Below are 144179 nucleotides of genomic sequence, written 5' to 3' on the forward strand. Positions count from 1 at the left end.
CCAGGCCCCCAACTCATGTCCCCCTGCACCCCACCCCCCAGCACTGTGGGGCACCTGCCAGCAGGCCCCCACACATGTCCCCCAGCCAACATGTCATCACAATCTAGATCCCTGGCCCTTATGTTCAGCCTCCAAATGCCAAACACCCACCCGAGTATTGCATCCACCCACTTAGAAATGGCAATAACATGATAGAACCCCAATTGCAAGTTTGGAAATGAACACATGTCCCTCACATACACCCAATGGGTGTCAGTGAATGTCAAAACCCATATCATGATATGCATGAAACCAATGAGAGGATACTACACATTGAAGTTTGAACTAAAAATATGTATTAAAAGAAACATAAATTGAATCAAAAATTAACAAACAAAAATGGGAATTCAAAAATAATAAAAACCAGCATGTCTGTGAAATAATGCAAAACCACAAATCATAATCCAAAGGAAAGGTGTCCAAAGTCACAGTCCACAAAAGTAAATCCAATGGAAAATTAAAATTGAAAACCATTGCTCCATGGGTAAATTGTAAAAAAAAAAATGAAAATCCAACAGTCAACTATATACAGATAAACAATCCAGGGTCCATGATCCCAACAGAAGAAATGAAACCTATCTAATAATACTACCTAATAAAAAAAAATTATATACAAAAATGTGGCCCATTGTGCAAAAGGTCCAAAAAAAATGCAAAACCAAAGGAAACCTAACACTAACTACAGAACTATTTACAAGGGCAGCGGGCTAGTCCGACGGCTCACTTTTGGATGTCCCGGGCCAGGGCATCATCGAACTCCTGCTCAATGTCCCGGAGGCGGTCCTCCTCCATGGCCCCGAGGGTCCGCAGGGCCGTCGACGTGTCCACCTCCAACCCCCTGCGGATTGCCTCGAGGCACTCGGCCCGCCTCAGGGCCCTCCGCATGGAGTTCTCCGCCCTGACCATCGTGAGCCATGCCTCTTCCGCCCGCTGCCGCTCCGCATCTATGGCGTGGCCCAACCGCTGCCACACGGAAGACACTTCCCATCCTGGGTCTTCCTGCCCTCCGGCCGATGCCTGCCCCTCTGATGTCGAAGGCCCCGAGCCATCATGGCTCCCACCACGTTGCTGCTGCTGCTGCGCCTCTGCCCGTGCACTGCCTCCTGCTGCCTGCACATCCTCCTCTGGCTGGGGTGCAGTCGTTAATGTGGCCACCCCTGCTGGACGTCCGACTCCCAACTGTGGCAGGGATGCCTCCTCCACCAGCCTGGCCGCACCGTCAGAGGCAGCTCCACAGGGCCCCCAGGTGACTGATGGGTGGAAAGATGGCACGGAGGACGACTGGCGCATAGGGGGTTCAGTTGAGGAGGGGGTCGTAGCAAGCCCCATCAAATGGAGGAATCCGGCCTGGGTGACCTGTCCCAGTAGGCCGACGCGGTCAACAAGCTATTCGAGATGACGTGCAGTCTCCTCATGGAAAGACTGCAGGTCACCTCGCATAGCCCGTCGACGCAACCCCACACCAGTCAAGACAGGCACAACCCGGACCCGGATAGCCACGTCCGCATGCAGAGGAAGGCCAATTGTTGTGAGCTCATCCCCTGCCTGAAAACGGGTCTGGACGTAGGCATCCCTGCTGGTGCAAGATGATGCAGTGACAGGATCAGGGAAAGGATTGCACACAGGCACCTCCGCGGCGACCTGTGCTGCCTCCTGTCCCTGGTCCTGCACTGCACCACTAGCACCAGTGGAATCCCCACCTCCAGACCCCTTCTCTGTTGCTTGCACGGCCTCTTCTTCAAACCCCCCACCAACCTGGATGACTCCGTGCCATCTTCCCCCGTTGGGCCCTGTGGGGTCCCAGCTGCCCCTTCTGCTGCCGAGGAGTCCAACTCCAACCTCCGCCTCTTGGACCTCCCCCCGGCAGCTGTGGCCTGGGACGCGGCACCGGACTCCTCACTCCCCGACGAGATCACAACCTGGGAGGGGAGCCGGGCCTTGCGTCTCCGGCTGGCGGTGGGATCCCCGCCCCTGTGCTCCACAGCACCTTCTCCGTCCTCTTCATCAGTTGACGCTGCAGACAGGGAGAAATAAAACACAGGCATCAGGGCACTGTACAATGGACACATACACACATGACAGTTGTACATGAGTGGCATTTGCAAACTTCAAACATGCCATCACAATCCCCAACACACATGTCATTTCAACTTGCACACATGAGCCATACCACAGCCATATCGCAACTGCCAGCACCATCCATCCACATACAACAGCATGAGCAGGCAAAGGTGAGCCAGACATCACATGCAACACAGGGAGTGCACTACACATGTACACACACCTCCACACTTGCATGCATGTGTACACCTCTGCCAACTGTCGCAGTGTTCAGATGGGCATCCATGTCACATCTGCCAATCAGGCTTCCACATCCCGCTGTCACATGCATCCATGTTGCATCACTGTTGCACCCTTGTTAAATACACACACATGCACATGTACACAGTGCTGATACATGCAGCTGAAAACAACATACATGCGTGACATCACGAACATGCCTACTTACATACACATTCACCCAAACATGTGTGCCCACACAACTGCATTTGGCATGCAAGCCTACACACACAAGCACCATCCATGTCTCACACATGACAGCCCTCGCATGTGTTAGCCTCACGACCCTGTACACCCCCACCCATACTCGGCCCCATACAAACAGATGTGCAACCTGCACACTACTGAAACATCACCACACGCATAGCTTACAATCAGGATGCATGTACACTTACCGCTCGACTCCAGACGGGTCTGTCTCTCAAAAACGCGCTGGGGATATGCGTTCCAGGACCCTCATCTGATCTTCCGACAAGTGGCCCCGGCGCCCCTTAGCATCCGCTGCCTTCAAGAGGCGCCGGGCCTTGTTGAGGGTCCTGGACCTGAAGTCCTACCAGCGCTTCTTGACATGTTGGAAGTCGCGGACTGCCACCCCCTCCGCATTGATGGCAGTCACGATGTCCGTCCAGATCCGAGTCCATCCTTCCTTGTCGGCGTGCACACTTCCGAAGAGGGCATCATACTGCCCCAGGACTTGCTCCACCAGGACACCAACTTCCCTGGCACTGAAGCTGGTGCCCCTCTGCCTCTCTGGCCGGGGGTTGTCAGTGGTGCCAGATGTTGCAGTGCCCGACATGACAACCCCAGAGGCAGGAGTGGGTGGGCAACTGGGTCCTGGGGCTGGGCTGTGGAGCGATGGAATCCCAGTCGGGAGTCTTCGGTTCCAGCAGGGGTGGTCACAGCAACAGCACCCCTGGCTGATGTGCAGGCAGCAAATGGCAGTGCACGTGGGCAGCAGGCAGTCAGGCAGCAGCAGATGGCAGGTGGGAGCGTGCTCGGGGCTCTGGGGGGCAGTGTTTCAGCCTTCTGGGCAGGAGCGTGGTCTTCCGTGTGCTTACGCGTGGCCAGCTTGATACGGAGTGATTTGGCACGTGAAAATTCTGCACGTCAGCGTGTAATTCGAGGAAAGGCCCTTAGCGCGTAAGCACGTCTGCACGCATACGCAATTTCATTGGACAGAAGGCCCTTCAAGCGCATGCGCATCTGTGACGTGACGCGCGCAGGCATGCATGGGCGTTTCAGCGCGCGTGAAAAACTGCACGTCCGCGTGTAATCCGAGGAAATGGCCCATGCGCGTAAGTGACATGACGCGTGCGGGCGTTTCCCTCAGCACGGGTTAAATGTGAGCGGGGCCAGCAGTTCGCTGTACGTGCCTTTCGTGGAGACCGCCGTGTATTGCTGCTTCCTGTTGTTTCGCGCGCCATCACAACTTCACAGCTATCAAGGACGTATCTCTTGTTTTGGCGGGGGTATTGGCTACGCGTGTTTTTCTGCATCGCGCTAGTCAGACGGTGAGTCGCACACGCTCTTTTTCCCACTGCGGGTGCCCCTGTGTATCGCACCCATTTTCGATGTCATAGTAGCCTGCGTGTCCCACGCGTACGCGTTATTCGTGTTACTGGGTGCCACCGCGTACTGCGGGAGGTTGAATACACGCACGTAGGCTGCAGGGTTGCATGCAAGGATTTACTGCAGTTTTGGGGTACCTGAGCGTTGCGTGACCCGTCACTACATCACCGGGGTCACATACAGCCTTGCAGGTGCAGGGGGCTGTTAACATCTTGCTTCCCACCCCCTTCACCCCAATTGCCCAGGTCAATTGTGGTGTACACCTCTCATTGGCACTACTCCATCTGTGCCGGCACTACTACATCTGTGCCATGGTTGGGAGGACACCAAAGGTGAGGGGCGCCTCAGCTGGGCGTCCTCCTCGTGGCGGGCGTGGTCAGGGACGTGGCCGTGGTGACCAGGGAGTAGGGGAACTCCAGGGTGTCCAGGGCGGCCACAGAGGGGGAAGAGGCAGGGGTGCGCCACTTGAGCACAATGTTGTGCCATGTGTCGGTGCAGTCATGCCACCACCCCCTGTGGTTCCGGGGGATGCAGCTTCTGCATCTGGCACTGGCGCCCGTGTGACCCGGCAGTCCATTCCATCGACTGCCACGGGCCCAAGGGTAGTGGTAGCTGCAGGTGCAGCTGTGGACACCGCCACCCAGGCTCAGGATCTGCCAGCGCAGGCTGCGTTGGCACTTGAGGAGCCCTTGGTAGATTTCCAACAGGCCAGGAGGGAAACCATAGGGGCAGGCCGGGCTGCTCAGACCAAGACACGTGTCCCTGGGGCAGTTATGTCATCTGCTGCCCCGAACAGCCGGGTATTGGCAAGTGCAGGGGCAGATGCTCCCAACAACACCCCGGTTGTGAGTCTGCCAACCAGGAACGTTGCGGTCAATGTCCCTGCCACAGCTGATGTTGCTGCGCAGGGTCCATTAGAGGGCACCCAGCTGCCACTGACACAAGTCAGGCCTTTGGTCGTCTCTCCACCTGCCACTCCCTTGGCTCAATCCACCGAACCCACTGGCCATACTGGTCAGGGCGGCATTAGCAAGCCAGGCTCTGCGCCACAGTCCAAGAGGAGGAAGGTTGCACCTGCAGCACAGGCTGGGACTCCACACACAGCCACAACCTCCTGCACATCGAGGAAGAAGCCTTTCTGCAAGCAGGAACTGGACTTCCTCGTGGGCTACGTGCGGGGCCACAGCCGTGACATGCTAGTGGGTGCCAATAGTCAGACTACGGCTGCCCAACGTGACACCCACTGGAAGCATGTTGCGGAACATGTCAGTTCATTCGGCCATGAGGTGCGCACGGCGCAAGAGTGCAAAAAGCGTTGGAATTACATCAAACGCAGCACTAAGGCTAAGCGTGCCTCTAATTACAACTTGACTCTGGTGACTGGCGGTGGGCCTGCACCAGAGGAGGAAGAGCTCACTCTGCATGAGGCACTCGTTGCGGAGTTCACACCACCTGAATTGGTCGAAGGAGTGGGAGAGATGCTGGACTTTGATTCCCAGTCCAGTGAGTGTTGATGTGTGTTTGTTGAGGACGTGTGTGTTTCACTTGTGGGATGTGTTGTGCATGATTGCCACTACATGTGAGGTGTACATGGTTCTGATGTGTAAGTAATGCAATGCTTCAGTGATGCATGTCTCCTCTGCCTGCATGCGGGGACTCCATGTAGGCATGCTCCCTTGCCCCTCCTCCGCCACTCTGCACCCCAGTTCCACCTTTGCACTGGTCTGCTTCAATCTTGCCAATGTGTACTTTCCTGTTCATGCGTCCTGTGTAGATGCTAACTTCCAGCGTAGAATCTGCCAGACATATGCCGTGTGGTACAGCCTTAGTACTTGATGCAGGGTATCTCACTTGTACTGTGCATAGGTCAGATGTCCCGCAGGGGCATGAGTGCCCATTCATGCTCCATGTGCATTGCACGCATGCCCCTATGTGTCCTTGACTGGATGATCGCTGTAATACAAGTCCTGGGTGACATACATTGCATGGCATCTCATCAGCCTTCCCATGTCAACTGTGGCCCAGTACTGCATTGCACACATGTTTAGGGTGTGACAATCTGTGTGGCTCACAGGCCTCAGCCTGTTCAATGGCCAATGACTCTGTCCAACTGTTGTTGTGTCTTCTTCACACGTGGGCGGCCTCCAGAGTTTTCATCATGTGTCCTGCTTACTGCCCCAGCATCATTTGCAGTGTTGTCACTTGAATCACATTAAGCTGTTGATGCCAGTCAACACTGCCTGTCAATACACAGGTGTATGGTCAGCCTTTTGATACCATGCTAGGCATCCCTGCTTTTGTACTGGGGTGGAGGGGTGCTTGGCTTCTAGATATGGTACACATTGAATGCACAATGCATGTGATGCCTGAATTTGACCTTGCACTGCCTTCACATTTCCTGGCACACACCATGGAGTCCTTGTACATGTAGGTAGTGAGTGGCGTACACATTTTCTGCACTGCATAGACCCACTTCCGTGGAAACTGCCACCTTTCAACAGGTCTGATCACAGAAGCAATTCAAAGTTGACCCAGCATGCATGCCAGGTTATATGTTGTGTGTCACATGTCTGCCTGATGCGTTTGTTGTCGGTGTGTGTGTGTGTTGTGTGCTTCTGACATGTGTAGTGACCTTTTTTCTCTCTATATTTCAGGTGATGACGCAATGGAGGCAGAGGATGGTGTTGTCATGCCAGACACAGGGTTGTTACCACTACATCAACCCGGCACAAGTGGGGGTCGTGGGGTGGTAGGCCACGAAAACCTCCAAGTGCTACAGTCCATCTTGTCTCTGGCTGCCTATGAGTCCAGCCTTGATGACGACTCTGACGTCCATGTTGAGTTGGATGAGCATCAAGTCCATGTGTCAGGGGTGAGTGATTCTGATGTGGACACTCCTCTGTCTGCGACACCTGCACTGAGGGATCAGACAGTCTTGGTTCCTCCACCCGTGGTGGATCGGGACACGGGGTCACCCTCCACACCAGTCACTGATGTGCCTGGGACATCACGTCGATGGGGGCATGTAGTCGTGCAGCCGCGGGCGGTGCCAACACAGCGAGGACCCCCGGTCCTTGGATCCCGCATGTGTCAAGCCCGGCAACGTGGTCGCTGCGCGCAACCGCAGTATACTGAGTGGGAGCAAGACATGACTGCCAATTCAGAACGGCAGGGGGCAGCAATGGAGAACATTGCTGAGAGCATGGAGCGTGTGGCCCGATCTGTGCTCCCCCCTGCTAGGCAGGTGCTTCTCCAGCAGCAGGCGGCACGGTCCACGGCCCGCTCGCTCAGGCTGGGCATGGCGGCCTTAGACAGGGCACGCCAGGCTGAAATGTCGTCTCTGCGTCAAGCAATTGCTGCTCACGCAGAGGCGCAAATGGATGCCGTGAGGGAGGAGTATGCTTCCCTCAAATCCACTCTGGGTGTCCTTATGATGTCCCAGAGGCAGCGGGCAGAGGAGAGGTTTGCACAGCTTGAGCGTACCATCTCGGCTGAGCTACAGGCTTGCCGGGAGGTGCAGCGGTTGTCCAGCCAGGCCTTGCAGGAGGAACTCCGTGTTACACGTGCTACCTTTCAAGAGGAAGCACGTGTATCACGTGAGGTTCTGCATGCAGACCTACGTCACATCGCCACACAGAACCAGGCTCACCCGTCCGGCCGACTTGCTGTCAACGAGGGGCAAGCTGCGGCTATGCGTGGCCATGCTACTGTGTCACGTCCTCTTTTCCAGGATGAGCCAGACTCGGACGACCATCTATCTCCCACATAGGTCGGGCTGTGCAGGCGTTGAGCCCATGGAGGTTTTTTTTTGGCTCAGCATCATCGCATGTGGATGTTGAGCAGCACCCTGTACCTCCCCCCTCCTGGGTGCCTCCCCTCCCCCCCCGGGTCGTATGTGGCCATTTTTGATTTTTCTTTTAGTTTAGTTAGTTACGTTTCTGTTTGATAGTTAGTTTAATCAGGTAATGTAGGTTTTCCATAGTTAGTGTAATTAGTTAATATAGTTTAAAATTGCTTGTCTATTGTGCTTTCATGTGACGGTGCGGTGCTTTGTGGCTTTTCAAGGCATCCACTTTCTGTTCCAGCTGGGCCCTTCAGGCTTGTCTTGTGTATGTGTTTGCTGCTTGGGGTCCTTGACTCACATATGCCACTCCTGCCTCCCTTATCCATGGGCTCGCAAGGATGGTTCGGTGTGACAACCTATTACACAAGGGCTTTGGACTGTCATATCTGTGGCATGTCTGGTGCTGTGTGACTTGTGTTGACACCCCTAGTGGGGATGATTGCGGTGTTATTGTCCACTATTCAGCTTTTGCTAGATGGGGTGTTTCATGATTAATGTGTACATTCATTGCTATGCATTGTGTAGTATGTTTCTTTTCTTGACTGTACACGTGCTTGTTGCAATTCATGCCGTAGATAGTGTGTTCCACACTTTGGATGTGAAAGACGGACTGATGGTGTGATTTCTGATGTAAGTCTCTGACATGGTCAAGTAATGAGATGCCTGAAGAGACACACACAGATGAATTTAAAGAATTAATAATGTGTTTCATGCCCTTTCAGCAGGGGGATGAGCCTCCAGAGCACCTTTGCCAGCAGACATGGCCCATTGGACGTCTGAATTCTGGGCACGTTTGTTGGTGCCCACATGCACATGTGTGCACAAGCAGAGGCACAGGGATTGCAGACCTACATCCTAGAACTGCTCACGTGTTCCAAGGAACTCCAGGCAAGGTGAGCAGCACAGGGGGGCCACAACACAGCAAAGCTTGCACCAGGCGAGTTGCACATGCAGGCTTAGTCACAGCACTGAGGGTGAGCTTGGACGAATATTGGTGTTGAAGCACACAATGCAGCTCAGATGTGTTGGTGGACTGATGGTTGTTGATTGTAAGGTTGTCTGGGACACCTGCAGGGGCAGTGGCACATACCCTCCGGTACACCAAGGTCCATTGAGGCACTTGTATCAACCATGTAGCCTTCCGAGACATGGAAAGGGGCAGCTCACAGGGACATACAGCAAGGGACATACTCGGGTGCAGTGCATTTCATTTCCATGTACATTTTGATACATGCACTGCCAACTTTGTTTCGGTCATGGTGGTACACGACTTGTTCTGAAGTCATGCCTTGCTATATGGGTCTGTCTGCTTACCCAGGGAACATTGCATGTTGTGTGAATTGTGACACATTGGTGTTCATTTGCCACGCACCCACCGGCGGCTGACTTACTGCATTGACTGTGTATGACCCATCACAGGGGTAATGTTATATATGGGTACGAAGCATCTACACCAGATTGTCTGTTTGTAGAGTAGTTTGTTGCTATGGGGCATGTTTGGTGGTGTGTTTTTGTGTAATGGGCAAGTACAGATTATTGACTGTGGCTCTCTTTGCAGCATTGCAGTGCTCCTGTAACCGGACCTGAGAGTGCGCAGGCAGGAGGCCAGCACTCAAAACCAGAGCTAAGTGTCTTGTTGTTTTTCTTTCAAACTGCTCTGCATAGGCTTGCTGGGGGGTGCACTAATGCATGGATGAATGTGTAATTCAATTTGGTATGTTTTTTTTCCCCTAATCACCCGGAGTCCTATCCAATTTTAAACCCTGTACCCTCTACCTGGTGTTCCTGCTTCCCGTACCTATCCAAGCAACGTTCCCTAACCCTCTTTCCCCACTGGGGTTGCGGATGCCTGTGTAAGCCCCAAACTTGCAGGCGCCAAAACCCTAGAGGCGGTGGTTGGTTCGTGCCACTCGTAAGCCTGGACTACAGAAGGCCATGACAATGATGTCCTAGTTTGTTTGGATTGTGTATGTGTTCATGCAGGTAGTACATTTTTGTGCATTCCCTACTTTCATGTGTCATTCCTCCTCCCCTCTCCTGCCACTCATTCCAGTTATCCAGTGTGCCAACACGTGTCCCGACTGCATATCCCTGACCCTCCTTCCCCACCAGGGTCTCAGAGGCCTGTGTGAGTTTGACCTTGCAGGCACCCGGGACACGGTGGGGGTGGTTGTTTCGTGACACTCCCGCGCCTGTACACAGGACCTGTGACAGTACACATCCGTTCATGATGCATCATTCTATGTTATGTACCACACATGGTTCACATCCTGTTGTGACATTGTTTTACTGTGCTACCTTGGTTGTTACGTCATTGTGGTAGTACTTGGCCTTTGTGAGGTACTGCTACGTCAAGTCATCTACTGGAGGGTGTTCTGGTTCGTTTTTCTGGCTTGGATTTTGTGATTTTGCAAATGAGGGTGGACTCTGAGGGTGCAGGCACCTTTTTACACACAAGGTGGGAGATGGTGACGAAGGGGAAAGGTGATCCTGTGGCCAGGTGAAATTGAGGGTTGAAGGCTCCATGACCCAGGTGCAGTTGTTCAGTGGGTCATGGTCATTTGTGAGGGAGGGGGGGGGTTGTTGTTGATAGTTGCCTTGCCCTGCAGTGTGATGGGAACCCTGACATTGTAATGGTGGTATCCTATGTACATGTTGTGTTCTGCTGATCAATGCCTGTTCATGTGTTGTGTTTACCTTTCAGGTGTGAGGGGATAGTTGTGGTTTGACATGCTGAGGTGTACACATGGTGAATGTTCACATGTGATGTGTAGAGGACACAGATGGTCACTTGATTGCACATGCATATGTTGAGTGCATGTCCTTACTGACCCACACACTTGCACTATGATGCACTACATGTACAACCACCCTTGCATATCCACGTGTACACTGTTTGCCTTCTGGTGCCCACTGTGTCCCTGCAGCACATGTTCTGTGACCAATTATGGATCCTGTACATGCCTAATTTGCTTTTTGATGTGGTCTGTCGCTAAGATGTGATGCTCAGGGTGTGCATCACACACAATGGCTGTTCACTGTGCTGTGCGCTGAGCAGTGTGTTGCAGGAGTTGGACACAGCACACAGAAGCTGCAGTGTTGATTTTGCAATGCACAATGTGCATGTAGACAGGCATTCATTGTTACGTTACGTCTACAACTCTTGTGATGCATTTGGAAATGACTTATTTTGGGTGGGAGGTTGTTGGTCAGTCATTTCATCTGATTCCATGTCAGGCATCATTGTCTGATGCCACTGTACATTTTTGACATGGCAATGTGTTCCTTATTGTTACTGTGTTGGTGTATGGGTATTGTTTGCCATGTCATGTTGTGGTTTGGGAGGGTTTGAGTGACATAACAGTGATGGCCATGGCCTGTTTTACAGGTGTGTGTGATTCACACCTTGCATGTCAGGGTCATCCGCTTCTCAAAGCAACTAGCTGGGGGTAGATCTCTCTCGGCGGCAGGGGCCTCCCTCTGGAACAGCCTTCCTGCCTCACTGGAACTTGAGGAGAACCATCTCCGGTTCCAGAAGCACCTCAAGACCTTCCTCTTTGCTTCTGCTTTCTCTCTGCCTCTCCCTTGCAAAATTCTTCACTGGAACTGCACTGGATCTGCAACTGGGCCACTCTCACCGACCTTGGTCCCTGGCCCAGCCACTCTCCACTTGCACTGCCTCCCTGGCAACCCCTGCACTGTGGGACTGTCTCTCTATCCCTACAGCCCCCCCTTCCCAGCACTTGTATGCACTTACCTTTGCAGTTGCCACCAGCTGGCCTATTTATTTGTTTTTAGTCTACTTACCCTGTACTGCACTCCCCCCTCCCCTTCCCCTTGCAGTTTTCCCTCCCCCCTACCCCTGCACTTGCACAATCTAAATGACACCTGGCCTAGTAGTATCGTTGTCTGTCTTCCCTTGTTCCCCCCTCCCTGCCTCATCGCACCTTGAAATACTTGTGTATAGGCCATATCATGTCATGTCATATGTGTGCCGTTTGGTCAAACAGGATAGCTTGTGTTTAAGTAGCTAGGGATGCAGACAATGTGGCACTTCCATGGCAACTATCTCAGGGTGGTAGGGTTGTAACAGTTGACTGTCTCTTTGTCATCATCGATTGTCACCTGGTATGTGCCAGGCCTGTGTGCACTCCGCAGGGGTGGGAGTTTAGGTGAAAAATGTGGCCACAAGCTGGGTCCGGGCTTCCCGCCACGTGCCCTGTCCCCTCCCATGGGCAGCGCCTGTGCCTGTGGTTGGGGATGTGGGGGCACCACCATGTCCACCGGTACGCCCTGCCGTGTTGCAACATTGTGCAGGACACATGCTGCCACAATGATCCTGCACACTACTGGGGGTGCATAGAGTAGCTGCCCGCCAGAGCGGTCAAGGGAGCGGAAACGTGACTTGAGCACACCGAATGTGCGCTCCACTATGGCCCTGGTTGCAATATGGGCGGCGTTGTATCTTACCTGGGGTGGTGTGGTGGGGTTCCGGATTGGCATCATCATGTGGTTGCTCAGAGGGTAGGCACTGTCCCCTGGCGAGGTGTAAATGGTTGTGATTATTGGGGTTTGTGTATTTGTGTGTGTGTGTGTGACAAGCATGCATGTGCACGGGCATTTGTACTCACCTGGGAGCCAGGTGTCACCATGCTGGCCAGCTTCCAGGGCCCGGCTCAGGGCGGACATTCTGTATATAAAACTGTCATGGGTGGAGCCAGGGTAGTTTGCATAGACAGAGGTGATGATTCCCTTTGCATCGCATACCACCTGTACATTGATGGAATGCCAGTGCTTGCGGTTTCGGTAGATGTGCTCAGTGGCCCTAGGTGGACGTAGGGACACATGGGTGCAATCTATGGCACCGAGCACTTTGGGGAAGTATGCCACCCTGAAAAAATCCAGGACAACGGCCTGCCTTTCTGCGGGTGTTCTGGGCATGTATATGTGCCTGCGGACTGAGGGGCGCGCTGTCATGATTGCCAGTACCTGGTGTAGGCAGCGTGACTGCTTGGCCTGTGAGACCCCCCCCCACTATGGCAGTAGTCCGCTGAAATGACCCAGTGGCCAAAAAATGCAGGACATTGAGCACCTTCTCCAAGGGGCTCAATGCTTGGGAGCAAAGGGTGGGGGATGTAAGGTCATCTTCCCACTTCCTGACGAGGTCTAGGATGATATGGGGTGGAAACCTATACCTGCCGTAGACCTGGTCGTCAGGCATCCCAAAAAGGCTTGTCCGTGGTGCGAAAATGCGTGCCCTGGCTATTCTCCTCCTCCTGCGGTGTCTCACGATCAGTGCTGCGACAAATGGGGCATTCATCGTAGCTGTATATACGTGTTTGTTGTTTGCGCGCACTTTTATACTGTGCGCGGGGACGCTTCCGCCTGCCTTCGTGTGGCGGACGCGTTGACGTCTGTGTGTGTCTTTTGCCGTGCGCAGGTTTCCCGTATTCGAATCCATGAATAAGGGTTGTTCGCGTGCATGTGGGCGTTCCGTGTAGTTCCCTGCAGTACTTCCCCAGTTACGCCTTCTTTTTCACGCGTTATTCCCCATTCCGCGTGTTACGCCCACTGTTCCGCACACTTTGGTTGTGTGCGCCGCGCTATGTGCGCTTTTGCTGTGCGCGTAGCGCACGCCGTGTGTGCCCGCGTGCTCCATGGCAGGATTGGGCGCATGGACAGCGGGAAACACGCGCAGCGTCTTCCTTGAATCGCACGCGTGCGCGTGCGCTGGGTTTCTCACGCTTGCGCCACCTTGCGCCTGCTTGCGCTGGGATTTTCGGCGCACGTTTGCTCCATCAATCGACCCCATAATGCCAAGCATATTAGGCAAACAAATTGGTCTCCCGCGCGGTTTGTTTAGGTTTTTATGCACTTTCGGGAGAAAATATATAGTGGGTGTTATCGAATAGCATGTCGTCAAAAACGTGCAAGTTTCTTCTGAGATGATTCCCTTGTGTTCCGATTTTCATACAACAGTTTGACCTTGTGCTCTAATTCTTTAACAGGGTTATTCTTTAGCCTTGTGTAGCAGTTTTTATCATTGAGCTGTTTGTAGGCTTCCCCAATGTGCTCATTTTATTTTGTAGAATATGTTCCGTCCCTTACTAGAGGGTTTTATCACATCTTTTTTTTAGTTCTTGTAGTTATTTCAAGGCTTCTCTGTCACTGCATGTCATATTATCTTTGGGGATTTTGTTCTTGATTTTTTGGCGTAGGTTTTTTAAGTCCTCTATCACCAAACATTGAAATACCTCAATGTTACTTCCAACGTTGGTGGTTGGATTGAATCTGGACTTTGGTTTTAGACTGCTTTTCGCCATCCAATCTGTACTAATGCCCAGTTCTGCAAGATTGGTGGGTTCTTGTTCAACGCCCACATCTGTACCCTTTTAAAGTTCCATTAGATCAGATAATATATCGAGTTCTTTTATGGCAATTTCAGTTCTTCCTGTTTGTGCTACTTTTTAACGTTGATTCCAAGTATTGGAATATATTATATTACATATATATATATATGTTTCATTTGCATTGCATTGTTTATTGTGTAGTGCAGTAAGACTATGTGGCTCTGTTTCCAACAGGAAGTAGCCTCAGCATGAACAGCATGAACAATGTTAGTTATCCATTCATCATTATATTCTTCCTTTTATGTAATAGTTGCTGCATAGTGACACATTTTAATTGTGAAAGAGCTGTCCATAGGTTCCCTTACGAATCAAATCAGGGGAGCATTTTGTGGGGTAATTTGCATATTACCCATAGTGAATTGCAACGCTCCAAGGTGCCACTGATGATCATTTCAATATTTTGAAAAATAAATATGTATGATATAGCTCATTTAAGTTGTTGAAGATTTATGGCTCTCCCTACTCCTCAGTCCTTCAGGCATGTTGCAATGTGCATTATTCCCTGATACCACTGTAAATACTCTGATGAAATAGAGGGAAACAGGAAGACCCCTATCTAGAGGATAAAGCATCAAGCAGAAAATATCACTTGTTTGCTGTAGTTCATTGACCACAATAACAGGACGGTTCGTGCAAAAGGTCATACATAACACAACCGCCATGAAGGTGTATTAAGAGTTGTTACGCCATTACTTCCTATCCAGCTGCCTGGATTAAGTGCTTCCAGAAGACCACTTTACAGGAAGAAAGGGTGCAAACACCATGGTGGCTTGCAAAGCATCACATCCATCCCAATGATAACCAAGCAAAGAGCATACATAGTGGAGGACATTTTAACAGCACAATCCCACGTGCATAGTCATGAAGCGGATACAACCTACCATTGCTCAGGCCTTTACTGCCAATTTCACAGAGACACTAATCAGACCAAGTGAACAGAGATGCATCAGTATTTCTGACAGCTGAGAAACTGCTGATTACCGCCATGGGGCTACCTCTGTGCACAGGATATTCATTCAGTCCCAAGCACACTTTTCTGTATTGTCAATAGTTACTTCGAAAAGTATCTCCTGAACTTCCCTTGTCCCACTTTAGTCCTTTCATTGTAATTGTGTCTCATTTTCCTTACAGCGCCCACAATTGTATTATTAATGTTCCACCAATGACTAAAGCATGACATTTTCAAACATATCAGTCCTTACATGCTCCACCAATCAGCATGACCATCATCTCCTTATTTTGTTGCTGTTTCTTTCTTCCTCGGGTTCTTCTTGCTAAACGGCATTCTGTTCCATAGTCTCTTCCTGGGGGCAAATTCGATAAATGCTCACTTCACTAAAAGTGACCTCACACTATACATTATGGTCTGTTTTTCGCTGTGTTTTTGTAGGTGTTTTCTGGGAGAGAGATTATTTGGTTTTAGCCTCTTTTTCATGGGCAGAAGCGAGAGACGGTGCTAAGCTACAGTTTGCTTCTCTGTGCCATGAACTTCATACATTCTAAATTAGTTGCAACTGAGGTCTGATGGTCCCTGTGTTGCCACTGATATCCTAATTTCTGTTTAGGTAGAGTATACACAATGTTTCCTCTCACGCTTAAGGCTAACCTGTTTCACCTAAATTGTGCACTGTTCCGGATTCTTGGTCACAATCCTGGCTGCATATGAGTGATTGTCAAGATGCATGTATAATAGTTCTGATCCTCTGTTTTTACTTCTTTTTCTTCGCTATGTCCCTTGATCGACACGTTCGAAAGGTAAGGGTGGGAGTGTGGGTACATCAAGTATCCATTATTCACTGCAACTTCACTGTTATAACAAACAGTATAGTGTATGTCTCTCTGGCTTGGAAACATTGCAAGCCTTATTTGGGCATTCCCCCACTGCAAACATTAGGTAGCCTGAAATACCTACTTTTTGTTAATGACAAAAATGTATCGCTAATCTTGTATATGGGAACACTATTTTACATGGTATCCACCCCCATTGTGTTTCCCATTGGTCACTGTTCTTCAAGGACAGGATCTGATTCTATCCAATCCAAGGGTAGTTATTGCTAGGAAGGCTTTTCCTCTTGAGATAACTAGTCCTCGCCTGGCTGTGTGCTGTCTCCTCCCCAGACTTAGCCCTGCCCCTTTCCCCTCTCTTGCCGATGTCATACCAAAGCTGTGCCTGTAATGATAGGCTGCAGTGTGCCTTGCAAAAATGGTCTTTATTTTATTTTTTTATTTTTGTATTCAGTGATAAAGTTCACAGAGAAACGTTTCGCTTTAAAGCAGAAAAAACATTGAAACAAAAGACATTCATCAGTTTTACAATGCAGAGAATAGTACTTTTCCTTCACCTCAAAGTCATTTCTTACATAAAAAATATCATTCGACGAGTAAAAATTTAAATAAAAAAACATTCAAAATATTTAACAGAAGAACTCTAAAATAGGTGCCTCAATAAATTCATAGAGCCATCCTCATTAAAAGAGGCACACACCTCTTGCAGAAAAAAATAGCAGCTAAGGACCATTTGAAGGATGTATCTAAAAGAAATAAGTTGCCATATGGGTCCTGCCTGAATAACTTTAAAATCTTTCAATAGGTATGCAAAATGCGTCTTCCGTTGGTTTAAAAGCGAGAGGCACTCTGGCACCAGATGGGAAATAGTCTCTACAACCCTCTTGATCACAGAATCTACATTTCCTCAAACTGCGATCTATACCTCCTCTCATTCCTAAAATGTCATTAGTCGGATACAAATTCATAGGGATGCGTAGGCATTACGTGCACCAAAACTCTCCCAGGCAATTGTGCAAATAATGAGGCATAACACCATATGGTCTAACATCCACCAATAATCCAGAAAAAAGACGATACTCTCTTGTAAATCTAATTGTATTTATCCAGTCTCTTTCCAGATTCTTCGTTACACCTTAACTGGCTGAGTTATTAAGAATTTAATTGATAAATCATGAGGACTCAGGAATGCGAGGCACTGTGCGTGCCAACTCCCAAAACGGAGCATAACGTATTTTAACAACCACCAAATCAACATGGGTACAGCTGATAGAATCTCCCTCAAAAAAATACTATTTTTCCAAATAGCTATTGCTTCAAGAGATATCAACCCTTGCTCATATCTTACTGATGGGGCAGGTACGCTTTGCAGCAGTTTCAAAATTCTCCCACAAAAAATAACCTCTAATTTTATCCATTGGCGAGTTAAGCGAAACATAATAGTCTCAGCCGCGTAAGTCATTATCGGGAAAATGTTCTTACAATAAAAGTCCTTAACTGGAACCAACGAAAAGTGGGCACATTTCTTGTTTACACACCACTCACCTCAGCCCCTAATGATGTCATCCTTTACTTCTTCAGAGCCAACAGGTGTGTCATATTGTCCTTATGGCACAAGGGAATTCCCAGATATGTAAACATATCAGCCTTCTCAAGGATGCTGTTACTTAACAGCCAACTAAAGAGAAAGTACCTTTTGGCTTTCCAGATCTTTGTTGGAAAGCAAGTATATTTGTCCTTTCAACATTGATACACATATTGTTCGATCTGGGGTGTAACTCTCCAGGTCGGTCAATTGACGCTGCAGTCCAATCGGTGTGTGGTCCAGAAGGACCATATCATGCGCCTAAAGCAAATAACTTAAATGTGTGCAATCAACCTTCAAGGGAAAACAATTGGTAGCACAAAATGCCGCCCCAATATCAGAAATAAATAATTTTAAAAAAATGGGGCCAACAGGCATCCATATTTCAAACATCATTCAGGTGTAAAAAGGGGCTGATAGCCGCCCCATTCTGTCTAATGTAACACATAAGGAGGTAGTGAAGTGTAAAGCAACCAGGATAGCTAACAAGGTCCGCGGACATCCCCATTTATCCAACTTTGCCCAGAGTTTGTTTCTAGGGACTGCATCAAATGTCCTAATCATATCAAGGCAGGGTAAATTGGTTTTGCACACCCTAAAGCCTCTTTCTTCAATAGCTCAAGAATAAAACCATTCAACTCTGTTTCTGCGCCTCTACAAAACCCTGTTACATCTACCCTTCCACTCTTTTTAGTCCAGCTCCTTAATTCACTAAGCACCAGCCCAGTTAATATCTTTGATGGACTATCCTACAGGGTCTTTATTGCTTTCAGTGTTTGATTACCTCTGCACTTGTGTCCCACTAACAAACCATTGAGTTTTGGTCTCTGCCCCACATTTTGCCTGTCTCTTTGCTTTTAGCCCCATTCCTGCCAAACTGCATATTTCTGACTGTGCACTCAGAAGTATTTTTATTTATTTATTTATGCTGTTTTTTATAGAGCGCCACACACCAAGCGCCTCAGAGCGATAACAAATGACAGGACAGAAGTTATGACATAATGAACCAGAAGGAAAAGTAAAAAGTAAAAAGAAAGGGGACGGTTAATCAATCCCTTTATTAGAAATGTATGTCTTAAGCTCCTTCTTAAAGGTCATTCCATGCCTTAGGTGCACAAGCATGACAACTGGTGGCTCCATACCTTGTAAGTTTGAAGCGAGGTTGATCAAGACGGCTACTGCCATTCAAACGTAATGTTCTCGAGCGGATTTTAATATGAAGCCAGTCCTTCAAGTATTGTGGGGAAGAGCCAGAGATACGTTTGTGCACTGAGAGTGCTTTATCTTGTATTCTATGTTGCAAAGGCAGCCAATGAAATGAATTCCGCAAGGTAGTAGTGTGTTCCCATCTCTTATGAACCATGAACGTCTCTTACGGCACTATTTTGCTTGGTTTGCAACTTCCTCAAATTGCCTTGTGATGTACTCGTAAGTAAACTGTGAAAGTAATCTAGCCTCAAGTTGGTCAAGGCAGTAGCCAAAGAGGCTCTGTTTTTCAGGGTAACATATGGACATATTTGACGCATGAGCCTATTAATATAAGTACAGGAAGAATATATACAGTCAACCTGTTTAGAAAAAGTCACCTGGAAGTCAAAATAGACCCCGAGGGTTTTAACGTGAGAGGCAACCTGGATTGTACAACCGGCAATAACAAATTTACCATATCTAGAGTCAGGTTTTATTAGCCTTGGTCAGGACCCTATGATGAGTGGCTCAGATCTGCTGTCATTAAGTGTTAGTGAATTGTGGGGCATCCAGATCTGCACATTGGAATCCATCCTGTTAATTGCTATAGGGTCATAGTCATAATCACCTGTCAGTTTTAGTAGGATTTGTGAATCCTTGGCATAGTTAAAGCATGTTACACCAATGTTGTCAAGTAAGTCCAAAAAAGGTCTCATCTGTATATAGTAAATAGTGTTGGGGAGAGACATGAGCCTTGAGGAACACCACACTCCAGAATTACAGAACATGCATGGGCGTCAGACAAGCCCACTCTCACTGACCTAGACCCCAGAAAAGATGTTATCCAAGCAGCTGCGTTGTGTGAGCACCTGACCACATCGACCAATCTCCAGTTTACCAGGAGCAAGTGGTTGACTAGGTCAAATGCAGCAGGTAGGTCTAAAAGTAGTAATAGTGCGGCAGGGCCTCCATAGATTTTGATCATAGTTGACTTCAAGTCCAGTAAGGCTGATTCAGTGCCATAACTAGCCCTGAAACCGGACTGCCGATATGCCAAGATTTTATGCTTCTCAATATGTTCCGACAGTTGTATGCCACTCTAAGATTTTCATAAGATACGGCACATTGGTTATGGGCCTATAATTGTCCACAACTTCAGGGGCTAGATGTTCCTTTTTCAGAAGTGGGGTAATCCATGCCTCCCTAAGGGAGTCAGGCATACAGGACTCAGAAAAAGAGGCACTAATCATCTGTGTAAAGGATGGAAGTAGGAAGTCAAGGCAATCCTTTAGAGTTTGTCCAGGGCTGACATCACCAACACAAGATATTGGTTTCAGACTGGTGATGATGGCTCGTACCTCATCCTCTTAGACAGGATGAAAATAAAGGAATGGATATCTTCCAAAACTGCTGAATTATTGGTTGGATCAGAAATGGCTAATACGGAACATCAAGCATTGTTCTATGCGTTTCATCAGCGTGCTGGTGTTTCACAATCAAATTCATTAATTCAACTTTGATTTCTTGGCACTATGCATCCAAAATGACATGAAAGCCTTTCATAGGAGGCTTGCCTCGAATTCCTGGAGAATTGTGAATAACTGCCTACAGCTGTGATTTGCATCCAGAATTCTCTGGTTGTAGATAGACGGAATTTCAGCAATGATTGCTTATAATCTTTCAGAGATTTCTTATAAGCAAGCAATAATTCCTCACATGGTCTTTCTGCCTGTCTCTTTACTTTCCTAAGTCCAATAATGCTATCATTTACTAGGTATTTGGACTGGGTTCTGATTTAATGGTTTTAAGTTGAACTGGTGCGAGTACATTAATCACCCGGCAGGTGCTTGTTAAATGTGTTCAGTGATTTCTGTTACATTAGAACTTGGAAGTATCTCTGAGAGTGCTGGCGCCACTAGAGTAGCAATAGAGATCAGAGTCAATTTTTAAAAAAATGCAATCTTTCTTCTGTATTCTCGGGTTCCATTCAGTACAAGGAAAAGCACTGCAAAGTAATGTTCTGACCAAGAGCATTGCTCAATGGATGATGTGGAGATATTGAGGTTATTGGAAAGTACCCAATCTAGGATATTACCAACCACATGGTGGGTGGCAGTTTTGATATGCTGTTGAAGCCCAAAGGCTTCTAGGGCCTTCACTAATGATGTAGCATTAGGATTGGCTTTGTTATAAATCCAAAGATTAAAGTCGCCGAATACGAAAAGCTGGTTACTACTTTTCACATTATAATTGAGAGCAGCCAGAAGTTGCTCTTCAAAATCGGGGGTCTATATACCACAGAAATGCTTATAGATGTGGTAGGGTTCATTCAAAGTTTGAGCAACAATATCTCACAGCTTTCAATGAATACAGCTTTACAGCAGTGAATTTGTAGAGAATTTCGGAATATGAGAGCCTGTTAGACGATCCTCTGCACACCAGATCACTACACATCAGAACACTGCTCACATTTCTCCACCATCCCCTCCCACGGTTCCAGGCTCAGGTGATTCGGTTAACCCAAAGAACCGGAAACCCCGTACCAGCTTTGGTGTACGGGCTCGATTGCAACCCTTTCTGCATTGGCAATTGCCTTGGAGAGCGTATAGCAGAAGGGGCGGTGTTACGTCACCACGTCGGTCACGTGATCCGGAGTCACGTGTCCTTGTTGGACGTCACATGATCCAGAGACGTCACATGACTCCCAGACACACAGTATAAAGGTCTGAGCGACAGAACACTCATTGCTTCTCAGCTGGCTTCAGACCCTGTTTGGCGTTACTACTTGCTCCTTGCTATCTTGATCACGGAACTCTACCTCGGACTCCCTCGGACACCCCTTTTATACCTTTGCTTGGAACTGTTGACCTGTTGCCGGATTTTGGATTTCACCTCGACTTGCCTTTGGATCATCCCTGGTTACCTCGCTGAACTTCTACGCCCTTTCCCTTCTTGGGATTCAAGTCAAGCCCTCTCTCCTACAGGTGGCTAGCCCTTCATCCACGCTAACCTGCGGTTCTACCATTCCAGGGACCGCCGCATCAACTGAGTCTCGAACCTCTCTACTAGGTTACCTGGGTTACCCTTACACCAGATAGGTAAGACATTTTAGATCCTTTTGTTTATCTGACTGTGTTGTGATTGCCTGGTACTTAACCCCGTTCCTTCTCGACAGCAGCATCGGTGTTCCAGAGGCTCCGTGGATCTGGGAAGACATCTCCCACCTGTGGCCTCAAAGGTCGCACAGCGGGTTTCTATTAAGTTCCCCTGTGCGTCACTTGGGGACAGAGGACTCATCGGTCTACACGACACTCAAGTCAGAACAGACTGAGAAGCCGTATAGTCGTGTTTGAGGATGCAGGGATCCACGGAAGAACCCATAGCTGCTTTAGTCCAGGCAATTACAATATTAAGGGCAGATATGGCAGCCGCGAACACAGTGATCCACCAAAGGTTGGATTCCATACAAAGTGTTCAGCATTCCCTTCCTGCAGACCCTGAGTTTGGAGATGCCAGCTCCTTCACTACACCCCCTCCCTTGGCTACTTCTACAGTCCCAACTCCAATGATCCTCCCATCTCCTTCCCCCCCGGCTGCTCCGGAACGCTATCAAGGTGACCCCAAGAAATTCAGAACCTTTGTTAATCAGTGCAAGTTACACTTCTTATGCAGACCTTTGGCTTTTCCTACTTCCACTACTAAAGCCGCCTTCGCCCTCTCCCATTTAGCCGGAACGGCTGCCGCTTGGGCTAATCCCCTGCTAGAGAATAATAGCCCAGTCCTTTACGACTTTGATTTGTTGGTTCTAGAAATGTCTCGAGTATTCGATACTCGACACAAGGCGCAGTCTAGGGATTTGGAGTTTTTGGAACTGACTCAGGGTAGAAGGACTTTGATAGAATACATCACCCGTTTCAATCAGCTAGTTGCAGAAACATCATGGCCAGAAAACAAGCGGGCGGTGGTCTTTTATAGGGGGTTGAGTAACTCCATGAAAGATGCTTTATCAGTGATCCCTTCTATGCCTACTCAGTATCAGGAATTGGTTGATCTCGTCTTGCAGGTAGATGCACGACGATCAGAGCGTAGAGCTGAATTGGGGGTCTCTTCCCATCCTACTCTTGCTAGTACTCCTGCTTCCAGTACAGAAGAACCTATGCAAGTGGGAGGTTTACGTAGTCCTATCACAACATCAGAGAGGGAACGTAGAAAGGTGGACAATGCATGCTTTTATTGTGGCACCACTGGACATATTGTGAAAGAGTGTCCTCGACGCCCCAAGAAGAGCCAGGTTTTTCGGATGGCTCGACCTTAGATCCGGAGAACAGGTCGAGTGTCCCGTCATCATCTCCGGGTACCTCTCTTGCCTTTGCTCGTGTCCAGCCCGTCTCTGTAAAGGCTACTCTATGTCCCTCTACAGGCCTTCTTCATGCAGTCAATATCATCATTGATTCAGGTGCCACTGGTAATTACATAGATATTGATTTGGCCCATTCCCTCAACCTACCTTTAGTGGTAAAAACACGACCGGAACATGTCCAAGCCGTAGACGGCTCTGCATTGGTTTCTGGTCCTGTTAGACACCAAACTGCACCCCTCTTGTTGAACATACAAGAAACACACACAGAAACCATATGTTTTGATTTAATTACCACACCCCAATTCGGTATCATACTAGGAATTCCATGGTTACGTGAACATAACCCACTGATCAATTGGCAGTCAGGCACTGTACTCTTCGAGTCCGAAGTCTGTCAAAATTACTGTCTCCCGGTCCATCAAGCCTCTGACACACCTTCTCAGGCCTTAGGAGCATTAGCTCAACTCACTGTTGATGATCCAGAGATTGTTCATTCGCATACTGTTGGGGGGTTGGTGTCTGGGATTCCGCCTGAGTACAATGCATTCGAATCGGTTTTCGATCGGGGCTCTTCCGAGGTACTTCCTCCACATAGACCATATGACTGCCCAATCGAAATACTTCCTGATTCCGCTATCCCTTCGGGCAGGATCTATTCTTTGTCCCCTTCGGAGGAACAAGCATTGAAAGAGTATGTACAGAACGCCTTACGTTTAGGACACATCCGTCCCTCCACTTCACCAGCAGCAAGTCCCATATTCTTTGTACCCAAGAAGGAGGGGGTTTTACGCCCTTGTGTGGATTATCGACGTCTTAACGCTATCACAAAAAAGGATAGATATCCAATCCCGTTAATCACCCCACTTCTGGACCATTTAACTCATGCTTCCGTTTTCACCAAGCTTGACCTACGTGGCGCATACAATTTAGTACGCGTTCGCGAGGGAGACGAGTGGAAAACGGCTTTCTGTACTCGTTACGGCTTGTACGAATATTTAGTCATGCCTTTTGGCCTATGTAATGCCCCAGCCACATTCCAACGATTCATGAATGAAATATTCAGGGATATTCTGGACGTTTACATGGTTGTGTATTTGGACGACATCTTAATCTTTTCTCGTGATCTTGATAACCATGTAAAGCATGTTCGAGAAGTACTATCCCGTTTGAGAGAACATTCCTTATTTGCCAAACCTGAGAAACGTCAGTTCCATAAAACTTCTGTTGAGTTTCTGGGTTTCCATATCACCCCTGGGGCGTTATCCATGAACGAATCTAAGGTCAAAGCAGTATTAGATTGGCCAGTACCTCAAACACTCAAGTCCTTGCAGGCCATTTTGGGATTCGCCAACTTTTATAGACGTTTCATTTCTTCTTTTTCCACAATTGTTGCGCCGCTCACGGCTCTGACTAGTCCTCAGGTACCCTATCATTGGCACGGGGAACATCAGGAGGCTTTTGAGGCTCTGAAAACAGCTTTCACTACCGCACCGGTACTCCAGCACCCCAATCCTGATCTTCCGTTCATAGTAGAGGCAGATGCCTCTTCTTTTGCTCTTGGTGCGGTATTGTCACAAACGTGTCCTACAACAGGCAAATTACATCCAGTGGCATACCATTCCCGTAAGTTCTCCAGTACTGAGACTCATTACACTGTTACGGAGAAAGAACTCTTGGCTGTCATGGATGCCTTTCGTGTTTGGCGCCATCATCTTCTGGGGGCCAAACATCCCATCACGGTATACTCAGATCACCGGAATTTACAGGATCTGGCCTCATTGAAGTGCATTAATAGCAGACAGGTCCGATGGCATCTTTTCTTTTCCTCTTTTGATTTTCGTATTATGCATCGTCCTGGCACTGCACATGGAAAAGCAGACGCCTTGTCACGTTCCCCAGGGGGGGTCGTGTTGCCAACCTTTCCTGACACTGTTCTCGGAAAGAGTCATGTGATTTGTCTTTGTACACCTTCATTGTCGTTATTAGACTCGGTCCGATCTTGGACTAGCAATCACTCCGACCAGTTGCGAGAATGGGACCCCGTGTTTTCTGATGGGTTGCCTTTCGTACATGAACGTCTATTCCTTCCCACACCTGACACTCGTAATCTGGCCCTTGAGTGGTCTCATGATGCCCCTTTTAATGCCCATCCCGGTCAAGAGCGCACTTTAGATCTTCTCAAGCGCTGGTGTTGGTGGCCATCTATGAAGCGCGATGTAGACTGCTATGTCAATTCATGTGCAGTGTGTGCTCAGGCTAAACATCGGAGAGGCCGACCGGTTGGGTTGCTACTTCCGCTTCCAGTTCCTCCCAGGCCTTGGCATACACTGACTATGGATTTCGTTACCGATCTCCCCAAATCACGAGGCTTTGACTCCATCTGGGTAGTGGTGGACACGTTTACAAAAATGGCTCGTTTTGTCCCTTGTAAGGGTGTTCCTTCGGCCCCGGTCTTGGCGGACTTGTTTTTTGAACATGTGTTCATGTTATTCGGCCTCCCTTCGGTCATTATATCCGATCGAGGATCACAGTTCACCTCTCGGTTTTGGAGGTCGTTGACTAAATTGTTGGGCATTGATACCAGGTATTCTTCGGCATATCATCCTGAGACCGATGGGCAGACCGAAAGGACGAATCAGTCTATGGAGCAGTATCTTTGCTGCCTTATATTGCAACATCAGACCTCCTGGTTGGCCGTTTTGCGGCTTGCTGAGTTCGCGTACAATAACGCGGCTCATTCAGCTACAGGTTGTTCTCCTTTCTACGCCCTCTACGGCCAACATCCCAAGGTCTTGCCAGTCCCTGATGCTTCTAGTTCTTCGAATCCTGCGGCCACGACGTGTCTTAGGGATCTGTCTGCTGTACATGCTAGTACTGTGGTGCATCTCACGGAAGCGAAGACTGCCATGAAGGCCCGTGTGGATGGCAAACGTCTGGCTGCTCCCCCTCTGGTGGTGGGTTCTAGGGTCTGGTTGTCTTCACGTCACCTTCGCCTAGTGGGTTGCCGGAAACTGCTACCTCGTTTTGTCGGCCCGTATGTAGTCTCACAGGTAGTGAATCCGGTGGCTTTTCGTCCAGTGCTTCCTAGTTCTTGGCGTATCCATCCTGTCTTCCATGTATCCCTCCTCAAGCCTTGCCCCGATTCTGTCCGCCTTCGTACCCCTGTTGCACTGGTGTCCCTGTCCTCTCCTGATGTCTTTGAGGTGTCGGCCATTTTAGGGTCCCGATGGTTTAGGGGTAGGCTCCAATATCTGGTGGATTGGAAGGGTTACGGCCCGGAGGAGCGTTCATGGGTTTCCGCCTTGGATCTGAACGCCCCTCGGCTGGTGGCCCGCTTCCAAAAGGATCATCCGTCCTGCCCACGGGGTCGTGGGCCGTTGGGGGGGGGCTATGTTAGACGATCCTCTGCACACCAGATCACTACACATCAGAACACTGCTCACATTTCTCCACCATCCCCTCCCACGGTTCCAGGCTCAGGTGATTCGGTTAACCCAAAGAACCGGAAACCCCGTACCAGCTTTGGTGTACGGGCTCGATTGCAACCCTTTCTGCATTGGCAATTGCCTTGGAGAGCGTATAGCAGAAGGGGCGGTGTTACGTCACCACGTCGGTCACGTGATCCGGAGTCACGTGTCCTTGTTGGACGTCACATGATCCAGAGACGTCACATGACTCCCAGACACACAGTATAAAGGTCTGAGCGACAGAACACTCATTGCTTCTCAGCTGGCTTCAGACCCTGTTTGGCGTTACTACTTGCTCCTTGCTATCTTGATCACGGAACTCTACCTCGGACTCCCTCGGACACCCCTTTTGTACCTTTGCTTGGAACTGTTGACCTGTTGCCGGATTTTGGATTTCACCTCGACTTGCCTTTGGATCATCCCTGGTTACCTCGCTGAACTTCTACGCCCTTTCCCTTCTTGCGATTCAAGTCAAGCCCTCTCTCCTACAGGTGGCTAGCCCTTCATCCACGCTAACCTGCGGTTCTACCATTCCAGGGACCGCCGCATCAACTGAGTCTCGAACCTCTCTACTAGGTTACCTGGGTTACCCTTACACCAGATAGGTAAGACATTTTAGATCCTTTTGTTTATCTGACTGTGTTGTGATTGCCTGGTACTTAACCCCGTTCCTTCTCGACAGCAGCATCGGTGTTCCAGAGGCTCCGTGGATCTGGGAAGACATCTCCCACCTGTGGCCTCAAAGGTCGCACAGCGGGTTTCTATTAAGTTCCCCTGTGCGTCACTTGGGGACAGAGGACTCATCGGTCTACACAACACTCAAGTCAGAACAGAGCCACACCACCACCTCTAGAAGAAGCCTGTTCCGCTCTAAAAATATTATACTCTGCTGGTGTGGTCAGCAGACCGGTCTGGGTTGTGCAATCATTAATCCAGGTCTCAGTGAGAGCCAAGAGATCCAGGTTGGATTCAGATATGAAATCTGATATCTCTACCCCGTGTTAAACCATGGAACACATATTTAACAAAGACATTTTGAAAATGTGGGTTTCAGCAACTATTGATACGTTACATATGGGGCTTTTGTGAGCATCTAGTGCAATAACTTATGCATTAGTATCAAAAAGAGGGTTCAAGAGGCTTATACTAGCAACATGTGAGTTGGCTGTCACACTGATACTAGCCTTTAAGGGATGAGTAGGTTTCAAAACAACCTGATTGTCGTCAGTGTCCAAAGGCAGTACTGCCGTTTAAGAGTACCAGTACAGTTTCTGGCTGTGAGTAGTCAGACATATTATTCATAAAAATCTGGATAGTCTGAAGAACCATCTGGGGAAGTACATCAACTGTGCTAGGGGCATCACCACTAATAGTGCACAACTGATCACCTTATAAAAGATGTATGTTTATTAGGGTAGCAAGGCTACTACAAAACCATATTAAGGTATTTTACCAACATGTTCCCGACCCCAGATTTGCTCGAGAAGGAGTAGAAGTGACGATCTGTTTCTTAGTTGAGTCAAGAGCCATATGCAGTCAGGAGCTCGACGTAAATCAGGAGATGAAACTTGAATAGGATTGAATAAGATGCCCAGGATAATATCACTATTACAATTAAACACAATAGACAGTACCTTTAGTCCCAAGCATGCACGGTAGGCCCAGCGTGTCCTAGGCACAACCAGCAACAACCAGTGTGCCTAATAAATACGCTGGCGCTAAGGCGCCAGATAAGCATTTAAAACCTCCTCCTGGAACAAATCCTCCTGTAGATGGAGTTTGATTGAAAATGTAGCTTTCACAATCATATTCTAAAATTAGTAGGAGTGCTGCAGAGGCTAAGTGTATGCAGGTGAATTATTGCCAAATTGAACAGTCTAAAAGGATTGAGGAAGCAAAACAATTTAAAACTGTTACTACTATTTACGCAATGTTTAACAGAATGTTAAGATATGTAAAAGTAAATGCCAACCCTGAGAGAAGATAAAACACCCCAGCCACAACCAGCGTGCCTAACATTTATACTGAGCGTTGTGCTGGTGTTGCATACCTTTTCGTCGGGGCTCTTATTTTGACCTCGAAGCCAGGTCGTCACTTGTGGAGTAGAGGTGGTGATGTAGTGCAGGGAACCAACATAACTGCCTCCCCTGATCCAGAAACAGGGGTCAGTGCTGGGCTGGCTCCGAATGCCATGGGACAGCGCTTCCCTGAATTCTGTAATGTTGGGACAGTTCAAGCCCTGAAGGCCACGTAGAATCCATTGGTGTCACAGGCGGAAGGTCACTAGGTGGAACTGCAGCAAATGATGGATATAGCCAGAAGAGTTCCACAGGAAACCAGGCAGAAAATGGAATCCAGAGCGAGTTTTAAGGCCAGGCAGACAGGAAGAACATAACCCCCCGAATAAGGAGTTGGCCAGGAAGGAGGAGAATGCAGGGAAGAGGAGAAGAGGAAGGAGGCCGGCCAAGAAAAAGAAGCCTGGTGGAAGAAAGCAAGGCTGAGAAAAGCAAGGACAAGACAGGTGCAAGGCACAAGAGAGGGCAGGGTTGGCCAACACCTAGAAGGCTAGACAAAACCAAAAGGGCAAGGAGAGCAGGAGCAGCAAACGGGCTGCTGAAAACTGCCTTGAGAGGCACTGTGGTATGCGTTTCTGGTCCTAAAATAGGTTTGCGGGGCGAAAGTGAGGCTTGAGCAGCAAGCAGAAGCAACTGCATATCTCGTAGGACTGCGCATGTGTGAAACACCAAACACGAGCATCTGTGCATATGCAGTGACGAAACAACGACAGAACCCAGAGGAATGATACCCTTCAGGGCACCAGTGTGAGCAAACTGCCAGCGCAGATAAAGGTGCCAGGACAGGACCCTGTGAGTCCCCTGATGCTGCCCCCATGGACAGGTAAGTGGTCTGACACTATGCCCCCTCCCAGAAAGAGCCTGGAGCCCAAAGCATCCACAGGGCTGGTAGAAGAACTTGCCGACCCGGCCTGGTGCATGGACATTGGAACAAGGCTCCCAAGAATGATCGCAGGCAGGATCACCTTTCTAATCCACTATTGGAGCACTAGTATTGGAGCACTCCCCGCTGGATATGGGAGTCACAGATCTCTTGACCCTCGAATTCTGGAACACCCTGCAGCAGGAGAGGTGAGGGACGAGAACAGGAATTACCCCCAGTATCCGATCGACAAGGCTTCAAAAGGGATATGTGAAAGACGGGGTGTACTCACCAAGCTGTGGGCAAAAGCAAGCTGAAGGCCACTGAGGACACACATTTGAGGATCATAAATGGGCCAAAGAACCTGGGGGCTAGCTTGGTGGAGAGGTTTCTGACCCGTAGATTCTCAGAGGAGAGCCAAACCAAGTCTTCCACCTGGAACAAGGGATATGGGGTATGTCTGCTGTCTGCCTTTACCCTCATGTGCTCCTGTGCATCCACTAAAGCCTCCCTGGCATTGCAATGTTGTTCTTGGATCCAGGTCACTATGGTGTCAGCTGCTGGAATGGAATTAGGTGGTATTGGGCGCAGAGGAAGCATTTTCAGGTGCTGTCCGATGGAGCAGTAGAAAGGACTCTGGCCAGTGGTGAAATGGACAGCATTATTATATACCACTTCGGCTGTATCCAGTTGACTGTATCAATTGTCCTGGGTGGCATTTGCGTAACAATGCAGACGTTTCTCCAGAGTCTGGTTGGTGCACTAAGTCTCTCCGTTGATTTGGGGATGGTAGCCAGAGCTTAATGCATGTTGAATACCGAGTTGTTTACACAATGTATCCAGAACTTGAAAAGGAACTGCAAGCCTTGCTTGGACAGGATCTTCTTGGGTAAGACGTGTAGATGGTAGATATGGTACGGAAACACCCGTGCAGTCTGAGTTGCAGTGGGAACGGAAACCAGGAGTATGAAGTGTGCCATCTTTGTGAAGCAGTCCACCACCACCATGATACAGGTGTGGTCATCGGATGCAGGGAGTTCCACAATATAGTCCATGGCAATTGTGCGCCAGGGTTACGGTGGTATTTCAATGGGGAGTAACATCCCGAACTGACTTCTGCAGCTGGTCTTATTTTGGCCACAGACATGACAGGAATCCACGTAGTTCTGTACTTGATCTGCCTATCCAGGCTACCAAAGCTGTTGGGCAATTAATTCTTGTTTGGCATTGACCCCACAGTGTCCACTTATCTTGGCATCATGGAAACTGCATTGTACCAAGGAACGGAGAGTCGTTGCCGGTACAATAGAGCTGACTCTGAAAGTACAACAACCCGTTCTTTTCGGTTAAGCCAGGCATTTGAAGGATTTCTCACCTCAGTGGGTCCGTCAGCGTGTCTTGTAGGAAGATTTGTAAATATGGTCGGACCTGACAGTATTTCGTTCTCAGGTTTCACAGGTTTCACAGGTTCAGACTCCAGGGAACGTGCCAGTGCATCAGCTTTCTGGTTGTTTTCGCAAGGAATGTAGGTTACCCTGAAGTCGAACATCATTAGAGCATCGAGCTAAGATATTGGTGTGCTCACACTCCCTTGAATGTTACAGGACAGTGAACAGGCAAGAAGGTCAACTACAAATGGTAGACTTTGGCTTATGGCCTGCTGATGAGAGAAGATGGACTTATTGGGAAAACGGGCAGTGTCTCTGATGGATTCAAACACCTATGTTTTGTTTCACGTACATACGGCTAAAGAGCCAAAAGTCGAAGGTTGGGATAGTATACCAACCATTCAGTGGGGTTGGTGGACAACCTAACATTCAATGCAGCATAGACCAATCTACTGTTGTTTTGTCCACTATAATCAGTACTATACGTATTTAGAGGTAGTTCAAGGTATGCTCTACAGATAAGGGGTAGCCATGGATGTACTAATCCTTATATGTTCTATATAGATGTGGTCCCTTAACCAATCTCTTTCCTCAGTAGGTTTTGCATTCTGCCACGTAGAATGATGTCATTGATGACTTGTATTGGGGTACAAGACCTCTATGTAATCAAGCTACTGCTTGAGTGTGCAAGCATCAGTCTGATGCCTGTGAGACCTCCCTGCGTTGTTTTATAACAATAAAGTAGTATTTTGCCATATTCCTTGGTCTGATAGCATTATTTGAATTCCATCTAGCACAAAAAAGGCTTCTAAGTACCATAGCACAGTACTTTAAGAACACATTTCTTACTGGAAAGAAGGAATCATGTGGAATATATATAAGGAGTGAGAATTGGGCCTACAGAACCTAAAGAGAAGCTGAGGACTGTATTGTGTAAAACTGAGAAACTTTTAAAACAAAATCTTCTTTGAAATGAAATCCAAGTATTGAGCCAATCAGAGTCCATGAACCAAGGCTCTTGCTCGGCCTCCCTTTATTTGTAGTTTTTCCCTAAGTGATAAGGCAAGTAAGATATTAGGATTTGGACTAAGGCCATTTTCTTTTTGAACATTGATGAGCATCCTTACTTTCAGTTGGTTAGCCAGGGACTACCCGTCTTGCAGTAGGGCAAGATAGGTGTTTTTGTTTTTGTTTAAATAAACACCATTTAAAATGTTGCCACCTAGTCCAACTCCTTTTCTGGCTTGCCACAGTTCTCAGTCAGATACACAAAATACCTGGAGCTTTCTGTGAAAAAGGGGCCGGGATGGCCCACTTACTATCTCGGGAGTGAAAAGGTGGGGACATGAAAGTACTCACAACTATTTAAACAGATAAGAAATGTATCACAGTGTGTGGAGGCAACAATATTTACAATGCCTGATCCGACAGAGGGATAAAATTCAGCCCATCTGGCTAACCTTAAGAAACAATAAATATGACCCAACAAGGGGATTCTAGTAATCACTTCCTGCATGATGGACCATGAGGAAAATCCAGAAAACATAGGTGGATGTGGAAACATGAATTTCTATCAACAATAGGGAGATACACCATTTTATCCAACTCCTCTGAAGGGATTTGGGACCCACAACCCATAATAACAATGTAGAAATTGGATCTATGTGATCACTGTGCCGCCCGTAATTTCGTCGATGGAAATGTCGACTCCAATTACGGCGCAGCGCAGTAATCAGATAGATCACTTTTTCTGCATCTGCCGCCCGCATTGCCCTACCTGCTACCACCCGACTTACCTTTACGGCGGCACACTTCAGTGTGCGCAGCCGACTCCCCACTATCACTGCAGCATCAGTTCCTCCAATTTATGTGAGTCTGAGCGGATCCTGCAGGGTCCTTTATCTTTCCTTTTTTTTTTACTTTCTCATCCCATGCATACCAGAGCGGTATGCGGGGGACACCCGTACCATCCCTGACTTCCATTAAAGCGACCAGAGGATGCAGGGTACACCCCTGCAAGCCTCCCTCCAATTGGTCGCAGTAATGGGTGTCAAAATTCTTTATAATGCTGACTGCTCAGTAAATGTGCACTCGTCATTATAAAGTCACAGGATTTGTACGTTTCTGAGAAAATGGAGGACGGTTATATTGTGTACATAAGCAGCCTCTCTACAGTCAACATGTGAGGAACACTAGGTATGTAATGATAGAGGAGGATAAAAGTAATAGCTATGACTCTGTTGATGGAAGTTGGATTAAAGTGAGAAGATTTAGATAAAAGGAAACCACAATCACATTTTGGCAATAAGACAAGCAAGTAGATGAAAGCAATAAAAAACATCAAGACACAATATCACAAAAAAACATAATATTCTGCTTGGGAACATTTAAAATTGTTTGAACAGATTATACAAGAAATAGATTTTTTTCCCAGAGTTTTCGAGCTTCTTTGCTGGGCTGGAAGAGCAAAAATAAAAAAAAAAACAGTTCTTTGAACAACAGCAAAATTGAAGTGTCTATCTAAACATAGAAACACACAAGAAGCCTGCTAAGCAGCAAATTATCTAATGTGTTCTGAGGATCAGTCTCCTAGGTAGTTTGCTCAAGAATTCCAATATGCATTTGCCAAGATTTCAAATCATATAAATACCAGTAGTTGGTATTTTTAAACTAATTTCTTTCACACCTTGACAAAATATGTTTTTACTCATTTGTCTGTGGTTTTAATGATTCTAGATAGTTAGAGTGGATAATCACGCAGAATACAAGGATCTATGAGGTACAGAATACCACACCTTAAAAAAAAAAGAAAATAACAAGCAGACACTTGCAAAGCACATTTAAGGCAGATAAGGTGACGAGAACTCCTCCATTGGACATAAAGATAGGGCAGCCAAAGACCAACTTCTTCTCAACTGTTAAAGATTCTAACAGGCAGATAAACCATTGGTTCAAAGCCAACCCAGTAGTCATCCACTTGGCATGCAAAATAATGATCCAACAAACAAAAAACCTACATTAGTTCCAGTAATTAGTTTCTAGGGCTATCCTGGGCTACAGATATACTCTCCCTAGAGAGAGAGAGAGAGAGAGAGAGAGAGAGAGAGAGAGAGAGAGAGAGAGAGAGAGAGAGAGAGAGAGAGAAATGATAAGAACTAAGGTTCAGGTTCTCAGGGGAATCCAAACCAGAACCTCTCTCAGAAAAGAAATCCATCACTTCCTCCTAGATCCAACCATCAGAACAACTGTCTTCTTCCTCCTCCTCGGTTCCAGGGTAATAGATCTCAGTACCAGTGTGAATGGAGGTCAGGTCATATATACAACATCAGTTATCTGAACTACCAGAATTACTCCCCTTAGAAGAGGCAATTATGCTTCGAGGGAGAAACAGAGGAATGAATAACAACCCTGCAATGAAGAGGGTGGGGAAAAGATTTCCAAAATGCCCAACTAGTGAAACAATTGATAGAGAACATTGTGACAAATGATGAGGGTGCAACAAATACACCCTAGAATTAATGATCCTCAAACCACTGTCAGAATTGAGGGAACATCTCATGGGGGACAATAACAGAAAGAAAATGCTTTATACAGGGGCAACAGGAAAAAGGAGCATAAGGTGGAAAATAAATGCCAAGCCTCAAAGGAAGCCTCTTTTTCACACCATGAAATGAACCTTGAGTTTCTGAAAAGCAGGTGGAGACCAACAGTGATACCTCTTCATCCCTTGATTTAAAGCAAAGCAGAAGCAAGAAAGTGATGTTTTTTTAAGAGACAAATATGGCAATTGCCCTTGAGGGAGGAGAGAACTCAGTTGAGACAGAAACAGGACTTTTCTCTTTTAAATGTGTATTTCTGCCACAATAAGAACGATTGAAGCCTAAAAATTGAGTGACAAACAACTTCAAATAAAAGAATGGAGCAACCACGAAATCCCTAAACATGAGACCCATAATGATAAACAAACTATATCTGAATGAAAAATGATGGTATTCCTACCTCACCAGCAAATTCTTTAAACTGCACTTCAAGTGGAGGCAGTAACCTAAAATTTGAGGAGTGTGTGGGGGAAATTGTCCCAGCCTTAATTTTAAAATATATTTTTATTTCTACAGTCCTTGACCAATCCGCCTAAATTTAATCACAGGGAATATCCCCATATGATGGCAGCCCACAATGAAGTTTGTCAAATAACTAACCTAAATAAACTGCATTATGAACTGTCCACAAATTATCATTTTCTCTGTAAGTTGGAAGTGAAAGATGAGAGATTTTATGCACCTGTACATGTTCAGAGTCATTGGAACTTATTGGCTCCCATAGATACAGTGTCTCAGGCAACTTTGATCTCTTGAGAAGTGCACAACTCTTTGAACTAAGGAAGATGTGAAAATCATAGCATTACCACCGCACCCCTAGAACTACAAACCTTTGATTTAAAAGTGATTCCAGAATATGTTGTTGCAAAATTATCAGTCAAAAATTGAGATATTGGCTAACAGATATAGTGATAGTTGTGTCTCCTTAGGACACAGCTTTCTTATTACAGAACAATTTACTTTGAAGGCTATTTTAGTCGATAGATTGTGTGAACCCGGATCTTTAGTCCCAAACCCACTGCCCAATCCAATTAAAACATAGTGCAAATTACGTCAGTTTGAATAGTACCTGTCACTTGATTGAATGGCCTCCAAACCGGGTAGAAATCCATTTCAGAAATACCCAAGTCCCTGATATTTCCACCATATGCGAGTGGTGCTGCAGTAGAACACAGGAGGGTGTCCATGCCACAGATATGAATCCAAATAGCCAGTAACAGCAGACGGACACGTATCTCATTCCATACTTATGGAAGTTAGTCAAAGGCAAGGCCACTCATCTACACACATCTGCAAACATATGCCTCTCCCAACGACATATGGCACAACACATCTGCCATTAAAATGCAGCTATCTGCCATGACAAAAATTCAGTCTAGCTTGACACATAATGTATTTCTACTGTTCTTCTCACGCTCTCTTATCATTTTCAAAACACTCATCCACGTACCTGCTTGACATGGGTAGCTAGTAGGGACCTTGCCACCCCTACCCACCTTCCCTTTGGCTAAAATGCACACACGCATCCTAAACTCCTCTGACAATTTTTCCCATACCTGGACTCTGGTCTGCCAAGGGCGTAAAACAGTGCATTGAGACCATACCAATGATGAAAGGCGCTATACAACTGATGATGATAATGATGATATCACTGAAGGAACAGTATTATAGTAAAGGGACTTCCACAGAACCCATTAAAATAACATTTACACCAAATAATTAATGGTTCTGTAATTTGGATGGAAATACATTGACATTTATCCATGGCAGACTGCCAGCAGGGTTCGCAGTCAAGCAATGGGTAATTCATTAAATACAATTAGCAGTCTAGCTATTATACAGATGAAAGTAGAACTGGCATTCTTCCCCATTCAAAATAATAGATGTAAGGATTGGGTTCTTTCAAAAATGTCTTACATTCAAGAAAGAAATTTCATCTTTGAAAAACACTAGGCAAATATGAAAATACTGGAGATTTCCATGTTTAATCTGCTAAATAAAAGGTAAACCTCTCTTGATACTAAACACCTGATTACTATCAGGTGTATGTAGAACATTACAATTGGAAACTAAATGATAAATCACAATTGGTGGGGGATGACGTGTTATTTCCGATTTTTATATTGGTAATGGCATAGTAAACCAATTAGCAATTCAGTTGGATGAATTAACAACTAATTCTAATCCATTTGTGGGGGACACCTGATGGATTTAGGTGATATAGAGAAAACAGTTTTGTCAAATCAAATCCTGTTTCATGCTGTTGAACTCTAAGTAAAAAAAGAAGTTACATTCCTTGGAAATTTCCAACATTATGCTTTGCCTCTAAAGATTCGAAAACAACAAATCTTGTTTAATAACACAGCTTGTATTAATTTAAACAACAGTCCTCAGAAACAAGGACCCTCTCTACCCCAACACTATTAGTAGATTTCAGTAATGATACTATTCCAATATGGGATGACAATAATGATCCCCAAAGTGACATTTAGTCTCAAAACACCTCTACTGAAATTGCTGTTGATTCCAAACTGCATATTGGATTTAACAAATCCAACCATTGATCAGAAACCTGAAAACTGTTGCAAAAACAGTGATGTCATCAGACTGGAACTTTCTACAATGACATGTGGGGGTTTCTTGTTGTTCTCCATGTATCCTTAACGGTTAGAGAATGTTGTGTTCTACATTACCAGTAACTGCTTCATTGATAAGGAATCAAGTAGACATTTTAGATAGAGAACTCTGAACCCAACTTGAAGAAACTTTAGAAATGACTATTCCAGATGTATTTCTCATTTTCTGTCAGATGACTGAAGAACAGGTTAGTCTGGATGATGCTTGTGAGACGACTGAAGTAAAACAACAATCCAGAACAGTTTCTTTGTTGATTTGTATGACTGTTGACATACATCCCTACAGCATAGAACCATATCTGCGGACCATGTTATATGACCAATTTCTTTGACACAGTACAGGTTGCTTCTCATGTCCAGAGAATCACTCACAGAGGTTATTAAATATGTGGAACCCTGTGGGATCATTCATCCAAACCATAGTACTTTAAACAATTCACTACTACAAGGAAATATTAAAGTCTAGTGACCAACGGACACTGTGCAGACCTAAGGAAACTGAGTTAGAGGGTGCACATGTCAAGGTGACCTCTCCCTTACAATGATAAGGGACTCTAAAGTATGCTTTGACCTTGATTTGACAAATGTAGATTTAACTGTCTTGTTACTCCATTTACACTGATATAAACTCACCTCTACATCTGTGGTGCAGCAGTGTTCAAGGAACCCTACACAATTCAGGTAGGGGATGTGGGGATGTGTTTAATACATTCCTACATAAGGCAATGCCTGACCCTGAAGAAAGGTGGAAATTGACCAATGTGGATCATCTACTGCTGTAATGCAAAACTGTGCAAGAACACCTTTTGGCGATTCACCACATACTGACACAGTTATGGAATATAGATGCTGAATTATAAATCCAGAAAGCACAATGGTACAGAACCCAAGAAAATGTTCTCATTCATGAAATCACAGCTGAGGGCCTTGACTCTTAAAAAAAGATGTTTGGAACTTTGCTGAAATTGACGAACTCTACAAATCAATATGAATCACAAGCTCTCTTAAAACTGACGAAGTACATCATAAATTCATAAAGAATAATGTAGAAACATCTCAGCCCTGATTCCATTTATTGGAGGCACCAGTGAAGTGAGAGGGGTTTGATTCACAGACACTGTGAAGCAATTTGTCAGAAATCTTCCCTACACCTTTCTTTGCTTATCCCATTAAAAGCAAGGAGCACTTTCCTGATATTAGGAGTGTCCAATACATGTTTAATTGTGGTATTGTATGAGAAGCATGACCAGGGTAATGGGTTAATCTTATACCCAAGTAGACCTTGTCACCTATGAAATTTAAATTCAATGAATGTGGAAAACACTACTGGAAATAATATGGAGATTGAGAAACTAACATCTGTTGATCCATCAGGAATATTTTATAGTTGAGTCTTCCTGCCGACCTCTACAATATTTGCAGAGCAACCGGATATGGACCGGGAAAAATTCCAATTCAAGGATTACTTCCTTAATTCTGTCTATGCAGGGCTACCATGTAGAGATCAGGTAGGGAAAAATAAAATAAAACGATTTTGCAGACCAATTAGCCAAAACTGGAGCTCCAGATTGGGGAATCCATTGATATTTAAAACCTCGTGGGAGCAATCCAAGTGACAGTAATGGCTCATTTATAATCTCATTCTGAATGTGAACCTTTTACCATTTGTTAGAGTAGATATGATTCAGATACTGATTTAATCACTGCTCAAAAGGAAGATCACATTGTTGGTCCGTCTTAACATCCGCTGCATAGAGGATCACCTTGCCACCTGGAAGGCACTCAAGACCTGCATCTTCCCTCCTGCATCTTGACTAAGCTAATCCACTTCTTGGGTGACCTTTGCCCCCAGACTGGTAGGCAAGGGCATTGATGAACCATGTGAAGAGACTCCAAGAAAGTGCTGGGCATGCACAAATTGGATTCCCCACATGACAAGATCAGCAATCCATCAAAGAGACAAGTAATGAGCCACGATTCTCAGGTACGTACTGCACTCCATCTCGTTGGAAGATAGCGGTATTCCTCCCAAAAGCGAGGCCACCCACCCGCAAACATCTGCAATCATCCACTACTCGATCTCATATCACACATCACCTCTGCCACTAGAATACAGCTACTTCCCACAATAAAAACTCGGCCTTGCTGGACACATAATCTCCTTGACTCGAATAATCTCCCAACAGCCTTCGCAGCACCCAACAACAAGCCAGTACTACTTGGGTCGTTATCAGTGACTTGGACACTCTTACCGACCTTTGTAATGGCTAAATGCATACATGCATTCTGAATTCCTCAGGCTAATTTCACATACGTATTCTTTGGTACTCCAAGGGCATTCACCTACAGCGCTTTGTGGCCATATCAATGGCAACAGGCGCCATACAAATGATGTATTACAATACATTAAATTACATTATAATTATGTAAATATTCGAGATACAGCACACCTTCCCCTGTTTGATCAAGATAAGCGGAACATTTTAGAATATTAATGAAATTTCATTAGATAATTCAAATTCATGATGGATTGTTAGTTAAGAAGCCACAATAATCAGGATATGACCAATGGGTGGTAACTATCTCATGTTAATTCACAACATGATGTGGCTGCTGAAAGTCAAAGGGGCTTTCAAAAGATGAGGGAGATCCTATGTGAGGTTGCAATTTGGCTACAAACAAGTCATTATTAAAGACTGTTTGGTGTGTGCAGCCGAGTTCGTCCACATATGGGGCTCCCTTACAGAAAAGAGGAATTGCTTTATATTGGTCTGATTTACTGATTCATTTTTATCAGACCCTGATTTGTTCAGCATGAGGACATAAATATATGCTAACAGTTACTTGCTTAATTCCAAAGTGGATTGATTGTCTTCCACCCCAAAATTGTAAGGCTGAGATGCCATATTGCTGATCAACCACACCCTCAAAGGATTGGGTCTGACTGCAATGGTCACTTTACACGTGAAGTGATCATTAAAATGTGTCACATTATGGGAGTTAAAAGGAAGCTACCTATTATCCTTGGGCCAGCACTTAGTGTTGGGTAGAGTGATATACCCAGACACTAGGGAGTACTTAAAATGTTTGTCGTGGGCTGTGCAGCAAGTTGCATCTTATGATTTCCCCCTTGATTTTGATGGCTCTGAGATAAATCCCTACTTCAGCCACACACATGTCCCCTTTACGCTCATGACTTATACAATGTTGTTTTACCTCAGCATCTGCTGTACTGAAAACAAGAGCATATTGATGAATTAATCCACTACTCATGTGTATGTTGAAAATTGCCATAAACATTTGTAAAATGTATTTGCCTATCACCAACGAAACCTAGAAAAGTCTGCGGTCAGCATGAATACATAATACTGCCTCTGAATATCTGACCAAAAGGAAAAAGGAACCAGATTCTGCTATTTAAAGATAAGTAAGGATGTTTATAGAAAAGGATAAATAGTTGGATTGTATTATTAAAACTGGATTGTTAAAAATAAATAAATATGTAAGGTGTAGTGCAAGAGGTCAATATGTCCTCTACGTGAAAGTCCACCTAATTGAAATCCTAAAGACTACAAGGATGCCAAGAATTTTGCAAAGTCAAAACAAATTGTAATCATTTTTACAAGGACATTAAAGACCCCAAAACCTAAGTCCAAAAAAGAGACCGCCCTTTTGTCCCTACCATTTCACTTTCAGACGTGGCACAAAACAAGGGGGTGGGGTTTGTAATGACATTCCCAAAATAATGGCATGATTGGGAGACGTTGGATAATGTATATAGTGGAAGATATAGATTGGTGACCATAGCCATCCATATTTTAAGGCATAACCATAGAAGGATGTGTATCGAGCTACAGCACCATACTATCAAACCATATATACATAGAATTTTATAATTTATTAGAAGGGAGCATGTTTGATCTAGAAGTCCAATGTTCTATATTTTGTATTTTAAATGTGACAGAGAAGTGTGGAGGTGCACTTTTTTACTATGGACCTGTAACTAAGGTTCTGCATTTAACTTAGTACACAAAAATTACCAGGTATCTACTAATATGTGACTTGTAATAATGTATCAGAAATAAATTGAGCAACTATCTTAAACGCATTATTTAACTAATTAATGTTCAGATGCCACTTGTCAAGCTAAATGGAACAACTCTCAAGAACCTATTCTTTACCTTAATGAGATAACCGGTCAATGATAAGGCCACTGGTTTCCTTTTTAGGATACAGACATGCTAAAGAAAGTCATCTATACATCTCATTTTAAATGCTACAGGTATTGACATATTGATTTACTTATTTAATTTTATTTTTTAACCATGTATTGCACCAAGTTATTAACTACAGGTTCTGAACAAGCACAACAAGCTCAATCAGATAGATATACAAACTACATGCTTAAATGCATAATTCTCTAATACTTTACTTAAATCTACAAAAAATAAAAGCACAGTACAAAATGCAGAATATTCACTTAAACATGAAAATGTTATTTAGAACCACAAACACATTTATCCAGAGTTATATATATAAAAAAATAGATGCAGGTTTAACAGAGTTTTCCAAAATTGTGGGACTGTGTGTGGCTGGATCGTCTTCTTATGATGTTCCAAGATAATATGCTAATGTATTGAGGGGAGGCCTTTTGGGGTGATTTAGAAAACACACCAATCAAAGATCCCTTCCAATCAAATTGGCACTGTCATATGATAGTACAATAGGTGGAGTGGGCGATTTAAAAAAGCATGGCATTGTGGGGAAGAAGTATTTCTGCATCATTTTGTTACTACCTGCCAAAAGAGACAATTTGGCTAAGTAAAGTTTCTATTGAATTTGCAGACAAAGGGTTGAACCATTGGACCGTAGAGGATGTTTTGTTTTAAGCCACAAAGAGGATCAGAGCGTGGGTCACCCTGTGCCCGAATTGAAAGGGATGAGAAGGAGAACTGAATGGCTGGATCCCAGTGTCTTTCCATACGGAATAGGAGAGTGCCAGTGATAGGGGTCCTGAGAAATAAATCCAAGAGATTGATTCATGTCCAGAAGAGTTAATATGACAACTGCAATGTAGGTGAACCCATGACCCAATGTTAACTTAAATATTAGATACCTTGGCAATAAAATTTAGTGAAGAGGGGTTATTTCTCATTCCATATAAAAAATTAAATATTAATTCCATGAGTTTGTTTCAGAAAATAAAGGGCCTCCTGGAAACTGTGGTTACTGATATATAGTTGTCATAGATTTTGCAATGGAATTACAGTCTCTAATGTTCTGAAACAATTATTGTCAAAGCATGTCAAAAAAGCAGGATATGTTCCCATGTGTGTAAGTTGTCAATGAAATCTAATTTCAGGCACTTATTATTTAATGAGATTCGTTTTCTACTGGGTATCATTCGGAAAACAATTCAAAGCCATTTCAAAATATTATTTTCATGTATTTTGAATAGAAGCCCTTTCGTTCTAGCATTCTCTGCAGTCACAATTTCACTTACAAAACCTTCAAATAGATTTCTCAATTGTGTGTTTTCAATTATGTGTCCTTTTACTGGGAAATCAAAATGTTTATGTTTGAATCTGGATCACAAAATAAAGATGTCATTGATTAGAATTTCCCCTTTAAATTTGAATTAAAAAATCCATACACAGTGTCAATGTTGAAAATATTGCGGAAAATTCTTTTTTTATAGTCTATTCTAATTTTGCATTATGTAAGCTTTGACAGGTATTTCATTTGATGCATTTCAACATGATGTTGTAAGCTTGATATCTATATTTTTTAACACATCACACAACAGCAATCCCACCCCACGATCTGAGACAAGAAACAGGCTGTTTAGTCAGAATATGTTTTCTTTTTACAGATATAGAATGGGTCAAAATGCAGGTGGTCCCCTAAATCAAAGTACTGGGGGAAGTGTCCAAAAATGATACAAAGTATTTCATAAAACAATTAAAATGATTTTAAACTGCAGCCTGGCTACTTTTGTCTCAATAATCAGTTGTATCAAAACATAGAACATGACATTTATTTGACATATTAACAGAGACATCTATGCAGACACTAGCATATATGAATGGATATTCTGTATATTATAGTCAAATATTCAATTTATAATTTGAATTACTAGTGAATTGATATGATATGAGATGATATTTTATTTGTATCGCGCTCATACACAAGGTTTCTGAGCGTGACGAGACAAGGAAGTGGAACAAGGGAAGACAAAACAATGACCTTACTAGGCCCAGTGACATTGAGAACGCGCACGTGCAGGGGGGAGTGAAGGGGGAAAGTGCAAGGGAGAGGGGAGAAATTGAAAGTGCTGAGCAAGGGGTACAACAATACAAAAAGGTAGTGCAGCCAGCAAGGTGGCAAGTGGAGCTGTTGAACGCAGACAAGGGGTGCCTGGTAAGTGCAGGTAAACAGATACAGAACCAAGTGCAAGGGTTGCCAGGGGCAGTGCGGGTGAGTGACTGGGTGGGCATGGACCTGGGCCCGAAAGCATAGGGTAGACCAGGTGTACTTTGCCAAAGCAGACAGATCAGCAGGGGGGAGGGAGAGTGAAGGCAGAAGCAATTAGGAAGGTCTTGAGGTGCTTCCAGAACCGGAGATGGTTCTCCTCACGTTTCAGGGTGGCAGGGAGGCTGTTCCAGAGGGAGGCCCCTGCTGAGGAAAGAGATCTGCCACCAACATGTTGCTTGGAGAAGCGACAGACCCTGAGGGAGTTGGAGGTGGAAGAGCGAAGAGCTCGAGTAGGAAGGTATTTAGAGGGGGAAATTTGAAGCAATTTTGGACCAAGGCCCCAGAAAGCCCTGTGGACAATGCAAAGGGTCTTGAATTTAATCCTTGCAGCCACTGCGAGCCAATGAAGAGATTTCAGGGCTGGAGAGATACGATCCGAGGGCTTGAGGCCAAGGACAGGTCTCACAGTCTGTTCTGGATGAGTTGCAGAGGGCGGAGAGTAGAAGCAGGCAGATTTAGAAAGAGGCTGTTGCAATAGTCCAGCCTGGAGAGAACCAGAGCTCTAGAAACAGTAAGCTTCTGGAGGAAAGAGAGGAAAGGAAGAATACCTTTGAGGAGGTGCAGTTGGTAATTAGATTTCTTAGAGATGTCATAGATGGGAGGAGAAAAGGAGAGAGTGGAGTCGAAGATGGCCCCAAATTTCTTAGTTTCACATGTGGGCGCAGGAGGAGGGCCAAGGCAGCCCGGCCAGAGAGTGACAAGAAAGGAGGGTGCAGCAGTGTCTATGAGGAGCATCTTCATCTTTTTGGCAGTAAGGCAGAGATCATTGGAGGCACACCACTCCTGGATAGCAGAAAGACAGTCCGAGATGAGAGAAGGAGAATAGCTTGCAGAGGGAAGCATGAAAACAAGTTAAAAATTGTAACTAGTGATACTAGTTCCAAAGGTTGGGGGCAAAGAAAGAAAAGCCTCTAACACTCTAACATGTGAAGTTTGAATTGAAGGCTAAATTGTTGAAGGGCATTGCATGAGCATATAGCTTGATTGGAAAAATATGCTTTGAATTCAACAATAACAAATGTAGGACAAATATGGAGAACTCAGTAGCCTAGGCAATAACTCTTAAAAACAATCATTTGACAGCCACCAGTGAAGTTTTATTTAGAGTGATTGTGGCATTGCAGTTATAGAAATGTTCCCAAGTACAATGGGCTGTATCATTTTGGATAATCTGACTGTGTGCTCTAGCACCTTGAAGCGTCCTTGTACTAGAAGGAATTATCAAGAAAATATCTCAGACCAAATAATGCCAACCTTGGCATTCAAGCTCACTAGCAGCACATATATATAGAAATGAAAACCAGGTGCTTTGAGATACGTCAGCTCTCCCCTTGTTTTCCCAATTAGTCTGTCCTCTCTCATCGGTAGGCCTCATGCCAGTGATCTCTGTTTAAAGATTGACCTTGCCAGACTGCACTGTCGTGGAGCATTCAAGGGAGTGTAGGCACACCATTATCTTAGTTGCAAGCCTAATGAATAGCTCTTATTTGCAAGCTCTTCGTTGCGTGTTAACCCAATTTGATTCAATTATACTGGGTTCAGATGCTCCTCTTGGCCTTTAACATTATACATTTTTAATTGCCCAATACTTGGCATCTGTAGATGTTTTTGTTCCTCCTAATCTTGAGAAATATATCCTATGCACATGATATGCTCATTGGACTCCCTTCGTACTTTGCCTTAATCTTTCGAAGTAGCATCCTTGATCCCAGGCCAACGTACTCCTTTGATTTGCAAGGGAAAAACAGCCTCTTCCTTGTCTTTTCACTTCATGATCCTGTGCTTGTATTTTGAGGTAGCTGGGTTGATTGACATAAGCCGCCGTCCATCATCTTCTAATGGTCTTCCTAAACATTGAATATATACCTCTATAAGCAAGCTTCTATATGATATTTCTACCTTGCGTTATGGCCTATTTATGGTCATTGGCCAGTGAGTAACTTCATTCTTCTTTGTGTTCATGATTACTGTATCATTGTAATTGTAATCGCTTCAAGGTGGGAAGGGAACAAGGGAATACAGTTGTCATTCTTAGGCCTTGTAGCTTTTGGATGATCTAACAAAAATAACTAGCATACTAGGCCAGAGGCATTTCTACTAGTGCAAGTGCATGACAGGAAGTAATGAGAGAAGTGGGGAAAGAAGGAAATGAGCATACAATCAATAAACTACTGTACTATGCCTAACGACTTGTCAGACAGTGCAAGTGCATGACAAAGAGTGGGGGGAGAAGGGGGGAGGACATACAGAAAAATAAACTACCGTACTAGGCACATTCAGATTGATTGATGGTTGGTCATCACTATTGCGCCTATGTACAAGTATTTCAGCAGCAACAAAGCTCGAGCAGGGAGACAGAGGGAGGACAGGCTACTGCATTCAAGGTTGTGCAAGTGCACGGACAGGAAGTGCGAGGGTGGGGGTGGGGGAAGAGTGTGCCCAATCCAGCAGGGGCCTAGGTTAAGTGGCGGGTGGTTGCCTCTCTCCTGAAACTTATTCTGAGTGAAGTAGTGCCAAGAAGAGTGCAGAAACCCAGAGGCAATTGCAGTACTGGGTATATCTTTCTCTTTGTGTTCCAGTTACATCATCATTCTTAAGTATTTTCAAATTGTTTCATCATAGGTTCTTATATATTCTTTATGACATTCTTTTGCTGTCATCAGACTTTGTTTTAATGTACATCCATTCTGTTCATGGCTGAATTCTAACAGCACGTCAAGGGGCATCCTTCTTGGTAGCCTTCCTCCACTTTGTCAGCGTGTGGGGTACACTCTAAATGGTTGCCTGAGTGCAAATCATCTCTCATATACTCGACACAGTACAGGAATATTGCATGGAATCATGCACAGGTTCCAAATTGTGGCTCTTCATCCGTCATTCCAATGGGATGGTGCTAAGGGGGCGCAGACCAGGGAGACAGTGTCCACCTGCTCCTCTACAACTGCAAGACACTAGAAAGTCTGTGGGGACAGGATAGAAGACATTGGGCCTCATTACGTGGTGGGAGGTAGCCATGGCGCTATTAGCGGTATGGCTACCCCCTTACCGCATTCCGGGTCCGTGTTCCCGGAATAGGGACTTACCGGGCCATTCTGACCTTGGAGGACCCGGTAAGTCCCCATTCCGGGAACCATTCCCCATTCCCATTGGAGCCCCCATAGGGTTCAATGGGAATGGGGATGGAGCTTATAATGGCCACGCTATTAGTGGGCCCGTTATTAGCTCTGAAGTCCCTTAACGGGTCCCTTCCATAACGCCTTGTAAAACCAGGGGTTTGAGGAAGGGACCCGCTAAGGGACCTCGGAATAGGGTGGTAAGGGATTACCGGCACTGGTGCCCTTACCAGTGCCGGTAATCCCTTACCACCTACCGCATAATGAGGCCCATTCAGTTAGTTTAGTCAAGACATGACTGTAGTGGATATAGCAGTTCACATCAGATGGTCTGGCAAAATAAGAGAAACCTGGTCAACAACTTCATGGAGACAAAATAGCTTCATTAGACAGTATAAGTCTTAGAGATCAGTAATATATTACTGTCAAAATAAAACCCATATTATGCACCATGTCAGAGGGAATCGGGAAAAAAACCATCTCCGGGGACCACAACTGGTCACACGAAAGGAAAGACTGCCTCCCACAATCATCGCTCTGGTCTTGTCGGTGTTGAGCTTTTACCAATTTAGCACCATCTATTGATAAAGTGTGCACACACCATCAGCAAATTATTAGATGATACCCAGATGCTTATCAGTTACTGCTGTTTATGTAGCAGTAAAAATAAAGTCTAGGATCATGTAATAATTGAGCAAAGAGCTCTAAATATAATTTAAAATAAGTGGAGAGAGGGCAGAACCCTGTGGGCCTCTTCACTTTGGCAGATGAGGGATGGAAGGGTAGAAAGCAAGGGAGACTGATTGTGGTAAAAAAGAAAAAAAAAATTAACCACTAAAGTGCTGTGTCACAACTCCCCACACTGGCAAGAAATTCCAACAGTCTAATGTGAGTGAAAGTGCCAAACGCTGCTTATAGGTCAACCATAATGTGGGTGGTGGCACTGTTGCCTTTGAAGCCAGGTGGAGATCGTTGAGTGCAGGCCACATGGAATGACTCAGTCCCTTCTGCTCGATGGAAGCCAGCCTGACATGGGTCTAGTGCATCTGTATCCTCTAGGAAGTCATGACAAGAGGAATACCCAAGAATACCACACATCTGGTGGCAATGGATGGGGAAGCAAGAAGGATATGCCATTTATTGGAATGTTAGGATTCTGCATGCATTCAGATCAGCTGATATTAGCCCTAAAAGAATAGGAGCCTCTGCAAATGCAATGTTAGTGAGGATGTTTAAGGTTTGAGCCAGCATTAGAGACAGGATTAGAGCATCTGGGATAGCCTGATTTGAGGAATGATAGAAGAGACATAACATCTTCAGTAAATACATCAGAAATGATAACCAGAGTGCAATTTGAGGTGGCCAGGACAGAATTCAGAGACGGGAGGAGGACATCAAGGGCTGCATGACCTTTACATTTAGATTTGGTTTCATAAATGTATTCAGTTTCATTTACAACAAAAAAAGAGTGCCCACTAGTTCTTGCAAGTTGAAATACCCGCAGAAGGATTTCCTATTCAGACTAGACATTTGTCTTGTCTGTTTGATGCAGAGTGTGTTTGTAGTGCCTGTGCACTTATCTATCTTTTGCATTAAATATCTGCCACACACGGTGACACACAATAATGAAAAGGATGTGCTATTGCAAACCTGTTATCTCCCTCCTTTCTTAAGTATGGGTGAACTTATCCTGCCACATTCAAGAAAAATTGGTCAGGGCATGTTTTCCTCAAGTTCAATTGGGGTTTGGACAAACAGAATCTAGCAAATTTATTCCACAATTGTGAAAAGAGGCATATGTTTTTCAAATTTGTGATCAGTCCTGTAGGCCAAGGCAGGAAGTTGTGACAGCAGTTGAGAAAGTGGTAGACAATTTAAATAGGGTTTAGTTGAGAGAGAGGCATAACATGCACAAAAATAATTAGTTGAGGGTGAGGTAGAATCTTAAAATAGGCTTCAGATGAGGGAGAGTCAAAATAACGGAAACATGAAAGGCCAGCTTTGTGTGACTATTATAGATTGAGATCATCCTAGGACCAACGTCCATTACATATATGCCAATTACATTTCTTGTCAGTGACTAGAGAGTGAGGAGTAAACAGCCAAGGCATTCAGCATCTTCTGGAGGCCAGCGGGAGAATAGTCCAGTATTAACAAATCGTCAGCGTGGGCAAGCCAGCCGACGACTGACGTGCCTATCTTCACTGGATTTGACCACTGATTAGCAAATGCCATTAGCATGTCAGCCAAGTAGAGATTTAACAGGGTTGTAGTGACTAAACAACCCTGTTTTACTCCACAACTCGTGGGCAACAATGAAGATAGGTTGCCTTTGGCATCTAGCCGCACTCGCACATAGGTGTCAGAGTATAACAGCATGAGCATTTTGAGTAAACCCTTTGGGATTTTCCATTCATTTAGTTTGTGCCATAACCGATTCCTCATAACCGAATCAAATGTGGCTGAGAAATCAATATAAGCGCAACATACATTTAATTCTCTGCGTTTCCATGTGTGCTCAATTGCCGAGGTGAGGATAATTAGGTTGTGGGTGGGGCTAGATTTCCCCCTGAAAGCTATTTGATTCGCTGGTAATATGTTATTCTGCTGAATCCATTCATTTAATTCTGAGAGCAGGACGTGTGCAAATATTTTATATGGGATATACAGCATTGCTAGCATTCTATAATTTGCTGGATTGTCCGAGGTACGTTTTTTATACACTTTCAAAATATGACTTATGTTCCATGACTTTGGAATAATTCCTGACTTTCCGATTTGAATGAAAAAAAAAAATCAGGGGCTGCTGCCGATAAGTCTGGTTGAATTTTTATCAGTTGGTTACATGCACCATTTGGGCCTACAGCTCTGGACTTATTAAGATGTTCAACAATCAATATAATATCTAATATAGAGGCCTTGCATACCCAGCTATCCAATGGTAAGGGAAAGATACCATTACATTTATCATAGCGTCCTAAAGAAAAATGTGGATACTTGTTCGGGGAGAGTAGATATCAATTAGAGGATTTAAATGAAAATGGCATAATATTGTGAATACATTTAATAACTACTGTTAAGAAAAATTCCCTTAGTCATTTGGATCCACATTCAGTGGCTGTCACTGAGCCTGTTATCTTTTTATAATGGGACAACATACTACTTGTGAAGAAAACGTAGTGCATTGTGTAATTGTTTGGAAGTAAAACATCACATGCAGTGGTTGCAATAGGTGTGCTACATTTCACATGAAAGTTTTGAGGGCTTGTAAACGACAAAAAACTAGTTTAAATAAACAGTTCTTTGAATTCTTTGGGGGCATGGAAGTACATTTAGTGACTGTAACAGAGTTTGTCATCTTTTTGTGATGAAACCAAGTACGAGTTGCAAAGAGAGGTGGTCTTTTTGTTTGCAAATATTTCAAATACTTTTGGTGGCTATACTGAATGTGCCAGATGAAAGAAAATACTAGTTGGCAGAATTTGTGATAAAACTAGATACTAGTTGCAAAGAAGAACATTGAGAAAAGGTGTCATTCAGTGTCTGCAACTGGCTGTGGCATCTTTTTGTTACAAGACAAAATACCACTTGTGAATAAAGAAAATCTTAAATCTGGTGGCATAAGAGTGCAGTCAGTGGCATTAACTGAATGTGGCATCTCTTTGTGAGCATACAAACTGATAAATGCAAAGATAAAGCCATAAACCTGTTTGATGGCAGGAGAATACATTCAATGTGCATATTTTGGTGATGGCACAAACTACTAGTTGTGAAGATAAATTCTTAGAATTCGTAGGAGGTAGGCAAGTACATTCAGTGTCTGCACCTTTGCGTGCCATTTTTCGACAATGTATAGACACAATAAAAATCGAATTATTTGGAAGCAGAAGAGTACATTTACCCCCTCTGACTGAGTGTGCCATCTTTTTTGCTGAGGCAAAATACTAGGTAAAAGGAACAATACTTAAGATTGTTTCGAGGCAGGCAATTTCATACAGTGATTGTAATACTGTGTGTGCCATTGTTGTGATGATGAAAGTAAGCATTTTTTGTGAAGATTTGTGGTGAGCAGTTTCTAGTGGCGAATAAGAGCATCCTAGCATAGTTTGGGGGCAGTAGAATACATTCAGTGCTTACAAATGAGTGTCACAACATTTTGATAGGGATGTGAGAAAGAACTATTTCAAAGGTCTATAATGAGAGAAAATACTATCTGTGAATAAAACATCCTATAATCATTTGAAGTCAGGAGAGGCAGCAGCTCCCGATGACAACTATCTTGTGATGAACCAAATAAAATACTAGCAGATTTAGAATGAGAAAAAATACTAGTTGAAAAGAAATATTATTCTTAAAATTCTTTAGCAGCAGAAAACTACATTCAGTTGGCTATCTTTCTGTGATGAGATTAAATACTAGATGCTAAGCAAAAGCTATATGATGTTTTTGGAGGTAGGAGATTACATTGAATGCTTATAACTGAGTAACCAATACAAGTTCCATCTTATTGTAGCAGAGGTGTGAAGTGAGATTCCCAAGTGCCACGCTGGTCAAGTGGCACAGCGAGTAGAGCGCTCGCTTTGACATCCGTGCAGAGCCTGCCACAGGTTCGAATCCCGGCAGGGCCAAACTCAGCCTTTCATCCTTCCGAGGTCGATAAATGAGCATCACACACCGTGGGTAATAATAAGCAGCGCTCAGATACCTGAGGGTTCGTAGCGCTATATAAATGCCAAATTATTATATTAGTAGTAATTAAATATGCCAGATGAACAAGAAGGTATGTGGCTAGACTATGTTTTACATCAGTCAAAGCTTTTGCTATGTGCATTAGGCAATATCAGATGTGTGTGTGGTAAATTGAAGGCATACATTTTAAATCCAAAACAGCACCTTTTGCCACATCTCTAGATAAAGAACTTTGTCAGATTTTTCAGCTGGAGGTGGAGGAGGAGGTTCAGCCCATTGTCTTTGGGGCAGAAGGTTTAGAGGATTTTCAGTTTGTATGAATTGACAAGTCAAATGAAAGTATGCATAGGAGCAATATATGGGTTATTTCTAATCTCTACCCCCACCTACACTCACTGATGATTATGGCAATGATGATGATCAGTCCATATTATAACACACGACTCTGGAAACCAGTGGTTACAATGGGAGAGAAGAAGGAGGGCAATGCCTGAGCTACATAGGCAAGAGCTAAAGGCAACTGTGCTCTTCCAACTTTGTACAGTAGATCGAAAAGTACAAAATATCAGTGTGTGTCAGCCACCCGTAAAATCCACTACTGGCAAGTTTGTGGCAAGAAGAGTGTAGTGGGATCAGGGGTGGGCCGATTGTCAGATTCTGCTCCACCAGCCGCAAAAGTGAAATCTGTCTGATTTCTATCCACTTTGCCCCAATCCGCTGTTCCGACACCCATGCAGATCGAAAAGAGCTGTGTAAAGTTTCTCGTGCCATTGCACAAAGTCAGCACAAATGGTTCATAAAAGAGGCACACAAGTTCCTGGTGTTGCTGGATGAAAATAGCACAGATCGAAAAAGAACTGCAAAAAAATTATTGACATGCTTCGCCAAACCAACATGAAAGCAAAACGCCACACTCCCCACGAAACCGCACAAAACCGGGCACAAATGTCAATGGCGGTGGAAACGCAATGCTGATTTTGTGGAATGGGGGAAGCGGATTCAAGTGCAAATTTTGCACTTTGCTCTTTTTGGGTGGAAATTTCGCCCACCCCTAAGTGGGGCAAGACATATCCCACCAAGAAATTCCAAAGTAGGACATTTGGAGAAGGAACAACAGCGTATTTTCACTTTTCCTATGTTCAAGAAATTGGTATACTAGGTGATTGATGTCGATCAATTTGAGAAATACATCATTGTGGTACCATTTAGTGCAACATCATGCATAGAACTTGGATGAACTCAGACGAGCCCTGATGAAGCCCTTTTACAGGTAAGCATTCACCATACCATCATATACCATCCCCAGTCTGCATTGTACCCCCTGAAAAACCTTCCTCTGTACCATGGCACTGATGACTGACAGCAACAGCATGACACGCCATTCAATTTTGTGTTTATTTTCATGAGTCCTGTTTTTTTTAATTTTGCAACCAAATTAATGAACAGAGTGTCATCATCCAACAGGGCAGAAAGTGACCCACGCAATATTCTGGATTCCCCTCGGTAAATGAGAGCTGAAAACATGAGACATTTCGGAGTAGGTTAGTACCTTATACAAAAAAAGCCTGGAACACCTGTATTTGAGCTCCAACTGACGTTTTGTCCAACACTGAATCACACTTGATTTTTAGGCGCAACACCTTCCAAGCTTGTTTTCACACTAGTGTCTGTCATATATTCTCAGGCAACATTATCTAATGTTTTACTCTAGTGAGTTTCAACTTCAAGTATTGGTCGTGGGGGTTTTTTTGTTCTGTGGCAAAAACCTCTTTCTTGGATACTTCCAAAATTTCAAACTTCAATGACAAGATGGCAAGTTTTCCGGACTAGAGTATCATGTTCAAGCAGTTGGACTAGACTATCTCCTGCTTTGGCTATCAGCACACGTTCTCTCTGGAATAGCACATGTTTGGATTAATCCTTATTCACCCCAATGCATATGAACATTAGATTCAGTGGCTGGATGTCGTTTCTGTAAGTCTCCAAATTTCAATCAATAGGCTGTCATTTTCAAATCACCCAAAAGTTCATAAATGGGGGACTAGTGGAAGTCATGGGGAACATGAAACCCACGTTGTGTGCAGAAAATGTTCTACCCGCACACATTATACTTGAAAATAAGGAACAGTTCGCACCTGTTCTAGCGAGAATTATACACGCCTCTTTCAAGGAGACCTTAGTACCTAAAGAAATAAAAAAGGTCACAATCACTCCTTTGGTGAAAAAAGTGGGCTTGGATCCCAAGGATCCAGCAAACCTCAATCCTATAACAAACTCTAACTTTCTGGACAGAATTGCCACCCTGCAACTACAAGAATATGTAGAGCAACAAGAAATATTACACCCACAACAATCAGGTTTCAAGGCCTCTCACAGCACTGAGACTGCAATGTTAGACCTCCAGAACCATATGTTGGGGCTGATGGATAGAGGAAAGACAGGGATTCTGATGTTGCTGGATCTAAGTGCAGCTTTCGATCTGGCCGATCACGATCCGTTAGCTAAGGCTTTGAGAGATAACGTGGGTTGTTCTAAAGTGGCACTAAGGTGGCTAGTATCCTTTCTTACTGACCGCCAAGCTAAAGTACATTGGGGGAATAATTTTTCGGACCCCATGGCAATAATATTTGGAGTCCCACAAGGTGCAAGTCTATCACCTATGCTGTTCAATATTTATATGCGCCGTCTGTGCGATATCCTAGTGAAAGCTGGTGTGTTTTTCACAAATTATGCAGGCGACAAGCAGCTGGTCATAGAATTAAAAGGATCATATAACGAGGATAGCGAGAAGATCGCATCAGTTTACAGGGTAATAAATGAGTGAATGCAGAGGAACTGGATGTGCCTCAATGACACAAAAACAGAACATATGTTATTGGGACACAGCAGCTCTCTCGATAAACTGGGCAAAGAGTACGGTACTTTCAGGAAAAATGAAGCCAAAATTGAGGTATCAAACCAGGTAAAAACCCTGGGAATGATGGTAAACTCTTCACTGAACGCAGAAGCACAGGTGAACTACCTACTAAAAAACTCAGTTTACCAGCTATGATTAATGAAGGCCATTAGCCCATTTCTGGATGAAGGCAACATAGCCACTATAGGTAGGGCTATCGTACTATCCAGATTGGATTATGGTAATGCTCTCCTTGTTGGAACAACGGCAAAAGACTTAAGGAGATGTCAAGTCTTAGAAAATAATGCCGTAAGGATTTGTAAAAAAACAAAGAAGGTATGATCATATCACCTCAGCTAGACAATCGCTACACTGGATCAGAGTTGAGGAGCGAATTAAGTTTAAGACCTTGACGCTCGTCCATAAGTGTCTATTTGGCAAAGCTCCCAGCTACCTAAAATAAAGGATTGCTTATAGTGCCCAAATATAAGCTGAAAAAAGGGCTGGGCAGATCATTTGTGGTAATTGTGCCACAGTTGTGGAACAGTCTTCCCCAAGCTCTAAGACTGGAAGAAAGTCACTTAACATTTAGGAAAACCCTGAAAATGTTTTTGTTTAAGTGAATTACCTGCCATTAGTATGGACCATACCTCCTCCTATGAATCAGAATTGGTAGACATCCTGCAGCGTAGGATATTTCTCTGTTTGTTGATTGGTCTTTGTTTTGTTTAAAGCACCCTGATGCCCTCGGGCTGCCGGTGCTATAGAAGCAGACACATAACATAACATCACATTAAATGAGAAAACGTGAAATGTTATTCATTGGCTTTCTTCCTTCAGTGAATATTATATCAGTACTGACACCAAGTATGATGATGCTCCTGCAATAGAATTCAGTGAAATGGGGTCCACTAAGTTGGGTATGGATTGGTTTATTAATGTGGATGAACTCGTTTACTCCATTTTCTACTTTATTTAAAAAACTTTACCACTGCCCACAGTGATGTCATTTCTATTGCGGAGTATGGTCACATTCATCTTTTACACAAAATAGGCTATGAAAGCGACTTCCTCAACTCCAACAATATTTATGGACTGTCCAGTTGAGTCTGAGAGCAGTCACTCCACCATGTCTGTCCTTTTCCTATCCTCTTGCCCAATCGCCTACAAGAAGATAGGATGTTGCATGTTCCCATGCAGGGAATCCTCCAATTTCATGAGGTCCACCTCCCCGTAACTCATGGATCTAACAATACAGGAAATAAGCGCCCACATGCTGCATCATTTGGTCCCTGTATTACTATCCAAATGCTGCCATATCCATAGTGCCCCCACCACCGCCACCAAATCTGCCACTGTGGTGGTGAGGGTGGCAACACAGGTCTTCTGATGGATGGTGCTGCTAGTAAAATATGTTCATAGACCAGGTGTGCTTGTGTACCTTTAGAGGGAGGGTGCTGAGGGCAGATTATTCCAGTTTGTCTGGCTATTAAGAGTTGTGCGCCCCTGAGAGAAACCTGCACACACTCCCTTATTGTTGTACCCCTGGTTGGACGTCAATGTGGAAGAGAGATCAGAGGACGTTGACATGTGCATTATTTAGTCAGAAATATGCCACCATTGAATGTATTTGTGCATTGACATTGAGGAACACTTATCTGCCTCGCTTAACTAGACTCTTGAATAAGTTGCATTTCACAATGCATTCCTCCTACTTGACAGTCATATGCTCCGGCAAGCTAAAGTACTCACAAACACACGATGAAGTGGACACTGTCGTGGGTTACACTTTCCCTTGTCCGCCCAACAATTTACAAGGGATGCTAGTTCCTGTTTTAGCACTTCTGCAAAGTTAAGTATAGGTGCAGGGGCCTCAGCCTTTTTGCCCTCCTAAGTCATATAATGATATGCCCACCCACATGGTGGCTTCCTGGTTGCTGCTCCTTTTCCCTACTTAAGGAGCCCTTCTGCCTCTTTTCCTTGCAGATGGGGAGCAGGTGCAAGTGGATCTAGCTCACCTGGCCTAAGCACCACCCACCGTCTTAGCCCAGCCTCATCCTTTCTGATCTTAACTCTTAGATCAAGGGCGACTCTCACCCGGGAGTCCGAAGTGAAGGGCAGATGAAGAAAAAGGAAAGTCCTGTTTCATACCAGCAGGAACTCGGACCAAAACCCCTGCCCAGACAGCAGGTAAGCATGCACCAACATGTGTTTGCTCCCTCTATCCCAACAGGCCATCCTCACCATCATCAGGCAATGCCAACATCAACTTCTCTGGTGCTTAGGTGAGGACAGGTGCTCCGTTGCACAGTAAATTGTGCATTTGTAAAAGTCATATTTTCATGCTGCAGCCTTTGTGTACAGTTCGCTCGCAGAGGCACCTTCCTGACTGCATGGTTCCTTGCAACTCCCTATCACATGTGCCTCGCGTCCCCCTTCTACAACCTCCTGCACCCATGCACCCCCTCTGCTCTTCCACATTGACTGCCCTGTTTTGCATTGTAGTGCTTTGTGTTCTGCTGCATTCTTCCTTCTTCTAGGTTTACATTTATTGACTGCTTTGTTCTTTTATATATGGTCCTGCGTTCTGCTGTGCTCCACCCTCCTCTAGGTTCTCTTTTTATTGACTGCTCTGATGCCTTGGTAACCAGATTTGCTAACTGGACTGCCATGTTTTCTGCCTGCTCTTCCATCTGAGTTCTTGTCTACTTAGTCAATCATCCACTATTGCCTTGTCCCTTTCTGACTCGTCTGCTTCCACCCCTCCTTGTGTCCTCCCCTGGTGTCTCTCCCCCACCTTTCCACTCCACCCCTCTTCCTCTCTCCTCTTCCCCAACCTACTCTATGGTGCTCTCTGTTTCTCCTATCTTTTCAAACTGCTTCTCTATTGACTATCCTGCTCTCCTCACTAAGTCTGGTAGGAAGAAGTTCAAAAAGGATATCCAATTCTCCAAATCAGGCCTTTCTATCACTAACACCAACGCCAGTGCTTCCTCCAGACAGACCCTCACCGACATCCTCTTTGTTGTTCCCTCGTCAGACCTATGGACTCTTCATATGGTCACTGCTCTCTTCTTTCTCTTCTACTCCCATTAATTATGGCACCCGGAGGGAGACCCTCCTGGCCCCTTCCACTCTTCTAAGGTCATCATTAATGTTTACCTGAATGGCACCATCTTGGTCCAAGGCATTCAGGCCAACCTTGTCCTCTTTGATAGACGCTTCTCGCGCCTTGTCAATTTCCTTTCTTCTCCTGCTGTCCCTTCTCTCCATTCTTTGGCTTCCTTGCCTCCCCCTCTGCCTCCTCCTTGGCTGCTTTGCCCTCTCCTCCTTCCTCTTCTGCCCCCACACGAGCTCCTTCTACACCTCTGCAGGGCGTACCTTGGATTTGGAAGATTTGGCAACCTTCTCCATATTGCCATTCTCAACTCTGGCTCAGCTGTCAAACACGCCTCTGACATCTGCCGCCTCCTGGAAGAACTTGATCTCGATGTCTTCGGTCTCAGCGAGACATGGCTCAAAGCCACCTCTGTCATAAGCTTTGACACACTCCTCCCTGATGGCTACAAGATCCTCTCTGCGCACAGTTTCCAACCGTTCCGGAGGGGGTGTAGCCTTGATCTTGCCGGAGTGGATTGCTGCCTCTGTCATTCCTATGCTAGCCTTCTCCTCTTTCGAATGCCTTGTCTGCAGGTTTGCTCTCTCTCCTGGACACTCTCTTGCCGTGGTTACTATCTATCCGCCACCTGGTCAGATCACCTCCTTCTTCTCTGAGTGGGCGGACCTCTCCTTCTCCCTCCTGGCCTCGACCACTCAACTCCTCTTTCTTGGAGACTTTAACATCCACCTTGATGCTTCCTGTCCCTCCTCTGGACTATTTCACAACCTCTGTGACTCGCTCCATCTCTTTCTATTCTCCCTTCTGCCCCGACTCACTCTGCAGGGCACATTCGGGATGTTCTGATCTCCTCATAGCTTCCCCTCTCTATCCCCCTAACCACTCCTCTCTCCTGGAGTGATCACTTTCTCCTTTCCTCCCATCTCTCCCTCTCTACCCCTCAGGCCAAGCCAACTCCAGCACTGCCACCTACCATCTCAGCCATCGGACCCATAAAGAGTGTGTCAGTTGAGGCTTTCAATGCCACTTTCACTCCCCCTTCTCAACTTCTGGCTGACTCACACCTTGGAAAAGCCCTTTCCCTGCCCCACTCTTCTATCTCTGACACTCTTGATGTTCTTGTCCCTTTCATGAGGGTCCGCTTGACGCCCAAAGCCAAGTGCAACTCCTCATAGGACTCTGACAGCATCACCCTTAAACGCAGGTGCAGGGTGGCTGATAGGAAATGGCTAACTTCTTGCGCATACTCTGACCAACTGACCTACCGCCTGCTCCAAAGGCAATACCGGCTCTCTGTCCCCACTAAGAAGAGAGCCCACATCCAAGCCTGCGTCTCGTGCCATCCAACAACTTGGCCAAACTCTTCAAAATCTGCAAGGAGCTGGCCAATCCTGCTGCAGTCTCTACCTCACCTGTCCCCTCTGAAGGCCCTCTGCACAACCTTGGCTTCTCATTTCATCTCTAGAAGCCAGGACATCCTGTCCACCCTCACATCCTCTCCTCCTCCTCCCTCTACTGTCTCTTCTACCTCCGGCCCACATGTGGCAACCTCTCCTCCCTCTTTCTCTTCCTTTCCTCTGTTCTCCTCTGACAAGGTTTCTAGACAAGTCCAATGTATGAAAGTCAAGACAAAACAGGTTCTTCCCTGTTCTTCCAAAACCATCAAGGACCACACTATCACCCTCGCTCCTGCCTTGCTGACTTCTTAAACCACTCCTTCACCACCGGAGCCTTCTTGCCCGACTAACTATCGCCCGATCTCCATCACTCATTTCCTGGGCAAACTCCTGGAAAAGCTGTCCGTCTCCCAGCTTAATCTCCCAGCTTAATCTTCACACTGAATCTGTTGGTTGTCTCCATGACCATCAGTCTGGCTTCTGAGCAGCCAGAAGCACGTGAAACTGCTCTCCAGAACATCTGTGAAGACCTGCTCTCTAACATTGATTCTAATCTTCCCTCTGTCCTCATCGTACTCAATATCTCTACTGCCTTTGACACAGTCAACCATGCCATCCTAATTAATCGTCTCCGTGATGACCTGGGTATCACTGGTCAAGCCCTGGCCTGGCTGACCTCGCTAATCTCTGATCAACCCTCCCAGTTCCAACTTGGGTCCTTCCTTTCCTCTCGCTCTCTACCTGTGGTGTTCCCCAGGGGTCTAACCTCTCTCCCTGGCTTTTCAACCAATACCTGGCACCTCTCACCCACCGCATTGCTCGGCTCTCTGCTTCAACTTTTAGTACTATGAGGATGACACCCAGCTCATTTTCAGGCTTCCTCTGCCACCTCTTCTCCTTATCTCATCTCTATCTGTCTACTATCCAGGAGTGGTGTGCCACCAACTATATCTGCCTTAATGACAGTAAGACAGAGATTCTTCTCATCTCCACACCTGCACCCTCCTTTCCTCTCACTCTCTGGCTGGTCTCCCCTGGCACTCTTCATGCTCCCACCTCTGAGGCCTAGAACCTCGGGGTCATCTTCGACTCCACACTCTCCTTTTCTCCTCTCATCTCTGACATCTCTAAGAAGTCAAACTACCAACCGCACCTCCTCAGAGGTATTCTTTCTTTCCTCTCCTTCCCCCAGAAGCTCACTGTCTCTAGAGCTCTGGTTATCTCTAGGCTAGACTACTGCAACAGCCTCTTTCTAAATCTGCATGCTTCTACTTTCTGTCCTCTGCAACTCATCCAGAACAGGACTGCGAGACTTGGCCTCAAGCTCAGGGATCGAATCTGTCCAGCTGTCATGGCCACCAACCCTGGGCCAACACTTTCATCCTCTAAAGGGTCCAGGCTCATAAGAAAGTGTGCTCTGCACACTTTGGATCCAAGGCACGTGCACTCAGGCCGGGCGTGGCCATTAGAAGACATTGGGGGTCATTCTGAGCTAGGAGGTAAGGGAAAAACCATGCCGGTAATGATTTACCGGCATCGTTTACCGCTACAGGCTATTCTGGCCTCTCAGACCGCTAATTACGGCACCGTAAACTATGATGCCGTAATTATCGGTCTTGGGTCGCGCGCGTGACCCACCATGCCGAAATTAGCGGCATGGCGTAAACCAGAGCTGATCACAAGCAAGGAGCACGCGTAAATTACGGCCTCCCTAAGCCCGTAAAGTACCTTAACGGCATGGAGTACATAGAGGCATCTCAGAGAAGGAGTAAAGAACCCTGAGCAGCACACCACGATGATACCAATAGTGCCAGCAAGGGCACAGCCACAATAACTACACCCACAACACCAGGCCCCCCCCATTGAGGAGACACAGGGGGAGAAGGAGGGGGAGACAGGCCCAGCATGCAGCACCAGTGCAACCTCCGTCACCACCCCAGCAGCCCCCATTCCCACGCAGCATGTCCGGTCCCTCAAGGAAACCCCTGAGCAGATACACACCCCCTACAAGCTTGACTGTGACACCATCACCACCATAATTGGGCCGAGAAAGAATGAGATAAGCGAGCAGCATACAAATACACACTGCCATCCTGGCACAACTGAAGGTGTTGCCTGTGCCCCACACCCATGCCACAGGCACCTACCAGCACACAGTGGGGCCCATGCATGGCATGTCACAACCGCCCATTACACGGACACATAAACAAGTGCTGGTTCACCTCCCCAAGCACACAAGGGCCTACAAATCCCTAACATGGACTACCCAGGAGATATACATCACTAAAGTTGGCCCCCATGCATTGGCAGGCATGCCAAATGACATGGGTGCCCCTGACAGCACCCACGTGTCGTAGGTGGACCAGCATGGCATGCAGGTGGCAGATAGCAACTGCAAGCAATACCACTCCCCCTACGTGCAGATGGAATGTAACGCTACCAAGAACATCACACATGGGTGGGCCCGACATCAAGGAACAACTCATGACTCAATGGGCCAGCTGATCACCATGCTACCGTGCTGCATGGGGCGACATGCAGGATGACGTGTCTGGCTGCCTGTTGAGTCGTCTGACTGTGTCATGCCAGTGCATTGGTGCCATGAGGTGGGTGCCTGCATGGACAAACTGGGTCGAAATGATGAAACCAGTGCACGATGTTCACCCCACCAACCACCCTGCCACAGAACCAGTGCAACGGCACATCAGTACAGATTCCCACATCGATGGAGTAAGGCACACACAAAACACAACATTTCCAACATCTGACAAGGCCAAATCCCACAACACATGCACCACTCATTGGCGGCCCCCACAACCGTAAGGGCATATAGGAAGACACACTGCATATGCACAATGCGGCTGCCCCCAGCATGGCACCACACCGGAAACTCATCCCTGGGAGTGGATTGAACTGAGGGCAGCAGGGATACCACACCACATCACTGGTTTGGCACACCCATAGGAGTGTTGGAATTCACCATAGTATGGATCAGAGCAGTATGAAGATTACGAGCCACTGACTACATCCAACACACCCAACTACGGATTCACACAGTACACAGCACTAGATGGATATTACATCTGGACTGCTGCATGCATCAACGAAGCATGTACCACGAGATGTCCGTGCCATTGTTCATGGACCATCTTGTAGACGCACCCCCCTACAGCATTTCATTGAACTGGACACATAATGTGGCCATGAATGGGTGAAATGCATCCATGGACATGTGCGTATGGCCATCAGTTACACGCTGCCATGTCAGCCAAGTTCAGTTCTCCACCGTGACAGTTCAAACACTTACCTCAATTGGCTATACATGCAGGTGTTGGTGGTTGTCCCTTGACACCATGGTACATGACCCCTGTCAGTAACCCACAGAACAGGCCCAGGGAGCACTTAAACACTGGCCATACCCGTGCATGTGTGGAGATGAATCAGTCACCTGGCTTGCGTAAGGCACATATGAGTTGGCGAAGCTGGACTGGTGGGGGACCCTTCTACTGCTATGTGGTGTCCAAGATGCCCATGTCATGTGTAAAGCTGAACAAATAGTGCATCCCTTGGATTGTGACTCTGTCCCCTGACATGGGTCTGCTAGCAGCACATGAAGATGGAGTGAAGGAGGAGGAGGAAGTGGCAAGATGGCATCATGCATGCGGTGCACTTGAGGGACATGTCGTGTGCCAATCAATGATTGGACATAATAACCAGAACACAAGTCAGCAGAGGGTGGCATAACATGGGCACACAGGCCACTGGCTGTGTGTATACTTGTAGACCATGCACTGTCAGAAGTCATAATACACTTGCTTAATGAGGAATGTCCAGAACGGTTTAACTTTGCAACACCAATAGTGTATTGAAAATAAAGGATGAGTGTGAACATTCCCTCCAGCCACCCACCTCCCCCCCAACTCCATAACAAACCCTCACCCCCCACCCCCCTTCCCCCCAACTCCACAACAAACCCTCACCCCCCACCCCCCCCCAACTCCACAACAAACCCTCCTCCCCACCCCCCTCCCCCCAACTCAACAACAGTAGTCCCATGTAGTACGTGAAGGCCACATGTGGCAGCATTGACTATTTATTCTTGCTCCCGGGGCCCGGGGGAGGCATGTCCCTGCGCCGCATGGAACGCATAGTGCGTCTTGGTGGGCTTGCTGGAGTGGCCGTACTGGATGAGGACGTTTCCTCCTGGTGAGGCTGCGGATTTGATTGGGCTGCCTCAAGGGCACTGGCTATGCGTCCTAGGACGTGACACAGACGGTTTGTGCTGTAAGTGACTGTCTCACACAACCTGTTGGTGCAGTCAGTGAGTGACTGGCGCATTTCCCTGAGTTCACTGTGCCATTCCACCCTGGCCTGGTGGGTGTCCTCAATTAACTCATTGATTTGATCAGCGAGCTGATTAGCAAGACGTGTGCCGAATGATGCTAATCCATCTCTCAATCGACTTGGCCCTGCGTGCACTGGCGAGGACTGTACTGGTGGACTTGGCCCACGATCTTCGTGCACCTGCGTGTTGGTAGGAGGACTACGGGCATGTGTTTGTGGATCTCCAGAGTCACTGCATGAGGCCAGTGGGACAGTGCAGGGCTCCGGGGTGTGGTCTGTCGGATAGAACTCATCCTCAGACGCCACACAGATGGATGGGGAGCTGTCCACATTCTCCACGGGGCCTGTAGCTGCTACCTCCCCCGAAATGCTAGACTGTGCCGAGGTTGGGGTGGGCACTGGGGCAGGCGCCGATGCTGGGAGGGATTGGGGTGGTGCGGCCTCCACTGGCCTTTCCGGAGCCGGGGTAGGTGTTCTCTTCGGTACAGGAATGCGCCGGCCCCTGCCACTGCCCATGGAGGTGGTTGGCCGGCTGGACTGTGGCTCACCGCTGTCATGATCAGTGCCTGTGGGGGTAGAAGAGAGGGCCAACATGAGTGATTGTATGATGTCCTAATTGCATACATGGCTGCATTCACATTTCTGTCAATTGGGTTTTGTGGCCTTTTGGGTGTAGCAACAGCAGTGGTACATGTGCATGAGTATGACATGTACGCAGGTTTCAGAGTGACTCATCATGGCCTGGTAATGTACAGTCTGGCTGGCACACTGCCAAACCGGCTGCACAGTGGGCATGATGTGATGTGCAAGTTAATGCACTATAGTTGATGTACTTGCACTTGGCCCTTGATTGCGTGCCAGTTGGCTCTGCATTAGTTGGATGGGGAGGTAGAGTTGGATTGGGGGGAAGGCAACATGAGAAGGTGCCTTTGATGGCCCTTGGGGGACTTTAAATTATGCAATGGCCATTGGCAGTGTAGACTTTGGACACTCACCTCCTTCGGCAGACGACGTTGCCCCACACTCCATGTCGCTGACGCCCTCAATGGATTCGGTACCAATCAATGTGGCACATGTCTCCTCCCAAGGCTCAAGTCTGACAGGGGAACTTGGGCCCCCTCTGGTCTGCATAGCCTGACTCCGGTTTGCGGAGAGGAGGGCCTGCACCCGCACCCGCAGGTCATCCCGACAGTCCCTGGGGGTGCGGGGGGTGGTGCCTACAGCGCTCACCCTCTGGCCGATTTGAGCCCAGATTTTTTTTGCTGGATGATGGATTCTCTGCGCATGTCAGGGCTGAAGAAAACATCGGCATGCTCTACCAGGTAGTCCACCATGGCCTGCAGTTCTTCAGGGCTGAATTTCTGCTTGCGGAGCCGGTCTGCATTCTTTTTTGGGGCTTTTAGCATTCTTCCTTGTGCTGTGATCCTTTTCCCCACTTCAGTTTGCTCCCAAGGGTGCTGGCTGATGAGGATTGCAATGGATTGTGTTTTTAAAGTTGCGCGCCGTGCTCCATCCCGTACCTGTGCAATGACGAAATTTCCGGTTCCGTTTTTTTGCGGTGACTGTAATTTACGGGAGCCGTAAATTACGGTCACCGTTATTTACAGACACTGCTGCTTCCAAGGCGGTGTTGTTATTTACGTGTCACAGCATGCCGGTAGGGGGTTTTGCGGGTCGTTTAGCGGCATGCCGCTCGGAACTTTTCCGGCATGGCGGAAAGCGTGTGTCGGCGAGGTCGGAATGGGCTGCAAATAGCGGTCTGACGCCAGGGCGGTGTCGTACTTTCCGCCATGCCGGAATTTACCGGTACTTACCTCCTAACTCAGAATGACCCCCATTGGCAGGCATGTGCAGGAGTCTATGGGAGTGGGGAGGTGGGGCCACAAGGCGGGGCTAAAGGGGAGTGGCTGAAGCCAGGCTATTTAAGCCAGCCCCACCAGCATGTAGAGGCTTTGCGTTAATCTGCCCTGGGCAGCGTAGAGCTCACCACTGTCTGCAGCTCTTACCTGCTTCCAGCTCTGCACGCTGGGCCTGGACATCATCTGTAATGCACGCATCTTACCTGAATCTAGCTATATCATCGCTCACAGCGCCGCGCGCACCTTGCCTGAATCCAGCCATACCATCGCTCACAGCACAGCGCGCATCTCATCTGAATCCAGCCATACCATCGGTCCCAACGCTGCGTGCACCTTACCTGAATCCAGCCATACCATCGCTCACAGCACAGCGCGCATCTCATCTGAATCCAGACATACCATTGCTCTCAAAGCAGTGCGCACCTTACCCGTTCCTGCAAATCCATCGCCTGCAGCTCGTCTCATCCACACCTGTCCGAGCGCGCGTACGTAGGAGTCTCCTTCTCGTCTAGGATCTTTAGGGATCTTCCATCTACCAGCCGCTGACAGGTTTTCGGACTGCCACTCTCCACCAGTCAACGCCAGATTATCCCTGCAAGAGAAAAGGAACGCACAAGGTTAGAAACTGCATAAACACTTAACGCTTGACCACGCAATACCTAAGCCTTGCGTTTTACCTAAAGACCCAACTTACCCACGAGTGGGGCTGCTCCATCACCCTTCTGGCACCGTGCAGGCTCGTTCCCAACACCGCGACTCTGCGGGGCCATCTTCACATCTATTGGGAAAAGGAAAGGAATAATCATTATTATTACAAACACTTACCTCAAAAAGGGGATTGGTCGCAGCCGGTCTGGGCCATCACGTATACGGACCAGTGAAGTAACTAGGTCTATCTACAACGCCCCTGCTGCAGAGAAGCAGGACAGAGAGCTCATGTCGCGCCTTGAAACACTTGTGTATAGGCGCGTTACAAATACCATATCATATCATATCATATCTTTACTAAACAACAGGTGAGAGTTTATGGGGAAACGCATGCTTCTCTCATTGTGGCAAGTGGAGTTCGAGATGGACCACAATCCAACCGCCGCATTTTCAGTGCCTCTCACCTTCTCCCTCTCACCCTGGCAAAGCCAGTGACCAGAGCAGTCCACCCTACAGCAGCTGAGGGTAGAACCGGATCCAGGGAAGCCAACTCCAGGGAGGCCCCAACCGTGCCCCAACGCCCCCACGGAGATCAGCTGAGCGTAACGCCAGCACTGAAATCTCTGCATTAGCTTCCAGTGGCTGCAAGGATTAAGTTCAAGACCCACTGCATTGTCCACAAGGCCTTCGGGGGCCTGGGGCCTCAATACCTCCAGCTCTCTCTTCGTAAATACATTCCTACTCGAGCTCTTCACTCCTCCACCTCCAACTCCCTCGGGGTCAGTTGCTTATCTAAGCAACGAGTTGGTGGCAGATCTCTTTCTTCGGCTGGGGCCTCCCTCTGCAACAGCCTCCCTGCCTCTCTGAAACTAAAGGAGAATCATCTCCAGTTCCGGAAGCACCTCGAGACCTTCATCTTTGCTTCTGACTTCTCTCTTCCGTCTCTTCTCCTAATTTCCTGTCTGATACTGCACTGGTCACCTGGCTACCCTCTGATTTCGGGCTCAGGTCCCTACCTGCCCAGTTGCACACCAACACTGCCTCCCAGCAACCCTTGCACTTGGGTCTGTATCTGTAACCCTACAGTCCCTCTACCTGCACCTTTGGACACCTGCTGTCTGCACTTACCCTTGCTTGCACCTGCCACCTTCTGGCCACACTTCTTGTTATTGTTTTGATCCCATGTACAGCACTGCCCCTCCACTTTCCCCTGGCACTTTTCCCCTCTCCTCCTCTGCACTTCCGTGATCTCAATGTCACTTGGCCTAGTAAGATCGCTGTCTCTGTCCGTCCTCTGTTCCCCTTTCCTTGCCTCGTCCCGCCTTGAAACACTTGTGTATAAGCGCGTTACAAATGTCATGTCATATCATATCATATGTTGTGGGCCACCTTGGTCTCCTCCACATGTTGCTCTTTAAGCTACCACAGCACCACCACCTGCTACTCCTGCTTTGGGTAGCACCTCTCCTCCCACACCTGTGCCTCATCCTCTCCCCGCTCAGTTACCAGCAACTCCAAAGCTAAGCAACTAAGAGATATTATTCAGCAGGTCCTTTACTGTGTTCATATCTAAAACAACCTCTTGTTTTGCCTTAAACTAGGATGAAGCCTCCCATTCCCCTGGCAGTCATTTCCACCACATCTTGCACAAAATCTCGCTGCACCTGCGAGAAAAAAAGGGAAGCAGATAAATATACTGCTAGTAAATAACACAGCTGTAAAACCTCCAGGCCCCTCAAGCCCCAAGCTTATTGCTCACTGGACATATGGAAAGGCAGTGCACAGTAAAAAAAAACATGGCTGGAATGGGAAAATAATCTAGAAGGACGTAACGATAACAGCTAGTTGAACAGTACTGGGTCCTAAAGGCATGTAACAGAGATCCTGACTTCAGGAAAAGGACTGCTGAAGACCTTCACAAGAAGAGGGTATCAGAAAAGCAAGAACAAAAACCTGAAATGGTAACAAGGGAAGTGCTCAAGAAAGGTAATCCAGGACATATAAAACAAGAGCAAAATAAACATAGACAACTCACTTCATTAAAGTAAAGGAAGAAGAGGCCTCTTATGCTGCTGTGTCTGTGGTAACCCAGAAGTACCCTGATATTGCTTCTGGTCTCAGGCAAGGAACCTCTATTGCAAAGATTCCACCACAATCGTGGCCTTACTGAGTATATGCTTTAATCTCTATTTAGGGCCACTTGCAGATTCAATTGCATTGTCTAGCGCGAGTTTTTATACTTGCGCCGACGACACACAACTGATTTTCAAACCAAATGCCCTGGCATTGGACGCTCTGGATAAATTAGAAGCCTGCCCAGCTGAGATTGAGCGCTGGATGCCCCAGATTTGGCTGAAACTTAACAGTGAAAAAACGGAGGTAATGATAGCTGGCCCCACTTTCTGGCCTGACTCGTTGGGTCCTTGTCCCTCCCTGAGTCCTCCTGTGAAGAGCCTGGGGGTTAAACTTCTTCCTTCAGGCTCTAGAGAAGGACAAATCGCAGTGGTGTGCAGGTTGGGTTTTTGAAAACTGAGACTGCTTAGAAAAGTATTGCCGTTTGTGCCATCACAGCTCTGCACGAATGCAGTCACTGCCTCGATTGTGGGAACATTAGATCACTGCAAGGGCAATTATCTGGGCCAACTCGATTTTTTTGGTCCATCAAATTCGAATTCTCCAAAATGCTGATGCATGACTGTCCTTGAATGGCTCTGGCGGTTCCTCTGCCTTGCTGTTACTGACCAAACTCCGTATGACGCATCGTGCATTCTTTCATGTAGGGCCCACTTTTCTCCAATCTAAACTGATCCACAATCTGCCTACTTTTCTTTGAGATCATCCTCTGTTAGCCTGTTTCAAGTGCCCTGCTTTCGTAAAGCCTGATCGGGAAGGTGCTCCTTCTAAGTGCTAGCTCCGACACTTTGGAATTCTCACTCGGCTTCTCTGAGAGAGATCTCAGATCATTTGAACATCAGTAGAGCACTGAAGACATTTTTGTTTTGAGAAGCTGCAAGGGTTTTTTTACTTCTGGTTTTCTTGCTGGTCTCTCTATTGTTTCTTCCTTACCAGTTGGGTAGCACCCAGACACCTTCTTGCCCTTGGTTCACGCTTAATAAATTATGTTACATTACATTATATATAATGGAATTTGATGTCTTCTAAGGCAGTCAGTAGTCATGGATATAGGTCAGAATGCCCAGTCCTCGCTCCATCCATGTTCTCGTGGTCAAGTGTGGGAATGTTTAAAATGTTGTTTTAAAAGGGTGGGATACGCTCACACATTTTCAATAAGCATAGACTGGAAATGGAAAATCATTTGCTCATGTTTTGCCGTTGTTGATGATCATGAACAGCTGCAATATATAAGTTTTGGTCATCATCAAGAGTGGCAATATATGATCATCTAACTTAGGCGATTATCAACCATGGCAATACATGAGCAACTCATTTTTTATGTTCACCAACAGCAGAAATACATGAGCAACTCATTTTAATGATCTCCAACAGTGGCAAAACACGGGAAACTCATTGTGATGATCATCAACAGTGGCAATAAATGAACAACTCATTTCAGTGATTGTGATACTGGAAATGCATTGGAGGGACAGGGCCTCCATATCCTTGTCCTGTACTCCTTTTATCATGTGTTATTTTCTGCACAGGAGTCCATGTGGGAATCCTGGCAGTGCAGCTCTTCCTCTTTTTGGTCATGGTGAACAGACCCTTGGGATACTGTTCCACCCATGGGTGGGGGTACAACCCTGTACCCCTAGTGTATGTGTTTGGGCACCTGTGTGTGGCCCACAGAGCAGGATATGGGCTGGTGCCAGCTCCATGCTGAATTTGACAGGTGCTCTTAGTATCCTCCATTTTGGAATAACCATGGTCTGCCATTGGAATCAGTTGATTCCTTATAGAAGACACGATGGCCCCTGTGGCCTCTGCTTTCTGTTGCCTGTTGCCTTGTTTTCCCAAGGTCCTGGAAAACCCTGACTCTGTCCCTTCCCCTGACTGGCTGTTGGGTGGAAGTTACATAGATGGTATAGTGGGGAAGTCCAGGCCAGACTGGCTGGAGCCTTCTCAATGACTGTTTGTTGTGGGTAGACCCTTTGGGTGGGACCTGGGTGAATCGAGTGTGTGACCAATATACATTTCATGCTATGAGTGTCTCGTTTCTGGTGTGTGACACAATGAATAAGAAAGCCCTGCCTGAAACTGGTATGAATTCAGTGTGGAGTGCTAAATGGCTTGATGCTTGTCCCAATCCACATTACTTGTTGTGAGTGTCTGGATGGAGAAGAATGGCCTGAATGCACTGTGAGCCTGGTTGGCTGCCTGCTGAATGTCCTTTGAATGATTGGCTGCCTGATCCTGGCTCAGCAGTGTGAATGAGAGACAGAACAGTATATTTGGGGACCTCTCACTTACTGGAATTGTTCAGAAGCTGAACTCAAAACTTCACGCTTAACCTCGAAGCCGAGCCGGTAGAAGAAGAATTACTGATGCCTTCCTTCAACGCAATCTGAAAGCTGCTGTGCCTTCAAGGACTGATCCAAGAGAGGACCTGGCTAGGAGACCTCTTCCCAAGCTACGAGGGAATATCATGCAGCAGAAAACCTTCACTAAGGCTCACTGGAAGTCAGTCCTCAAAAAGGTTGCCGACCGGAGACGGGGACCGCTGAGGAATCTGAAGTGAAGCGCCAGGATGTTGAGGCTGTCGACGACCATCACCATCGACCGAGGTTCGGAGGACCACTGTAACCTCGTCGACCGGAGCCACAACGCTCCATTGCCTAAGACACTTTGAAATCAAGGGCTCCCTTGTTCATCACCGTCGACCGCTTTGTCCCACCGGAGAAAGTCAAGGTCACAGACGAACTGAGGAGAATCCGCCAGTGGGTTATCCCACCACACAAAGGCCACAAAGACACTGACGAAGATCCGAAAGCCAGCCATGGTCGAGTCCCGATCGTCGACCCCAATGCCGATGACCTGACGCCCTTGCTGGGCCTACGTTCTTCATTAAGTTTTCTTTGCAGCAACAAACTCTTGTCATCAAGGTGTACCGCACACCTCATCTTCGAGGACGTCCATGATCGATCGTCGACGAGCACCACCAAGGCCGCAGCCGCTACCTCAATCACATTGTTCACCTTTTCCTCAAGGAATCTCGACGATCCGTGGCTCTTGCCTTAAAGGGAGTTCACTCAAGAAGGATCCGCTGGCGACCCATAGAAGAACTCTGCTAAATCAGGTACATTGGGGTAGTAGAACTTTTTCTAGAAGGAAACAAGACTCTTTTAAATAATATAAGGACTGGGTTTGTTAATATACTTTCTTTACAGGTTGTCCAGGTGGGTGATCCTCATACAGAACTGGGTCTGGTGGTAGGGACAAAGTTGATGCATTTTAAAGGAGTCAAGTGTTAACTGTGGCACCACATAGATATTGTATTTATTTACCATATTAGTATTGCCTGAGCACAAAGTGGGTTGTTGTGTATGTATATATTCTGAACCTTATTTATATAAATTACTGTGTTATCACTAACGTAGTGTGTGGACATTCATTTGTGGGGGCTTGGGGACTACACTGTACTTAAGAACCAGCCTGCATCACCTCCTGAGAGCTGAGCCTTGATTGCTCGTCCATTGCTACCAACAATAGAAAATCTTGGCTGGGGTGCTCTGTACTTCTACTCTATGGAGGGCAGGAGTACAGATAACCCCCCTTCAATCTTTACAGTGATCATCACAAGCAGAAATATATTAGCAAATCATGTTGGTGATCATCAACTATGGAAATACATAAGCAAATCATTTTGGTGATCACCAATTGCGGCAAAGCATGAACAGATCATTTTTGGTGATCATCAGCTGGGCGTTAAATGAGCCACTCATTTTGGTTCTCACCAATTGCCACAATACATGGGCCAATCCTTTGCCATTTCTGGTCTGGGGTTATTGGGAATGTGCGATCGTTACCCCAGCAGTTGCCATACAGTGACCATAACCTTTCCCACGCTGTCAGTGTTTCCAGCAGATGTTTCTCTGGTAACGCAGGAACTTTTCCTAGAAGGAAAGTGTCGTAGGCGTCCACCCACCAGCTCTTAGAATTAGCCAAAGCACTGCGGTCGAATCTTAAGTGTTCAATGCCGCCCCAAAATAAATACTTTCTCAACGCTGACGTCTACTTTGCTGTTGCGAAGTCTTCCTACCAGCAAAAGATTAATAATTGATAAAAGGCAAATGGTATTTTTAAGTTGTTTGTCAAAGCATGTGTGGGTTAAGTGTCTCTTATTCGAAAGGAAAAATCAATGACTAACATTTCCCTCTGTATTGATTTCTCTCAGGCCAGTTGGACCTGCATCAGAGCACTTTTATGCTTCTCTTACGCATCACAGCTGCTCATTGCTTTACCAGGTTGCCCGGAGTAATGATGTGAAACTATTCAGCACTCGCACACTGTGTACAGTATTACCCACTACATCTGCAGTGCTATGCAATGTAGCTATAACCCCCCCAAAAGGCAAATCTCAAACCATTCTAACGGGGATTCACTGAGCCACTAAACACTAAGCAGTTGTAAAGTCCTCCCCAAATCAAGACAGCAGCATCTTGACTCCAGTCAGTCTTTCCTGTTCGGACACATTTGCTTTGATTTACACACTCATTCAGTGGTGCTTTTACTCGACTTCCTCCTTCCAAATGACTTAGCTAATGGCCGCCTCCTAATGGGAAGTAAGAGAGTAAACCTGTACTAATTTAAGTTTTGTTTGCACCAAAGGATTGAAAAGAAACATCAGAGTGTCTCCTGCTTGTTAATAGTTCAAACAGCTTCAAATGAAGCTCCCAGAAACGTGGGCCTGTTGTTGTTGTGCCTTTATCTGTCGGACGGCGTTAGCAGAGTGCACATAATATGTGCCCCTTACCTTTATGGAGAGAGAGAGAGTAATGTAGTATGTGCTCTCTTTTAAAAATGGCTGAATACACGTCCTTCCACTGCGTTTTGTTAGAATTGAGCTGCCATCTCTGTGAAGACTAGCTGGATCCCCAAAGCCACAGAGTAGCACCCATGCAATCTGATTTGGCAAAACCTTTCATCTTTTATTTAAAAAAAAAACATATTGCCCATACTGGAGAAAGCGTGCACTGTGTTTCTTCAAGGATCATGATGCGTACAGTGTAAAGGAGACCAGCTAGCTGTCACACTGTATAGTGACATTTGAATAAATGCATTTAACCCATTATTTAATACTTTTTGATTAGGCATACCATTGGCTGCATTGGCACCTTTAGAACACCACTAACACATTCCAGCCTGAATGCTACATTCCTCTGTAAAGCAGGAAATAACAGTCAGAATTGTGACATTCCTTTGTTTTGTTGAGTGATACTGACAGTCCCCTGACGTATTTGCGAGCTACTGACATCAGAAGTCAAATGAGGAAGCTCTGTGGAACATTACTGGGGAACACAAGGTGGTGCACAGGCAGCTAGTGGTGCTCTGCTGTTCTTTTTTCAGGATAAAGGCCCCAATGTCTGTCTGACCATGCTTATGGGAGACTATTTCGTTCAAGACGATTATCACTAGTGTCAGAAATATACCAACTTTTCTGTTTCAGGAATTTCTCCCCATCAGCCAGCAGCCTCAAGAGTGAGCTTCCATTGGTCCATGATTCTCACAGTAGGCCCTGCACCCCAATTTAGTGACCAGCCTGTCACAGTAAGTTTGTGTAGCTGGCTGACATGTGACAGACACCTTCTCATGGGATAGTTTAGGGACCGACGCCCTTTAGGCAACTTGCAATGTAAACGACAGCTTAGGGCCTGGGGTCAACTCCAGACAATTTAATAACAAACAAGGAGCAAGCTGCCTGTAGCTTTCACCAGCTGGTGCAACGCAAGCAGACGGCCACCAGGCACATGCCTAATGTGTGAGGAGCAGGCTAGAAAACGGTTTGGAGTGTTGCCCATAGTAATACAAGAGTTTATGGTTCATTCAAAATGTTCCAGCTCCAAAACCTTCAGTTTTGTCAAATGTCACCTATTTGGACGTGTATGCCCAGATGAGGTCCTGAGCCTGCAGTTCCTAGAGACCCAGGGTACAACTCACTGATGATGCCCAAAGCATCGCAAACATGTCTGGGGGTTGTGTGTGGCCTTGTGCAGAAGGGATGGGAAGTGGCCTAGCAGTATGTGCTGGTACGCCCCTTTTGGTGTAAGACCAAGCGCGTTCTCCATATGGTCTTCCCCTTCTGTAATGGCATGGCAGACTGATAAACGATATTCTGGAAGGTTGGCCAGAGCAATAGCAGAGGCTGTGGTCAATTGAAAACCTTCTGACCATCAATCTTCCTTTTTGAAATGTTCAAACGGTATCGACAACAAAAAGCATTATTGTCATATAAAATCTTTCTAGAAAGTATACACAATTGTGGATGTATGCATTTGAGGATAGAAGTAACAGCTGCACTAACCTTGTGTCTATGGAAGACATCACAACATGGGCAAGGAAGATAACTCAGGGGCAAAAATCTTGTCTTGGAACCAAGGCAACACTATGCGCTTAGAGACTGGTCTCCAGTATTGAGTGCGTTATACAATATCAATTAATTAATTTACAATGTTACCTCACACATTCTACCTCACAAATCATTACAAAGGTTAAGTCAGAGCAAAGTAAATTAAAAGTATTAAAGAAGACAATTATACATTTTGAAAGTTATTCCAAAATGTCATGTTCAAATCTCAGTGTGTGCTTCCTGCCTCTCTTTAATGCTATTTTATTTTCTGGTATGCATGATCCTAAGTGATATTTACATTCAAATGTATACGAAACCCACACTATTCCACAAGTGATGTTTCTCTCAAATATTTAATTCCCTAAGAGCACACCCTGGTGGACCAGTTTGGGCCCTGGGAACTTTTTGCATAAGTGCCTTTATAACGAGTGCATGTAAGGTAGTGGGATAGGGTTAGGTTAAGAGCTATGCTTAGTTTTAGGTCTATGGTTAGCGTTAGGTAATCTGTGGGGACGGTGCTTTGAACAGGTACCAGGCAAATGTAATGTGCTTTAAAAAAAACAGACACACACATATGATTATACACTACTTTTGGAGATGAGTTGGGCAGACCTGAACAGAGTCCTACAATTCATGCATCACAACCTTTATTTCGAGGGATGCTCTGTAATTGCTCTGACACCAGGGACAGTGCAAACACTAGGCAAACTAGGCTTCTGCTATAAATTAGAACTATGTAAATATGTCATTTAGAGATTCGGAGCTGCTATGAGCCGTGCCGCATATCGGAGGCACCTTTATGAGAACTACAGTGCTCACAGATACATGAGTGCTCCTACTGTACTCCACCTGGCAATGAAAGGAAGCCTACTCCCTTTTGGTGCCTATTTTGATATGCAGTGCCATAGAATCTAGCTTGAAGATGAAAACACCAAATGGGGTCTGGCAGAAACATATTTGAACATAACAAAGTCAGGGCTGGGTCCCTCCAGAGGTTCCATTGCTTCTATCTGGAATTGGAGCTTCTGGAGTCACAGAGTGGAACAGGGGAAGCAGGCAATCAAGCTTCTATACAAATAAACCACTAACAAAACCCACCCCTGAAAAGGAAGACCGAGAAATGCAGAATGTATTGATAGAAGCAATCTGGATACTTAGCAGGGAGGATAAGGCCATACATCACTGCAATGGTGTTGAAAAAGGAAATTCGAGACGCTGATTGAAATGTTGCAGTTCACAGAATTCTGCAGTGGTGAGCTTCTCGTTCAAGTTGGGACAATTGACGTGTTCAGCTGGTGCAGTGCAGTGTCGATCAGGGTTGAGGTGCAGCAACAGTATTTCAAAGAGGTTTGAAAAAGTGCGAAAGGCTGTGGGTTCCTTCAGTTTGAATGTGCTGGGACAGGCTTGATGATGGGTCGACTGCAGTTCAACATGGTAGAGGGCAGGGAACCCACTGCTTTGGTTGTTCAGTTAATGTGAGTCCCAATGCAGGGTCTCAAGGACAAGATAAGCCACTAGATTGTTTTAATTCTCCCAACAGTGGAGAGGTGGCTAATGCCTGCAGAAGTCCTTCACGTCCAGTGAAGTCTGGGGTAAAAGTGTAGCTGTCAGAGAAGCAGAACTTGCTCTAGCAGCATTATACCTTCTCTGTTCCCATGGGCTGGGTGGGATCAGAGCTTGCATACAACTTGGAAAACCTATTTCACATCTGGTAAGGTTTTTTTAAGAGAATCACTCCCTCCACAGGCTATAATTGAATTCTGTCTTAAGTCCTGAATGCTTCAAAAGTGAATCAAACAAGGTGGGAGAGCTTCTCTTTTTTTGGTTAGAAGGCCACATGTGATTAGAGTAAAACACTAATTGCACCATGGCTGCTTCCATACTCGGAATGACCCCCATTGTCTTTCATACACTCAACGCGGTATAGGAATGTTGCATGGATTCATGCATGGGTTCCCAATTGCAGCTCTTCCTCTGCTATTCAAATAGGATGGTTGTGAGGGGGCAGGAACCAGAGAAGAGGCATCCACCTCCTCCGTCAACACCCTATTTTGGGAAACTGTTGTTTCACTTCTCGTGGGTTTCTCAGTTAGGCTTCACCCTCTCTCAGGATATTCTCGCTTGCAGCCCTTCGTGGTTTTCTCAACTCAGCTTCTCCTTCTCTAGAAATGCTTTCAGTTTCAGCTCTTTGTGTTTTTCTTAGTTGTGTTTCCTCCTCTTTAGGGATGTTCTCAATTCCAGTCCTTCAAGAATGTCTTAGTTTGGTTTCCCACTCTCTCAGGACCACCTTGCTTTTAGCCGTTCATGGCCTTTCGTGGCCTTCTGTGCATCTCTGCCCTTCACCCCTCCTTCTCTGTCACCTCAAACCTGTGTTCTGGCCACGGTATGCCTCGAGGGAGGCAGCATCTTCAGGCACTGCAGATCCACAGTCCCAGATTCCTCATGGTTGGGCTTTCTTCCATAGTTGCTCCTGTCAGGATTGTTTGGCAACAGGATGCTGCTTTAACGCTAACTGACTTCCCAGATGGGGTCATGGTCCCCAGCTTTCCAGATGCTTCCTGAACTGGTGGTGTTCCGCTGGCACTCTCCCCACCATGCTTCAGTGTGGTCCGTCTCCATGCTCTGGGAATAGAGACAGCCCCTTCTTCATGGTCCAGTACAGACTGTTGGCCTCTTCTGGCTGGATTACTTGCCCCAGCCTTTCACAGGTCCGAGAATGTTTAGTTCCTCCCTAGAAGGAGGAAAACAATTCCATTGATTCTTTGCAGCATTTGGGGAGTGTAAACAACACAGAGCCCAAAACTAAGTTAAACCCATATGAATGGCCATGTACCCTATGAACGCTTGGGAGTCATTATAACAGGGAGATAGATTCCCATCTCTACTTTGGGATGCCTTGTCCCCTTAGGGGTGGGCAACCCCATTGAGATCCTGCTAGCCCTGTCAGTAGGGAATGGTTTGCGCAGTGGGCTCACCTCCCTAGTCTCAAAGGGGGTGGCTCCCCCTTAGGGAGAAGGGACACATTCCCTGGATTCATCACAATGTTTACATATTTGTTCAAAATGTTATTAAATGTAATACTACATACAAACAAAAAAATAAAAAATAATATTTCACACACATATATGACAAATGATATCAAAATTTAATCTAAAAGAAATCTTCACATTAATAAACATGTAACTGCACCTTCATAATAAACCACAATGTGCTAGACTAGTTTTGATGGAACACGCTTACACATAGGGACACATTTTCTACAGCACTGATGTCTATATATTTTTTTAAAAAATATTTATTGTGCATTCAGTTCTAAAACAAGTTAAAAACTTACGCAAATTCATCAAATACATTTCACAAAATTCACAAAAATTCGAATAAATTAACAAACAAGCATAACAATTTAACCACATTTATAAATCATCTAATTCAAGAGTAATAAAAAGAGGAGAGGAAGATAGGCACCATTTATCAATTAAAACCAAAGCATCATTCACCTAAGTACTTAATATCCATTTAGTTTCTTTTAAATTCATTCCAATTTACTCCACCATTTTAATAAATGATACAAATTGTTACAAGGGTTTACTAAAATAATAAAGTAGCTTAGACCAACACAAGTTACATATAATCTTTCCTGTAGTGCATCCATGCACTTTTGTGAATTTTCTTAAGTAGGTTGCTTGTTATGTGGTCAATGCTTCACAGTATAGGAGTAGATGTTCAATAGTTTCCCTAGCAGCCAAGCAATATTTGCCATAGTAGGCAGAATATCCAGCCTGAACCTGAACAGTGTATAACCAACTTTCCATGAGGGGTATTTACAAAGTTATGGCGCACACATTCCTAACTTTTCTATGGCCTATGCTTAAATTTTGGTATGGTTCGTAACTACCTGCTCTATCACAGGTTCAACACCAATCTGCATGCCACACTCAATGTTCATATATTTCTGGTGCAGATTTTAGAAGGTCTCCATCCAAACCCCACTCTTTCAATTTACATGCTGTGCTGTCCACTAGGCTATTTATTAATGATGCTACCCCTTCATTAAACTTAGCTAACATCTTCACTGTTGGGGAGCTTTGAAATGTATAACATAGTAATATTATTTTCCAAACTACGTGTGCTTCTAATGATAATAGACCTAATTTATAGCTGATAATGCTGACTGGTATTGCCGGTGGAAGCCTGGGGGCCTTCTTCCATATAAGTCCCTCTAGATGATAAAAATCCTAATGTAACAAGCTGTGATGTATTTCAACCCCGTAGATTATCATTCAAACAAAGTTCGCCTTATAGAATTTTATCGAGGGCTTATTGAGAATTTTCCAAACTTAGAATCGAAATTTCTCGTCTGTTTGACAGCCAACATTGCTTTTTTATGAAAACCTTCCATTCACAATTTCTTGTTAGGGGTACCCAAGATGTAAAATCCCAAATATTTCAGGCTGTGATTCATTGTGTTTTCTGGGTATTTATAACTAAATTGTTTTCGTTACAATACATTTCTAATTTAATCAAGAGTCTTTGGATACCCACCTTGGTGCAATCCAGCAGAATAATGTCATCTGCATAGGTTACCCAATGGATACTAGTGCCAAGAACCTTAGGGACAATCAACGATGCTGGCTTAAAATATGCTCCCAAATCAGCCAAATAAGCATTAAATACAAAGGGTGGCAATATAATCCCTGTCTTAAGTCCCTGTTGGTCTTAATTTCAGATGACAACAAACCCTCCCCATTCAATCTAACTCTAAGTGTGGATTATTCATGCAGGTGGATGAGGGGTGCCAATAATCCCTTTGGGAGCAACCAATCAAAGAGCTTCCTCCATAATTTAGTCCTGTGTACCCTATCAAAAGCTAGGGATAAGTCCACTGTTACCACAAATACGTCCTTAGAAATCCCCTCCCAGGCTAGACGTTGTACCCATATCCACCCTGAAGCCCAATTAGTTTGGTTTAAAAATACCATTACTGCATGTCATGTTTCAAGCATCTGAAAGCAATACCGACCCAAAAATCCTAACCTCTGCATCAAGTAATGCAATTGGTCTATAGTTTTCAGGGGCATCTCTTGCTCCTTTCTTGACTATAGGGACAATATGAGCCTCCTTCCAAGATGAGGGGGTTTCCTTTGAGAGCGTAATCAACTGAAAATATTAATACAAAATGCCAGTGCATAGTTCTGGGTATGCTTTAATGAGGCTATTGCAAAGTCCTTGAGTCCTTGAATTACTTCAACTACATGTAATATTTTCAATTTGCTTTACGGAGAGTGGAATTTTTCAAGTTTCAAAATATCCCAATTTGCTACGAGGGCTTGGTTATATAGTCGGGTAAAATGTAAGATCCATTTATGTTCTAATATTGGGTTAGATTGCACTGCACTTTCATTGGCTTTTTTTATTGACTTCATTTCCAATAATTGATATCCTTCTTCTCCCATATTATGCAGATATGTATTTTCACTCTCCTTTTGGTAAGCAAGTGCTTTCATCGATTTAATTCTATTTGTATACCTCTGTTTTCATTTGTTCAGATCTCCATCTTGCTGAAGAAGAGGCACTCCTATTCTGCAGATCTTTTTGGCTGCTTTTCTGTACTTTCTTTTGATTCGCTACCTAAGCAGGTTATAGTCTGTCCTATTGTTATAGGCTCTAAAATCCATTAAGGACTTTTCTATAAAAATTGTAAAAAACAATGTCAGTCCCAAACGTGCATTCATTTCTCCCAGGTCGCTTAGGAATTCCGTCTCTAATTTTCCATTAAATTCCCTTATGTCTCTCTCTTCACAAATTAGTCTGTGTTTTCCACTAGAAACAGAGACTCCACACATTTGCTTCCCTGGTGGGCCAGCTTGATTAAAGCTGGAGAATAGACTGGAATGGTCACTTGGGGAGACATTGCTTACATTGTATTTATAGTCCATAATTTCTAAATCCTCAGATACAAATATAAAGTCAATCGTCAATGATTTACTACTGTTTCTCCAAGTACTCGGAGAGCCTTGACCCTGCACTTGCTTGCAAGTTAAAACTGCTAGGTTCCAGCCATCAAAGAACTCCCACCATTTCTTCCCTTTAGTATCCTGCAGAATAGGCTCTTTAACATTTACCTGGAATTTGGAATAAGTTGTTGGGTCGAAGCAATTTACATTGAAGTCACCAGCAATTAAGATCTGTCCTAATGGGTGATCTTCCCTCCATCCCATCAAATTCCAATCAAGGTATCAGTATTCAATCAGTACCTTTTGGGATGTTTCCACATAGCTACAATATACATTTATCACCAACATACGGACCAATCCACCCTTCATAATAGGTTGAGATGCCAAACATCATGCATTAAATCATCAATAATTTTCAAGCTCACAATGAGTTCATTTTCAAAGCCAATCAAAAGACCATCTTTAGGGCACCCTGCCTTCCCTTTAACTGCCATTTGTTGGCAGATTGAGTAAACGCCCAATATTACTTTCTTGGACAAATCGTTTCTTGCAAATTGACCAAGTCGTATTTGCTTAGAAAATTACAGGATTCACCGGAATTAAACAGATGTTGAAAACCACGTGTGTTCCAAGAGCAGATGCTAAAAATCCTCCTCTCTTTGACACCCCTCAAACAAGATACCTGAGGATGAAGGAGCCAAAACCAATCACTCTGCCTTTCTTTCTTATCACTGTCTTGCCACACCTTCTCTAGCACCCTCGGCCTATCATAATTCATTATATGTTGGGTATTAGGCCTCCATTCTCCAAAATAGCTATCCCTGGGAAGAGAGGGACGCTGATCCTCATTGTTGTATACATCAAACCCTCTTTGGGGGATATCATTGATGGAAGATGAAATCCCCTCTCTGATTAGCTGTGAGCTGACTGTTAACTTCACCACGCTCCCAGTCACAAACTTCAACACAGCCAATATCTCTGGACTCAATCCACTTTAAACCAGGGATATAGTGAAGGATTGTCAAGACCCTGGCTCTATTTAAATACTTTAGGTCCGTATAAAAAAAAGATTGCTGCAATGATGAAACTCTCCAAAAGTTCATTCACAACCTCTCTGCCTTCAAATGACAAACCACTGCCATTTTATGGGTATTTTGTTTTTGATTAATTTGATTTCCAGATGTGATGGCCTTTTGGGGTGGAGGGATTCCTCAGTCCCCTAATTAAGTCAATTTCAGCCACAGGTTAAGGTCCAGGTGCTAGGGCAGCTATTATTATTATATAAACAAATCCCAGTTATCTTTTTTGATTGCAGGTTTCCAAAATACTTCTGTTTCTTTCTACGTTAAGACTGGCTGACCTGCAATCCTTAATTTATGTGAAGCCCTGAGGCATCCGGTTGCTATCGGACCATTCAATTGTTTCAGTATCCTGCACAGACTCCTGCAAACCCGAATTGTCTTGTAGCAAAGCGGGGACTACTTGTCCCAACCTGGTGCTCCTATCGACTGACTCTCAAAATGCCTTAGTTAAAACAGAAGACATATCTTTACTTTCTGAGGATTTCTGAAGGGCATTTCCTAATTGTACTCGCACCCCAGATCTCATAAATAAAAGTTGTAATGTGGGAATTCCATGGACTGTTATGTTACTTTTGGAAGGTACTTCTTTGTCTTCATGAAAGAAAAGCCCTTTGCCTTCAATATCATTCAAAGAATATTGTGAGACAATGTCATTCCGGCAATTAAACATCTGTTGGCCACCCTGTTCCAAATATATCGGGGCTACCTTCACCTTTTCTTTTGTGTTTGAACTATTTTAGGATGATTTGGTTCAGTCTGCACGTTAAGTGATTTTACAACCCCCATAGCTGAACTGCTATTTATTTTTCTTGGTTTTGGGGTTTTTAGTTTTCTTTCCAGGGGGACAACTATTTTCTCAGCATTTTTTCCCTTACTTTTTTCAAGCCTCTTGGTCTTTTCAACCCCTCTAGATTGGGATATTTGTGGTGGCAGGGTTTTCCATAATAATTGATCAAGACCATCGTCCATTTCTCCCAGGTGCAAGAATTCTTCTCTCACAGTCTCATCGGGAGGAGTGTTCAAAAACGCGGAGATAACAATCGCTACCCTCTCTGTGGGGACATTTCTCCCCTTATCAATGAGCTTAAAAATTGGACTACGTTGGGTTTTTCACTGTGATCTGTTGCCACTCTGGAGAAAGAGACTCATTAGGATGTTCAAAATGTAAAATCATCTTAGTCATTGCCCTGGATCTAAAATGGTTTTGAATTTTGCCAATTTCTATTGCGGTCTCGGTTATATTTTTTAATGAAAAGGCAATGAGGTAGCACCAGTAGGTGATGAAATCGGATTAAGTGGATGGTTTGACGCCAAGATAAAACCCTCAAGGAAACACATTTTCAACATTAAGGCATTATAGTCTTCCTAATATCACAAAGCTCAAAATGTAATAAATCATGAACCCTATCCATTGATGTAAGTAGATGGGTCAATACCGGAAATGAGAACACATCCAAAACCTCCTCTTTTGAAGCAGATACAATTTTTGTCTTCTGTTGGAAATTATGGACCCATGTTTGGTTTTGTTTTACAGGGGGACATCCATATAAATTGGGCATACTCACATACCCCCTCTCTATGAGTTGGAAAAGTGATTTATCTCCCCCGTAGCGGGGAAGCCACCTGAATAGGAATTCTAAAAAGACATCCACATTCTCTGGGCCCAGGAATATGTACTTGTTTCGCTAATTCAAGGGCAATTGTTGAGACCAGCATAAATACATCCGTAAGCATTTCTCCGTGAGCGCAATTAAGTCTTCCACTTCAAGATGTTCCAAGAAACAAGCCAAGTCAAAGGGCATCGCCAGCCCAACAACACATTTTCTTGGTTTGCGGTTGACAACTTGGAGGAGCTTGATGGGACAAAAATAGTGAAGAGTACAGAGGCCTCTCAATCACGGTCCCCTTAATATTTGTAACATCCACATTCAATGCCCCATTTGGTACCTTATCACATGTTTTAATGGTGAGAAAGTTATTGTCCAGATTTATCACCCCATCATCTAGCTTCAAAGTAGGAGGTTTGGATAATGAGTCCATAAATGGAGGTGCCACTGATGACACAAAAGTGCATTTTGGGGGCATGCTCGACTTCAATGTATAGGCCATAGTAATAACTTCCTGTAATAACAGGGTCAGACTTTGTTTCAATACCAGTACCTTAAATGGTGAGTAAAGCGCCCTTTTAACTCCTCTCCTCCATGGAAGTACGAGAACACCAAAACACTTGCCGCACTCCTGCTACACTTTCACTTGGGAGGCCGGTGTTTTAAAAGCAGACCCAAAGCTCCTCCTCCTCCTCCGACAATGTGAAAAGGAAGTAGACTGTTCTCCGATAACAACTCTATTTAATTCTTGTTGCCAAAACACTTGCTGCACTGCCGCTACCTTCACAATATTGAAATGAATGGCGAAAGCCAGGAAAGCCTCCTGTTACGCTCACCTGGTATCCACAGGGACGCCACCCAGCTGGGTTACTGGCTGGTATGCTTCTCACCTTTGCCCTGATGTGGTCTGCGAGGAAGGTTCTGCCTGAAAATACAGGAGGTCTGTGTTCAAGACTGACCGACTGGGGTAAGTATCCTCCCGCAACCCCCGTATGATTTCAGTCCCTTTGGTGCCCTCTCCTCACCTTGTGGTAGAATTAGGCGTGCTCTCTGTCCTGCCTTCCTTGCAGGGGCGTGATGTCTTTCATGGGTGAGTGCGATCCAGTTACTTCACTTTTGCCGGCCCGTTTGAAATTGTTCAGGTAGCTCTTATTGCTGTTCTTTAGTTTTGTTGCTATCCTGCATGCCTTTCATTGTTTAAAATGTCTCTTTTTTCTCCCTTAGGTATGCGGAGCTTCAGCGCGGCGAACTGGCTTGGTTGAGCCCCGCTGGTAAATGATGGCGCATTAAGAGCACTATTATGCGGTAAGTAAGCGCTATGCGCAGCGCTGCAAAGTCTTGCCTTTGCTAACCTGTGTTTTCCATCCTTGTAGGTCGCGGTGTTGTTCAGCGTGAGTGGAATGTCCGGAGTAGTCCCAGCCGAGAGGCGACCAGCCAGGTAAGCCTTTTCAGCAGTTCGTAATTTGTAAATGTCTCTACTGCTTTCTTTAACGTTGTCTCTGTCTTCCTCTTTCAGGTCGTTCTGTCCGGGAGGCGTGCAGATTCAAGGAAGCTGTTCTCAGTAGCTGTGAGTGTTTAAAGATAAAGACTGCAGGTAAGATGCTGCTGCTAATGATGTTCCTTTTGTCTCCTTGCAGGTTCTGCTTCTCCGTTGGTTCGAGGGAATAGCTGGACACGGTGAGTGTCACGTTGCAAGCTGCAAAGTAATGCGAAGCGTGTTGTCTTGCTCGGGTGTGGTTTAAATAGCCCCAACAAAATAGTCCTAGTAAAGTAGTCCCTAGGCTACCACACCCAAAACACTAGACCGCATAGCTTGGTTCTTAGGAACTAAGCTACGTGGATGCCTCCATGTTGGCTGATAATACAATAAAGTAGTTCCCAAGCACATTGTTTTTCATGGAGTATGAGCCTGGCCCCATAGGCGCCAGGACTGGCCCCATGAGGGCTTTTGAAGAGGATGCCAGGCTCTAGAGGCCCGAGTCCTGACTCCACCTGGCCAATGGGTTTGCCAGAGGGGGTTTTGGGCAAGGGTCATGACACCTCCCTGTCCTCCGTGGTGGGGAGTAGAATGCACTCACCACCACCTAGAGCCCAGGGCCTGGATCATACCTCAGGCATTACCAAAGGAAAACGTGCAGTCAAGGGGACTCACTGATTGTTCACTTCCCCTACTCCCTTACCGTGGGGGCCTTCTCTTAGCTGGAGAACAGAAACAACTATCCCCCCAAACTTCAGATCCTCTGTGCCGTTGAGCCCAGTTTAATCGCAGCCATACAGCCGCTGAGACGCCATTGGAATCAATAGCTATCCTCCCGGCCCTGTTATGGGCGACATGGAGGAACACATGTTCGAACCCTGGGCCTGCGCTTGGAAACCTCTGGGTATTAAGCACGTTATAAATAACCAATTACAATTACAACAGAGCCGATGAGCCAAGCGAGCGGACGAGCGTTAGTGGAAAGAACGCAGGAATGCTACTGGGGACACTAGTGTCAAGTCGCACTTCTCTCTTGCTACCCACAGAACAGCTAGCAACCACTTCCGACACAATCCTGGATGTATATTTGCTTTAAACATTTTCGTTCATGAATCAATTCTAGTGTGGGGACACGCTTTACCTAGGGAATTTAACATTCAACCTCTTCCCTCCCAAAAGCACATCCACTTCAATTGTTCTCAATTTTATGCCCTATGTTTTTTCAACATAAAAACATTTAGGCCAATTAAAATAGCAATTTACAATGTCTTATAAGAACCACTGGTGAGCAAAGGTGTTTGTCAGATCTCAACACAGGATTTTTCCGTTCATGTGTATCATCACAAAACAATGGCACAATCAGTTACAGTGAATTAATCTAATTTTCTGCCCATCTAAATGTAATCTCCTATGTGCCTGCAACAAAAAGTTTACCTATTCTATTTCAGTTTTTACCTTGCCCTCAACTATAGCGCCCAATTAGAACTAGTAGCTGAATCTCAATAGATCCACCACCAAAGACCCACATGCCCGCCCACTTGCCCCCGCGCTCGCCACATATCTAAGCACATGCCCCAATGCATCACCTCAAACATCAAGTGATTACTGCACACAGGCCCCAGAATATTAAGCACTGCAACAGCAGAATTGGGAGATCACCCAGAGGTTTCTCCCTGCATGCACTCATCCTGTACCAACACTGCTGGACAAAAATCTTCAATTTGCTTCAAAAATCAAAAATCTGGGATGTATGTGGCAAGAAGATCTGGGGAGTGAAATACAGGTGGGAGCTAAGACCAAAGCAGTCTACTCTGCCCTGAGAATGCTACACCAAGCACTTCCTTGTATTCCTAATGAGGCTCATGCTGCTGTGGTAAATGCATTAACTAGTGCCCACCTTGACTATTGTAACAGTCAATTGATGGGCATCCCTTCCAAACAACTTCTGCGACTTCAGAGTGCCCAGAATGCGGCCATTAGACTGATATTTAAATTAGGCAAATTTACCCATGTATCATCTTATAGGAGAGAGCTACATTGGCTCTCAATTGCCGACCGTATCAAATTTAAAACGGCCTGCATTATTTTTAAATACATTAATGACATTGCCCCTCTGTACCTGAGAGAGCTAATTCAGCCTTTTCACCCAGTAAGACAATTACGCTCCAGTGACAGTCATCTTCTGGTCATTCCCCATTCAATTTGTACCTCTAGAGGTGACAGAAGATTTTCTGTCTTCGGTCCTAGGCTGTGGAACTCTCTACCTTTGCAACTTAGGACCACGAGCTCTCTTCTGCAATTCCGCTGAGCACTGAAAACCTTTATTTTTAGGTAGATAACCCTGCTTTTTGGGGGGATCTGTTTCAATCTATATATTCTACCACTGTTGTTGTCATCTGTGCCAAAATACGATTAAGTTTGTCACGTGCGCTTTATAAAGAAAAAAATCAAAATCAAATCAATCAATATCAAAATCCTCATCCTTAGAATCCTCAACATACTGTACAGCGCCACCACACATCAAACCATGCCTACCTACACCAACAACACCAGCTCTTTCACTACCACCTTCGGCCTCCCAACAGCCTCAATCCGGAATAATTCAATCTGCTCAGAAGGTGCCTATATCTTCCATATAACAGGCCTTGCCCGACTCCTCTGTCACAGACACCCCCCCTTGCCTTGCCCCAGGCCATTCCTCCCCAGCACCCCCGCTTTCCCTATCACACCAGCGGCTCACATACAAACTCTTCCATTGCTGGGTAGATCACACAACACACGCCTATCTTCCAGAACCAAATATACCACAGTCATTTCCAGACCCCGTTCAGTACCCACAAGAAACAACAAACTCTCTACACGCACCCTCCACCATCAATCCACCATCAAAATCCAGCAGACCCCCATTATGATGCAACTGCACACATCACCCATAACATCCTCATCCTCAGCTAAAATAAACCCCATTACCAATACCCAGCAGTTGGCGACTGATAAAGAGTCCCCGCAAACCCTACCTACCAACACAGTGGCACAATCCCAGATGCCCTCGACTCCACCCCTGAGTCCAACCAAACCTAGCAAAGCACTATCAGGAGCCCTACTTAATGTAAGATCCCTAGGAGCACATGCCATTGATATACATGATTGTATATTACAATTTAAACTCTACTTCCTGGTCCTCACTGAAACATGGATGCACACTGCCTCCGGACCACAAATCACATTAGCTGTCCCAGAGGAGTACACCCTCCTTCCAGCTGATCGACTAAATGCCATAGGTGGAGGAGTAGCCATAATCCACAAAACCTCACTCCAGTTCAGGGAGGGCAAAATGGAATCACTAGCGGGATACAAAACCCTCGATCTCAAACTAGCCACCAGCCGGAAGTCAACAAATAACTTCCTAATAGTATACAGATCACCAAGCACTCATACCAATCCAGCTATAGACCTACCGTTATTAATTACACCTGCGCTAATCCTAAAACCAAATACATACTCCTAATACATAATACATAATACATAACCTAGGTTTTAATGACCCGTGAGACAATAAAGCAACAGACTGCCACAAGGCCTTCTATGAGATGCAATTCACTCAAATAGTAAACGTGCCCACACATTCCAAAGGTAGAATCCTCGACTGGATACTGACCCATAACACCATTGTATCTATAGCAGACATTCATAAGATGCAATGGACTGACCGCCACTTAATCCACTTCAGCAAAAACCAAAATTCAGATCTATCGACTAAAACTCCTAATCAAGCACCTATTCAGGTTAGAAACATATGTAAACTTACCCCAGAAAAACTTAACCCCTTACTCAGTAACCTACTCAACGCTAAACCGCTAGACTTCTCTAATATCGAAAACATCTCAGACCACTACCACCAATGTCTAAATTCCGCAATAGACGAAGTAGCCATGCTCAAAACCAAAATACCTAAACCCAAACATAGCTCACCCTCGTTCAATGAAGAGCTTATAAAACTCAGAAGAGAAAAAAGAGCATTAGAACACTTAATCAGAAGAAAAAAAAAACTCAGAACTCCAAATCAAACTGCAACAATTATCCAAAACCTATAAAAGCAGCATTCTCACCCACAAAGCATAATCACTGAACATTCAGATAATCAATGCTGCCTCTAATACAAAATAATTATTCACCATTATTAAAGAACTTGAATCCCCTATCTAACCCACCAGCCCTGTGACCATCAGCAAAGCGTGGTGCACCACTATACAAGATGCTCTATCCTCCAAAGTGAACACACTCCAAAACAAAATTGCATCTCAAAAAAAGCTCCTCAAACCCATCAATACTCCATCCGTTCTACCTGATGCATGCCTTAAACCTAATGTACCTGAATTCCATTTTAAACAAGTCACCAACAACCAAGTCCTTAAAACGATAGCCTCCCTTAAGCCATCTAATTGTGAAGGTGACAACTTCCCTGCTAAAGTAGTAAAAGACTGGGCTGCCACATTAGCACCCATCATCACCAACTTCGTCAATGAATCCTTCAAATCCAGCACCATACCTGCATTCATTACATCATCCTGGGTCACACCTCTACTCAGAAAACCCACACTTGACCCCACCAATTCTACCAACTATAGGCCCATTACAACAGTACCCTCCCTCCTTAAATTCACTGATAAAATAGCCTACTCCCAAGTGCAAACCCACTTAGAACAGCATCATCTATTAGGGACAGATAATCAGGATTCCGGCCAAGCCACAGCACTGAGACGGCTCTCCTGGATTTAAAAAAACACATGGACTCTATCAGGACCACTGGTAAACTGGGCATTCTATTACTACTAGATCTCTCCGTTGCGTTTGATTTAGTCGACCATGAAAAATTATGCAGCACCTTCTCCACTAACTTCCACTTCTCAAAGAAAGCCACAACTTGGATAAAATCCTTCCTCTCAGACCGCACCTCAAGAATTGCCCTAGGAGAAGAAGCAGCCGATCCCATCCCGGTACTTTTGAGAGTACCACAAGGGTCCTGCCTCTCCAAAAGCTATACAATGCATATACAAACTTACTCTTTTCAGCAGTAGATGCCATGGGAGTAATCTACACAAATTTTGCTGATGATATGCAAATACTTACCCCCATCTCAGGCAATCTAGAACAGGACACTGCCTGTATCAATAAAATCTACTCCCTTATCCGAAATTGGATGGCGAATAACAGTCTCTGCCTAAACGGAGAAAAAACTGAGATCATCATAGTCGGCTTCCCAGCCAAACTCAGTAAACTCTTGCCTGACTACACCTCCATACTAGTAGACAGCACCCTCATCACCATATCACACAAAGTCAAAACTCTAGGAGTTCACCTTGACTCCAATCTCTCTATGAAAAACCATATTAGCGCTCTTGCCTCCTCCACTGAATACACAGCTAAACTCATTACATTAAGCAAACCATTCCTCTCCACCGAAAACTGCCTGACACTTGCCAGAGGCCTAATCCTCACAAAACTAGGCTATTGCAATAGCCTACTGCTAGGCACTTAAAAAAAACCTAGCCAAACTACACCTTCTGCAAAATAAAGCCCTTAGAGCTGCCCTTGGTATAAACAGAAGAGAACACATCTCCCAACACCGAAGAGATGCACACTGGCTACCAGGACAAGCGAGAATTCTCCACAAAACACTCACCATTAACCACAAATGCATCTCTGATACATCCCCCACCTACCTTAGTCAAAGCATATCCCACAAAACCACAATGAGACCACTCAGATCTAGCAACAATACACACCTCCACATCCCACGCTTTACCACCTCCAAAGCAGGCAACTCCTGCTTCCCCATAGCAGCCCCGCGCATCTGGAACTTGCTCCCCCCCCCAGCTCACCAATGAGACCTCCTTCCAAAAGTTCAAAAAGTGACTGAAAACATGGCTGTTTAACAAATACTAGCAACCCATGCTAACTCTAACACAAACACGAAACTATGTTGCTTGTATCAAGACAATGTAATTCCTAAATGTGATTAAAACGTAAAATAACTTTGTTGCTGCAACCAAAGCTTGTACCTCTATGAGAACTAAGATGTAAGATTAAGATGTATATATGCCGTGATACCTAAGGGTTTGGGCGTGTAATCAAAGGCAATAAATAAATATAAATAAAAAATAGCCAGCTTTTATTTTACATCTCTCCCTCTAATTTATATTACTTACATGGTTCTGGCTCCTCTTTCAGCTAAATCCTTTACCTCTCCCTCAACTAAATAATATTATAATGTTCTAACTCCCCCTCAACTAAATCCATGTTCAATCTTCTAACTTTCCTGCAACTACTTTTGCTATTGCAACTGCTTGCCTATGCCTACAAAACTGATTTTGACTTAAACTGTACATGCCTACTTATAGCATCCTAGTCGAAACTCACCCACATGCTCTCAGGAGGATAGCTCAGGGGCAACATGCTCTCCTTGGAAGTAAGACGACACGGAGCAACACAGGTTTGATCCCCGGGTCCGCGCATAGAAACCTCTGGGTATTAAGCGCGTTATAAATAACCTATCATATCATATTATATCCCTTTGTCCAAACCGCAAAGGATGTTCAGGAAAATTCATATTAGACAAATATTTCAAAAATGGTGTTATTGAGTATTTTGGCTGAACACGTTGACCCAGATTTACAGACAACTGCAGTGCCACAGTGGTGACAAATTGTTGACTTGCCAGAAGTTGAAAGACATGGCTCAACCTTTAAATGTATTTATCGATCAGCATATGATATCTGATCCCGAATCACATAATAAAAACATGCTTGTAACCGTCATACATCCCCCAAAATGAAGCAGAGTCTACATGCACAGAACGCATGGAATCGACAATAGAAAAATGAAGGTGAAAAGTTGCACTTCTTTGGCTCAAAGTAAACTGCACGTGCTCTTTTTCTATGGGCCTCATCACGACTTGGGCGGTAACGCTGGCGCTATTAGCGCCGGCACTATCTGTCCTACCGCCGAACCCCCCGGCGCTAATAGCGCCGGATCACGAGTTCAGCGGTAATGGTATTCCCCATTGAGCCCATTCGGGAATGCCCCATTCCCCATTGGGCTCAATGGGGAAATTTCGCGCTCATACCGCCGGCGGATTTCCCTCCAGCGGTATGAGCCCGAATTTTCGGTGGATTTCCCCCCAGCTCAGAGCTGGGGCGAAATCCGCCGAAGCCCTGATTTGGTGGACCCTTAAATCCGACGGTAATATCGCTACCGCCGGATTTAATTAAGGGTTACCGCCAAAGTCGTGATGAGACTGTATGTTAAAATGCAACTGTGTTTAAATAGGTGGGCATGGAGGGGTTGAACATTTGAGTTTCGTATGCAAACTGGTAGTGTTGTAAAGCAATGGCCACGGGCAGGCAATGCAGATTCTGGCTAAAAAGAGCAAGGAAAATGAGCAAATGATGTGCTTTTGCTTTAATTGGCAAGACTCTTAGGTCTGTTTTTGTATGACAGATATGGCGGCACTGTTCCCAATTTTAGCTAACAGGATGCTTTCTGTTCTTCTCTGGAAACCTACTGCTAACAGTGGTCAGGCCTACATCTCTGAAGCAGAGAGAGGCAGACTATGGGGGGTCATTACGAGTTTGGAGGCAGCCATGGTGCTATTAGCACCATGGCTGCCTCCAAAGTCGTGTCTTGGTTCTCTGAATGGGGATTTACCAGGTCATTCCAACCTTGGAGGACCCGGTAAGTCCTCATTCAAAAAACCCTTCCCCATTCCCATTCGAGCCCCTATAGGGCTCAATGGGAATGGGGAGGGAGCTAATAACGGGCCCGTTATTAGCTTCTTTGTCCCTTAGCGGCTCCCGCTAAGGACGGCTGGTTTTACCGGTACCCACTAAGGGACCTCGGAATGCGGTGGTAAGGGGTTAACGGCACTGGCATCCTTACCGGTGCCACTAACCCCTTACTGCCGCACTCGTAATGAGGCCATGACACAGGATAACATATGTGGCTGAAGATCAACTGAACACACTTGTGTAAAGAGTACACATTAAAAATCTTTATTTTCTTTGTGAGTATGGTTATGAGTAACGCCTTCAGTTTTGAGGGGACTCACACCTAGAATGAATGATGACTACCGTAATATAAGGGTCTGGATGGGGCCTAACTATATATATATATATATATATATATATATATATATATATATATATATATATATATATATATATATATATATATAGTGCCCTGCCTGTTTCTTGGGAGTTTTCCAGCCAGCAAGTATCTCTCCCCCTTGCAAAAGGCCATCATTGTCACAGATATTCTCACTCCATAGCTACGAGTCAACCTTATGGTCAAACGTTTATATTTCTTAACACATACTTATCAGCAAGTATTTCTAGCCCCTTTTTCCGTGTTTTGTCAGGCTGTGATAGTCTCACCTTCTAGCTAAGGGTCACGCTCCTGGGATACCTGCTCTTATTTTTACCCTATGCTGAGGTCTTCTTGCTGGGTTTGTTATATAATGTTCTCTTAATGTGCTTCCCAGTCCTTAGAGAAACACTCTTGCATCCAGGGTCGGACTGGGACAAGAAATAGGCACGGTCACCCAAAAAAAAGTGGTCCACCCTTCACATCTAAAAAGTGGCCCATCCCTCGCCTCACGACCCTTGACCTCTGATGACATCATCGGAAGTGATGTCATTTGACCCCACCCCAAAGTGGCATCCTGCAAAGCGATGAAACACAACCTTTCACCACTTGACAAAACAGGAAGTGGCATCACATAGCATTGTTCCTAAGTAAACCAATGTGATATACATTTCATACAAGAATGGATCACCATATGTATCATTAATATCTGTGTGTTTAGATCCATATTCTCAAATGACTGTGAATCCAAGCAGACGTCCAAGGCCAAATGATAATATGTTATTGTATAGCACTTAGGCTTAAGCTACTTTTTATAGAACAAATATGCATACAATATCACCCAACCTGTGTTGGTACTCATTAATTGACCTAAGAAGGTTGAAAGGCTTTTTGAAAAAAAAAATAGAAAATGAAAAGATTTTTTTTTCAATTTTATTTTTTCAAACCGGCCCAGGCGTGGCCAGAAACCGGCCCCCACAACCCAGGGTCGATTTCGGCCCGGCCACGGGCCGAAAGGCAGAGGGTCTAATCCAACCCTGCTTGCATCCCCAGCCAGTCGTGGTGAAATGGCTAATCTGGACATACTTACCTTGCCAGTGGTCCCTTCTCCTAGCTGCTCTCCCACTCCTGTTCCTCCCCTTAATCTCAGAACCAGGATGTGGTCTGCCCTACAGTCATCATGTGTGTTGGAGGATCTTAATTGTTCAACAATGGCAGTGATTGCCTGTTCCTTGGGTCATTTTGTCTCTCTGAGTGGTATTTTGTTATTCACCTTTGCCCTGTCACCCTACAAGTTGTTTTTCCCCATATCCTCAAGGTTCTCAATTTCAGTTGTGGCCACCCATTATTTCCTGTTAGTTTTTTCTGCTAATTGGAGTTTGTGTAGTAAAGGCCGAGGGCTAAAAGGCTGATACACACTTTTGAATTAAGTAAAAAGTATGTTATGTTTTAGTTGGTGGAGAGAACTTGGTTGTCTGTGGTTGCAGTACCTGCTGCTCTCTGCGCTTACTTAATAAATAACTTGAGCAGTTCACCTACCTGCATCGTAGTGTGCATTATTGGACCCCAAACTGGTGACGACTGGGAGACTGCACTAGGGGGGCAGAAAGTGAGCACGGAGGCCCCTCCCTGCAGCAGCACTGGTGCCTGGTGGGCTGCTGGCGACACTGCATTGGAGAACAGGTGGGGAGGAGAAGCATTGCCCCATGGTCGTCTGCCCTGTGGGGGAGAGCAGAGAAAGTGGGAACTAAGCGAAGGGGTGAAGTTGGTGCAGCTCGCTCTCAAGCTTTAGAAGAGCGTTCAATGCTTCTTTGAACAGTGCCTCCAACTGGCTTACATCGATCATGACCGAAGTGTTGCCATAGCGATAGACAACGCTGGGTGAACAGTGACAGCTTGGAAGAAAACAAGTGCTGTCAAAGGCAGTAGAGACTCCCTGTTTGATTTTAATGCTGAAGAATTGCTATTAAGGAACATTTCATATACCATGGCCACAGCAGCAATACCTCCTCCACCCCCATTTTGGCTGAACTTGGAACACCTCCAATAAGATGGGACAGGTGGAAGAAAATGTTTGAAACCTACACAGTGGCAATGGGCGGGGATACAGTTGCGCCTTCCAGAAAACAAGCATTATTACATAATTTGGGACCAGAAGGCTGCATTGTATTTGATGGCCTACCAGAGCCTCAAGGAGTAAGGGCATGGGATCTAGATGATTTTACCCTCGCAATCAGGAAGATCGGACCATTTCGAACCAAAGAAAAATATGACTTTTGAGAGATACTAATATTTTCAAAGAGTACAAGAACCAATGGAACCTGTGGAAGGGTACGTGGCTGTCTTAAGGACACTAAGCCACACCTGAGAATTTGGCACATTGACCAACTCCTTGATCAGAGATCAATTAGTAAGATTTACTAATAATAGCATGTTACAAGAACAAATATTGGCGAAAGATGTAACGTTTGAACAGGCTGTGGAACTTAATAGCAGTATTGAACAGATGGCGCAGTGCATGAAAGAAATGAAAATAGAAAACCCCAACTATGAAATGTGTGCATTGAAGCAATGGAAGAACAGTAAGTGAAGAAGGGAACTGAAATGCTTCACATGTGGAAACACAAGACATGGAGCGCCCATCTTATTTTGCCCAGCCCGGAGATAGCACAAATATCTCCGCATAGTGAAGGAAAACCTCACCATGTGTTTGACATTTCGGCATTTTCCGGAAGAAAAGGAGGGCCTTTAGACGTATTTTGCTTAAATGGCTCGGACCTCTCAATGAAAGTGTATAGCGCATCCCATTGGACTATTGGGTCAAAAGATACGTTCACAAGATCTTTGTCAGGGGAAGAGCAGAAGTTGCAACATCCCCACATTCAGACCTGTGTGTATGTTAAGACGGAGATTGAACTCTTGGGGAAGTTCCAAGCACACATTGGCTACCAAGGCAGAGAGTGCATATCAGATCTTTTTGTGGCAACAACAGGATCATCCTTGCTGGGATGGGAGGCACAAGGAACTTAGGGATTCGCATCCAGGTAAGTGCTTTTGACCGAGTGACAATAGCATAAATAGAAGACTGATGGGCCTTGGAATTCCCTGCAGTTTTTTCAGAGGAACGTGGGAGGTTAAGAGACTATGAGCATTGCATTCAAATGAGGCAGTAGCATACAAAGTGTGGCCTGTGCATCACCACATGAAGGAGAAATTACATGTTGAACCTGATGGACTACTACAAATGGGAACAATAGAATGGGTAGAAGGGACAGAGTGGATATCTGCATTGTTCTTAGAAGCAAAGAGCAGCGGAAAGATTTGCTTGTGTGTTGATTTGAGGGACCTGAACAGGAACATTTTATTATAGAGACACCTGTTTCCTGTCACATTGGAAGCACAGGCTCTACTTGGAGAATCGAGCCGGTTCACTGTAATGGATCTATCTGCTGCATCAAGTGCTGTTGTCGCTAGAGTGTCCGGAAGTAACAACATTCATCACCACGGAAGGAACATTCAAGTTTCACAGAATGCCTTTTGGTTAGCTTCAGCAGCGGCTGTTTTTCAACGCATAATGGAGAAAGTTTTGAAGGGTGCCAGGAATGTGATTGTATTTCAAGATGACATCCTTATTTATGCAGGTTGTATTGAGCAACATGACAGAGTGCTGAGAAGTGTGCTAGAGAGGTTGAGTGAGGCTGGTTTAATGGTACAGAGCAGCAAATGCAAGATCGGTGTGTGCGATGTACAGTATCTTGGGCACAAGATTTCAGCTCAGAGGATATCTCCAAAATACAGTTTGGTAGAAGCCATCAGTAAAGCCCCAGCACCACAAGATACAGATCATCTGAGTTCACTTATGGGCATGGCAGAGTTCTACCACAAATGTCTACATAGCTTTTCCCTTAGCTCATCTCCCTTGAGGTCATTACTCAAGAAAGGGGTTACGTTTACGTGGTCAGAAGAGTGCCTGGAGGCATTTCAAGAGATAAAAAAGGGAATTTCCAATGCACCTTCTTTAGGGAGATTTGTGAGTGGGCGGAAAACATAACTGACTGTGGATGCCAATTTATTATGCCTGGGAGCACCATTGTAGCAATAAAATAGTGAGAAGGCGGAACATGTGGTAGCTTTTGATTCTAGGCCACTAAGAGGGGCTGTGAGGAACTATTCAGTAGTTGAAAGAGAAGCTTTGGCTGTATTTTGGGCCATTATGCATTTTCAATTCTTCCTGTGGGTTCAACAGTTCATAGTAAAAAAAACAGGGGTGTTGCGAGGTCTGGAAAAGATCAGATGCTAAACTAATGTTGGGACTGGCGGGATTCGGGGCTAGCTATATACTTTAGAGAAGATCACGAAGAAGAAAGTATTGTTGCCAGCATTGAACAAGGTGCCTTGAGTGTAGAAGAATGGAGAATTGCAGAGTTGGGTGATGAATAATTAGCAAAGTGACAAAATGGACAGTTGTAGGGTGGCCCAACAGGAACAATGTAGAACAAATATTTGAAGGATTTTATGAAGTGAAAGATGAGCTAGTGCTAGTTGGAGGAAAACTCCGATGAGGGTGCAAAGTGGTTCACCCCAAGAGCATCAGAGGGAAGCTGATACAAATTGCCCACCAAGGACATTGTGGTGCCAATGGCATCAAGAGCAAGCTGAGGCAAAGTTATTGGTGGCCAGAAATGGGTAGCGTTGTAGAAAAAGAAATAAGGTATTGCAAGGAGTGTTTGTCAAGTGACAAGAATAAAATAGTGCATGAGAAGCCACTTCTCTGAGTGCGTGTTCCCAGGGAGCTTTGGCAAAAAATAGCAGTGGATATTATCGGACCCATCCAAGGTTTGGGCAAAGAATTCAAGTTCATTTTTGTCATGGTTGATTACCATTCGAAGTGGATGGAGTGGAAAGTCATGAGGAAGGCAACCACAATGGAGATAGTGTTATTTTTTAAGACGTTTATTATCACATGGGATATCTCCCATGGAAACAGTAACAAATGATGGTGTTCAGTTTTGCGCAGAAGTTATATGGAAATTCCTGCTACAATATGTAATTAGGCACATATGCACAGCCCTGTACCACCCTAGGGAAAAATGCTCTGTTGGAGCGTGTCAATAGATTCCTCAAAGGAGGAATCCAGTTGGCCATGGGTTGTTGTGGAGTATGGTTTTAAAACAAATGGTGTGGAACTATTGCATCACACCTCACTCAGTCACCAAAGTGTCTGCTTTTGTCTTGTTGAAGGGACGCCAACCGGGCACGATATTATGTCCACAGTGGATGAGGTTGGCATGCACTGTCAATGTGGATTGTGAAGCGGTGATGAAACTGGTAGAAGACGCACAACTTCACTATAAGAGTGTGTTTCATGAGAATTTGCAATGTTAAAGAACGTGAGTGGGTTGTTGGAGATTGGGTTTTAATTAAAAATCCCAATTATGGGCTAAAATGTTTATAGTGCACATTTTTGGGACCCAAAATAATTGCAGCGGTAAGGAACTGTCTTGTGGTGGTGGATGGAGGAGAAGTATGGTCGAAGGGTAGGCTGGCCACATGCAAAGAGAAGTCTGTTTCTTCCCGGGAATGTGACGATGGAGCTGTTGATGTTGGTAGGAATAAGATCAGAGAGGGTGATGGTGGAAGAGTGGTAAGTGAAAAGAGGTTGAGAGAGGCAACCATTGCTGGGTGTCGAGTGAGAGGACAAAACATTTCCCCACCAAACTCAATGATTTTGTGTATGATTAATAATTGTTTCGCAAGGACATTTTGTCCTTCCAGGTTTATATTCCTTTTCCCTCCAGCCCCTGATGTTGTTTTCGCTTCCTCCATGAGGAGGAAGATGTGTTATGTTTTAGAATTGTTCCAGAATTTATGCAAGTTCTTGAACAGCTGGTAGTTAGTGGAGAGAGCGAGGTTGCCTGTGGTTGCAGTACCTGCTGCTCTCCGCGCTTACTTGATAAATAACTTGAGCAGTTCACCTACCTGCCTCATAGTGTGCATAATTGGACCCTACAAAGTACTGAGATAGCCAGTCAGGTAATAGAGTGGTACTGTGCCTCCCTGCCGGCTCTATTCTGAATGGCATCATGTGTATTGGAGGATCAGTAGAACACATGTGAAGCAAAAGTATACATTCAAAATCTTTTATTTTCTTTGTCAGTGTGGCTATAATTAATGTCTAGAGTGTATAGGGTACTCACAACTAGAAATAATAAGTGTTGCTATAATATGGTTATCAGGACGGATCAACTCAGTGTACCTCAAATACCTAACTATGTGGTTGTGGCACTTACCCGGGGTTCCATAATATAGTATAACGCCTCAGGGATATAGCACCCAGATGCTTCTTATTAATCCCAGTCCTAGGAATATAGTGACTTTCTCTCTTATATACTATCTTCTACTAGCAAGTATTTCTCTCCCTTTGAGAACAGTCATTGGCAGGCACAGATGTTCCCACTCTCTAGCTGCCGGCCACTCTAATGGGCTGTTGTTAATGGCTCTTAACAAACTACTAACGGCAAGTTTTTGGTACACTCTTGCTTAATGTTTTTGTAAGGCTAGGACTGTACCTTCCATCCAAGGATTGTTCTCGTGGACCAACTGTGCTCTGGAACAGATTTTCTTACCATCTGCCAAGGTCCTCATCCTGGATCGGCCTTATAATTTCATATACTGTGAAATGGCTTTGTTTGGACACCTCCCTTCACCAGCATTTCCTTATCCTGGCTTCTGCTAGTCCACTCATGTGCCTTCTCCTCGCAGCGTTGGACCGCTCAGCATATGCCTAGGTTATTGTAGGTTATTGTATAGAGTTCCTGGTTATTTTGATTGTTCAATAATGTTCTGTATTGTATTTGCTTGGGCCTTTTTATCTACCTGAGCAGCAATAGTAATTCGCTGTTGCTCCTTGTTTCCAAACAAGTGTTTTCTCTCTTCTCTTAAAGGCTCAAATTTGTGGCCAGTCATTCTAGTTTTATTGATTATTGCTGCTAATTAGAGCACATGGGGCAGTGGCCAATATCTTAAAAGACTGATCCGCTATTTTGAAGTCAGATGGAAGACCTAAGATGGCCACCTGGGTTCACTGAATAGTGCTGTACCTGGGTGCTGGCTCTCCTCTGAATGCCAGTGCTGCAGGAGCCACATACAGATCTTTGTCAGTAGACTGTGAGCTTGCAGCACAAGAAGCCCCCAGCTTGTTAATGGAAGGAGCATCATCTGCGCCTGCAACCAGGGATCTCAGGCAGGCTTCTCTCAGGAGCATTAGTGTATGGGTTACCACATGGATATGTGTGATGGAATCAATTCTACCGGTGGGGGTTGTCCTGTGAAGAACAACTGAGAATTCTGGTGGCCAGAGAATGCCACTTGCTCTGTAATGGGGCTCTTGGATGTGATATTTGGATGGCCCCTAGAGACCCCCCATCCTCCACTTGCTTTGTGCCCTGAGCCACACAGTCAGACTGCCATGATAACCCTTCCCTTTTGAATTGCCAGGAGATGTATTCGACAAGACCTTCCTCTCAGTATGGCACCACGGATGTGAGAGCATGGAGGGTGCAGAACAGATGCAATTTCATAAGAGGGGTGTGCTTGCAGAAGGTAGGAAGCAGAGCAGGTCTCTGTCACTATTCGGGAAGGCTCTCTGTAAATTCACTTTCCAAGCAGAGTAGTACTGCGACTAGTGCCCCAAAGTTAAGGAAGGCCCAGTTCAGAGTGCAGACTTGTGTCTATAGGGAATTGGGAGTTTGGAAGCATGGACAAGTGACTGAGACACACAAGTGCAGCGCATTGAAATCATCGCAGTGAGGAAACAGTCATCAGTAATACAGTGAGCTGGACTGCGGAACTACTCAGCCACCATGTTTGACATGCATGAAACCAAGATGGAAGCTGACACAATTCAGTCCAAGGCCTACATGCCCCCTATCAATCAATCTATTAGAGATCCCAGCATTTAGGGAATGCACAACACAGAAACCTACTGATAGAAAGAGGGGAAACACACAAACAGGAAGGGGGTACTTCTGAGAACTTTGGCAAAGACTTTTCCGTTTAACTACCAGAACCGCTTTATCCAATACAAGACGTTAGCACCTTGACTTTGGACTAACCTATTGCATTGAATTGACTCCTCTGGTGAACTCAAAAGATTTGCACTGTCTAAGAGTAACTGTAATCTTCTTTTTATTAACCTATGCCCTTTTGCTACTACTTCAAAGTATTCTTAATGCCATTTTGCGGTTTATGCTGAAAAGGTTGAATGCAATTGTTTTGAATGCAATTGTTTCGAACCAAAACGACAGAGAAAAAAAATCAAATGTTTTTTTTTTGGGGAGGTCCACCCCCAAACCCTTGTTTTCAGGGTAAAAACCAGTTTTTGTTCCTATACGAAAGCCAAAAAAAATATATACATTTTAAAAAAGCATTCGACTTTTTTTTTCTCTGTCCTTTTGTTTCTAAACTATTGAATTTCAAAACAATGTATTCGACCCTTTGACTGGACACCCCATTTTGCTCCTCCTTCAAAGTAGTTTAAGTGCCTCAGAACTGTACAGTGTAATGTACTAAAGTATATTTGTGTGTGATATTTAACTGCCTCCTTCTAGTGAATGTTTTATAACCGACTGTTGAATAAATTAATACGTGTTTAACCAAGAAACCTTGAGTGTAAGAGTTTATTAGAACACCTGTGATTGTAGACCTCTGTGTAACATCCTTACAACTCACATTCCCTCTTGAGATAAGCCTGGCTGCTCAGCTCCACTACCAACAACTGTGTAGTACAGACTTATACCAAAGGTTGGTTTTGCTTACACCTGTAGTCATAGTTGTGTATCATGGTCCCAAAGGGTACTGCATACAAACTCTGCCTAACACTGGTGGTAAACGGTGGGATAAATTGTATAGTTGTTATATTGAGAGTTCTGTTTTACTTTTGTTCAAATAGTAACCTTCACAAAGCTAAGCACCACTAGAAAAGCAATGTGATCAGGCCTGATAAGGATAACTTCAGACAGGAAGCCCTGATCATTCTAACAATAGATGAACTGAAAGATATGTGTAAGGTCAGGAATCTCCCTGTTAAAGGAAAGAAAAATGAATTGATTGAAAGATTGTTGAATTATCAAAGTCAGAGAAGTGGGTCTGTTACACCAACTCCTTCAGAAAATGTGGAAAATGATGAGGATGATAATGATTCAGAGTCTAGCTCTAATGCTATTGATGACCAAGAAGAGTTGTAGGAGTCGCAGGATGTGAGCCCCTCTGTACCTCAACAAGCTCTTGGGCCTCAACCTTTAGCCACAGGGACCCTACCAGGTCCATTATTGTCCAAAATGTGTCTCTCTTGAAAAAATGAGACTTGAGTTAGAGTTCAAAAGGCTCCAAATGCAAACTGAAAACAAACATCAAGAAATCAAACTCAGAGAAATGGAAATGCAACATGCTCTTGGAATGAAGAAATTGTCTCTTGAAAATGTTTCTATCCCAGAGCCTTCTAGGTCTTCCAGTCCTAAGAGACCTTGCATGCCTAAGGAAGCTGTGAGTATGCATGAGGTGAAGCTTGATATTTTGGATTGGTTGGGTGTTTTTGAGTATAACTATGGGATTCAGGGTTTCACATGGAAACAGTTGATTCCTTGGGTTTTGTCTAGGCTCCCCAGGTTGCAACTGATGCTGTTTTGGAGGTGGGGGAATTTGAAAGATTGGAGTATGAAAATGAGAAGCTAGCTTTAATAGCTAGATTTGGGAAAACTCCTTCCCAATACCTTAAGAGGTTTAGGACCCTCAAAAAGAATGATGGTACCCCTTGGGATTCCTGAGTATTTCCTTGTTTGAGAAACTTAGATGGATGGGTTAAGGGTTACAGAGTTAACACTTTTGAAGGAATGAGAAATCTGTTCATGTTGGAATCCATTTTTGATGCCTGTTCTCTTGAGCTGAGACAGCACTTGGCTGATTCTAAAGAGCTTGATCCCAAGATGCTAGCAAAGGCTGCTGACTTGTGGGTTGCCAACAGCGCTACTCAAAAGGATTCTGGGGCAACTCAGAAACAGGCTTAAGGGAAGCAGCAAAAGAAAGATGGTAAAGAGAATTCTAATACCTCCAATCCAAAAGAGGGCCTCAAACAGAAAAAGCGTAAGCCACAAGGGAAACTGAATCAGGCTACTGAAACTCTGGTGCCTAACCAGAGGGAGGTCAGTAGAAGCCCCCATTTGTCAAAACATTTGGAAAATGTTATGATTGGGGGTCAACTGACCATGTGAAAAGGGATCCCAGATGCAAGGAAACCTTCAGGGATCCACACTGCCTCCTTAGCCTTCTCCCCAGAGGAAGAGTACATATGGCTAGTGGAAACTTTCAATTACTGGCTGATGACCCCACTGGAGTCTTTCCCAGTGTTTCTTTAGTGTCCCTGGGTCTGTGGGAACAGCAGAATTTAGATGTCTATAATTCAATTCTAGATAACACAAAAGAATATTACAAGGACAATCTACTTGTAAATGGTCAGGAGACCCCTGCCATCAGAGACACTGGGTCCAACATTACAGTGGTGGATGAAAACTTTTTTTAAACCCGAGGATGTTGCTAAGTCACCATAAGGCCTCACTAAGCTTGCTGGAGGCCTTGTCCAAATGCTTCCTAGACTACCAGCTCTCATCCAGTGCAACAACATGACTGTCAGAATACCTGTTAGTATATAAAGTGAGGTGCCTGGGAGAGTCCTGCTGGGGAATGACTAAAAACTCTTGGAGTTGTACCAAGCACCCCCAGTAAAAGGAAACAGGAGCAGACAAGGAAGGCCAGAGCGATCACCCTAAATGACTCCCAAGAGGTTGTTACAGGAGAACCTATAACACCCAGTCCACATGAACTACTAACTGCTATTTTCAAGAAGAAAGAGACAAAGGGGAAACCCAGGGTCTCAGGAAAAAAAACTAGATAGCACTCCTGTGCATCCATCAAGGACATCCCTGAGAGGACTGTCCAAAGTCACACCTGTGACTACTCCACCAGCTGAGGCTGAGTGTGAGAAACAACCAGGAGAGGTTGAATTAGCTGCTGAAGATTCAATGCTGGAAGAAGACCTTCCCACTATTGGAGATCTGGATCCTAAAGACCATCCTGAGCTGCAGTCTTTACTGGCAAAAGGTGGCCCCTTTAGGACAGACTTCAGCAGACGTCAAAGAGTGTCCTACTCTTGAAGGACTTTGCCAACAGGCAGCTTCCCAGCTGGATGGGCAAGAGCCAGGGAAGCACAGGTTGTACTGGGAAGATGGCCTCTTCTACAGTGAACCTGCTCAGGGGACTACAGAAGACTTGTAGTGCCTCTAGAGATAAGACATCAGTTCCTACAGTTAGCCCAAGAGATTCCTTTGGCTGGTCACTTAAGTTTTAAGAAGACCAAGGAAAGGCTTTCTCTCTATTTCTACTGGCCTAAGTAGGGGACTGATGTAGATAAATTCTGTAGGAGCTGTCACACTTGTCAGACATCTGGCAAGAGTGGAGCCAAGAATGTGGCACATTTGGTGCCTCGCCCAGTGGGGGGAGTCCCTTTTGAGAGGGTAGGAATCGGCATTGCTGGTCCCTTCGACCCGCCAACCTCTTCAGGCAATCGATTTATATTGGTTGTAGTAGACCATGCTACCAGGTATCCTGAAGCTATACCTATGAGGACTGCAACAGCTCAGGCTGTTCCTAAGGGCCTACTTGGTATTTTTACCAGGTTAGGTTTTCCTAAGGGGGTTATCTCTGACAGGGGATCTAATTTTATGTCCCATTACATGCAGGCCATGTTGAAAAACTATGGTGTAACTTTCAAGTTCTCAACTGCCTACCATTCCCAGACAAATGGGTTGGTAGAGAGGTTTAACTGTACTATGATGAGCATGATAGGTGCTTTAGAAGAACCCCTTACAAGAAAGTGGGACCTTCGACTGCCATGCCTTCTATTTGCTTATAGAGAAGCCCCTAAGGAGGGAGTTGGATTTAGTCCCTTTGAGCTCCTCCATGGTCATCCAGTTAGAGGTCCATTGGCCCTAATTAACAAGGGGTTGGAGAGTGCTCCTTCCCCCAAGCCAGTGAGAGTCACAGATATGTGTTAGGTCTCCAGCGGAGAATGACACACATGATGACAGAAGCTTCCGATAACTTGAAAGCAGGTCAGGCTCTGGTGAAGCATTGGCATGACCAGAAGGCCAGCATGGTTGAGTTTAGTCAAGACCAGCAAGTTCTAGTTATGGTACCTACAAGGCAGAGGGTCTTACAGGACAAATGGATTGGACTCTTCAAAGTTGAGGGAAAATTTGGAGTGGTCACTTATTTGGTGGATTTAGGCAATCCTAAGGAGGCCCCCACAGTCTTTCACACCAAGCATCTAAAAGCCTATGTCTCTAGACCAGAAGTGGGAGCTTTGCTTCTAGCCTCTGCTCAGGAGAAGGAAAAGAGTGAACCTCTACCTGATCTCCTCAAGGGACAACCTTTAGATGGGAAGATAGAAGGAGTTAATCTCCCTTCTAATCTGACACTGGAACAACAGGAGGAGTGCAAATCTCTGTTAAATAAGTTTGCCTCCGTTTTCACTATCACCAGGCTCGACCCCCTGGGGCCAGCATGATATTCTCACCGGTGACTGTTTACCCGTTAAAAGCAGAGGTTACACGATGTCAGACCATGTAAGAGGAAGAGGTCAACAAGATGATTGATCTCGGGGTAATATTTGTACTAGTGCCAAAGGCAGGGTCCAAAGAGTTGAGATTCTGTTTGGACTATAGAGCTCTTAATGCAGTCACAAAGACTGTTGCCCATCCTTTACCCAGGACAGATGAACTGGTGGACAAACTTGGTTCAGCCAAGTACCTCAGTACATTTGATCTAACATCAGGCTATTGGCAAATAGCTCTGACAGACCATGCCAAAGAGAAACCTACATTTTGGACCCCAGCATGCCTCTACCAGTTTATGGTAATGACTTTTGGACTAAAGAATGCACCTTCTACATTCCACAAGATGGTTAATCAAGTTCTGAATGGGAGGGAGGACTTCTACATGGAATATTTGGATGTCATTGCAGTGTTCAGCCCTACCTGGAAAGAACATGTTGACCACTTAGGATATGTTTTGCAGGCTCTTGAGCAAGCCCATCTGACCATAAAGGCAAGTAAATGTTAAAGTGGTCAGAGCAAAGTGGTCTACCTTGGACATGAGGTAGGAGGAGGTGAAATAAGGTAATTGCCTAGCAAAGTACAGGCTGTACAAGAATCGGCCACCCTTACTAATCAAACCCAAGTGAGAGCCTTTTTAGGTCTCACTTGTTATTATAGGACCTTCATAGAGAACTATGCGTCCATAGCTTCACTCTTGAATCTGGTCTCCTCACCCAAATTCCCCAAAAAGTTCTGGTGGAATGAGGAGTGCAATAAGGCATTTGAATGATTTAAGAAACCCCTTTGTTAACCTCCAGTCTTAAGAGCCCCTGGCTATAGCCAAATCTTCATTGTGCAAACAGCTGCTTCCAATACAGGCATATGTACAGTTCTGAGTCAGCTGGATGAGAAATGTAGGGAAAATCCCATCTGCTTCATCAGCAGAAAGCTGAAGGAACCTGAGACAAGGTGAGCAACCATAGAACGTGAGTGTTTTGCCATTGTGTGGACTCTGAAGACATTTAGACCATACTTGTATCAATCTACTTTTGTGATTCAGACAGACCACCAACCCTTGAGATGGTTAATGCAGATGAAGGGGGAAAATCCTAAATTGTTAAGATGGTCAATCAGCCTACGGGAGTTTGATTTTATCAATGAACACAGGTCAGGGTGTAATCACGAAAATGCTGATGGTCTCTTCAGAATGTATGATCAATTACAATAAGGAGATTCATCCAGGGGTGGATTATATCCTCCTGTCATTTAGTCTGGGGTGGACGAGTGTTAGGGAGAATTCTCAAAAAATGTGCTAATTCCCTTCACCTTAGAGACCCCCAGCAGCTTTGCTGGATTTCGAGGACTTGATTTTCTTACCTGGAGAGAGTATGACCCTTTTTTCCCACCCTCTCATGTATTTTGATGCGTGTTTTACTCTTGTGTTCTTTGATAATGGAGTTTTAGACAACTCCATAGACATCATCTTTTCATGTGTTGTCACACAGCACCCTCATTGCAGTGGCACAGAGAAGGCTTTCAGGCGTTCCCATGGTTTAAAGACCTTCTCTGGGATAAACTACTGTTTCCCAGAGAAAATAATGTGAAATTGACTTTACTAGTCTTTTTAAATTCCTAGACCCAGCACACCATATCTTACAATTCCTCTTGAAATGGTTGGTGGCAGTGGTTTTACAACGAACTACCATGATTTTTCCCTGACCGTGAACACCGGTAGCATTAAAATGCAGGAGCCATGTTTTTCAAGACGGCGTCTGAGCCCCCTTTGTTTAAACTGGCTCAGTCTTCTTTTTTGCCCATTTCTTTTTGGAAAGATCCTTCTAGAGTTTTGCTCTGAGCGTCAAACCAGAATTGGTCCCTTTGTTTCATCGCCTTTGGGGTGCTTCAGGACTGAAGACCGCCTCTGGCGCCAAAGTGTCTAGGGTGGGCAGGAAGTGAGGGACATGCCCGAAACTCCCTGTGCTTAGTCTCCTAGGAGACCCAAATGCACTCTGGTGTGATTGGCTGGCTGACTGTCCTGCAAGGCCAGCCACCCTGCTGGGTGAGTGGCAGCTAAGCTGGAATGAATGAGAAGAAACTGGATAAAAGGAAAGTCTCTTGGCTTGGAAGGCAGTGTCGACCACTGGAACAAAAGAACCAAAGACGAGCTTAAAGAGGACGGCCGCTGCAACTCCTGGACCGTTGGTTTGCCCAGAGAAGCCCTGCTGCAGGTCGGAATCGCTAAATTGATCTAGACAGAGAAGCCCTGCAAGGACGACTTCTCCCTTTGAGTTGGTGGGAAAAATCAACTCGACACTAAACCATCTGGATACCATTCTCGGAGCTGGTTGCATTTTTGCCAAAGTGCTGCAGGAAACCGAATTACCAGGGAGAGGGACACCAGTTTGTGGGCTTCACTACAGCTACCGGAATTGAAGATTTGCCAAGTGACAGCTTTGTGACCACTCCCCGTGCAGTGCAGGAGTCCCCCGATGTCCTCCCTCTTGTCCCCATGACTGAGGCTCAGGAACAGCGAGATCTGCAGGAACTGCCAGGAACAGAAGTCTTCAGCTGCATCTTTTTCTTCATTTGAAAGGTACTGTGAAACGAGACTGAGAGTACTTACCGCTCGCAGTGAAAGTGCTTGAAAATTTCCCAACTTGCAGGCCTAATCAGCTTGTCACCCAACATATGATTCTTTCTTTTACAAACTACTTCTGAGACCTTTGGCAAAGACTTTTCCATTTAACTGCCAGAACTGCTTTATCCTATACAAGACTTTAGCCCATTGACTTTGGCCTAACCTATTGCATTGAATTGACTCCTCTGGTGAACTCAAAAGATTTGCACTGTCTAAGAGTAACTGTAATCTTCTTTTTATTATCCTATACCTTTTTGCTCCTACTTCAAAGTACTCTGAATGCCATTTTGCTCCTCCTTCAAAGTAGTTTAAATGCCTCAGAACTGTACAGTGTAAAGTACTGAAGTATATTTGTGTGTGATATTTAACTGCCTCCTTCTAGTGAATGTTTTCTAACTGACTGTTGAATAAAAGAATAAGTGTTTAACCAAGAAACCTTGAGTATAAGAGTTTATTTGAACACCTGTGATTGTAGACCTCTGTCTAACATCCTTACAGCTCACATTCCCTCTTGAAGTAAGCCTGGCTGCTCAGCTCTGCTACCAGAAACTGTGTAGTACAGACTTATACCAAAGGTTGGTTTAACTTACACCTGTAGTAATAGTTCTGTGTGGTGGTCCCAAAGGGTACTGCATACAAACTCTGCCTAATACAGGACTCTTATTATTCAGTAAGCGCTATGACAAGGAAGACCTGCATTTTAAGTAATGATTATTACGAGCACAGTCATTATACCTTCTTTCCCTCTCAACTCTTGAGCTGCATTTTTCAATTTCTATTTTTCCCCCTCTCAATGACACATTTCTTCTCAGACAAAATGTCTAAATGCAGAGTGGAGGTTACCCCTCACCCGGGCCAGTCCTATAGAAAGGCAACCTTAGGTGGCCATATGAGGTGCCACTGACAGAAGAACAGCAGGTGGATGAAATATTGGCATTAAATATGTCCCCATTGCCGGCAGAAGAGGGGCAGCAAAAGGACACTTTAGCATATATCCTTGCACCAGCCCTTCCACTGGAGGTCCCAAAGGTAAGGCGTATGAAGCTTGCATTACACATGGATAAAAGTCCTCATCAAACAGGCCTGTCTACTAGGCAAAGTTGGAGCAGTACGCCTAATCTCTGTTCCCACTTCCACAGATCATGATCAACTCTGAGATCGCGGAATGTCCTCTACAGCATATAACCACTGAGTCTATGTTTGAAAACATATGCTGCAACAGGTGTTCAACCCTTTTGTTTTTAAAAATATTCATCTTGGGATTCCCCAACTCCACACCCCTCTTTGATTGGATGGGTGTGATCACTCTGTGTGATATGGGTCTAGTTTCACATAATTCTGCAATGCTGCTAGGTATGTTCAGACTCATCCTATCCATATTTACTATGGAAATCACTGATCCTAAGACACGCTATTCACATAAAGCCTGGGCAGATCACTGGGATGTTGAAGGACTTTTATCATTTCTATGAACTGCACAGTTTTTGGTAGCGTCTCTGCTGTATTATAAAGAATCTTAAAGGTTCAAAATCGACACTCAGTTTAAACCTCTCTATCCCATCTTGTGAGAGAATGTTCCATGATAATAGCAGGCCTTAACATGCTGTGCTCTGGTACGCTGCAACAACATGCCAAAGCACCTCAGCATGGCTACCACTGCCATGCGGTTCCTGAAGGAACTGAAGATCCTGCTCTTCCAAGACCATTTTATCAACCACAGTGCCCCATCGTAGGATGAGCCATCACCCACCAAACATATACTGAACCCCAGCTCATCCCCATTGTAAATCATTCTTTTGATTTCTAGCTAGGTTTTTGCTATTGAAATCACCTGACGGATATACAGATATACAATACATACAAACATACATGATATATACATACTTACATATGTTGTGGCTGGAGTTAGCCTCTCTTTGCGGAGTTCCAATCTGCTAGGTCCCACATAGCATTTACATAACACACAGAGACGGGGAAAGCTCTAACGGCTCTTTATTCCCTCTACCACTTTCTGCTCCTCCTGGTTCTACTAGCCCGTCCTTTTCCTACCTCTTGTCCTTGCCCTTGGCTTGCCTCTTCTTCCCGTAAAGTGGTTCTCCCCTTAAGGTGGGCTGGCCATAATAAATGTCACAACACCCCCCTTTCTTATCATCTTTGTAGGGGTTGAACTTCTTCTCCTGAATTCTGGCGGCCATCATGGTATTCACCTTGATCTTGTTCCCTTTCGCTGTTCGTCCTTTCCGCAATCACGCTGGGACCGGTGTGGTATACTAGCAAAGCTGTAAGGAAAAAGATCTTCCTCCCATAGAGTTCGTGCTCATGGTCCATAATGCTTTGTCTCTTGGGTGCAGTCCTCAGTTACTGTGGCAGCGTTGACATCTTCCTCACCCTCTGTCACTCGCTCCTGTTCCATATCTTTCTTCCTATTGGCATTGTCCTTTCTGGCATCGTTAGCTGCCTTTCAGTCTGAGCGCCCTTTCGTTCAACCCAGACGGCTCTGGCCTTTTCTGTAGCCGATTGCCTTCTCTCGTTGTCCTTGGAGGGCAATGTCTGGAGGCTGTTCTTCAGATCTTCTTTCTGTCCATTTAAAGTCTTAGCCCAGTACTCCATCTCTTTGGCATCCTGCTGAGTGGCTCTACTCTTGTGTTTCTCTTCCCCGTTTTCATCGTCCTTTGTAATGGCGGCTGTGCCATTCAGTTGACGCTGTTGTGGAAGCTGGGAGATAGGTTCTTTTACTGTACCCCCTTTACACGTGATGTGTCGTCGGTGGGTTGTAGTCATACTGGAGTCTTGTGCTATGGTATCGTCTGTGTTCTGATTGTAGTGACAATTCAAGGTTTCATCGTAGTCATAGATTGGGATGTCAGGGACTGCCCTTTTGTCATCTGGAAACCTGGCAGTCGGCGAGGAGGCAGCCGGTATGGCAGCACTTGTGCTGGTGTAGGACTGAGGCATGCTGCCTAGATGGTTGTGTAGTCAAGGCCTCTGGCAGCCCTCCCTTACCGTGGTGACTGTTGATGAATCCGCCCGGTAGACTTGCTAGCACCCTTTTTCGACTGATGATGTCGATGATTCACCTGCCTGTGCTGCACGTGGCCTTCTTGGTAACTGGGGCCTGCTCTATCCTCTTGCTCCTGCTCAGTGGCCAGCTGATCAGCGGCAGCTACTGTGCTGACTGCGGAGGATGCTGTGGCCCAATTTCCCGCTGGGAGTGCCAGGTGTTTACCTGCACTTTTCCCACAGTCAACTGTATGAATTTGGTGTGCTGCTTCGAGCAATGGGTGCTCCCTCCTCCACCTCTGCGGTCCTTGAGGGGCCTCCAGTGTTGAAGCAAGCTGCCTCCATGCCATTCCACTATTCTGTTGTGGTTGTTTGTCCTTGGTGGGTAAAGTGTTACCCCAGGCGGGGGGCGCCTGTTGAGGAACTGCAGTCGTGATGTGTTCCGCTCCTGCGTGGAGTGCTATGTTATCCAGTGGGATGGTCTTGTTGTGACATTCCCTTGACAGCATTGTGTTGTGCTCTCTGGAGGGGTAGTCTTGGTCACAGTCAAATTTAGGAGTATCACCTGTTCAGTCCAGCCTTCTACCGAAGGTGTATGGGGACACTTGTTGTCCAGCCCTTCTTCCCCCGTTGGCTTGGGTGTGCCGGCGTGTATGGTGATGTGCTTCTCTTGACTCTCAAGTTTGCTCCTGTGGGCTTCCATTGTTGTCTTGGGCCTTGACCCATCAACATCCCTCGGTAATGATGGTACTTCACCAGGCAGTGGAGGACCTACGTTTAGATGTGGTGCCATTGTCTGTGCTTTCTCTGACTTGTGTTTCTGGGTGCTCTTGCTTGTACTGCTTTGTAAGTCTGGATGGGCTTCCATAAAATCCCTTCTCTTGTTGGTCTTGATGGCTTGACCACAGGAGCCTCTGTGGGTGACTGCCTCATGTCCAGTCACGGGTTGACTTTCTGGGCAGGCATGGTTGTGTCCTGCTTACAATCGTTCCTTAGTGGTGGCTCTCTTTGTTCGTTGGATTCCCTTTTTTTATGATTCACCCTGGTGGCGTTGTGTGCCTGCTGTGTGATCTGTTCTATCTTTGTAGCTGCTTTGTCGGTTCCCCTTCGTGGACGTGTCTTGCTGTCAGCTGTGTGGGTTCTCCTCACTTCCTTTGCTTGCTGATTAGTGCTGGGTGCTGCGACTCTGCCAGCTGCTCCCTTGCGTTGGGTCTTCCTCACCATGGTGCGTCTCTCCGGTGGCCTTGGTTCAACCCTCCTGCCCAGGTCGGTCTCCTCTTGAACCACTGGGGCTCTTGCCTCCTCCTGTGTTCGGTATCACATCCAGCCCTCATCTTGGGCATTCTCAGCCATGGCACCCTCTTTGGGCAGTCTTCCCTGTGGCCCCCTCCTTGGGCAGTCTCTTCTTTGGCACTCTCCTTGGGCAGTCTCTCCTGTGGCCGTCTTGTTCACCTTCACCAGCGTTCTTGTTACCTCTGGGTCATCAGGATCTCCCACTTCACACGCAGATCACGTTTCTGCCTCACTGTTCTCTGCTGGTCTTACTTTCACTCCGTTTGCCTCCCACCATACTGCTCTGTACTTTAACTTCTTCTATTCTCGTGTGCTCCCCGGCGTCATGATTTTGGTGTCCCCTGCAGGTCATATTCCTTTGCTGTATGTTATTTTCCTGTTCTTTGGGTTATTTGTGTGTCCCTTCATTCCCGCGTTCCCATGGTGTTGTAATCTCTGTCTCCCCTGCAGTTCGTTTTATATACTGATCATTGTGTTATTCATGGTTTGCTTCATGCTGTGTGTGCACTTCTTTGGCGTCATAACTCTTCTCAGCAGTTTATTGTGTGTGTTCCTCGCTGTCCTTCAATCAGGTGCCCCTCCCTTGGGGCTGTCTGGTGGGCCTGCGCCTTGTTTGTTTGTTGTGCGCACATTTTGCATGCGATTGTGAGCCTTGTTGGGCTGCTGGGAGGGTCTGGTGTGAGAATTGTCCTTCTGTAGTACTAGGGGGACACTTTGGTGGTGATTTAGTGGGTAGTCTGTGTCCCAGAGTTGTTGCCTTGGCTGGTACTCTTTTGTACTTGTGTTGGGTAATTTCATTTTTCTTTTCTCTTTAATCACGTGTCATACGCGGCATCTCTGCCGCATATTTGGTGTCTGCTAATGTACGCGTAGTGGGGTAAACGTGGCTCAGTTGGTGTGCATTCGCTCCTTCCGCCCCCACCATAGCTCACTCTCTCTGTACTGCTGTGCAGTGGGTTTCCTTACTGCTGCAGTGCGGTGGTCTCCTCTTGCAGGGATCTTCCTCTCATTGCTTTAGTGGGCCTCCTTGCCGGTGCCTCATGGGTGCCGTGTGTACTGGCAATCCCATATTTGTGCTTGGTGTTTTAGGCACATGGCTGCTTATTCGGTGTGCCGTGCTTCTGTGCCCATTGCCACCTCAGTGGGCCTCCTTACCGCTATAGTGGCTCGTGGCCGGTGCCTCCTCCTCACACGTAGCTTCTGTTATGATCCGTTGGCCGGTCTCCTCTCTCCGTGTGACTGGTGCCTCCTCCCCCCACGCAGCAGCTCTCGTGGTCCAGTGGCTTGCCTCCTCCTCCCTCTGGTTGTTGGACTGGTGGGTCAGACACACCTCGATCGTGTTGTGGTTCTCGTGTGTCAGCTGAGGAGCAGGCCTGCACCTCCTGCTTTCTCCTTGGTCCCGTCTTTCCAGTCGGCATTGTTGTTCTTCCGTGAGGGCTTGCTGCTCCCCCTCTGGTCCGCACCTCTCATGGCACAGTGTCGGTAGCGGTCGCCTGACCATTGTACGGCATAGTTTGTGGTGTCTCGTCACCAGTTATTGTGGCTGGGGTTAGCCTCTCTTTGCGGGGTCTAAATCTTCTAGGCCCTGCATTGCATTTACATAACACAGAGAGACGGGGAAATCTTTAACCGCTCTTTATTCCCTCTACCGCTTTCTGCTCCTCCTGGACTCTACTAGCCCCTCTTCTTCCTCCCTCCTCCCCTTGTCCTTCCCTTCCCTCTTCTTTCCTAAAGGTGGTTCTCCCCTTAAGGTGGGCTGGCCATGTTAAATGACACAACAACATACATGTTGCATCAATGGCATGTGCAATGCTATGAAACGAATGTTTCCCTGGTAATCCCTGCTATATCACACCAAACAAAACGTAGACAATGATGAATTATATACAAAAGAGATCTCACCAAAAGCGCACTTTTGGAGTCATTCATTCATACTGTATGTTAAAAACAACAATGAGAACACATTTAGGACATGCTTCTGATTTTCAAGGCATGATGAAATTAGAGTAAACTTAATTTGTATTTTCCAGCAGTGGCACCTTTTCGACAAGTATTTCTGTGTAACTCTTCAGCTTGTTTTGTATTGCATGTTATAGGAGCTTTTAGAAAGGCCCAGCTCTAGTCCTGCCACAAAACATGCATTCCTTACTAGCTGTAAAACAGCCCAACGCATGCCTCCATTAGCGGCAACTCCGGAGATGTTTAACGAGATGTCACTTAAATGATTAGATTTACTGCAATATAATTGCATGTCTTTTGTCTAAAACAACTTTTATTGACTTTTACTGAGAAGGCCGGGGCATGGAACAACATGAACCTTTTTTCATCTGTGTGCAAAAAGCCACAGCAGCAACATACTTGACTGGAACACTGCGCCCCGCGCCTTAAGGTCGCATTCCTCTCCAGCTCTCCTTGTGAACTATCAGGACATGCGGCTCCTTGTCTATGCTCGCCCCGCTTAGGATTCCGCCCAGGCGCTTGCACTCCATGCTCTTCCTTCAAGCACATGCCAAACGTTAGCAATGTCCGTAGGGATCGAAAACAGGGCACCGAGTTCTTTCCACTGACATTCTAAGGCCTCTGTGAGCCAGTTTGACTTCCGGGACAATAGTCTGCTTTTGGGGGAGGGGCTGCGCTCTCAACCTGTCTCAGTGTCGTTTGGAGAGGGGTGATTCTCACCAGATTCCTTGCTTGTGAACCAGGTTTTTAAGTGGGGTAAGACATTGAGTGGGGGCCCTCATTTGGGGGTTTGGCTTGCATGATGGGCGTGGCCTGAAAAGTACACACACAGAACATATCTCATATCTGTCTCTGCATTCACGCATACTGCATGCACTGATTATAGAACTATCCGCATCCCTCATGGTCCTAATTGCGTGAAACGTCTTTTTTATACTGTATCTTTTCTAGCATTGGTAATGCGTGAACCACGTGATATCAAGGGCCCACTAATGCCTATTATTAACAACGTTTGAAACACCTTTCCCAGGGGCTGCAGTGCTCCCAATATTGTCATTGTGTGAATGTACATTATTCAAGGTTAGCCAGTGCCTACCACTAATCTTCAAGTATGTCCGGTCTAAAACAATAGTACCATGCATGGTATCTAACCCTGAACCTAAATGCCAATTAGCAGACCTAATACCGTTGAGCAGTACAAAACCTTCGCTTAGCAAATACCATACATAATTATACGCTAAGTGCACTGTGCATGCCACCGCCATTCTACACCTATTGTATGCCCTATTGGCATTAGGACAACTGACCAGCGTTACAGGATACAATTATATAATTGCACCCTACCCAACTTTGGTAAGCACCAGTGCACCCATAATGGTCATTATACCCTCCTCCTCGTTACCCCAGCTGATTGCTAACTCTCAGCATAGCACAACTATCAGACACCCCACTTGGACCACTGTAGACACCACACCCAACCTGATTTTGCTAACTTGGTTAACCATGACCAACCACCGTCCACACATCCTAATTTAAACCATGGTCTAATTAAAACTAACGCACCTAGCCATACCTTAACAAGAAAAGTGACCAGACTCCACGAGCCACCAGTCAGCACTATATTCAATAAACGCTCCAAAAGTGAATACCCATATGGTAAATATAACGGCAAGACATTAAATAACAAACTACCCCATGCACACTAAAGACTGTCAATCACACCTATAATAAACAACTGTTGAGTGAACTGCCCACCTCGCTTCGTAACAAAAAAGTAAGCAAAGACAAACCCCTGAACCCTCTGCATAGCAAAAATGCCCCAGACATTAAGGGCACTTTAATTAACGCCTGATCCTTGGTAGCACATGCTATCGAGATAGCTGATGTAATCCTATCTGAAGAACGAATTTCTAGCCATAACAGAGTCCTGGCTACACGCAGCAGCAGGTCCTGCTCCCCTCCTTCCTTGCAGTCCCGGACAATTATACTATACTCAGATCAGACAGGGTCAACTCTCGAGGAGGAGGAATCGCTCTCATAGCTAACTCCCACCTAGCCTTGAGACTAGTCCCTTCACGAGATATCAGTGTGAAACCCTTACTGCTAAACATCCCATCTCTGACACCCAAACACTTGCTATTCATCTCATCTACAGACCGCCAGGCCCCATTGGAGCATTTGAGGAGGATATCTCCATAATCCTATCGGACAACATGAAAGCGACCTCTCAAATCCTCTTACAGGGGGATCTCAATCTGAGCTTCAACGACCCTAACGACCAACAAGCCAAAGCCATATCTAATGTGCTAACTTAATTTGGCTTTACCCAAAGAGTGACTATGCCCACACACAACAAAGTAAGAATCTTAGATTGGGTGGCAGATCTTAACTGCAACGCTGCAATCACCTCCATAACACCCCAACTATGGACTGACCATTACATTTTATCGTTTTACCACACTCTCAGCTAAAATTCTCACCACTAAAAATTACCCAGCAGCCCCTCCTATCCTCACCAGGAGCAAAAAGAACATCACGGCGGAGAGGCTTATACCTCTCATAACATCCATCCTTAACTCTTTGCCAGACACCACTGACGCTGCCTCCCTAGTAGACAAATATAGCAATACTATGGCCAAAGCTTTAGACATTATCGCCCCACTAAAAATTAGAAAAAGTAAACCTAAAGCTCATTTGAACTCCTGGTTGACTCCGCACCACAAAACTTTGAGAGCCGAAAAAAGAAAATGCGAAGTCACTTGGAGACATTTGCCCACTGATTAAAACAAACTAACTTTATTAACATCTCAGCCCTCTATAAGAAAGAAATAATACAGACCAAACAGGAAACGTATAATAACAGAATTCTTCAAGCAAACTCAAGTACAAAGGAACTCTTTGTAATTTTAAAAGAGCCTGAAGCCCCTATTCCCTCGACAGACAACTGCCCGAAGGACAAACTTTGGTGTTCTAATATACAGAATGCCTTATCCAATAAAATCACCCTTCTGCACAATAAAACTGCAGAGAAAAAAGCAAACCTACCTAACAGACACACCGGCTAGCACCCACACGCACCCCAGTAAACCTTCACACCGCTGCAGCTTTTCTAGAGTTTCTATCATTGAAGTTGAGAAAATGATCCTATCCCTAAAACCTTCTCATTGTCAGGGAGACAAGTGCCCAGCCCAAATTATCAAGGATGCTGCAAGAGACCTTGCACCTTTCACGACCAAGCTAATTAATGCCTCTTTCATCTAGGACCATCCCCAACATTTTAAAGGAGTCCTGGGTCCTTCCCCTCCTTAAAAAAACAATCACTAGATCCATCCATCCCCACCTACTACAGTCCCATCACAACAGTGCCATTTATACTTAGAATTTTAGACAGGGTGGCCTATCTCCAGATTCAGGAGTACTTGGTCCAATCAGCTCCTAGGAATGCGCCAATCTGGCTTCAGGCACCAACATGGTACTGAAACGTCACTGATCGATCTTAAAACCCAGATCGACAAACTGAAGGATAAAGGGAACACAGCCTGGCTACTTCTCCTTGATCTTTCAGCTGCCTTCGATCCGGTGGATCATAAAGTACTATGCAATCACCTTAACTCAGCCGCTCACTTTTCACTGGATGCCATAGCTTGGATACAATCCTTTCTGAGTAACAGGACCATGAGAGTCGTCCCGCCATTTGCGGCCGCAGACCTGTAGGGTATTTTGTGGAGATTTGGGGTCTGACGGTATTTTATTACCGCCGAAAAAAATAACTTAGCAACCATCACTCCTTGTATTCAGATTGGGCCATGTACAACAATAATACAGAGGACATGCATTATTTCAGCACCCAGACATGCATATTTGGTATGCGTGGTTGGTATGCGTGGTTGGTGGTATTTTGGTGAGCATAATTCCCTTGTTTTATTTGTGGCCCCAATGTCCAGAATCCCTTATCTTTGCTTAGATGTTTCGTGTAATCACTAGAGAGACCTCAGACCTACATTTCAGGAATACCACATTTTCAGTGTTAGTGTTAGTGTGCCACCATGGGCGATCTGACTGACTTATTTACGACAGAGAGCTATATGTGGTAATTTTGTGGTAATTTCCACTACCTTATATATGGTAGGGAACTATGTCCAGAGAGTCCCTCTTCCCGTTGGCTCATGTACCTCCAACGAGCTATGCTACAAACAGTCACTAATAACTGTCCATACTGAATATGCTCATGCACACATCTGTCTTAAAATGACAATTGCACTGTTTAAAAATCTCCCCACATCATCAGCACTGTATTGGTAAATATAAAACAAAACACCCGTCTGCTTTCAAATATTTTTCTGTATTATAAAAGTTGCATTTAAACACGATCTCACTCTTTACAGAAATAAATAAAATAGCACAGTAATACCATTGTCTGTGATACACTGAAAAGAGAGTGGCGGAGAAAAGAACTCAATTGGCAACATTAACATGTGATTAAGGCACAGGAATCTCCTTTCCTACACTGACTGAATATTCTCGTACACACTCAGCTCCCACACTTATGTAATTACCTTATCTGTTCAGCCCGAGTTTTCTTCAGCTGTTCTCTTTCTGAATGTGGCTCCCTTGAAGATTAACCCCAGTGAAAGCGAGCGCCTTTCGTTCTCAAACCGGGGTCATTGCCTGGAACACTCAGCTTTTTCAGCAGAAATGCTCCAACCAGGAAAAAACAGGTCCTTCTCCCAGCTCTCCAAATCTCCACTGTTCTCCCTCTCTCTTCAAACTCCCCCCAGCAAAACCCTAATCACTGCCTCTAGCATGATACTTGCTATGACGCTGCTCCAATCAGAATCAATCATGCCATCTCCTCCCTCTCTACACAATGGCTCATTTTTATAGTAATACTTTGTAACCAACTGATTTCCTGTTCTTTCGAGTCCTTTTGCTTCCTGTAGTTATGTGGACAGAGCAGCAGAGAAAACGAAAAAAAAAATGAATGTGCGTTTAAAAGTTCACTTTCAGAGTAGGCCTAATACTGCAGTGGAGACACATTTTTATTAGTGGGTTATGTTAAATTCAGTTTTATTAGTCAGGTTATTTATGAGTAATGTTAGTTATTAATTTTCAAATGTGTCTCTTGCACCAAAGGCATTTCAGGTGAAAAGTATTGTGCATTTTTGAATGTGCACGTGAAAATAGATTTGCATCTTATATGTAAAAATCGTTTTTGACTGAATAGCCTGACTTTACTTATATGTCCATGTTATCCTGGCAACACATATAGCAATGCACCATAGGCATTTGGTGCTGCATCAAAAAAAAATTGCTACCTGTGCAGTAGTGCTGTACTCTGTGCTGTAACACGCCAAATATCCTTACATACCCTCCTTTTGTTTTTAGAATTTGGCTACGATCCAAGCCAATTCCTAAAAACAATTTGTTCTTTTTCTTCTTTTCACAATATAGCAATCCAACAAAATGAATATTCATGTGCATCAATGAAAAAGTTGCAATCAACACAGTATTCATCTGAGTTCATTAATTTACAAAATGTTCTACATTTGCCTTCTCAGTGGAAGTGGCATTACTCTAAGTTTAGATTTTACAAGTCAATTAAAAACAATGAAATAAAACAACTAACCAAAACAAATAATTAATATAACAAATTAAAATAAATAATTAAAATAATAAATACGTGTAACTCCATTTGTCAGGACTCTTGTCTGCCTCTGATATGTCCCGACCAGCAATGTTATTTGGTTCATTCGAGTACACTTTCATCTTGGCAATCTTAGATCCATAGGAGTCATCTTTTTTAGCATTCTGGTTATCTTGTCTTCACCTCCACCTGGAGGCAGGCATCTTTTGGTCTTCATCCAGGGGACTCCAGGACTCCATCGTCTCCCGTGGCCTCTGATCCCGGAACCTCCGACCAAATAATGTTAATTTTCTAAATCAAATAGAAAATAAACAAATTAAGTACATAGCACAATACTAACTTCACCCTTTTGCCAAAAATAAAACATGCTTGGTAAAAATATTTCGTTTTTTTTTCTGAAATTAAACACAAGTTAAAAGAAAACAAGCACATATAAAACAGCATTCAATATTTAATACATTTTCTCTCTGCACACCAACCATGAGCTTCCATTATATATTTTTATTTATTTATTTATTTTATATTATATATTTTTACATATATTACAGTGTTTATGTGCCATTATAACAATCAACTTTTTAACTTCTTTGTCACTGCCTCCTGATTGCACCCATTTATTTTCTCTTTTTGTGTTCAAGGGACTTTATCTGTTTCTACATGCTCAAGATGCCTGATCTCATGTCTGGGATGGCATGGTTTGATTTGATTTACATGGACAAACTGCTCTATTGCTGTTTCACCTTCATTTTTCAAAATTTTATAAACTACAGGAGAGACCTTATCTATAATTCGAAATGGCCCCTGCCAGGCTGCTAGAAATTTAGAATTTTTTTGTTTACTTTTTCCAAAATGAAACTTGTACACCTGATCCCCTACACTCTATTCCTTTACGGATGTCTTTTTGTCATAATAAGACTTTGCACTGTCAGCAGCTCTTTCCAGATTTCTCTGCACAAAAGCAAATGCATGCTGCAAATGCCTCCTCAGTTCATCAATATATTCATGAACTGTGGATGCACTCACAAGTGTCTGCTCCTGTGTTCTGTATAGTAGGTGTTGTGGTAACACCATTTTCGTACCTGTCAAGACCTCATGGGGGCTAACACCTGTTGCTTTGGCAGGAGTTGACCTGATTGCCATCAAAACCAACGGTAAACGTAAATCCCAGCTGGAACCTGCTTCTGCCACAAATTTCTTTAAAATATCCACAACAGACCTATTGCTTCTTTCAACTGTACCTGAAGACGCCGCCCGATATGCGATATGTAGTTTCCTTTTCACACCTAGTATTTGCCATACCTTACTCATTAGAGTACTTGTGAAATGACTTCCTCTGTCTGACTCAATTCTTTGTGGCAACCCAAACCTTGAGAACACATGGTTCACCAGCAATGTGGCTGCTGTTTGCACACTACAATCTGGTGCAGGAATACATTCAATCCACTTCGACATCAAACATACCACACTCAAAATATAACGGTGTCCCCTGCTCGACCTTTTTAAAGGACCTACATAGTCTATTTGCAAATCTGACCATGGGAGAGTTAGGCCTCTTTTCATCAATGATGCTCTATGCATTGGTGAAGCAGGTTTAAATTGGGCGCATACTAGACATCCTCTAGTATATAATTCCACATCTTGGGACATATGTGGCCAGTAAGCATAATCTTTTAGTATTTCTAATGTTTTTTTGTGAACCTCTATGGCCTGCAGTTATGGCATCATGTGCATGGTGTAGCATTAGTCCTCTGAATAAAAGGGGTACTACCCACTGTATTTGTCCTGTTATGGACTCTCTAATCATGAGTCCATCCTGTAATCTAATTTGTGTTTTGTTCTTTAATAGCACCCTCAACTCTTCTTTTCCCATACAATCATTTTCTGTTAAAGGATTTTGTTCGGGATCTATCAAATGATTATAATAGATTCCCAAAATTTGATCATTCTTTTGTGCCTCAATCAAATCTTGGTCTGGCGTGTCATGACTCCACTGCACCACCGGTTGATCTACCTCCTTTGGTGCTTTAGAACGTGTGACTGCATCAATTTGTATTTCACCCATTAAATAATCAATAGGTAGCAATTCTCCCATCACAGTCCCAATCTTAGCCAGGTGGTCTGCCTTATCATTTCCCTCCTTATCCTCTCCTGGTGTTTTTAAATGCCCACGAATTTTTCTCCAGTATATTGTTAACTTATTCTCTGACACCAATTTGTCTATGGCTTGTATCATTTTTCCATGCTTAAGTGGCATGCCTCTTGCTTTCCAACCAGGCAAATATTCCACAAAGCTATTTCGTGCATAGTCAGAGTCAGTCGCCAGGACAATTTCACTGAACATTTTATCAACTGCAGTAGCAATTGCTTTATAAATGGCTGCCAAATCCGCCACCTGACTGCTCCTATCTCCAATCCTCATCCCTATACTGGGGACACCTTCACATTTCAACCAGACATTTCCTATTCCTGCCACTAACTGTTTATTACTATCATTGTCAATGTGAAAAGCACAACCATCCACATATACAGTTGGCAAATCCTTGCATGTTTTTTCATCAAAAGCTTTGTGTGGTGATTGTTCAAATTCCTGCAAACTAGTTTCTACTTCCATTTCATTTGGTATTTGTTCAGCTGCACAGTCATGTAAGTCAGCTAACCCTTGAGCAATTGGGTTCTTTTTGTTTTGTCCATATCTCACTTCTACGGGAAAACCTTGTAATGCCAGCGTCCATGAAGTGATTCTAGATTGCGCTAGATTACCTGATCTAATTCTTTTACTCTCTAAAAATTGCAAAGGTTGATGATTTGTTTCAATAATTACCTTTTCTCCCTGAACAATGGGGCGGAAATGTTGTAGCGCCCACACAGTGGTTAATAGGGCCTTTTCACATTCATTAAATTTCATTTCAACTTGAGAAAATGCCTTACTTGCATATGCAATGGTTTTGTGATTCAAATCGTGTTTTTGTGATAACACTGCTGACATACAATGTTCAGAAAAACCTATTTCTATAAAGAAATCCCTGTCCTTTATGGGGTATGCTAAACATGGTGCCTTTACAAGACATTCCTTTAATCTAGCCACTGCATCAGACTGCTCTTTTTCCCATTTCCAGGGAGTATTCAGTTTAAGCAGTTTAGTCAATGGTTGAGTGATTTCTGCATAATTTTCAATGAACTTTCTGTTATAGCCTGTCATCCCTAATAAACCTTTTACTCCTTTCACATTTTTAGGATCTTTTAATCTTTGTATGGCCTCTATTTTCTTCTTTTGTGGATTTAGCCCATGTTCAGTCACTTCATGCCCTAGAAAGTTCACTTTTTTCTTGCACCATTGTGCTTTTTGCAAAGATACTTTGGCGCCTGCTTTCTGCAATTGGCCAAGTACATGTCTTATTTCATCAAAATGGCTTTTCAGGCTTTCATTTTTTATCAGGACATCGTCCACATAAACTATTGTTCCTCTTTCCGCTGCATCCGGCATGGCCTTTCTCAAAAATATGCCAAATTCACTCCCACTATTGATGTACCCGAACGGAGCTCTAAGCCAGGCATATTGAGTCCTGTCAAATGTAAAGGAAAATAAATGTTGTATCTCCTCTGCCAATGGCACGCACCAATATCCAGAGGTGAGATTTAATGTGGTAAATACATTTGAACCATGTACCTGAGCTAGGCCCTGATCAATGAATGGCAGTGGCCATCTAGATACTGGTACTCTTTTATTTAACTCTCTCAAGTCGGCACACAGCCGCCATTGACCATTTGGCTTTAACACACCTTAAATAGGTGTATTGGATGTGCTATGAATGGGCCTGATGATTCCCCGCAATTCCAAATTTTTAATAATCTCTGCCAATGATTCCAAACATGCCAGCGGTAGTCTATACTGGCGTACAAACACTGGATTTCTGCTACACCCTTCTGGTAGTGTGGCCACATGTAAATCAGTTAAACCACAATCATAAGCATCTTTTGCAAATACATCCTTAAACTCCATAAATATCTCCCTCAGATTGTCCCTCTCTTCATTGCTTTCACACGCATTCGCTAAGGAGATCTGTTCTTCTACCATTTTGGAAAATTCTGGAAAATCTTCTGGTAAGGGAATCACGGCGCTTTCTTCTAACTGTGTGGCTGTGTCTTTTTGTAAAGCTGCCACTTTTAAATATTTTGGCATATCAGCTTCCACTTCAATGGGCTGATTTTCTGTTTCGTTTTCATTTAAATTAAATATTATGCAATCCTCTTGATGGCAGCACACTGTCTCATTTGAATCATAAGGATACACAGAATGAATTTTAAATATTCCTTTGGGCTGAGAGTCCAGGTGTTCTGGTAACTCACCCTTGGCATCTACATACTTTTCAGGAATATTTCCAATCACCATGTTATTTAAATCTGCCGTATAATGTGATTTTTGTATGGCCATTCCTAATGGGGAGTTTTCCTCTAAATGAATATCCTGACAACCTTTATTATTTACCATAATTTTTACAGATCCTTCACCAATATCTACCAATGGAATGTATTCATAATCCAGGCCTTGCTGTTTTATGGATTCATTCAGGCATACAAATGCATCAGAGCCTTTCATCTGCTGTCCATTTTTGCATTTCAGTGTTATTGCAAACTGTTTTGTAAATGCAGGAATAATAATTTGTAATTCGATTGCATAAGGAACCAGTTGTGCACAATGATAAGCCCTTCTTTTGTCTTCAAATTCAGGTGCCGGACCACCTAGGCGTGACCATATTTTTTGATTAAGGAAATCTAACACCATACACATTCTGTGCATGATGTCATTTCCCATGTAAAATTCATTTTGTGCTCCACTCACTATCCATACATTATGGTAAATTGTTTTCTGCCCAATGCTAATTTTAAGCATGCATCTGCCTGCAATTTGGTTTTCAAAGTCTGGACTGTCCAAGCCAGAAACATATTGGTTTTTAATCCTAAATCTCGGGATTTCTTCCCTTTCCATTATTTTTTGCAACAATTTCTCATTAATGAAACTCCTTTCATGTTCAAGCGCTAAAGTGGCTTTTATTGTTTTAAAACAGTCATTTATACCAACATGAACCCATGGTTGCTCATCTCCCATGTGTATTTCTGCCAGAGTGGTAATGTGTTTTTCTGAATCTGTTTTAGGAGTAATATTCTGTTTGTATGTTTTCTCTTTTAAATAAAAACGTAATGTGTGCTCTTCTATGGCAGTCTGCCAATTTTTCCTTGGGTCCAAGTATATTTGTACAGGTAGTTTTTCATTGTCGCTCTGCATTTTGCCTTGACACATTAATATAACAGTGACACTAGGTATGCAGCTATTCTGGAGATATACCTCCACAGCATCATTTGTTTTGGCAACGGTGTGACATTCATTTATATTGCTGTTTTGTGATTTTAGTTTCTTAGGCCTCAATGGTTTTTTGGTTAAGGACCACAGCACTCCATTCACCCCATCTATTAAAGGAGACAATCTTTTCAGACAATCTGTCCCCATCAGAAATTGAATTTCACAAATAGATGTGATCAATACCTCTTGTTTCATTCTGTGCTTTCCTATTTTTATGTCAACCTCAGTTACACCTATGATGGGCACCTCCTCCCCATTAAAGTTATGCACTGGGCCTTGATTTTCCTTCACTGTGATCTGACTCCGTGGGGGTCTCCCTTCATTGATACTCTTTACCAGCTCCTTGGACATAATTGTGGCCTGTGCGCCAGTGTCAATCATAGCAAAGGTGTGGCATTGTTCTTCTACAGTGATGGGTGCATAAAATCTGTCCTCAACTTCCTCTAATACACATAAGAAATGTGAATTCTTACTGATTTCAGGGATCACCTTTCTCAGGTCTTTTTCACTTTTGGCTAAACACATTGGTAAATGGAAAGACATTTTTCCCTCCTTTTTACCCATTTCTGCGCGAGAGACTTTATTCATTTCTCCATGATCAGAGATTTTTTGGAGTGTGGCCACTGTTCGCCCATCCATCTGGGTAACATCAGAGACCACACTACAACCTTCCAACTGAACATGTGTAACAACATCATTCATCAATTTGTCATTTTTTAATTCTGTGCATTTGTGATCATTTAGTGTGATACCAGCCCTTTCAGCCTCTTCAAAAATATGTGGCTCAAAGAATTCTTCAGGTGATTGACTTGTACCCTCCTTGTGAGTATTTCCTTTTTCTGTCTGTGTTTGGTCATTGTTTTGCTTGCCCAGGGAAGGAGCTATAGCATCCCCACTTACTCCCTGTCCACTAGTATTCCCCATGCATGAGTCATTTTTCTTAAGTCTGTCCCTTTTTTCTTTTGGAATTCCTAATGTTTCTTTTTCATTTGTACAAATCTTTACTGTTTTATTTAGCTCTAGATTAAACCGTACATCTTTTTTAGAATTATTTGCACTTTCTGTCACAAGTTCATTTACTGGCACTTTCACATTTAATCCATTAGGCATCTCAGAGTCGTTATGCAAAATTATATCAGAGCAATCTGTCATTTTGGCACTGCAGTTATCATGAGTACTTAGTCACTTTTCGGAAGCCCCCCGGTCATTGCTATGGCCATCAGCCCCCTCTTTGGAAGGTTGTTTTTGCGCTGTACAGAGCTTTCCTATTTGCTCAGCTAACATTTTCACTTGGGCCTCAAGGCACTGGAACCTTTCCATCTCTCTAGGATCCTCTTTCTGTGGCCTAGGTCGATATTGGTTGTTTTCCCCCTGATTGGATCTATTCTGATACCTCTCAGGTGAATGATGTCGGTTGGGATGGTTTCTGAACTCTTGATTCATTTGTGGAGGGGAGCGGGTTGCACCCATCCTTTGATTATAATCCCCTGGTGGGGAATCATTGTATTGACGTGGATTGTAGTTCACGTTTTGCCTCATGTCCTGTCTCTCATATTGTGGGTACTGGCCCCTAGGTTGATTTCCATTATCAGTAAATCGATCCACATATCGGGGCCTATCCTGATTACCATATATCATGGTGTTGGGATCAAATCTGCTCTGTGTCCCCAATGACTGGTAGGGACCATCATTTCTTTGATCTTGATTTTGTCTCTGGTTATTGTTCATACCTGCCATATCAGGCCGATATCCTACCCGGGGTCTGTCCCCTAAATACCTAGGGCTGATGTAGCTCTCTCTATTACTAGGATCATGTGATTGGAAAATTGGTCCAGGAAATGGCGATCTTTGTTGATTACCCCTTTTTTCAGGTGTCACATTATTTTTACCTTGGCTTTGAGCAGACTCAAGGGACATTTTGGCTGACCTGATTTCCATTACTGTGGCTGAGGGTTCTTTAGATTTAGGTCTAGTATCTTTCATTTTATCACTTTCTCTACCCTGACAATAGAGCACCTCATATAGTTTTGTGCTTTGATGTACAATCCATTCAAGGGACTTGTCACGGTCAAATTCACGCACCAATTGGGATATGATGTCTTTCTGTAGTCCATAGAAGTATGCAGTTTTAAACTCATTGGAATTTGAGTCAAAAGATACATCAAAGCGAGAAAATTCTCTTTTTAAGTCTTGTAAAAATTGGCGAGGGGATGTTATAGGTCCAGCAGTAATTGTGTAAGCCACTTTCTTTGCCTCCTGCAATGACTGAAAAGGAGAAAAATGACGCCTAATTTCTTTTTCAAACTCCAACCATGTCATATTCTGCTGTTCATTTAATCCCCTTATGATGCTGGCCGTCGGGGCATCTAAAGTTAAATGAAAATATTGTCTGTACTGTTCCTTAGGTATCTGGAGTGCTTTAAAAATGTCATGCACCGCTTCCAAGTGATCCTCAATGCAGCATTCACCTCCCTTTTTAAATGGTTTGATCAGGGCTTTAATGGATTTCATTATTTTTATGGGGCTACTTGTTGCAATGCATGGAATTGCACTATTTTGTGATTCAATCCTGTTTTCAGGTGTATGAGATTGGTGGCGGCCCCCAATGGGAGTATCAAATCCCCCAAGGGCGCTGCAACCAAGTTCAGTCACCGGCCCAGTCACTGGAGCACTAGCTCTTTGGGCAGAGCTAGAATTCACCTCCACTCCATTGAATGTGGTACCTTGCCGCCTCTCCTGGGACCTGGGAATGCACATTTGCTGTTCTAAGTCCTTACACTTTTTAAGGAGTCTTTTGGCTTCATCTTGCAAATAGTTGTTTTCACCATTCATCTTATTAATCACCTCCTGCATGTCGCACATTTGCATTTGGCATTCATTGAACTCTTTATTTCTCTTGTCTCTTTCTTGAATCATTTTAATCATTTCTTGTTCTGCGCTCTGGAGATCACCTTCTTTTTCACAATGTTCTTTTTGTAAAATCTGCATCTCTGAAACAACCTCATCTTTATCCTGTCTAATGTGATCCACTAATGGTTTTAAGTGTGCCAATTCTTGCTCACTATCTTCAAATTGTTTCTTGCTTTTGGATAACTGAGTATCAAAGTCTCTGCATTTTAATTGCATGTCTTTTTGGCATACATCCAATTCTGCTCTCAACATTTCCTGATTTTTACTTGCGCCATCTAATTCAGTCTTTAACCTGTTAATTAGCTGAGTATCATTCTCTTGCATTCGCAGGGACTTGTTTAAAATAAACCATATTTTGCTGCATAGCCGTATTAAACAGTCTTTCTCTGCACTTTTATTGGCTGCATTCAATAATTTTGTAAGGCAGACCTGAATTATGCTGCCTTCTGTAAAAATATTGTCTAGTTTTTCTTTCTGCACCTCACCCTGAATGCGGTTACTCCATTCTAACGTGCTATTCGACGACCAATTCCCATGTGCAAACAACTTTGCCTCTAAATATTGCACTAGATCTGAGAATGTGGTTTCCCTTTGTGACATTCTGAAATTCGTTTTTAGTGGCACACTGCTATTATAAAATGGGTTCCCTTTAATGTGCAAATGGCAGTGTGAGACACGCTTGCCACGCCCAGTAGGTACTCTATGATCACTTTCCCGGCCTGCAACGCACCATAAATATGTAGGGTATTTTGTGGAGATTTGGGGCCTGACGGTATTTTATTACCGCCGAAAAAATTAACTTAGCAACAATCACTCCTTGTATTCAGATTGGGCCATGTACAACAATAATACAGTGGACATGCATTATTTCAGCAGCCAGACATGCATATTTGGTATGCGTGGTTGGTGGTATTTTGGTGAGCATAATTCCCTTGTTTTATTTGTGGCCCCAATGTCCAGAATCCCTTATCTTTGCTTAGATTTTTCGTGTAATCACTAGAGAGACCTCAGACCTACATTTCAGGAATACCACATTTTCAGTGTTAGTGTTAGTGTGCCACCATGGGCGATCTCACTGACTTATTTATGACAGAGAGCTATATGTGGTAATTTTGTGGTAATTTCCACTACCTTATATACGGTAGGGAACTATGTCCAGAGAGTCCCTCTTCCCGTTGGCTCATGTACCTCCAACAAGCTATGCTACAAACAGTCACTCACAACTGTCCATACTGAATATGATCATGCACACATCTGTCTTAAAATGACAATTGCACTGTTTAAAAATCTCCCCACATCATCAGCACTGTATTGGTAAATATAAAACACACCACCCGTCTGCTTTCAAATATTTTTCTGTATTATAAAAGTTGTATTTAAACACGATCTCACTCTTTACAGAAATAAATAAAATGGCACAGTAATAGCATTGTCTGTGATACACTGAAAAGAGAGTGGCGGAGAAAAGAACTCAATTGGCAACATTAACATGTGATTAAGGCACAGGAATCTCCTTTCCTACACTGACTGAATATTCTCGTACACACTCAGCTCCCACACTTATGTAATTACCTTATCTGTTCAGCCCGAGTTTTCTTCAGCTGTTCTCTTTCTGAATGTGGCTCCCTTGAAGATTAACCCCAGTGAAAGCGAGCGCCTTTCGTTCTCAAACTGGGGTCATTGCCTGGAACTCTCAGCTTTTTCAGCAGAAATGCTCCAACCAGGAAAAAACAGGTCCTTCTCCCAGCTCTCCAAATCTCCACTGTTCTCCCTCTCTCTTCAAACTCCCCCCAGCAAAACCCTAATCACTGCCTCTAGCATGATACTTGCTATGACGCTGCTCCAATCAGAATCAATCATGCCATCTCCTCCCTCTCTACACAATGGCTCATTTTTATAGTAATACTTTGTAACCAACTGATTTCCTGTTCTTTCGAGCCCTTTTGCTTCCTGTAGTTATGTGGACAGAGCAGCAGAGAAAACGAAAAAAAAAATGAATGTGCGTTTAAAAGTTCACTTTCAAAGTAGGCCTAATTCTGCAGTGGAGACACATTTTTATTAGTGGGTTATGTTAAATTCAGTTTTATTAGTCAGGTTATTTATGAGTAATGTTAGTTATTAATTTTCAAATGTGTCTCTTGCACCATAGGCATTTCAGGTGAAAAGTATTGTGCATTTTTGAATGTGCACGTGAAAATAGATTTGCATTTTATATGTAAAAATCGTTTTTGACTGAATAGCCTGACTTTACTTATATGTCCATGTTATCCTGGCAACACATATAGCAATGCACCATAGGCATTTGGTGCTGCATCAAAAAAAAAATTGCTACCTGTGCAGTAGTGCTGTACTCTGTGCTGTAACACGCCAAATATCCTTACAGACCCCATTCCTATTACATGTGGTGTGCCGCAGGGTTCCTGCGTCTCACCAGCATTGTACAATATATTTATTAAGCCCTTATTCGATGATCTGGACCCTCTGGGTGTCACCTATACTAACTATGCAGATGAGACCCAGATTGTAATGCTCACCTGATTCCCGCAGAGGCGCCGGTCTTGACTGGGTGAATGCCGTATCTTCAAAGGTGATGTGTAACACACGGTTGGCTCTTTGGGCTGGACCTCTGTGCACTGTATGTCTGACTCGAAGAGTAAGATGTCTTAGGTAAGTGAACGCCGAGCTCTCCATCTGCCTCGGGGCAGGGTGCCGTAACCAGTTTCTTCACTGGATAAGGGTGCAGGCCTCTTGACCTCAGAGGACTGCTGTCCGTCGTTAACTGCACGAACGGTAAGTTCTGGGCACTTCAAATGTCTTAAAAGTCTTTTGTAATGATATCTCTTGTTTTGCAGGGTTCCGGCAATGGCGGATGGCGGGCTGATGAGAGTTGAGGATCGAACCCGCGTGAGGAATAGAAGCGCATGGAAGCACGTAAGTAAGCGCTTGTAGCCTGCTTCACGATGCGCACTAACTGTCCCTTTTATCTTGCAGGTACAAGTTCGGAGCTTTAGAGAAGCTGAAGGGTGCTGGAATACCCACTGGATTCGGCGTGGGAAGGAGTAATGGCACGTGAGTAATAAAGTTGCCCAATGTCTTTAAACGCACCTTCTTTTGTCTTTCAGATGCGGGATGCAGCGCCGAAGGCCTCCGGAGCGTGCGAAGAGCTGGTAAGCTTTTGTCTTTCAGATGCCGGAATGCAGTGCGAAGACCTCGGAGCATGCGAAGAGTAGGTAAGCCTTTGTCTTTCAGATGCCGGAATGCAGCGCGAGGCGTTGGTGACAGCCGATGGACCAGGTAAGAGATGCGCTGCCACTGAAGACTGTAGTGCTAACCTGTTCTTTCTTTGTCTTTACAGGTGCTGCTGAAGACTGGATTCCAGGATGGTAAGCCTTTGTTCCCTTAGGCCCAGGATCAGAAGCAGAAGACACGATGAGCGTTCTGCTGCAGAGAATGCAGAATAACGCAAAGCAAGATTCATCCATCGGGTGTGGTTTAAATAGCCTCCTGTAGTGCTTAGGTGCCTCCTTCCACAGCCACGCCTAAGAAAAGAGTTCCTGCTTTCCAGAAGAGTTCCAGTGTTCTGAACCTAGGGAGTGGCTCCTGCCCCACCCAACAGGAAAAGTAGTCCCAAACAGCAGAGGATCAGGGGTTCAACTGGCAGGTAAGTAAGCAGCATGGTCTGCTGCAGGTAAGTCCACCCAAGCATTATGAGCCCGGTGCTTCCAGCGCTGGGACTGGGCATCTTTATGAGCCTGGTGCCACTGGCGCCAGGACAGGGTCCAAAAGGTCCCAATTGGGACTGGCTGGCACTCGGAACCGGGGTTATGGGTCTGCTTCCAAGGGAGTCGGGCAAGTCCTGATCTTTTGGAAGCAGAGATCATGACAGCACCCCCCCTCAAGGCCCCTCCCAAACCGGGCTTCTCCGGGGGTTTGGGCTTGTTAGGAAATGTTCGATGAAATCTTTTGATTAGACGAGGCGCGTGGACATATTCTGCAGGTTCCCAGGATCTTTCTTGGGGACCGTAGCCTTTCCAGTCAATCAGGTAAAATAGTTTAGATTTGGAGATCTTGGAATCCAGGATGCTTTTGACTTCAAACTCGAGTTCTCCATCAACTAGAATAGGCTTTGGAGATGTAGTTAGTCGGGTTTGAGGTTGCACGGGTTTTAATAGAGAGACGTGGAAGACCGGATGTATCTTCATGTGAGGGGGCAAGTCCAACTTGACCGCTACTGGATTTACTATGGTAGTGATGGAATAGGGACCAAGGTATCTTGGGTTGAATGTGCGTGGTCCTTTTAGAGGTAGATGTTTGGTGGATAACCAAACTTGATCTCCTAATTGATATTGGGGGGCTTCCTTCCGATGTTGGTCTGCTCCTTTCTTGTATTGTTCTTTAGCCCTTTGAAGGTGAGAAACAGCTTCCTTAAAGGCTTGGGTGATTGTAGAATGCAGGTGGTCTACTGCTGGTGTTCCAAGATCTTGGAGTGGATCCAACTCCGAGGTTCGAGGGTGACTACGGTATAAAAGAAAAAACGGGGTCTTCCCAGTTCCCGAGTGGACAGAGTTATTGTAGGCATATTCGGCTATCCAAAGGATATCTTTCCAAGTTTTTTCAGTTTGTTGTAGCATGCAGCGCAAATACTGTTCCAGAGTTTGATTGGTCCTCTCGGTTTGTCCGTCGGTTTGAGGGTGGTGGCTGGTCAAAAGTCTCACATCAATTTGAGCCGACCGACAGCAACTTTGCCAAAAATGAGAAATAAATTGACTACCTCAATCCGAAATTAGAACTGAAGGAAAACCGTGCAGTCGGACGATGTTTTCGAGAAATTCTCGTGCCAGAGTTGCTGCTGTTGGTAAGCCTTTGAGTGGAATGAAATGCGCCATCTTGGAGAATAGGTCCACGATTACTAGGATCGTATTGTATCCGGAGCATGGAGGTAGATCGGTGATGAAGTCCATAGAAAGCGTATGCCAAGGGCGAGGTGGGATGTCAATAGGGCGTAAGAGGCCGGCTGGTTTTTCCTTTTGACTCTTGTTTTGGGCGCATACTCCACAGGACATTATAAAGTCTCTGATATCTTTTTTCCAAGACGGCCACCAGAAGTATCGCTTGATCTTTTCCGAGGTCTTGGTCATCCTGGGATGTCCTTCCATTAAAGAATCGTGATAACAAGAGATTACCTTTTTCTGTAAATCTGTGCTGGGCAGGTATAACCGTTCTTGGAAATATAATAGGTTGTCCTTCACCGTAAAGTCCTTTCCCTGCAGATGCCAATTCTGTATGTCTGCTGGAGTTACCAGTAGCCTGGCTTTATCCTTAACTTCCTCTATGGATTGTGTGGCGATTACACCTAGAATTCTTTGTTCCGGAATGATAGGTACAGGTTTAGGATTGATCAAATGTTCTTCCTCTCCCATCCGAGAAAGGGCATCAGCTTTACCGTTTTTTGTACCAGGTCGATAGGTAATTATGAATTCAAACTCGGCAAAGAATAGTGCCCAACGGAGTTGCCTAGAGGATTGAGCTTTTGCGGTTTTCAAATATTGCAGGTTTCGGTGATCTGTAATCACAGTAACGGTGTGTCGGGCCCCCAGAAGATAATGCCGCCAAGCCTTAAAGGTGGACTTGATAGCTAGAAGTTCCTTATCAGTAATAGTGTAATTGATTTCAGGAGGCGAGAATTTGCGGGACCAAAATGCCACGGGATGCAACTGATTGGTTACTGGGTCCTTTTGTGATAGAACTGCCCCCATGGCAAGGCTCGAAGCATCAGTTTCAACGATGTAGGGGAGTTCTGGGCGAGGATGTTTTAAGATCGATGCAGAGATAAATCTAGTCTTCAAATTCTGGAAAGCTTGTTCCGCCTCGGTAGACCATTCAAAACGTTTGTTTTTCTTTAACAAGGCGGTGATGGGCTGGACTATTCGAGAGAATTCGGGGATAAACCTGCGGTAAAAGTTAGCGAAGCCTAACATGCTTTGAACACCTTTTACGGGGGATGGCGATGGCCATTTGAGAATTGCATCGACCTTCTTTGAATCCATACGCACTCCGCTAGGTGATAATATGAATCCCAAGAATTCAACTTCAGTCACGTTGAAAACACATTTTTCCAATTTAGCGAAAAGTTTGTGTTGACGCAATCTCTCGAGGAACATTTTCACGTGTTTCCGATGTTCAGTTTCCGATGAAGAATAAACGAGGATGTCGTCAATGTAAACAACAACACACACATCTATGAGCTCTCTGAGGACATTGTTCATAAAATATTGAAAGGCGGCCGGGGCATTGCAAAGTCCGAAGGGCATGACCTGATATTCAAATAGCCCATACTTGGTGCGGAAGGCCGTCTTCCATTCATCGCCCTCTTTTACTCGTACCAAGTGGTAGGCTCCTCTAAGATCCAGCTTTGTATATATGCATGCTTTTCTGACTTGGTCCAGGAGTTCAGGGATCAAAGGTAACGGATATCTATTCTTAACGGTGATCTGGTTCACGGCGCGATAATCTATACAAGTTCTAAGGTCCCCTTCTTTTTTTGGAACGAAGAACAAAGCTGAGGAAGCAGGGGACTTGGAAGGACGAATAAACCCATTCGCTAGGTATTGATCCAGGTATTGTCGGAGGTGAAGATTCTCAGGCTCGGTAAGGGCATAAATTCTACTACAAGGAGGAGTAGATCCAGGTATCAGGTATATCTGGCAGTCATAAGACCTATGAGGAGGTAGAGAGTTAGCCTGATCCTTCCGGAAAACATCTTGGAATTCTAGGTATTCAGGAGGTAACTGAGGAGCCTCTGAGGAAATTGCTGCCAGTGCCACACCAGGTCGAGGGTGACAAGTGGAGACACATTCTGGAAACTGAACCGTTCTTGCTCGCCAATCGATCTGAGGATTGTGCTTCTCTAACCAAGGAATTCCTAGAACTGGAACTGGGGGGCCTTGATCACATCGAACACAATCTTCTCATGGTGTCCATCTTGACTTACTAGCGTCACTTCTTGGGTGGTATGCGTTACTGGTCCGGAGGCTATCTCCGTACCATCCACCGTAGTAATGACGTCCTTTACAGCCTTTGGACAAAGAGTCAGATTCATCCTCAAAACCATTTCATGATCCACATAATTGCCGATGGCACCGCTGTCGACGTAAGCTTCAATCGCATGTAATCGATCCGGATGTTCAGGGCTAATGAGGACCATAGGTATCACGAAATGCAAGGTCACGGAACTGGTTTTAACGCTCGGCAAGAGGACCTCTATTCTTGTCGGGCGAGGTCGTTTCCCTGCTCAGAGTTTGTGACCCTGGTAACTGCAGCTCCTACTGCCTTCTTGGCTGGTTTCACCGGACAGTCTCGAAGGAAGTGCCCCGAGTTTCCGCAATAGAGGCATAATTGCAGCTGTTTTCTCCTTTCCCGCTCCTTTTGTGTTAGTGGTCCTTTCAGGCCCCCTATTTGCATGGGTTCCCCGGAGTCTACTCCTTTGGTAGGAGTTGGTGGTTTGGAAAATACTCGAGCATCAAACTTGGAACGATCGGCCTTCCTGTTCTGCAGTCTGTGGTCAATTTGAACGACTAAGTCAATATAGTCCGAACAGTCTTGCGGGGGATTCACTACTTGGGCTAGCACATCTTTGAGCTCTCCACGTAGACCTCTATAAAACAGCGTAATCCTTTTGTCCTCAGGCCATCGAGTTTCCACTATCAGTCTGTTGAAAGACGCAATATAAGCCAAAAGGTCTTGATTACCCTGTTGCAATGAAAGGAGCTCATTGTCCAAGGCCTGCCCCTGTGAATGTCTTGCAAACAGTTTTCCCATACTGAGCCGAAAAGCTTGAAAATCATGGAGAACCGGATCATCTTGATTAACTAGAGGGATCGACCAGTCTGCCGCATTGCCACTAAGGTACGAAAGCACGAAAGCTACCTTAGCTTGATCAGTTGGAAAGGCTGCTGGCCGGCATAAGAAGTGCAACTGGCACTGATTATTAAATACTGCAAACCTCTTTGGGTCACCAGAAAATCGTTCGGGCGGAGCCAGAGGTACATTCCCAGGTAGGTTGATCTGCACTGGGTTCGTAGAGGATGTTGAAGGAAGATTTGCCCCTGATGCGGGTAACGGGGTTTGTCCGGCTTGTGACTGTAGCAATTGTCTAGCGAGATCGTCTGTTCGCTCCTAGGAAATAATCAGTTCCCTTCTTAGAGCATTCGTTTCCTGACGGGCTGCATGCACTTCTGCTCTTAGTTCCCCAAGTAACTGGGCCAGCTGGTTGGTATCCGAGGTTTCCATAGCGCCTGGGTGGGAGTTTTGCGATAGGCTTTGCGTTCTGTAACGCTCACCTGATTCCCGCAGAGGCGCCGGTCTTGACTGGGTGAATGCCGTATCTTCAAAGGTGATGTGTAACACACGGTTGGCTCTTTGGGCTGGACCTCTGTGCACTGTATGTCTGACTCGAAGAGTAAGATGTCTTAGGTAAGTGAACGCCGAGCTCTCCATCTGCCTCGGGGCAGGGTGCCGTAACCAGTTTCTTCACTGGATAAGGGTGCAGGCCTCTTGACCTCAGAGGACTGCTGTCCGTCGTTAACTGCACGAACGGTAAGTTCTGGGCACTTCAAATGTCTTAAAAGTCTTTTGTAATGATATCTCTTGTTTTGCAGGGTTCCGGCGATGGCGGATGGCGGGCTGATGAGAGTTGAGGATCGAACCCGCGTGAGGAATAGAAGCGCCTGGAAGCACGTAAGTAAGCGCTTGTAGCCTGCTTCACGATGCGCACTAACTGTCCCTTTTATCTTGCAGGTACAAGTTCGGAGCTTTAGAGAAGCTGAAGGGTGCTGGAATACCCACTGGATTCGGCGTGGGAAGGAGTAATGGCACGTGAGTAATAAAGTTGCCCAATGTCTTTAAACGCACCTTCTTTTGTCTTTCAGATGCGGGATGCAGCGCCGAAGGCCTCCGGAGCGTGCGAAGAGCTGGTAAGCTTTTGTCTTTCAGATGCCGGAATGCAGTGCGAAGACCTCCGGAGCATGCGAAGAGTAGGTAAGCCTTTGTCTTTCAGATGCCGGAATGCAGCGCGAGGCGTTGGTGACAGCCGATGGACCAGGTAAGAGATGCGCTGCCACTGAAGACCGTAGTGCTAACCTGTTCTTTCTTTGTCTTTACAGGTGCTGCTGAAGACTGGATTCCAGGATGGTAAGCCTTTGTTCCCTTAGGCCCAGGATCAGAAGCAGAAGACACGATGAGCGTTCTGCTGCAGAGAATGCAGAATAACGCAAAGCAAGATTCATCCATCGGGTGTGGTTTAAATAGCCTCCTGTAGTGCTTAGGTGTCTCCTTCCACAGCCACGCCTAAGAAAAGAGTTCCTGCTTTCCAGAAGAGTTCCAGTGTTCTGAACCTAGGGAGTGGCTCCTGCCCCACCCAACAGGAAAAGTAGTCCCAAACAGAAGAGGATCAGGGGTTCAACTGGCAGGTAAGTAAGCAGCATGGTCTGCTGCAGGTAAGTCCACCCAAGCATTATGAGCCCGGTGCTTCCAGCGCTGGGACTGGGCATCTTTATGAGCCTGGTGCCACTGGCGCCAGGACATGGTCCAAAAGGTTCCAATTGGGACTGGCTGGCACTCGGAACCGGGGTTATGGGTCAGCTTCCAAGGGAGTCGGGCAAGTCCTGATCTTTTGGAAGCAGAGATCATGACACAGATCCCTATACCGCTTACCGGAGATTATGACAAGGATCTGACCTCAGTAAATAAAATCTAGGTCATCATCCAGGCATGGATGGCTGCCCACGGTCTATGGCTGAATGATGACAAAACGAAGCTCCTCATCCTTGGGATGGCATTTGATCTCAATAAACTTGGCCCCAAATACTCATCCTTTAATATCAACCTTATTAAAGTCGCTAAAGAGGCACAAACTCTAGGTTTCTATCTAGATTACTCCCTCACCTTTTCTAAACAGGTTAATGCCATGGCCTCGCGGCCACTGCATACACATGCAAGCTTATCAGAGCCGGTAAACTCTTTCTTTCCAAAGATAGTTGCACGATTCTGGCCCGAGCCCTAATTTTGTCAACGTTGGACTACTGCAATTCATTGTACCTGGGTGCCAGCAAGCAGATTATTAACAAAATCCAAATTCTCCAGAACAGTGCTCTAAGACCGGCACAGGGCTTTTCTAGAAGAGAGCTCAGAGGTAAGGAGACAGAACAAATGGCTGTCCATCATCGACAAAATCTTGCTCAAAACTGTCTCCTTAACCCACAAATGCCTGAACAATGCTGCCCCTCGTTACCTTGTGGAGAGAATCAACAGCAAATCTACAAACCGACCTACGAGGACTGCCAACTCAAATTGCCTAATTGTACCTAGGTTTAAATTAACTAAAGCTGGAGGGAGCAGCTTCCCGGTCCAAGATGCACAGCTATTGAACTCCCTCCCCCCGACTCCCTGAGGGCTGATCAAACATTCCTCAACTTCAGACGTAATACCATTATCTGGCTCAGAGATAATGACCACCCACCATTATTGCCTGGTCCTCCTCGTCTAGTATCATAGCATTATCCCCCAGCTCCAACTGCACTTAGCTGTATTTATCCTCTACAAATTCTTAAATATATTTTACATTAACCCTGTAAATGATGTAATTATATACCCCTTGTTCCACTGTGTAAGCATACATCTAGTACTCAGCTCCACAATTGTGTATTACCCAAGAACTGTTTTAGTTGCATTTTTGTAACCTGTGTAACTATAAGTTGAAAGTTTTCATGTACCAAGTATTCATATATGTAACGTATCCCTCTGCGCCCTGATACCACTGGGTCTGATGCGCATTACACATTAATAAAACAAACAAATAAACCATAGTAAAGTACGTAAACAAATATATAAATGTATGTAAGCATTAATATATGTGTATGCATACCTTACTATGGTTTGTGCACTTATCAAGCCTTCTTTTTTAAACACAGACATATGCAACATATTTCTATGTTTATGAAAGATGGCCTGAAAAGTACACAAACCATAGTAAGGTACGGACACAAATATATACAATGTATATATTTGTGTGCATACCTTATGGTTTACGTACTTTTCAAGCCATCTTTTTTAAACATTTCTATGTTTATAAAAGATGGCTTGAAAAGTACACAATTCAATCCATATTTTATAAAGCTTTGCTGACGGACAAAACCAGAGGTGTCTTTGTCCGTCGGCAAAGCTTTATAAAAGATGGATTGAATTGTGTACTTTTAAAAGCCATCTTTTATAAACCTCGAAATATGTCACACAGTTACCAGGTTCGCAGATGGTCAAAGACGCCTCAGTGACCTGGGGAGGGGGAAACAAAAGGACAGTGACTTCCTCTGGTGACCCCTCATTTGAGGGGTCACCAGAGGGAGTTACACTGACTGACAGAAGTGCCAGCCAGCGCTGCTGTGGCTGGCTGGCACTTCTGTCAGCTTGATGACTCAATGGAGGGCACATCTCCCATCGTGGCTGCGGCCACGGTGGGATAATGTGTCCCGCCTTGATGTTGTGGGACCGGGGGGCCCCGACTAGGCCCCAGCTCAGCACCACTTTTTGGAGACTGCTGGGGCCGGCCCCGGCTGGCCTCGGCCCACTTAAAGCACTGTTGTGAACGCACCAGGATCGCAGCCCCTAAGTAATCTGGGGCCCACAGTGCCCAGGGTGAAGGCCCCAGAATGCCCATTTGCAGAATGTTGAAGAGAGAAAAGGCATTTTCCTTCAGGGTTTCAAAGGACAGAAAAGTAGCAACACGTCACTTGAGATTTGGGCAGCAGGAGTAGACATAACATATCATTTCTGAGAAATATGTGGTAACCCAGTAAACAGGGAACACTGTAATTGCAGCACACATGTGTACAGGTTAGATTGGGCAAGGGCCTTGCTTGGAAGAGAAACATTAGGCAACTTTTTAGCAGAACAGAAGCTACAAGTTACTATGAAAGGACACATCATAAATATAAAAATGCACCTTGAAACCAAGCTACAATTCTGCAAGGAGAAGGAAACATTACCTCTGGGCAGTCCCTTGACCCCAATGTAGAGACTGATGTCACTGCCATTCCCTTCTCACATCAATATTCAAAATCTGTCCCACTCATTATACAAGGTTCAATGTTACAAATGTTGTAATGTTGTGAACAGTGAAGTAAGCATCAAGCCCAGTCTGCATTATGGGTTTAGGGGGTCTAAGCATACACCCTTTTAACACAGATAGATGTGTCGAATATGAAGATCTATAGACATTCGTATGTTCCCAAAGCAGGAGGGAACCCTCACTGGTGCTATTTGTTCCCTTCACCTTTTTCGGAGATATTTTGGAAGAATACAGTAGGAGTGTACCAAACTGTTCACCCTGGAATGATAAACTTACATAAGAAAATAATGTATTAGTTTATCCTTGGTTGTTTTTGGTTTATCTCTTGTTCTGGCTGTTTCTCTTTGACAGAGCTTCCTGTTTAGTTTGCTGAGTTAATGAGCCATGTTTTAGCCAGACAGAGGTAGGCTCAGACTGTCTGAAGTGTCAGCCCATGATTCTAAAATGGGTCAGTTTATTTTGACAGAATGTGGCAATTTTTTGGGCTAGAGTGTGCCTGTTTCATAAGTTACTACACAAGGTTTAACCATTGTTACAAAGTAAATATGACTTCAAATGCACTATTTGCAACATACTTTAACAAAAACACCCCCTTTGGATAGTACACAAGCATTCTGTTCCACATAGTAATAAATTGTAATGTTTGAATATGGGCAACCTTTTCATTGGTGCCGGGATGGATTGTATGCCCCAGTATGACCTTGGCTAGTTCCTAGACGCATCTTCATAGTTTAAAGGAAAATGGTAGCCCTTCTGAAGAGAGACAGTGGGCCTCATTACCAGTATGGAGGTAACCGTGCTGCTTTTAGCGGCATGGCTACCCCCATACCGGGTACCGGGTCCGGGTTCCTGGAATGGGGAATTACTGGGCCATTCCAACCTTGGAGGGCCCGCTAATTCCCTTTCCCGGGATCCGGACCTGGTACACCCCCATGCCCATTTGAGCCCCCATAGAGCTCAATGGGAATGGGGAGGATGCTAACAACGGGCCCGTTAATGACGGGCCCATTGTTAGCATCCTGGTCTGCTAGTGGGTCCCGCTAAGGACGCCTGGTTTTACCAGACGTCCTTAGCGGGACCCGCAAGCAGACCTCGTAATGAGGTGGTAGAGGGTTAACAGCACCGGCAGCTCTACTGGCACCATTAATCCTCTACCTCCTGGGTCGTAATGAGGCCCAGTGAACCACAGGTTAGAGCATGGGTTCCCTAATTGCAATGTTGCAGGTTTAAGTCTCTTCTTTGGTGTCAAAATGTTCCAACTTGTAGGTTAACCTCTGCGTCGGGAGTAACTGGGTAGAATTTTTAATTTCCAATAAATATTTATTGTTATGTTATGTGGTCATTTACCGTGCACTGCTACCACTTGCGTGGTTAAACACATATTGTTTTTATCTTTGTTCATTACAAATGGCTCAGAAAGATAGACCGGCAATTTCGCTTATCACACGCGATATTGCTAGCTCCCAGATGTAATTTCATACATTACACCTTTGACCGCTGTGTCATAATGCAAAAAGCTATTTTTTCCAAACAGAAACCTAGTGGCTGAGAGAGGAGAGCATGGGTTTACCATTATACAGGATGCTGTTTCAAGTTCCGTTGGCATACAAATACTTAAATTGGTAGTTTGATCTAAATGCTTGGAGAAAGGTGGACATTGGATTTATTTTGTAATTTGTATCTTTTTACTGTTATATAAATAGTTATTTATTTGTATTTCTATTATGAATGGTCCAGAGAGAGAGACCTGCAAATGTGTATATCCCAAACAACATTACTAGTTCCCAAATGCATATTCACCCATCACAACTTTAAATGTCATAACACATAAAACTACTGCTGCTAAAAGGAGACCAGTTGGCTCAGAGCTTAGCAGATGAGTTTGTGAATGGCAAAGTAGCAAGTTCAAGTTCCCTCATTGCAATGAAAATACTTAAACAGATATACTGAGCTCCACATTGGGTGTAAATATGCATTTTTTAACTGTCATAGAAATATTATCTTTACTACCATACCAAATGGCCCACAGAGAGAGCCTCTAGATATAACACTGAAATATAGACTAATTTGACAGTTCAAGGTACTGGTAAGGTTGATTAATAATCCTTCAGTATAAAAAAATGAATTTTATTAGTTCAAAACAACAAAGGGAATTACTAACATACATACACATGTTTAAATACAAGGCATTTAGGCTTAATACAATGTGTTACAACGATCAGCGATGGTGGTTTAAATACAAATATACACACATATGTGTTATGTTCACAACAAAATAGGCTTCTAGTTCAGTATGGTTAGAACTCAAAGTAGTACTCCAAATTAAATGTGTTAGGTGTCTGTTGTCCCCTTGTATAATTACACAGGTTACGGTCTCAACATGTTTCTGTTCAGATAAACATTGCTATTGAACCTTCTTCAGGAGTGTCATCACCCAATAAGAACGTATCGCTGTAGTACTTGTAATAATTCAAATACCGTGATTCTTGTAATTACTCTCGACCTGCATTGGTTCTGTGGGGGTGCGCAACAATGTTCAGTTATTGGTTCTTACTGTGTTCTGTTACGTGCCTATTGATACTTTCTTTCTTTCAAACATGCGCCACTACGGGGCTGGTCCCGAAGGTACTGTTTCCTGGATTGACGCCTTGTAGTTCTTCTTACTAATTTCTCAGAGAGAGCCGACATATTTGTTTATCTCAACCGGCTTTGTTAGTTTCCAGATGCATCTTCATCCATTACACATTACACATCGCCCTGTAATAATGCAAAAAGCTATACTTTTCAAAGGAAGACTTGGTGGTTCAGAGGTTAAAGCTAGGGTGTACTAATGGCATGGTGGCAGGCTAATATCCCTTTGTTGGCATGGAAAAGCTTGAGCTGGTAGGTTGAGCTGTTTTTTGAGGAAATATGTAATCATTTTAAAGTATTTTTAATGTAATAAAAATATTGTTTTATTGTTATTGCCATTACAAATGGCTCAGAGAGAGGGACCAGCACCTTTGTTTAACCCAAACTGAATTTCTAGTTCCCAGATGCATCTTCGTCCATTTGACTCCCATGTCAGAATACAAAAAGCTATTCTTTCTGATGGAAGACTCGTTGGCTCACAGGTGAGCGCATGTGTTGAGGATTTAAAATAACAATGTTGCAGGTTCAAGTTTCTTCAGTGGCATGGAAAAGCTAAAATGTCAAGTTGCCTTCTGTGTGTAGGAAGTAGTACAATATTGTTTCTTCTTTTATTTGGATTACAAATTTCTGAGAGACCAGAACATTGTAATATGCCAACCAGTATTTTTTGTTCCCAGAGGCATCTTAATCCATTACACACTTGAATACCATGGCATAATGCAAATATCTATGTTCTCTGAAAAAAGGCTACGTGGTTGGAGTATTAGTTTACCAATGACAAAGATGAATGTTCAAGTTCTATCGTTGGTATGAAAATGATCAAACTGGTGAGTTTAGCTGTGATTTGGGAGGAAATGGGACTCATTTTAACTGTTATACAAATATTGTTTTATGTTTATTTCCATAATAAAAGGATCTGTGAAAAAGACCAGCCCCTTTGTTTATCTCAACCAGCTTTGCTACTTCCCAGATATATCTTCATCCATTACACCTTTGTCTGCCATGTCATAATGTGAAAAGCTATGCTGTCCATGCAGCTACTGAGTTGCGCAGAGGTTACAGCTTGGGTTTCCAATGGCACGGTTGCAGACTCAAGTCCCTTCATTGCCATGAAAATACTCAAAGTGGTAGGTTGACCTGTCCGAGGGGAGGAATAGGTCGACATTTTAATTTGTTATTTTTACTGTTATGAAAATATTGGTTTTGCAGGTTCAAGTCCCCTCATTGGCATGACAATGCTCAAACTGGTAGGTTCTCATGTTTTCTGGTAGCAAAATGGGACATTGCTTTTACTGTTATAAAATATGTTTTTATCTTTATTTCCATTACAAATTACATGGAAGGAAGACTAAGTTACTCTGTGCTAAGAGTGTCAATTTACCAATGGCAAGGAGCCAGGGCAATGTGACAGGTTCAAGCTCTCATATTGGCATGGATACACTTGAA

This window comes from Ambystoma mexicanum, chromosome 5p (assembly GCF_040938575.1).
Source record: "Ambystoma mexicanum isolate Mex_15411 chromosome 5p, UKY_AmexF1_1, whole genome shotgun sequence".
In the NCBI taxonomy this organism is placed as follows: Eukaryota; Metazoa; Chordata; class Amphibia; order Caudata; family Ambystomatidae; genus Ambystoma; species Ambystoma mexicanum.